Raw genomic sequence first — 122,500 nt, 5'->3', positions numbered from 1 at the left:
CGTGTGTGCGTGCGTGTGCGTGAGTGTTTGTGTGTGTGCGTGTGAGTGAGTGTGTGTTTGTGTGTGTGAGTGAGTGTGTGTGTGTGCGTGTATGTGTGTGTGTGTGTGTGCATGTATGTGTGCGTGTGTGTGAGTGAGTGTGTGTGTGTGTGTGTGTGTGTGAGTGTGTGTATAATGTTATGTGTAATAATAATAATGTCCATATCTAGATGGGGTCCACTTTATCTCCATCCCCTAGTTTAGCCGCCGTGCTGGGGGCGGTGGGATTAAGACGTCGTCCCTGAACCTCGCAGCAGTGTAAGAAGCGTCCTCAGGCACAACAGGATTTACAAACAAATTTAACTCACTAAATACAAGAAGGTGGAGGAGAAGCTGCTGTTTTCTCAACTACCAGCCACTACAGGCAAAGGGATGGAGCTTTTACTACTTTATTACTTTATTGCTCTTTACTGACCTCTACCAGCAATAAGGAGTTAGAAACAGAAGAGGAGCAGTAATGTTTAGGTAAGAAATAACACACAGTATCACAAGAAAACACACCAAACAGCAGCAAACATGGCTCCACTTCTGTTCTGTGTTTGGATCCAATTTCCCCCCTGAACAAAAAAATACTCAACTTCAACACGGGAAACAGGCAAAGTACTCATTGTGAATGTGACCACAGGTTTGGGTTCACAGAAGGAATGAAGGAGAGATGAGATAAAGGGGGAGACGAACGCTCCCCTCCTCATCTTTTTTCCCTACTTCCCTTGCTTCACCATCCCTCCATTGCTCCCCTGGACTCCTCTGCCGCTCATTCTGTACAATAATGGGTTAAACAGCTGAGGACTCGCCCCCCTGTCTGTGTGTGTATGTGTGTGTGTGTGTGTGTGTATGTGTGTGTGTTTGCATGCCGGTTGAGGCTTGGTGAGTAGTGGTCAGACTGGGACAGAGGGAGGATGTGGGAGGAGGGTGTGTGTGTAGAGAGAAAAAAAAAGCGCAGAAAGAAGGAGAGACACAAGAAGAGACTTGAGACGCACAGACGGACGGACAGAGAGACAGGAAACAGGCAGGTTTGTTTATGGAGCACATGTTTCCCACAGGCTGTGCGGTCTTCCTCCACAGGTCTCCAGACCCTATGGTGAAAGACCCTTCTGCTTTAAATTCAACACACAAAAGAGCAACAACACAAATGCAGAAATGTACACAAACATAACAGAACTGATATATACACATTTGAACAGCTGTTATTCTCTGAAAAGGCGGTATTACACTATAGGCTACATGTTAGGCTGGAGAGGGTTCATGTCTGCAAAGCCACTACAGCCCTGAGCTGAATGTAAGTGAAGTAGAAGTAGTATGAAGTACAAAATGGATTAGTTTCCATCCAGTACTTGAACGCAACACATAAGTGCTGGTAATGCAGTCGTCTCATTGCCCTCAGGAGGCGTCACTGACAGGGGACCAGCTTGTATATGTGGGATGCAGGTTGACCAGGATCAGGCGTTCCTCGTTTACCACCTGGGGTCCTCCTGCCTCCCTCCTCCTCCTCCTCATCCTGCCTCTTCATCTCCACCCTGCCCCTGTTTGATGTTTGATTAGATAAACTAAAATGAACAGGAGAGAGACACACACAGAGAGCGAGAGAGAGAGAGAGAGAGAGAGAGAGGGAGAGAGAGAGAGAGTTGGACTGTCAGTGTGTCACCCTTTGCAGTCTGTTTGTTTTACCTCAGGCGCTGAATCAAATGCATGAACAAAGGTCCATGTGCACACAATCACAGTCAGACATCAAACACTGACACATTTTTTCTGTAAAACACTCACTCACCCACCCCCACACACACACACACACACACTTTCCACCAATGGGACCCTAAGGTGTTGCACAGAGCTGAGCCGATACGTCTGCTGAAAGGCTGGGGAAGATTGAGAGAGACAGACGGGTAGAGACAGACAGGCAGAGACAGACGGGGAGAGACAGACTGGGAGAGACAGACAGGGAGAGACAGACGGGGAGAGCGAGATGGAGAGAGACAGATGGAGAGAGACAGAAGGGGAGAGACAGAAGGGGAGAGACAGACGGGGAGAGACAGACGGGGAGAGACAGATGGGGAGAGGCAGACGGGGAGAGACAGACGGGCAGAGTGAGACGGAGAGAGACAGATGGAGAGAGACAGAAGGGGAGAGACAGACGGGGAGAGACAGATGGAGAGAGACAGACGGGGAGAGCTAGATGCAGAGAGACAGGCGGGGAGACACCGAGGACGAGAGGCAGTGACAGAGAGACGCAGTGGCATCAAACTTTAGTACTGGCCCAGGAAGGGAGCAGATGTACGGTGAGCACTTTGGACACGTGGAGACGCTTGGAGGAGCGTCCTCGCCCTGGCGTCGGGGCTAAGCTGCTCTTTTTATGCCTTCGCTGATGTTTGTCCATAAAGTTTTCATTTGCTCCGAGCAGCACGAGGTGAACACACACAGCCACACACACGGTTGGACTGACTTGAAAGTCACTGCAGGCCTTAAAACACGTTAACAAACTGTAAATTGATTTAAAAAGTGGAACAGCCTGCAGATCTACCAGGTGGACCTGTGTTTTCCCTCCATAGTATGTAAACATGTCTGCAGGCAGTGATGGCGAGCCAATTTCATGCAAGAGCACGGACTTGTTTCCTGCCACCGCCGACGCCCTCGCCATCGCCATCACTGCTTCAAATCGCCATTAACTCCCCGGCTGATGTGCACAATGTTTCCTGGTGCATCTTCAGTGAAAGTGGAGACATTTCTGCGATACAGGAACACCATTCCTGATGTGCACACAGGCTTACAGACCTTAATTGTGGTAGAAGGAAAGACAGATTGACCTAGTTAAAGTCATTTCACACATTTTCTGGATCCAACTGAGGTAGACGATATCTGTGAAAGTTGTCAGTCATCCAAGTCCTGGTATCTAAGGAAAGTACATCTTAGGCAACTGGACTTTCTGGTAAAGACTTGCCAGGCTTCCCAGGTTTTGACCTCTGTGGAGTCGTAGTCAGGGTCATTGACACTTTTGTTGATACTCCTGATCAGTCAGAACTAGGGGCGCTGACTGCGACACCAGAGAGGCTCAAACCTGGGAATCCCAACCAGTCTTCCAGAACAGAAGAAGCCTCTGGGGTGAGAGGTGGAAGGTCTTCAAGCCTTTACCAGCAAGTCCATGTTTAAAGTTAGATATTTCAGACCCCATCCTTTATTTAACCCTGAACTGATCAGACCAACATGGAGCTGGAGACTGTGAGGACATGAAGCTGCTCTATGTAGGACCTGCTGTCATTGGGAAGTATGCATGCAGAGCTGCGACTCCATTAATGACAGACACACTGAGGCAAGGTGTAAGCTAACTAGGAACATGTGGAGACCAAAGGCAGTAAAGAACAAAGATTTACTATGGCTTAGATGAGTTTAGTTCCAGTGTGTTTGATGTCAAAGAGGCATCATCTCTTCAGAAAATGTAACACCTAAAAGGTTGGAGGATTAAAGGTTGAGGTCCTTAAGAGCTACCAAACTTTATTCATTGTTAACAATTTGCTCATCTAAACAACTCTCTCTCTTCTCATGTAGTGGAGCTGACAGCCACTAGGGGCAGCATTTCATTACTGTCTATCAAAACATCTTCACTTGGAGAAAAAGGCTCTCCATCAAACCTGGAGAGCCTAAAGACCAAAAACAAGCATGAATGTGTGTAGAAGTGAATTAGAGCTGAAAGTATGTGTGTGTGTGTGTGTGTGTGTGTGTTTGTGTGTGTGTGTGTGTGCCACTCCCTTCTCACCACAGGTTGAGACAACCTGAAGCCAAAACAAACAGGCTTACATTCTCATTTGAGCACTGTCAAACTGTGCCACACACATGCACATGCACATGCACACGCCCACGCGCGCACACACACACACACACACACACACGCACGCACGCACGCACGCACGCACGCACACGCACACGCATAGACGGACACACGCACACACACATTTGAATACTTCTTCACTGAACTCAGGTCAGGTTTTTTGTCTTTCTGTGCCCAAGTTTTCTGTTTGGCACAAACTAGTTTAGAGTTTGAACTCTTGAACCTGTGTGCACAGGAAGCTGCCAAATAAAGACGCCTGGATAAAGACGCATCAATAAACTTCCAGTGGAATTTTACTGAGATTACAGTTTGGTTGCAGCCGTTCCAAGAGTAAAATGTTGCAAATGACCATCATGGGTTGTTTCTGTGTGTGAAGAAATGAAGCTGCTGCTCACTGCATTGGCCCACAACATTTTGTAGATCAAACATAGCCCACACAACCTTCACTTGACTCGTCTCATTGTGTTATTGGGGTGAACTGGAGCCTCTGGTGTGTTTATAGGCTTGCTGGAGTGCATGGTGTCACTTATAAACACACAGGAGGCAGAGCAGAGCTGTGTCTGCTGTGTGTGTGTGTGTGTGTGTGTGAGAGAGAGAGAGAGAGTTAGATGGATTCATCCCAGCCATGTTGCTATGAGATCCACAGGCGGAGGTATACTGTGCCTGACCCTCGAACTCTGACCCTAGCCTACATCAGATCTCTGACCTTTACCCCCTTAACAATGACAGGATTATCCTGTTATGAGCTCCAGGTTAAAATTAACTTACTAAATCACTTTCCTGCTTCAGCGTCCTGCAGACCCAATTGTCTGTGACCACAGGTGATCTGATCCTTTGCCTTGGCGTCTGGGGGCGCAGCTTGACTCGGCTCCTCTTTAGAAAGAACAGACAGTTGAGTAATCTGCTAAGACTTCAAAAGCACCAATAACCTGGATACTTTACCCATCAAAATCATTCCATTTACTCGTGTGCATGTCTAAACACAACATTGGGACTATGAAAGTTGTGGATGCCTGATGTACAGCAAAAATGAATCACTTCTTTCTTGGTCTACGTTCCAGTAAACCCATGTAGTTTGGGGATAAATAACAAACATAATAATTCCTAAGCGATGCAGAGCAGCAAGGTCTGCCATAATAATAGAACTTAACTCATTTGTTTGTCCTATTGATGTTCTATTATTGGATCAATATGCACGTTTGTTTTCATTGATTTTGGTGTATTGGTTTGGTAGGAAAATCACATAAATATGATCGAACGTTCTAACACACTCTAACTGGATTTAGATTGGCAACAAGATGTAACAGGTTCTTCCTGGGCTATGTTCCATCCCGCCACCAAGTGCTGTCAAAAGAGATGCAGAACTTTTCCATGAAATTCAAATTCAAACACACTTCTTCTTCTTCTTCTTCTTCTTCTTGGTGTGTTTCTCTTGTCACCGGGCTGGGCTGGCAGGCAGAAAGCAGAACACAGCCAAGATCCCAGAGAAAGGATGAGGAAAGAAAGGCTGGATGATGGATGGCAACAGTGTGTGTGTGTAGGGAAGATAGATGATGGGAATTTGGGGCAGAGGGGGGGAGTTAGTGGATATGAATGGATTGAGAAGGATTCCTCCAGTGTGACGTACGGAGCAAAAAGGCCCGTGGCTCTCCTCCGCTCACGCTCATGTTGATTAAACATACGGCTCTCACCTCTGCTGCTGCCGATGGCAACCCTGTGCAGTTGATAACATCTTCCAGGTATGTGTGTGTCTGTGGGATGTCGCATAGACACACACACACGCACGCACACACACAGACAGATATCCATATTCCCGTCCCTAGGCTTAAGCACATGGAGTTCATTCGCAGAGACTCCCGGTTGGTAAAGTGCCGCTGGGAACAACGGACCTTTATTAGGGGCCGTATAATTAACCTGTTTTCACTGTTACAGCCGCCATCTTTTCAACTAAACTGAGTAGACTTTGGCTCTGGGCCACGGCCTCTAAGTGACTCCAGTCGGCCCCGGTAATACTTCACAAGAAGCAGAACTCTCCGGTCAAAACGACATCGTGATTCAGACTCTTCCTCTTTTTTTCAGCTGGTTGTCCTGATTTAGTTGTCGTCTGAAACTTGTGTGTGTTTATCCCACAACATTGGGGGGAAGATGGCCCTAAGAAGAGCTGCCAGCCTTCTGAGCTAGCCACAAACTAGCATTGGCTTCTTGTCACTATGGGAAAAGATCACATGTCTCATTCATTCATAACCATAACATCTCATTTCACAATAGCTAGTAATGCACTTTAACTCTCACTGGACTGCTGCTATGTAGCTGAAGCTAGCACTTTGGACTGCCAATGGGACAATGGGGTCTTTCTTTAAAATTTATTTCTGTGCTATAGATAAAATAGAGTTTGATTAATGAAGAACAGAGGCAGTTTATGAGAGATGATATAATGTTGTTTTGAAAGGATAAAGGAAAAGACAATTCAGCCGCCCGGACTATCGTAATCATGTGGATACAATAAAGACAAATGATGGACGGAGGGGTGAAAGAGTGAAAGAAAGACGGAGAGTGAGAGTGAGATGACAAACTGTTTATGTGTGTTGTACAAACTAAAGGGGAATGGACATGGAGGGTACAAGGGGAAGAATGGAGGGAGGGAGAGAGGGGTGCTAAAAGAGGTGGGGTAGGATGAATGAAGAGAGGGAGAGGTTGGAGGTAATGAGGAGTGAAACTGTGTGTTTGTGTTTGAGTGAAAGACTGCATGGAAATGAAAGGAAGAAATGGAGAAAAACTGAGAAAGAGAGAGAGAGAGAGAGAGAGAGAGAGAAGGCACATTAAAACCTGAGTGAGGGAGGAATGGAGAGGTTCTTTAATGATGACTGATGTGTGAAAGACAGACACGCAGTGTGAGAGAGACAGAGAGAGGGGGCAGAGAGAGAGAGGCAGAGAGACAGAGAAAGAGGGAGAAATATAGAGGCAGAGAGAGAGGGAGTCAGAGAGGGAGGGAGAGAGAGAGAGGAGAGGCAGAGAGAGAGAGAGAGGGGGGACAGAGAGAGGCAGAGGGACAGAGAGACAGAGAAAGAGGGAGAAAGATAGAGAGAGAGAGAGAGAGAGAGAGAGAGAGAGAGAGAGAGAGAGAGAGAGGGGCAGAGAGAGAGAGGCAGAGGGACAGAGAAAGAGGGAGAAAGATAGAGGCTGAGAGAGAGAGAGAGAGAGAAAGAGAGAGAGCTTCCTCAGCTGTTCCTCCTCTCTTTCTTTCTCTGACACAGGAGCAGTTTGTCTTTTCCTCAGGCGCTGTGTGAAACTCCAGCAGGTAAGAAAACGTTTGACATTGTATCTCTGCAGAGTAACGCACCTGGATGACAACTGCAACACAGACAGAAAGAGAGGAAGAGGGGAAGAGAGGCAGACCGACAGAAAACGAGCCGGCGGTGCGTTCACGTGCATGCGGGGAAAACGTGAAGAAGTTGCTCTTAAGTCGCCAACTCAGCAACACTTTGAGGAAAAGTTCCGACTGCAGCCGGACTGTGCGCGTGCGCGTCCACACACGCCGCTCACGGACACGTTACTGGCGTGCGTCCCTGCGAGTGTGTTGATATTTGTGTGTCTTCAGTTGTGCTTGCGTGCGCGCGCGCGTGTTGTGTGCGTGCGTGTGTGTGTTGTGTGTGGTTATCCGGATTGCAGCTGCATGCCAAGCTGATGCTCTGTGCTTTGCAGACGTGGCTTCTTTTAAATGAATTCATTATGACGGCAACATGAGTGTTGTGGTTAGTTTACAGCAGCGTGTGTGTGTGTGCATACTGTAACAGATTTCTTGGTCTGATTTTGGGGGGAGGGGTGGAAAATATGATGTAGCATACTCCCATTGACCAATTTGTGAGGCAGTGCTGTGGACTGGAGTCACATGACCTCTACTCCACTGGGACTCCAGTCACATGTGGGGGTTTTAAGCCTGTAGTTTGTAGTGTGTTATATTCAGTTGTAACTAAGCAGATAAAATATCATAAAAAGGTGAAATAGTGCCGCCCCCCACTGCTTTAGTTTACAAGTAAACATTTGTTGTGTTGGTACTCAAGTCCAAAATTACTATAGAGAATATTTGTGGAAAGAAGGAATTCATTAGATCATCATTTGTTTCCCCCAGAAGACACAAGCTGGTGGGGAAATCCTCCCCTCACTTTGCCTCCAGAGCAGCAACACTGACATGTTGGAAACAGCAAGTGATTGGCTAGAAGCCCCATGTGACTGATGTGTTTGCACGCCTATCGTAGCTCCTCTTTACCTGGACAATGGCCCTCTGGGTTGGAAGCGCTTGTTTCGTCACCCCACGCTGCTCACTCCTCACATGCAGGGAGGAACTTTCTCTGGGTGAGGACTGTGACTATCTCCCTCCCATCCTTTCAATTTGCCCCGTGCTACAGCACCTATTAGTGGACAGTCTTTATTTTAGGGAGCATGGAAGTCCCCTTAATCAGCTGGTTTTTATTGTGGTTTACTGAAAATGAACTGAAATATCATTTCTTGAAGCAGTTACATTTAAATGAGAGGAAATGCATTTTGCCATAGCGACGTGTGAGAAAAGAGAACCTTTAAGTCATTTCACCTCATGGTGTGCTCCATCCATCACCTCAAACACTGTGACCGCTCCTCCATCATTCTATAAACTCCTGGGAATCCTCCTCTCATCGCTCTCATCCGTCCCCTTCCTGTTTAGTTTTTTCTCCTGTCTGTCTCTCGGTCTTGTTTTTGCCAATCTCTCACTTTTCAAAGGATTTATGTCATGTTTGGATTTTGTGAACACTACAGCTGATGAGGACGGATGACAGGAAGTAGATGAAGGGGAAGCTAGAAAGAGGAAGATAAGTGGAGGAAGGATTGGAAAGAAGCGGATGGGGGACGCAACATGGATGGTTTCTCTTATGATTTAGGTTACAGAGGCTGCTGAGCCTGACTGGGAAGATAAATCACCACAGTGCTACAATTCAAGTCCAATATGTAACCTGGTGGATTATCAAAGGCGTAGAAGAAAGAAACTGAGCATTTAATGCAGCAAGATGCTACTGAAACCAATTTTGTTGCCAGTTTAGCTAAACTGGGATTCAAGCGGAGGACGGATGGACAATTGGTGTTTCCAAGAGCGCTAAGGTGGGGGTCATGATGAGGTCACACTTAAGACCTTCAGATCTTTGGAATGAAATCACAGAAATAAAAAAGGGATTGGATTCACAGTCAGGTGTGTAATATTGTTCGTGACATGTCAGATTTCTGGATGCTCAGCCTGTGAGTGCAGTGAAATGTGTGGGGGAAAGAACACAGCTCTGTTTGGTTCTTACTGTAAGACTCTCTGGATGAAAGCATTCGCTGAGCCCCATATGTTGTGTGTTAACGTTACATAACCAAGCAGGACCGTCAACCATAAATTTGTGTGTAACCATAGCTTTCACTGACTGGAGTCTGATCATTGCCAAACACAACTTTCAAACCTGTGTGTTGCATTTTTTTGAAGTGAATGAGTTTTTAGTTGTATTTCTCCATGTTTTGGTGGAGGCCTTGTGCTTCAGCAGTGAGCTGCTCTGTTTGGGGAGGAGAGAGGCTCAGTGATCTGTTTCTCTCTCCTTATTTCACCTCATCTTTCAGACGTACTTCACACACTGATGTCGTGCCAGTAATGTACAGGCCCTTGACAAGTTCTGTGTTTGTGTATGTGTGTGTTTGAAAGAGAGACAGAGAGAGAGAGAGAGAGACAGAGAGCCTAACACATGTTTGGACCAACACGTTATACAGACCCTGAAAATGTAGAGGAAATCTTTTCAATTCGTGCAGAAAGTTCTATATCACTGACGATGTTGTCACACAGAATGGAGTCCAGGTGTGTGTGCGTATGTGTGTGTGTCTTTTTTATCCATAATCTACCTCCAATCGCGGAGATCAAAGCCTGATTATTCTCTGCTGCCCATCATCTCATCCTCTCTGTTTCTTCTCACTTTCCCTCCCCTCCACTGTTTGCCCTCTACCAGATTGCGATAGCCATGATGGGGGTGTGTCTGAGGCTTCTTTTGCTCCTCCCCCTGGCCTGCTGTGTCCCTTCCCCCTCCCGACCTCCCTCCAGAGTCTGCCGACGGTGCTGCGACCACCTGGAGCCACCGGCTGGTGCCACCCAATACCAGATGCCAGAGGTCCGCACCGTCATCAACATGACCATCCTCAAAGGTACCAGAGCCCCGATCAGCTGAGGGACATGAAGTTTAACCCAGGAAGTTGGCTCATATCTGACAGAGAGGCTGATTTTTGCAGGATAGTTGTACGGTTCTGCACTGATTAAAGCAATCTGTGTGACTACATTTACTAAATCACACCACCCCTTCTGCCTTTCCAGATGCTTGTTTATCTGACAAAGTAACTGTCTAAGTAGACGCAGATCTACCAACTCCAGGTTCATATTGACAGAAAATCCCTGCAAAGGAGAAACTCATGCATGTCAAACCCGACACCTGACGGACATGATGCATGGACGGAAGTAGCAAAGTACTTAATGAGCTCGTCTCTCACTTGAATGGGCCGGTCACGCACTGTTGACTTTTCTATCAATCCCGCACGCTCCCAGCTAAGCCCTGTCACACTGGGGTTTGCGACAGCTTGTGCGAATCATGTCTTGCTTAGAGTGGATGAGTGGAGGAGCAATGGAGCATGTTTGTTTTCTGTGTGAATGAGCCACGTCTTTAGGGGGAAGGAAATGGCAGCAGTAGACAAAGGAATTACAAACACAATGACTTCTTGTATTAGAGAAGTGCTTTCACACAGCTGGAGAGGTTCCTGTGAGAACTTGTGTATCTGATATCAAAGCCTTAGCAACCAACTTGGCCTGAGCGCTTTAACAACGTGTCATCACTCTTTATCTGCTGCTCCTTTGATAAGTGGATATGCCAAGTCTGTTCCAATCCCATATCAGCAATCCCATCTCTAAACCAGGACAAAGGAAATCTTAATGCAGCCTCACACAGACATGTACACGTATGTAGCTCTGGAGAGTAAAGCTACTTTCCCACAGCAGGAAGAATGTGCCCACCACCTGGGAACGAACCCAGGATCCACCTTCTAGTGGAGGAACCTCATTGCCACTGCACCACAAACTATTGAAGAGTGTTCAAAAGCAATCTGCAACTAGAGGGCTGAAACAGCTGCAGGAGGAAGAAACTTAAGTTAAAATTACATTTCATTACGGTCATTTAGCAGACGCTTTTATCCAAAGCGACTTACAATAAGTGTGTTCAACAAAGGTAGATAAAAGAACTTCAGGTCACAAGAAATCGTAAGCGCATTTCCTTCCTAAACCAACAGCTAAGAGCATACCTAGAGCTAGAGTAGAAGTGCAATAAGTTAGGTACTATGATGAATGCGAAAAAACAAAAGGACAGATTAGAAGTGAAAGATTAGAAAACAAGATTAGAAAACAAGAGCATCGGAAGAGCTAGGACAGAGTAGGTGATGTCCTAAGAGGGAGGATCACAGGAAGTCACTGTGCAGATGCAAACTGAAGTACTAAACTAAATTTCATTGTACATCCCTCAAACCCTCATGTTCGCCGAAACGTCATCAGGACAATAGTCGATCATTCTGATTATCTTCTGGCAACTTTGAGTTTTGTATAGTGCCAAAACAGTGCATGGAAACAAGGATCATTAAGTTATGTTACCATGTTGCCACCTGCTGGCCCAAAGCAACTGAAGGATCCATCTGAGTTGCTATGATAAGTTGCCATCAAAACTTTGTTGCATTTGTTCCAGAGTTATGACATAATCCATCCATCCATCCATCCATCCATCCATCCATCCATCCATCCATCCATCCATCCATCCATCCATCCAATACATGTGCTCACATGTTCTTCAACCATTTAACTCCGTATTGGTTGAGTTTCTTAGGTGTCTTTAGTGGAAAATGGCTGAGACAGAAGAGATCCATGTATAGATGAAGCTGTCAGCCCCCGGGCAGAGGAGCTGTGTGTCGTCTTGGATTGGAGCTCTTCTGCCATTCAATGAAGTAATGAAAGGGAATGCAGTGTTGAATTGCAGCTGTGCACTGAGGGAGACCTCGGCAGGCTCGCTCACCTGGCACTCAGCCTGCTTATGTGGCAGAAATCACACACACACACACACACACCCACAACAATACACTAACACACTCCTTGGTTCTTGAGTGCCTGTATGTTGAATTGTGTTTTATGGGCATTGACTTGCTTTATGCTTATTAGTGTTACGTAATGCAGTGGAAGCATCATCCCTCACAGAGATAAAGTATCCAAACTAATCTTAAACAATGAACCACAACCCAGACTGAGCTGTATGCTGATATGTATACTGGATTTTAGGCCGGCTCCAAAGTCTCCTGTGGTTTGGGCAAAGGTTTGCTTCTTTTTCACAGCTTTTCTTTTGCTAACCTTTGCTCGGCTAGAGCTAGCTGGAAGCGACTTGCTTGACTTGTTGTGGGCAGAATGCTAATGGAGTTTAAATCACACCAGGTTATCAGCAGAAAAATATAAATGATGGCTTAAGAGGGTGAACAACTTTGTGGTTGTTGAAGTTGCAGTGTCGTCCACAGTGCTGCTGTAGTTAGCTTCACTTTTGACACCATGGCAACGGCATGGAAAAATCTAATTTATCTGACAAATCAGTGTAGAAACCTTGGCTTGGCAGCACTACGGCTGAGACTGGGACACCTTATTATAGATCCCACTGCACTTCTGGGCAGAGCTGCGTCACATCGCGGCTCAAATGCTCCAAACACTGAATCTAAGTAAGAAATCATCTTCTGAGAAAGAGAGGGAGAGCCAGACCCCACTGCCAATTAGTTTAATATGAATCTATCAAAACTCAGTGATCTGATACATTAGGAGAGAGTCTGCAGTAGGAAACTCTCCATGGTCTCCACAGAGGAGGTTTGAAACAGACGGTGCCACCATCGTCTCCTGTCATCGTCTCCTGTCATCGTCTCCTGTCATCCGCCATTGGGTTTTTTTTGCTTATTCAGCTCTGACAGAAGGGATTGTACTTTGAAGCGTTGCAGTAATCACCCGCTGAAGTGAAAGCAGATGAGGGCACGTTGAGTCAAAGGGAGTGAAAATGATTAAAAATGACAAGACTTCATCTTGGAGTAATTGCTGGAATTCCCTGGAATCACAACTGTGCTATTCATCAGTAGAGTATCTGAGGGAGGAGATCTGCTTTTTACCTAATGTTAACCTCTGGAAACCTTCTTTTGATTCAAATCTAAAGGATCAATCAATCAATCTTAAGTAGAAGTTTCAGTTTCAAGAGAATGCTTGCGGACTAGTGGGGAACATGAGGTCAATATTTGATTTGAGGTTCAGCAATCAGTTCCATGTATCTGAGGTCACTGGGTGCAGAGGAGCTGCTGAGCCCTTCGGTCTGTTCTCACAGCTGGACAGATGCTTTTGTATGGTTTCGGGGAGGATCGCTGCTGTTAACTGTGGGCCTGCAGGAGGGGAAGCAGAGAGCGACGGCTTCCTCCTCTGTGGATCAGTCAGTGTGTTAAACTCTGATCGCTCACAGGACGAGGAGGATTAAGCCTTTTCTCCTGGGACCAGACTGGGGGTTTAGGATCTGTGTTAAGGGATCTGCTCTCATTAGACCACGGGATGGCATTTTTTTCATGCCTGTCTCCAAAATGCTGTTGGTAAACTTTGAAAATGTTGATGATGTTATCTGAACAAGACAGGCTTCTCCTTCCCACTATATAAGAATAGATTACCATGATCTATTAGCTCTCTGGGAATTGATCATTATCAAATCAAATGCTTGCACTAAATGAAAGAAAAATTGTCCATGAGCATAGTTCATCAGCCAATTTGCGACTTACACACAGATCAACACAAACTCCACTATGGACAAAGTCACTTCATATGTTTAGACGGTCATTTTGTGGACCTGGTCACCCCTCCTGGCTGAAAGAAGTTGTTCTGTTTTACAAGAAGCATTTGGAATGTCAGAGTCCAGCCACAGTCAGTTTCGTAACCCCTGACAAAAACAAAAAGCTGAAAATGCAGAGTGCAGACGGCAAAATGTGATCAGCAGCCAAGACTCAGATAAACTCTATGGCTTGTTTGGACTGTGAGCTCTGCAGGAGAACTCATGTGGATCCGGGATTTTCTTTATGGGAGTAAAGATTCAGGGTTTCCATAGCCAAAATTTTGGAAAAGTCATGGAAAGTTTTAACAATAATATGAAACGTGATCAATCAAGTTAAAACCTCAGAAGTGAAAACAATGAAGACATTTTCGTGTCTTGGAAATCCAACTGGTTGCTATGACACGTTGTCCCGCAAACCAATTATGCAATTACGTAGGCTAAACCTGGTGCAGGTCGGCATCGCTCACAAATGAAGAAGTCAATAATGCTGGGTTATCTGCTGAAAAACGGCTAAAAGAGTTGAATTTACAGGATTCGCCTGGTGAAGAGTTGGAGAGTCTTAACTTGGTTAGAATGACTGTGATCGGTACAGTCAACACAAGTCTCAGTGAAACGGTTCATATAAATGGATATGGAAGTACAGATCAAGTGCTTGTGTCTGCCTGTACCACTCATCTGTATTTCTTCTCCAGGTGACAAAGGAGACCGAGGAGACAAAGGTACACCTGGCAAGCCAGGTCTGGAAGGACCACCTGGCTTCCATGGACCCCTGGGGCTTAAAGGCAGCAAGGGCCAGGCAGGCTCTCCGGGAGACCCCTGCAAGATCCCTCACTCTTCCTTCTCAGTGGGTCGGCGTAAGTCCCTGCACAGCGTGGAATATTACCAGGCGCTGCTGTTTGACACCGTGTTCGTCAACCTCCACGAACACTTCAACATGTTCAAGGGCAAGTTCTACTGCTACGTGCCGGGGGTCTACTTCTTCAACGTCAACATCCACACCTGGAACTTCAAGGAGACGTATATGCACCTGATGCACAATGACAAGGAGCAGGTGATCCTGTACGCCCAGCCCAGCGAGCGCTCCATCATGCAGAGCCAGAGCGTCATGATGAGTCTGGCCCTCAACGACGAAGTGTGGGTCCGACTCTACAAGAGGGAGAGGGAAAACGCAGTTTACAGTGACGACGTGGATGTTTACATCACCTTTAACGGATACCTGGTGGCCCCTGAAGTCCAGTGAAAATGGGCCGGGGGGAGAATTGGTTTGCTCCAAGAAAGGACAAACAAATGTGGGACATTGAAAGTTTGGTGCTAAATCAGTACTGTGCTTTAGAATACTTTTCATAAATAAGGACAACTACTAAAATCTTACATAAGGAGATCGGCAGCACTTCACACAATTAAGACAACATGTTAAATTACTTCCTTTGCACTAGATTGAACCTTTTGTACAAAAGTAAGTCATTTGTCTCTGTTGTTGTGGCGTGCTGCTATTTCCTCTTATTTTCCTTTCAGGGACACAAACTCAATCGTTATAAGAATGCTGAAAGTTATAAGCACAGGCCTGAGACTTCAGTGGTTAATCATGATGAATTCATGGATGCATTCCGAAGCTGTTTGTAAAGTGAGTTAGGATCATATTCTGCTCCTTACTGTGGTAGTTGTGTAGTTTGTTGCTCTGCCCAGAGGCCTGCTGATCCCAGAGGGTTTCTCAGAGATTTCAATTCTGCCATTCATATTGGTTCAAGAATAGAGAACTGAACATAAAGATGATAAATAATAAGATTTGATTAGTCTGTCTTTAAATGATAAAGAGCCTCTGAATAAACCAAACCCCGACCAGAGCTCCGTCCTTCTGTAACCGAGCAGAAAATTGACCTGAAAATTGGTGAAGAGACTTAAATTTAAGCATTCAGAAAACATAAAAGAAACAAAACACGAAATCTTAAAGCAAAGCAAGAGAAAACTGAAACAGATAAGCTTATGCACACTGAAACACCAAATCACACCAATACTGTAAGGTTTAAGCAGTATCACTTAAGTTTACATTGATGAATCCCTTTCTAAACGGTTTGAATGCATGGATGAATCCCCTCATGACTCTGCACCACTGTCAGTCCATCGTTTCCCCTGTGGCTGACGCCTCCACAGAGGCCTTTGCACGTTCTGTCAGGTTAGAATATGCTCGCCATTCATCCTCAGCTGCCTCTGAGTGCAGCCGACCGCGTCAACATGCAAACCTGTGACGTTCTGTTATCATACGTGACCGTGGAGGATGATTGCACGTCCTTCATTCTCACACAGACGTCGGACTGCAGAGCAGTTCATGTAAATAGCTGTATAGTCTTTGTCTTTATAGCCTCAACTTGCTATCCCTCATGCTGTCGGTGGTAGACTGTCTATGTGTGTGTTCCTGTGTGTCTGTTTGTGTGTGCGTGTGTGGGAGAGAGAGAGATTTAATCACTATCTACTATCCAAGTTTCTGTTTGTTCTGTATCACTGGACAACAAAAAGACTTGATTATAACAAAATAAATGTTTTACACTTTTTTTCACATGAAGTCAGCTGCCTGGACGTTTCATTCATTTAGTTATATTGCCCAATTTCTCCAGAGGAGTTGCCTTCTCTCCACATAATCTACTTCTGTTCAGATTGAATGTAAAGAAAATGGAATTTGGGATTGAAGCCTCGATCAAGGCCAAACTCTGAAAGACCCAAACACAGGAGAGCAAACACCCAAACTCTTGAATGAGCGGATGGGTGTGCGGTGTGCCAGCGCCATCTGTTTGGCCGAATCTCTCCTATTAGCTGTAATTCTGTCCTCGGGGAGGCTTCGCTGGAGGAAAAGCAGACTGCAGCTTTGTAAATACTTTAAGACTGGAGTGGAGATCTGAACGACTGTTGGGAAACAGAGCAGCCCATCTGAGCTGCTTCCCGCGTCGCCTGCCAACAGCAAACTGGCGCAGGCTGTTACATTACGCAGAGTAGAGGAGCTGTTAACTTAAAGGAGGAGAAGTTCATCTTGTTTTCTTTGGCCAACTTCAGGTTCGTCCAATTTAGTTTTGTTTACTTGCAATATTTTTATAGAATTATAAAGAGAAAAATGAGGCGAGGATTTAATTTTCCCCCGATGCACAACAACAACACCAACAGGCTGCATAAAGGGAACCAAACACTGGAATCGCTCAAATGAGGAACAATCACTGACACTTAACACTTTGAACCACTTCACACTTGCTTTACTCCGCATAAAAAACAACTATGTGCTGTACTTTAACTAGACACCTTCACAGTCAGATGCATCACTCGGTTTTTACGAGCTGGCTGCAGACATGGGGCCGCACTCAGCGCTATTAAAACAAACACAATGGCAGAAAATACCCTCCAGTTACAGCCCAGCATTGTGCTAAACACCGGACTGAAAGGACTGTTTACGTTCCTTTGTCCCTGTGAAGACAAACTGTCAACAGCTGGCAAACATCAAATTGTAGCCACTTGTTGGTCTTTTCCAACACAGCAATGTTTCCTGCCCTGCATGCAGACAAAGCCTTATTTATTTATTTAAATTTAAAATGCAGAAGAGGAGCAGAAGGAAACTGGCTGGTTGTTTTGAGACGATGCAGCTTTATTTAGGTTGAGAGGTTGAAGGCTGAGGCCTGAGGCTGAGGCTGAGGACCCCCCCTTCCCCTCCGTCTCTTTGTGACACAAAGCCGTTTGCTCTCAGATCAGAAACAGGAAGTGAGGGCTGTGTGCAGAGGCAGCTCTCTTCTTATGGCGACCACCTGACCTCTGACCTCGCTTGCCTGTCAGAAAGCGGCAGGAACGAGCGGTGGAAGGAGAGGAAACCAGGGCAGCAAAGCAGGTAGGAGCAGAAGGATAGAGACAACAATGGAAGTAGACGTTTAAGGGAAATATGCACGGCGGCTTGGAGGACGAAACACACTGCTACTTTAAAACACAAACATGCCAGCATGTTCATCTCCTCACCATCGCTCGCAGCAAGACGGCGTGCTTAAAGAGAGGAGAGCAAACTAACCTCTCACATAACCTCCAAAACAAGCAGCATCATTCCTCAGGGCTCCATACTCCCCTTTCTGTGTGTGTGTGTGTGTGTGTGTGTGTGTGTGACTTAATAGAGGCACCCTGAGGTCATTTGGCCTCTGAGTTTTTTGTTGGCAGTAGCCTACATTTCTTTCCTTGCCCCAGAATTCAAAGTGAACAATACGACTTTCTTGGCGCGTCGGATGCGAGCGGAGGTTGTAACGCTCTTGCAAAGCCACTGCCAACACAAACACACACCAACACAGGCCACAAGGGACACGGGGCGTGCAGAGACAGTGACAGATGGTGAAAAATGTGGATCTGTGGATGTATGGGCAATGAAATGAGGATTATTAAATAGGAAGGACAAAATAGGAGAGAAAGTGTGAACATTGTTTCCTCAACTGCATCCAAACACATTGCATCATTTTTTGTTTCGCTCTGAGAGTAACAGAAAGCATACACACACATCAAATCAACCATAGGATCATTTGTGATTTGTGTCAGTCAGGGGGTGATGACATGAAAAAATTACAATATAAAGAATGAATTAAGGTTTTGGGGCACATATGTGTAGTTTTTACTATCACTGTAGTGTTGGTGACAGGAGGCAATGTGAGGGATTAAACATCACAGGAAAACCCTCAGAACTACTGCAGATGTTGCTCCACAGTGTAAACAAAAATGGCTACAGTTTCGGACGAACTCGTAGCGTCAAAGGTTGGAGAACACAACACTTTGGTCAAACACAGCACACAGCCTACAAGGTAACCGTTGAGCATCACCCCAGTGTCTGAGGGCCATGGCTTACTGGATCACTTGCACATTTTCTATTGCGGCGTCCAGCATCACTCAGGCTTCTAGTAACAGCCTCAGTTCCTTGTAACTCCCTAATGGCCGACTGTTATCTGACCCGCTGGCTTTGTTTGCATCCTGTGCTGAATGTCACAGGTTGTACTGCAAAGTAGAGAGGTTTCAGCTCCGTGAACTCGAGGAATAATATTGATTTGATCCAGCAGAGCAGGTCGGTGCGGTGAGAGCTGCAGCTCAAAACACCATCCACTGCCATAACAACACAATTTTGGAGTACACGCACAGTCACCGCAACTTCATTTGGGGCAAAGTCCAACTTGAAGGGAAAGCACGGCAACAACCACGGATCTGTGAGGAGGTGATGAGGTCGCCAACGCCAATGACTCAACCATTAATTCCCCAGCGGGAGAGATCTTTGGCTTTCTGAACTTCCATTCTAGAAGAAACTTCATGTGGTGTCATTGGTTGGATTCCAGGTCTGAACACACTCATTACTTCGGGGTGTGAAGCAGATCAACCCCACAGAGAGCTTTTACCAGGGGGATTTTGCCTTTTTGTATTTCCCACGATTGTTCACTTCCCTTTGCTCTTGCACTGCGTCTGCACAATAGTTAGTTGGGTTTATTTTGAATAAGCCAAACTAAATCCATCCTTGAAAATGTGTGTGTTCAGTATATTGACAGCTGTAGTCAACACACTGAGCAGAGCTAATCTGATGTCTGGTGCTCCCACCGCTACCGGTGAAAATCTTCTCGACCCTAAGAAACGTTTTAACGGACCATAGACCAGCTGTGCCTCCGAAACAAACGGTGCATTTAGCTCAGGTGGAAACTAGGAGGGATCTGTACCTCCACCAGGCTCTGCCTCTTTGCACCTCCGTCCTGTCGGACTCTAACTTAGCTTCATGGCACCGACTCTTGTTGTTCTCTCCAGATCATTGCTTGTGCCTCACTTTGGATAAAAGCCTCTCCCAAAAGTGAAAATGCACAACTAAGCGGAAGGACACTGTGTTCTGTTTCTCACTTCCTGCTGGGGGACGGTGTACACCCATGTGCTACCTGATGAGATTTAAGCGTCTTCTAAGCAAACGCGTTTATATCAAGCTGTCATCTGTCCCTACACAGATTCAAGCGTCTTCTCTGTTGTGTAGCTGCTCCAGGACTTGTTTGGTAATCTTAGTACCTATGGATCCGTCTGTAGTACCGGAGTCTGTGTCTGTGCTTAAGACGTAAGACATTTAAGACATTTATCGGTTGTGCTGGGTAGAGCACTGTCAGCCATGACGCAGCAGCAGCATCAGCATTGCCTTAAAATCTTTGTGAAAAGAGTGCCAAGGTTTTCTGGCAGATGTAGAGACAATAAAAGGCCTTTCTGTCCTGACTTAGCTCCATACCAGAGTCTAATTTAGACGTTTGGTCCTCTGAGCCAGAAGAGACAGCTGACAGAGTGATCTTTGAAGAGACAGATAAGGTTTCTCCTCTGATCCTCGCCTTGATTTGCTGCAGTGCCTCTCTGTGCACTGAAGAACAAACACAGACTACTAAACACTCGCCCCAGGTCAGAGCTCTTATCTGCTGCCTGCACAGCACGCCGCGTCAAGCTGGGGAGGTGTAAGCTGATTCGCTGCTCGATACCTGAAGACGTCTCGACTGTCAGGGACGTGTGTGTGCACGCGAGGTGTGTGAGTGGAAGTGCTGCCAAATTTCTACACATGGAAGTCATTTAAGGTCATTATGTGCTCAACCTGTTACAGCTGAAATCAAAAGCCGATTGTTGTTGAAATATTGAAATTCTTTTGCGTGCTGCATTTTTACTGTGGTACCCAATGTTTGTATTTTAATTTGAAATCTGAAACTACACACGAAGTTATGTCCGCTCTGCAACCATCTGCTAAATATGACAAATCACTGTGAAGGAGGAGTGTGTGAGACAAAACTGAAACCATGCAACTTTCTTGGGAACGATCTGATGGCAGTGAGGCTCGTCTCAGTGTTAGGAGGTGAAGTCGACCCAAACTCATTCAACTGCACAATGAATAGAAGGTGAAGAAGCACTGAAAGTCAAAGCAAGCAGAGATTAAAACACGCTGCCATGTCATGAGATCACGTGACATGGAAATGGTGAAATGTGGCTACGGAACTCAAATAAATCCCATAAAATAACTTCACATTCTTAACTAAAGCTGCAGTGGGTGATTTTCACACAAAACACAAAGAGGTCCAACCAACCAGAGAAGAGGGACAGACGCAGACTACATACACACAGGGAACAGGTGAGGACAATCAGGTAACACAAGACAGGAAAAGCAAGGGCAGGAAGTCAGGTCGGATTTACACAACAGAAAATCCTACAAAATAAAACAGGAAATGCATGTGTGTAATCATTTTGACTTCAATAAATCAAAATGGGATCATCACTTTTGTATCACAAAGGCAAATGTATGAAAGACGAGAGTGACCATATTTCAGTCAATCAATCGATCAATCAAGCAATCAATCAATCAATCAATCAATCAATCACTTTTACTTGTATGGTTTTTAAAACAGGATGATTTGAAACAAAAGACAGAATTGAAGAAAAGATGATGATGTGCACAGATAAGAGGCAGGAAGAAAAAAAAATCCAGTAATAAATACAAGCAAATAAAACAAAGCTAACGAAAACATTTATAAAATCAAATCAAAATAAGAACATTTTAAAAGTTAATTCATTGATTCAAGTCATTCTTAAGACACAAATAAATAAGAAGGTAAAAAGGAAGACGATCAAACTCTCAAATACACTGGAACTGAAAACAGCAGAGTAAGGACAACAACCTCCAGTCAGAGTGAGAAACATGACATCATGATCATCGTTTGGATTTCTAGTTGGACATGATTGGGCGATTCACACGCCGCTGCTCCTCGTGGGGCCTCGGTTGCTCCTCAGCTTGCCCATGCTGTCCTGGTTGCTCCTCAGCCGGCCCATGTTGTCCTGATTGCTCCTCAGCCGGCCCATGTTGTCCTGGTTGCTCCTCAGCTGGCCCATGTTGTCCTGGTTGCTCCTCAGCTGGCCCATGTTGTCCTGATTGCTCCTCAGCCGGCCCATGTTGTCCTGGTTGCTCCTCAGCCGGCCCATGTTGTCCTGATTGCTCCTCAGCCGGCCCATGTTGTCCTGATTGCTCCTCAGCCGGCCCATGTTGTCCTGGTTGCTCCTCAGCTGCGTCTCATCCCCTTGTTCGTCTCCTCGTCCATCTGTTTGAGAAAGATTCCTGCGTCTGCTTCAGTGTTTGTGAATTGGGGGTTGAATGGATTATGAGAAGCATCATGGCGTCCATAATGAGTGTGTAGATGTTCCAGGTACACAAATCCTCCCGTCATGTTTGTTTTTATAGATTACAAACTCAAGGGAAATCCTTAACGACTCCAGAGTGCAGAATCTGTAGCGTCCTCTTACCTAACGTGTCCTGAAGCCTGAACACATTTGAAGAGTTTGATATTTGTCATTTCCCCTGAACGTCAGCTCATCTCCCCCTCTGCAGGGGGTACGAGTTGTTACACTTATCAAATTATGCAGAGATTCCATCAAACTAAACACACACACGCCTGAGAGCCGGCGGCGTCACGCATCAGCATCAATAAGTCCTGTAAAGCTGCTGCACATGGAAACTCTGCAGAGCTGGAGAGCAAAGATTACAGAAGGCCTCGGGCGAGTAGGAACGGCTATTGCTCCCAAATTGCATGGTGTGTGTGTGTGTGTGTGTGTGTGTGTGTGTGTGTGTGTGTGTGTGTGTGCGTGTAAATGTGTTTGCCTCTCAGAAAAGCACAGGGTGGGGTCAGTGTAACCAGGGTGAGTGAGTCTGTAATTTGCGACAAAAATGGAACCAGACAGCCCGTCATTTTGTGTGTAAACGTGTGTGAGTGTGCTGAATGTCCAGGAGACGACCTGCTGCTTTGTGTGTGTATACCTGTGTGTGTGTGTACTATGGTGGTGACTCAGCTCTGTGAGGACACGGGGGCGGAGGAGAGACGGAGGAGTCATGTGTGCTGACAGCCGGCACATCTGGATGAAGGCCACAGGATGGAGACACATTTGGTTGGAGAGAGAGGTTACAGATTAGGGGCGGAGCCAAAGTCTCAACGTTTGCACATTTTTGTCCCTTTGTACACAAACGTGGCCTCAGTGTTCCTCAGTGTTCCCCAGTGTTCCTCGATGTTCCTCGATGTTCCTCAGTGTTCCTCCGTGTTCCCCAGTCTTCCTCAGTGTTCTGCCTCGCAGCCCCGTGCGTCCTCATCCTCTGAATGCTGCTCGTATGGTGATTGGATCGCTTTATTACAACAATTTCAGCTAACAGATTTCCACACGCATTGCTCGCCGCGTCGGACCCATCGCCTTCCCGCCGAGCGACCACGCGGCTCATCTGTCGCCCGGAGGACGATGTCACTGTTTTCAAATGGTTTCCTCCTCCGTTCCCCATCCATCTGCTCATTTCAGGAGAAAAAGCCTTTTGATTGGAGAGGTCATTAGCTGCTGCGATAATGGAGCCAGTCAGCAGAAGGTTGGACAAACACACACACAAACACACACAATGAGATGAGATTCTTTTTATTGATCTTCAACTGGCAACAGAATCCAGGCAAGAATACAAACGCTGCTCACTGAATCGAGGCAAAAAGAGGAGGAAAGGTTCAGGAATGCAAAGTGTTTCAGTGTATGGATAATAAATAAGTGTAGCTGACAAACTGGAAGGTTTTCTATCCTGCAGGCTATTTGATGTCACTCAGGAACCCAAAGTTCATCTTCTGAGGAGCAGGAACATTGAGGCCAATTTCTGATTATTGTACAAGTCTAAACACATGGGCATATGTGTGTGTGTGTGTGTGTGTGTGTGTGTGTGTGTGTCTCATAACAGCAGCGGTCCTGAGTGGATGTGTCTGGGCTGGGTGATGTTACACCCTTGTCCACTGTGGCTGATCTGGCACTTCAACCACACACACACACACACAGACACACACACACACACACACACACCCCCGCTCAGTGCACTGCAGTGGTGTCATGGCCTCAGATGACTGTGCAGTCTATTTCCTGTCCTGCTGCAGGTTCCCAGACGGCTGAGTGACCTTCAGTGTGTGTGTGTGTGTGTGTGTGTGTGTGTGTGTGTTTTAGTCCTTTTATTTTGCTGTTTTGTCGTTATTCCTTTCTTTTACAGATTAGTCGTGCATGGTGGCAGGATTGAACAATGAGCATTGTGCGCTACAGAGACTTGTGTAGAAGCCAAATCAGATGTATGGATGAACACAGATATGGGATCCTAACACCATCCACTTGCAAGTCACAAGTCTCAAATTTGACCACCTAAGTCCCATGCCGAGGCAGGCGAGTCACAGCCGATCCTGACCCGCCTGAGCCAAGTCGTGTCTCTGAGTCCTAAACGTTCCTATGCGAGTCGTGTCTCTGAGTCCTAAACGTTCCTATGCGCTCTGTCTAAAGAGAACATAAAGTTCATTACTGTGGCTTTAGATTCCGTACAAACTGGAGGCTTTTATTGTTTCCGGAATCTGGTGATAAAAAGGCTGAAGTCTGAGTGAAGTCACAAGTCAGTGGTGTTGGAGTTCTGCTAACTTGAATGGAGTTAATGGAGTTTGTACACATCTATGGTTTCTATATTTAATATATCATGGACTTGAATTTGCCCTTAGATGGTTGCTGAAAGTGAGGAGTGGCTGAAGAGTTTCTCAGACCCTTTTTACTCAAACAAAGCACTTAGTAAAACAGGAAGTAATAAACAAGTCTAAGGAGTAAAATGTCCTTCAACCGTCCAGCGTCTGCAGTCATTCGGTGATTTTATTACATTGAATTTGGCTTCATGAGCTTTAAATAGAACCTTCTCTTCCTGTTTAGAAGGTCCTTCCACAGTCTTCATCACGTTCCACAAAGGTTTTTCTTTTGTAATGTTGGCAGAATATTTACAAGCCAAATTTTGGAATAACACGAGAGAATGAAATGATAGAGGAAAGATGAACTACAATTAAATGGTGATGAATGTGAAATCTGAATTTGACAGAGTAACTTCTAACTTCAGACACCTGACCAAAGCAATGGAGTCAAAAATACAAGTTTCCCTCTAGAATGCAGAAAAGGAGAAGTAAATAATCAAAGTACAGCTCCTTGGTGTGCAGCTCTTTGTTCATGAAGAGTGTTGGATATGAAAGCTGGAGTAACACTGATGATGACAGTGACTCAGCCTGATGCCTGAGCCTGATGAGCTGCACTGATCTGTGCTGCAGTGCTGCCCTCTAGTGAGCACGGACCAACACATTCACCTTAAAGGCACTGCAGAAAACACACACACACACACACGCACACACACACACACACACACACACACACACACGCACACACACCAGATGCAAATTCTGAAATGCACGACATCACCATCAAAATTTTAAAATTAATTTATTATAGGTCTTTGTCATAGAACTCATTACTTTTGTTCGTGGTTAACATACAGCCATTCATATAGAGAACAAATGAGTTTTTATTCATCATTTTCAGTTAACTTAGAAATGTACACTCTTCTTTGTGACCCGCAGAGGAGAAAAATATGCTTTAAACAAACATCATTCTCATTGGGAAAAGGCCTTCATCCTCCTCCTCCTCTTCCTCATGTCGCTCTCCCTCTCTCTGACTGTAACCCGGACGCAGAGGCAGAGGAGCGCCTGAACACACTGGCACTGTGATGAACACGGGCAAAGGGCTGAACACAGAGCCACACCAGCGCGCACACACACACACACACACACACACACGGTCGCTCTTCTCTCAGACACACTCCTTCAGTCGCACACACACACACACACACACACACGAACACACCAGCGCGCAAACACAGAAAGACATAAAATAACAGCACAACCCCAGAGACAAAATCAAACCCCGTTGTGATATAAAAAATAAACTATGTGACCATATACAATCATTATCAGTGCATGGGGCTGGAGGGAGGAGGGGGGAGGGGGGGCACATTGGAGAGAGTGGACTCTTCATTGGCTACATGGACAAAAACAGGATCAGGATCAGGATCAGAGAACATCTCAATCTCCTCTCCCATCAAAGTCAACAGATGACACAACCAAACACCCAAAACCAGACGCCTGACCTACTTTCATTATCTCGCTCATAATGTGAACCTTTAATTTTGAAACAAAACTCCCACACAACAACTGAGCGGAGTGCTAAACCTGGCAACCCAGAGTGAGGATGGAGAATGGAGGATGAGACGGATTGGGACCAGGCTTGCTGGCTGATTGGCTGCAGATGGCTCTCTGGCCCGAGGACTCGGGGCCGAGCGGAGCACAGAGTCTGGTGCCAGGGTCCTGATGTGGATGTGTGCTTCAGTGTGTAAGCCAATATCTAGTCTTTGTCTGTCCATTGTCAAGGACAGGATGGATAGAAGGCAGAGGAAGTGTGTATGCGTGATAAGTGAGGACAAACAGGATGCCTCCTAGTGGTCACTGTGAGGACAGTGTGTGTGTGTGTGTGTGTGTGTGTGTTTGAGGACATAGCTTCACAAAACAGCATCAGTCAGACTCTTATATTTGGCTTTTCTTTGAATTTGTCTTTTATTTAGCGACCAAAAGAGTTTGAATCAGGGCCTGGATCACATGACAGCGAAGTTTGGAAAAATGTGTTGAATAAAATATTTTCTAGAATTTAATTTAACATTAATTAGGAAGTTTTTATATCATTTTTGTATGTTACATATGTTTATTTGTATTTGTATTTTTAAATAAATATAAATCGTTCTGGAATGACATTTTTTTTGGAGCCTGGTTATTTCATTTCAATTTTTCCTTCCAGGCTCCAGAGGGTTAAATGAAGTTGATGATGTAGCAGATTTTTGTCTGTAATCTTGTGATGTTGATGTTTGTCACGTTGGGACTCGATCCAGTCTGTGCTGTTAAGATGAAGATCGCTGAAGCGTGAAACCTGCATTTCCACACGTTCTACATTTTTTGGCCGCCTGTGCTGACGGTGTTTTGTGAAACCGCCTCATTTAAAAACACCAGTGGTTGATTAATTATGGCGACACCTTGAATTAATAAACACAAAGTAAACACAAAACCCTGTTTAAGATACAAAGTAGCCTGGCTGATACAAAGTCAAACAATAAAAATATACAAATAAACAGTTTACATCCCCCACACATATATAAACATATAGGACATATATTTATATATATTCAGGCCAAAAACAAAACCACATCCCTCGATAAGGTGCAATTCAAAGTCTAACAGACAGCATCTGCATTTCAGCATGCAAGTCAAACAAAACTCAAAGCGCTTCTCATAGAAAATAGATAACATCTCTTTTTGACATTTCTGAGGGGAAAAAGAAGCAAAAAGAATCATAAATAAACCAAAGAAAGAACAAAAGACGCAGCGAACCAGCGTCACTTCATGTCCCACACATTAACCTAAAGATCAGCCCGGCCCGGTTCTTGTTGTTTGGTGGTTTTGGTTGCTTTTCTCCTCTGGATTCCAAAGCAGCTCTGAGCGGCAAAACATAGCTTTGGGGTCGCACAATGGCGAGCCTTCATCGCGATCACATAACAGCTCGGGCGCAAACAAAGTGGCTACAGTAGTCAGTCAATCAGACCACAGTGAAAAAACAAAACAGAGGCAGTACTGTGTGTGTGTGTGTGTGTGTGTGTGTGTGAGTGAGAGGGAGTGAGAGTGTGTGTGTGTGAGAGGGAGCGAGAGAAAGAGTGTGTGTAAGAGGGAGAGAGAGAAAGAGAGAGAGTGTGTGTGTCAGGGAGAGAGAGAGAGAGAGAGAGAGAGAGAGAGAGAGAGAGAGAGAGAGAGAGAGAGAGAGAGAGAGAGAGAGAGAGAGAGAGAGGAGTGTGTGTGTGTGTGTGTCACTGTGGGAAAAGTAATCTGACATAGAAACACTCACTGAAAAACAACCTTGTAAAAGAGAAATCTAGAAAAAATCAAGTGGTTCTGATGTCGTTAAGGTCACTGGGAAAAGATGATGTCATCATAATGATTGGCAACAGAAACAAGATGGCTGCTGTGATGGGACGTCTCCTTTGCGGCCCGACGGGAGGTGAAGTGAGAGTCTGATCGAGCAGCCGGCTGAGACAGTGGTTATGAGCACACACACACGCACACACACACACCACCTTAAAAAGACTTTAAATATCAAGCTGCCAAGTGGATGAAGTAAAAAAAAAGTACAAAAACAAAGTTAAATAGAAAAACAGAAGACAAAAGACACCTGATACCCGACCCCCCCCCCCCCCCCCCCCCCTACTGCCACAACTTTTCAAACAAAAGGTACAAAGAAAAAAAACAAAACACAGATCGATTGGCTTCACACAAAAGCAAAAAGTGCAAAATTAAAAACAGGAAAAGGGCAGAGAGACAAAATGTGGAAAATCTGTGATTGTTATGATCAAACTCTCTCACTCTCACACACACACACACACACACTCTCCCTCTCCCTCCCTCCCTCCCTCTCCTCATGTCTCTCTCTCTCCCTCCCTCTCTGTCTGTCTCTCTTTGCTTTACTCATACTTCAATAAATACAACAAACATGTGGATGGACTTGTAGGGACTCTGTATGACCGACGTCACGGGAGTGGAACTCAGGGTCTCCAGCCTCCCTTTACGCCTTCGTCTGATCAGAATCTGAGGAACAGCATGTGTGCCAAGGACTTTGTGAGAGTTGCAGGGTTGAGTGAGCAGAAGCTAACTGGTAAGGCTGCGCTACATTTAAGGCCCCTGGTATCGGTGACGTTGAATTAAATCTGAATGGAGTCGTCTTTGGACGGGAGACGGAAAGACGGGGCAAGGGAGTACGTCTGAGAACAACCAGAGAGTCGGGAAGAGGAAAGTTCTGACCGTTAGAAGATCGCAAATTGCACAAAGTTTGTAAAGTATTGCGTGTCTGCGTCGGTGAGTCAAAAACGTGTGTGTGTGTGTGTGTGTTTCCAAAGGTCTGGTGTGTGTCCATCTGTCTCCATCTCTGCACTGCAGCAACATTCATCTCTTTTTGATCTGTTTCTATCACATATACGTATATTGCTCCCGTTTCCAAATCATTGCCGCGCATGGCGTCTTTGTAAATGTTTCCACTGTTGCCCGTTGAGCGTTGGGCCTCTGAACGCTCCCTAAAGACGCCCAGAAACAAGAGGAAAGTTTGGGTTGTCCGTGGAAGAATTCAACTTTGTTCGAGGCTTTCTTTTAACCCGCCAACAATTTCAATGTTTCAATAATCTCAGCAGCGTTCAAATGCCGAAACCGTCGTGTTTCTGATTCCAGCTGGGATTTCTCAATTCCATCTGCGGTCGGCGAAAGTGGGCGAAAAACTGACACGGATCATCGCAGCCCCACCGACCTTTCAAGCTCGTGGAATGCCAGCGCGGGGAGAACATTAACAGCTTATTTGTTGTCAGACAGGATTTGCGAGCAGGACCGTTCTCCAGACTGGAACAAAGCTTCAGGCTTCATCCTGTCTTGGTTTGTTTCCTGACCAGAATTTCTTGATTTCATTAAAGCTTTTTTTTTATTTACTCAAATTTACTCAAACAGCAACCCTGCTTTTTTGACTAACCACCAGACATTCAAGATAAATACATGCCTGAGTTATAAACAGGAATATAGATGAGATGAGAAGAAACAAATGTTTCCCAACTCATTCAGATGTGGGAATTCCTTTCCCCTCACAGGAGCGCTCAGAAACTGAAAGGATTTGAGCAGCAAAGTGAAGTAAAAAGACTCAGTAAAGTGACCCTCTATCCCCCCCCCGCCCCTCCACACACACACACACACACTTGATTTCCGGCCTGCCTGCCGCTAATGTTTCTTGGGTTTCTTGGAAAAGATCAATCGCTGGGAGCCACAGGGCTGGCAGGGAGCCAGAGCCAAGGAGGCGTGCAAGCAGCAGCGAGCCCCCGCAGACAGGCAGCAAAGCAGAGCCGTGGAGTCACATATGTACCACACACACTTCCTGCTGCAAGCACGCCGACATGTGTGTGTGTGTGTGTGAGTGTGTGTTCATCTGATAATCCAGTTCAGATACATTTAATTATGATGTTTATCTTTTTCTGTTAGTGAATGAAGTCACTAAACGCTGGGAGGAAAACGCTTGATTAGATCATTTAGTGTTTCTCAAAAGCGTCCAAATGTGTTTCAACATTATATGAATTTATTCAAATATTATTATTACGTATTTTGATAATTTTCTCAATGGAAAAAAAGGGCCAAACTCCAAAGAGCTCCAGCTTCCAGAGGGTTCAGAAACCCTGCAGAGCACCCAGAGCGGCCAGGTCAGCATTAGTACAGGAGCGTTGTGATTGGTTGAGCGTAACCTGAGTGCTGATCAGTCCCATGTAAACTGTGGTATAAATTATCGTTGTTATGAGAGATGTTGAGTGTTCACCAATATCAGCAGCAGACAGGAAATGGAAAACGGATCTAATCTGTTTCCTAGCAACCACCCAAAAAAATGACTTTTACACACTTTCACCTCAGACCACTTCCTGTCAGAGTGGCAGAGACATCGGCGCTGGATGAAGGCCAAACACACAAAGCTGCAGGAAGCCTGAGCTTTTAAACATAAAGACTGTAAAAGCAAATCAAACGGCGCGACAAGCTCAAGGTCGCCCTGCATCGGGACTACTGGACGCAGTCGCCTCCTCATTGATTAACAGATTACAATGACGGGTCTGTGATTAATGATGACATAAGTGACAGCAGGCGACGGGCCGAGCTGCTATTAAAAAACCTGTCTGCTAACGTAAATGTCACATCTGCTGAAGTGTCCTTGAGCAACTTATTCAACCTCTCTAGATAAGAACGCATTTGAAACAGACCTGTTGCCTGTTTTCACTCACTGTGCTCACAGTTCTTGTTCAGTGGCATTTCTGCATGTTATCAAACAAACACTATACACGCCTTTCCTCTCCCCTCCCCTCGGTGCTGCTGATGACCTCAGACTGGAAGGGATCAGGAATGCGTCAAGGGAACTGTTGCCATGGTGGCGATAAAGCAACAGACAAGCGGAGTAACCCTGGTTGGTCTTTTAGGGGGCCAAGCAAACAAGGAGACACCGTTATCTGGCACGGATTAGTCTGACACAGACACACACACCACACACACACACACACACACAACACCTGTACAGACAAGGGCCAAAACTAATGAAAGCAGCCGCAGTAAACACACACACTGTAGGTACATAAGCAGACGCAGACAGATGCGCGCGCACACACACACACACACACACACACACACACACAAACAAACACACGCCTCACCAGATGTGCGAGCTCATCGCAGCAGGCTGAGACACGGGAGTCAAATGCTTTTTGGCACAGCTTAAACACACAACACCCCCGATGGGATTTGAACAGACACCCTCACACCCCAAACCTCCTGATGGGATTTGAACAGACAACCCTCACAGTCGCTCGTCTGTGGTTTTCATCCACAATGACATCATTTAGATAAACAGAATGAGCTTTTTGTGCGTGTACAGCGTGGCAGTTTCAGGCCTTGGAGTCAGAAGGGGCGTGGCTAATCATCTGCAGTATCTTAAATACGTTATCTGGACCAAAAGTCCTCATCGCACGACCTCACATGAGATCTTGTTTGTTTACGCCCAACTAATCATTTGTTTGTACAGAGTAACCATTGTTTTGGTTCGGACCGCAATCTATTCTGGGAAACAGCGAGGACACACACTCTGTGGCAGCATCGACACAGGATCTCTTAATTGGTACAGTCTAGTCTAGTCTAGTCTAGTCTAGTCTAGTCTGGTCTAGACAGTCTAGGACAGAAACTATAAAGTAAAGTGTCTGTCCCATTAAATGAGACAATGAAGTGGCTGTTCTCCATGTTTGTCCACATCATTGTGTGTTTCATCCTCTTGTGTGTGTTTATTTGTTCCCCTGGCTGAACCTGCTCAGAGTGTTTGTGATGTTGATGAGACCCAGCTGAAGTCGTCTCACTGAGGCTGCCTCTCTTGATGAGCAGAGGAGGTTTGGCTCTCAAACGCCTACACAAAACCCTAACAGCCCGCTGCTGCGACCGCCACAGAGCGCAGCGGCCAACTTCCACAGCCTGGTGATCAGCTGTGGCACCCTCTCTCTCCTTTATGACGGATTCAATGGTTAGCATGAGTTGAAGCACTTTGCTGCGGTTTCGTATCGTTCCCAATAGCAACTTTGGGTTTCCTTCGACAATTTGGGATTTGAGCTGAAACTCTTGTCAATAAACTCCACAGAGCTGTTTGAGAGCAACGAGAGAGACAAAGAGTCCAGAAAGGCTCGGTTCTGTGTGTGAGAGATGAGACATTAAAGCCACGGTAGTATTAACCCTTTGCATTCTGGCGGCGTCTTCTCCATCCCTCTCTCTTCTCCCCCGTTTGATCAAGCTTCCTCCCCAGAACTTGTTATTCATCACGGTGAGCTCTTCACCGTGAAACAGCGCCTTGCCTGAAGTCACCATAAACATTGCGTGCGTGTGTGTGTGTATATCCTCCGCAGGCACAGAAGCAGCAAATGGTCGATGCAATCAATCTGTGGTTAAGTGAAAAATCCATGCCGGTGTTTGGAGTGAAGCGTGTCTGCTGTTTGTTTAGCCTCAACAATACTTCGCACTCGTGCCTAAATGCACACGTGGGCAACGGGAAGGCGTCACCATGGTAACGCCTGCCCTGCCCTGTAGAGACGGAGCGAAATGAGGCAGAGAGGAGATAAACATTATTGACAGGAGCCATTCTTCTGAGGATTGAAAGGAAATGGATACACACCCAAAATAAGACGTGAGAGATGCAGTGTGTGTGTGTGTGTGTGTGTGAAGAGGGATAAAGGCACCTTGTTATTGATACTGGGCATTCTTTTGAGGAATTACAGGAAATCCATACGGCACAGAATACCGAGTAGGAGAAAGAGAGCGAGGGACATTTTGGCTTCGGGGAATGAACGATTGAATATTTAAGCAGACGGACTTAAGTCGAGGTTGTTCTGAGAAACAGGCCGACCTCATCCTAACACTGCGGCTCCTCTCCTGACCTGAACCCGCCCCGCTCGTCCTAGCACCACCCATCCCATCTCCTCCCTGTACTTTTGTTACCAAGGAGACGGATTAAGACACACAAGAGAGAGCGAGAGAGATACATCGTACACGAGAGAAGGTTGATCTTGTGCCGACCGGGTCTCGAATGTTAGCCTTGGACAAGCAATAATGCAGTTTCATCTGTCTGGGGTTCTATCGACGAGACATGACTTATTCAGAGCCGTCTGTCGCTCTGGGAAACACACACACACACACACACACACACACACACACACACACACACACACACACACACACACACACACACACACACACACACACACACACACACACACACACACACACACACACACACACACACACACACACACACACACAGTTTCTGCACACTCATCTCTGCAACACTTCTGTGTCAGCATGACACTATCGGAAAAGAAAGGGAGAGAGAGAGAGAGAGAGAGAGAGAGAGAGAGAGAGACTGCTTTTCATCACCGCTCTCTTCCTCCTTGATTATTCTCCTTTCCTCCATCCCACCTCTCCCCTGATGTTTCTTTATTTCTACCTGTTTCCTCTCCCTGATCTTGTCCCTCTATCACAGCCCAACACCTCATTCACATGTCACACAGACACACACACACACACACACACACACACACTGAGATGCATGCTGATGAGCCAGGCCATCTCCACCTTTTCGTTCTCTGCATTTTGCGTAAGCTCAGTGCTAAAAAGTATAAACGAGAATCCAAACTTTCAGCCGAGAGACTCAAGGAAAGCGATGACATCTTAACACAAGTTGTGACTGTGGGTGCGTCTGCGTTTGGAGACGGACATCACCAAATACACAGTATGTCAGGAAGACATCTGAGGGTCCAAGGTGGACGGGTTGGGGGCGGGGACAACAGCCGGTCTTACTTACCAAACACTGGCAGAAATATAAAGTCTTATGCTGCCCAGTTCTTTCCTCCCCACAGGTTTTTAATAGCCTGCGCAATAATCCCCAGTGAAGCGTGGCAGAGGGTGAAGCAAGAGAGAAAGAGATTGGCCCCTCCCACAAAAGGGGAGGGATGAGGAGATCTGTGATTGGTTCATCCAGTGGTTGTATCCTCCTGATGTTCTCTCCGTAACTCCATGGTGGATGTGACTCAATGTTCCCTTTTTAAACCCCAAAGCAATGATTTTGTCCGAGGAGATTTTTATATCCCTGCAACGTCAGCGCTGCCTGGTGGAGATACGCTTAGCATACCCCCACTGAGAGATGGAGTTCATCAGTAATGTCCGCCCAACCCCCAACCCCCAATCAGTGCTGAGCCCCGGCTCGGGCCTGACAAACTTTTTCGCTCCTTTTCCCAGACTGAACCCCTAGCCTTCGTTGGGTTTGGACACTTTGATGTAAGGGTTCTCCAGGAGGTAGCGGTACCTTTTGTAGTGCTCCAGCATGTACCTGGGGGCGTACATGTGCTCTTTGGAGTCCGCGGGGGGATACTCCTGCACGGAGCCGTCGAACCAACCCCCTGTCCGGATCAGATCGCGGATGTAGCTGAGGTCACGCTTGTCCTCGTAGTCGCCCCATCGCGGGAAATCCCCATTCTGCGCAGAGACCAGCTTGAAGTAGATCCCCTCGGGCGAGAAGCACCAGGAGCAGTGCCAGCCGGCGAAGTGGAAGGGGCTGCCCACCGACCACTGCACCAGGATGTGGCCCGTGTCGTTCTCGTACTTGCGGAAACCCGGCATGGTGTAATACTCGCGACGGCGCAGTCGGATGCCGTCAACGTCGTAAACGTCGCGGAACATCCCCACTGTGCAACCTGATATCACCTCAAGAGAGCCAAACTGCTTCCAGAAGAAGCCGTACAGTGACTGGATATGGAGAGAGAAATAAAGACGTCAAAATTAGACATGGGTTTGATTCTGAAACCCTAAACAGTGGAAGCAGCTGAGACGATAAGCTCGGCAGACGCTCCAGCACCTTCAGTTAGCCCAGTTGGTCTGCACAACCTGACCACATGTTTCTCTTTTTAGTTGTGAAAAAAGTTAACCACTTTTTCTGTGTTGACATTTTTGTGGCGTCTGCCATTTTTGTTCATTATGCAGACATTGTAAAAGTATTATAGTATATTTATGTTCAACTGAACTCATTCTGGCAGTCAGTATCGTATATAATACATCCTTTCTTTCCCAGGAGACTCGCAGTAATAAATGTGTAACATTCACAGTGAGGATTGTGTCGTACATGTGTACTCATTTGGCACTCAAAAACTGAACTGAAGACTGAAGACTGAAAAGGAAAACACTTTTGTGGAACTTCGCCACTGAAACTACTGCAGGCTTTTTCTGGGTAAGGAGAGTAGCTACTTTCCCTCCTATCTCTTTTATTTGTGCCGGTGCTACAGAGGCACCCAGTGAGCAGTCTGCATTATAGTCTTTATTTCAGGGAACCTGGAAATCCCCTTAAACATCCAGGGTGGATTTTCTATTCATATGTGCTGTGTCTGCTAGGCCTTAAGTGGTTGAACTTCATTGAAAATCACAACAGACAAACTGTGACTATGCCAACCAGACTATACAGTGCGAGTATAGAAGCTAAAACAATGTAGATGATCACTAACTCACACACTGCCTTATAATTCTGTGTTGGAAAGCTGGGCAGAGACACACAAATGCATTCACACACACGAGGCAGCTTATCGATCTCACACATCAGTGTTACCTTGCGCATGTGGATGGCAAACGGTTCGGTCCAGCCGTCAAACAGCTTGAGGAAAAGAAGGCCCTCTCGTGCTGGGATTTCATCTGCATCGTTGATGACAAAGACGTCATCGCCCCGGCCGCCCACCACCCTGGACATGCCGTTACGTGTCAGGAACGTACGCAGGTAGTCATCGGCGATCCAGCCATCCTGCCGACCACCGTCTGGGAAGTGGTTTAGGAACACGTACAGGATCTTGTGACGTATGTAGTCGTATGTACCATTGAGGAGGAGACGCAGGAAACTGGGGAGGAGATTACAAACATTAGAAAGAAGAAACTGAAGGTATCCACCTCCTTGGCACTTCCAAGTTATTACTTGGAAATTAATTCTCTACATTTGACCCATCCTAGCTATTTGGAGCAAAGGGGTGCCGCCCAGAGGCGAAGTCTTGGACTTTAGGAAAGTTAGCACTCATGTTGAAACAGAACACATTACAGAACATGTAACCTTTAAATCAAATCCAGAACCCTTTGTTATGCAGTGCTCCACATATTCCCAACACACTGGGGTTTCAGAGATTTACCGTTCTCTATTGTAATTGTTAAAGAACAGTATGAACTATTATTCACACACAACACCAATCCATAGAACAACTCAATTAGCCTGGTAGTGTGCATAGCCGATAGAGATTGTTCACCCAGTGTAGCCACTTCATGCAGTGTCACACACCGTGACCAAACACAGCACTCTCTCCCTGCGAGGCTGCATACACTGCACTACTCTCTCTCTCTCCTCTCTCTCTCTCTCTCTCTCCATCCTTATAATCAGCTGTGAAATTGCTGCTCAGCCGTTACACGATCTTTGCTGTAATTGTTATTCCGCGCTCGTACTGGAAGAGCGTGAAGGTTGGATGTAAACAAAGATTTGAAACAGTAAACAGCAGCCGCTCCACATGCCAGCAAAATGGCATGTCAATTTAATTGATTTACCAAAATCCAGAGACAAATTTAAAGAAGTGGAGCAGTGGAGCTCGACCATCAGTCAAATGACCTGGAATCAGTTTCTCCACTTAATTCTCATAATAATCCATACCTTTGAGTTATGTATTAAATAAAGCCTTAACAACTGATATCGTATTCAACTTTACTTTGACTTTTTCCATTTGTCTCTGGAAACCTCTTTTACCCTCCATCAGTCATATGTGTCTCACCTCAGAGGCCGGTTCTCCCCGTAAGCAGTGAAGTTGGATTCACAGATCAGGAACAGATCCACGGCCTGGGCCAGCTCGTGAAAGCGTGCGTGCAGCAGGTCGAACTCGTGGTTCACATTGATGGCGTTGATCACCCTCCGCGGCGTCTCCCTGGGAGTCAGCCGCTCCTTGGTGGGCAGGTTGGAGTGGTACACCATGGTGGGAACCCCGCAGTAGGGTCCGTGCCACCCTGGCCGACACACGCATTTGACCAGCCGCTTCCCACCTGTGGCCCTGGATCTGGGCTTGGCTTTGGGAAGGATGGAGGGCTGCTGCTGAAGCTCCAGAGGTTTCCGTCGCCCGGAGGCCCCGGCTCGAGCACCTGCGCCGGCTCCTGTTGACAAAGGGTCCCCTGATTTCCCAGAATCCTCCTTTGGGGTGGCCACCTCCGTCCCCTGCCTAAAGCAGAGGGCTCCAGCTTTGGTGCGGGCGAAGTAAGAGGTTTTGTCGTCCTGAAGCTGGTGAGTGCGGGTGTGGAGATCCCCCATAGAATCTATTGGATCTGGTAATGGATCCTTATGGGCAATCCTCCGGTGCTCAGCTATGGGAAGCTCTGCTGGGGGGTCCGGCCTGACAGGTTTGGCCAAGAGCTCATCACCCTTCTCCTGAAAAGACAGATGTGTAAGTATCCGATAATATATAGTTAACATCTCAGACATCACCATGACTGAATCTCTACATTGGTACCTTAATCTTAAATTCTTTGTATGATATGATATATTTGAACAACAAACCCCATCTAGAATGCAGCCTACTGTTAGTTCCAAAACAAACAGTAGGCTGCTCATAGGACTGAACTTTACCTGTACACCTAAACATTCTGCACCCTAGTTGTCCAATGTGCACCCCAGCTTAATACGACCAGAAGACCAGAATGAGAGCAAAAACCGGGCAAACAGTGTGCGGTTTGTTGTGTGACACTCACTGATAAAAGTACAGTCAACTGCAATCACAACATCACAAGTGATGCATCATCATCACAGCCTCAGTATGAGAGGCAACACTGCTGTTAGTGTTGATGGGAGACTGTATTGTTTCTTCAGTCATTATTAAGTTCACCCAAACGTGAGCCACGCTGAGTGATAACAGAGCACTGTTCCTTTCCTCAGAGGCGCCGTGAAAAAGAACTTGAACGTCTCAGGGTTATTTGCACAATAACAACACCAACAGCTAACAAAACACAGAGGAGAGGAGATGCAATACAAAAAATCAGCAGGAAGGCTAAATCCTCTCACCTCAGGAGAGATCGTTGTCATTTACAGTTACACATTTATCGCATCAAAACTGATCCCCACAGTTATGTCCTCGCAAGATGACGGTGGCTAAGCTTGCACCGACACACACCTGAAGGGTTACGTTCTTTATGCAGTCTTGTGGCAGTGGGGTGCGGTTAGAGTTCCTGTCTGAAGAGTAAACAGCAGCAGGCTGGAATGAGTGTCGCAGCCGCATCTAATTGTTATTTAAACACAACCCCATTTGTCCCTGTTGCAGTGAGCCTGGAGTCAGATGCAAGCCAAACATCTCAGGTGGCTGGAGGCCTGAGGTTCTATAGATCAAGCGGCCTGTGTCAATGGTGAATCGGCTCAGTGACAATAAAGTCTGCAGATGCATCAAATTCCTTGTGTGTGTGTGCGTGTGTGTGCATGTGCAGACCGTAACACTAACAACCAAGAACCTGTCACATTCACCTACAGGGTGTCTTCTTGGGAGTGCAGTAAAACCTTCTTGTGCCCCTTGGGACCCACAGCTGTCCACATTTTCCATCTGTCCCTGCTCTGCCCACAGATGATTTTGCTAAAATAGGCATATTGAGCCAATCAAGATCTGACAGGGACCCACTTGAGTAGAAAGGGGTGGAAAATATGCAGTGCAGTGCAGTGCAGTGCAGTGCAGTGCAGTGCAGTGGGTCCACAGGAGTCAGATTGAGGACCACATGTTGAACACCATGTGATGTAACTGTGCTCTAACCTCATTCGCAGTTTCTTCCCGCTTGTTCTCCTCCGGTTTCTCCCAAGGATGAGGAGGCGCCGGCTCCTCCCTTAGCCTCATATCCAGGCCTGCGCTGTCAACAAGCCCTTGACCTCCAATAAAGACGCCCCCAATCCCCAGGCCCAACACCCCATCTCCTGGCACAGCATCCCCTGCGCTTCGAGCTTTGGTGTCTGAAGGGCGGAGGGCGTGATGGGGAGGGGCCTCTTCGGGGGAGGCGGGGCTAAGAGGGGTGGCGGCCACCCCATTCTCCCGCCAGAAGAAGCCGGTGACCATGATGAAGGACTTGATGTTGGGGTAAGGGGCGGAGAGCTCGCGCAGTAGGGAGACGTAGTGGAGGGCCTTGTAATAGTGGAGGAAGGAGATGACGCACAGGCCCACCGTGCACAGCAAGAACACCCTGTGCCGTCGCATCTTTATCCTGCAGAAGAGAGGGAGGAGAGGAGGGGGAGAGACGGAGAGAAAACTTGTAAGATCAGAAAACAACTTTCCATTTAGGTAATACCTCTTTTATCTCACCCTTCATAAGCCAACATCATTTCAGGTAGACGGTCTAAAGTGAACCCTAGTGCAGTTTGTTACAGGCGAAAATGTTTACTTAAGTCTGGACCCGAGACCCAGACCAATCAAAGTACGTACGCTATGAATTATGCATGTTGTAACCAGGAAACATAAAGTCGTGTGTGCACTGGAATGAGGGAGAAAGTGTGAAGTGGCTGACCACTAAGGGAAGGGACTCTTGGGACAAACACACAGAAACATAGCTGGGTGTTTCCTGGTGATTCCAGGAAACACCAGGAAACAGCAGGAAACGCCAAACAAAGCTGCACAAGCTTCAAAAAGATTAGATGCTCACATAAAAGAAGAAGTTATATGCGTCACAGTTTGGAGTGCAGCCTTTGATGTAATATGAAACCAACCACATGGACTACAGAAGACAGAAGGGAACAAAAGGTCCAACTCAAGTGTGGACACCAGGAGTGAAGACGGGCTCGGTCAGGCGATCTTAGGAAGAACTGTGGGCACAAACTGGAATCAAAAATGGAATAATCTGTGACCATGAATGTCTCACATGCACCTAAAACCCCAAAACTCTCTATTCTCCCTTGCTACAGCACCACTGTGCGCACTGAGTGCCCTTGTCTTTTTGTTCCATTCTCTTTTATGATTGGCCGGCTGTGTTAGAGTTGAGCAGGCAGAACCCACCGGCCTAAACATGTAAATGAAATGGAAAGCATCCGAGGCAAACAAACAAGCCAATGGAGCGACGGTGCTTGTTGTGTTGACAGACACACACTCGCGGTCTCCACTTAAAGCAGTAGGATTACAATGGAGTGTGTCACCGCATTGCTGACATCACAATCCATGACTTTACTGCCCCTGTGATTCTTGTAGGTATTACACTTTCTGTTGTCACACTAAAGAGCACAGCCGTGTCGTAGTGATCGTCTCATACTGGGCTAACCGGGATCTCTGGGACATTTAATCTGTTGAATATCTCAAATAAAACTCATTTGTGGCTCCCAGCACGAAAAGGTAAGTCTGACAAATGATTCAGTTTGCAGTTCCCCCACAGAGAAAATCAGCAAATGTTCACATGTGATAAGCTGGAGTCCATTAATCAAGTGGAAGTCCCAAATCATCAGCTAATGGTCTCAGCACAGCTTCACTTATACTACATGCGCCTACATCCCTGAGGGGGAAGTGTGTGTGTGTGTGTGTGTGTTTGTGTGTGGGGAGTGGCACCACGCCAATGCCAAAGCTGTTTTCAAGTCCAATTGTTCTTAAGAATCACTCCTACACTGGCCCAAACTTCAGCAAACAAGGAGAGGACAATACACTGCCTCACACACACACACACACACACACACACACCTGCAAGAAGAAGCAGAGAACACCTGCTGACTTCCCTTACTGCATTACTGCATTTTCAAGACCAGATGAAGACACTGGGAGCCGGAGTTCTCCACTCGTCTGTCTTCCGCCACCACTTCCTCTCTTCAAGCTTCTCAATTCTGCACTACGACGCCGTCTCCAATTCCCCATAAGGTTCTCTCCTTCCCCTATTTATCCCTCCCTCCTCCGCCTTCTGCACAGCTCAAAATAAAAGACAGAGTGGCAGCGAGGATGAGATGTTGCTTGCTGTTGTGAGAACGGTGGGGGAAAACCATCTGTCTGACTGGTGTGGATCAGAGAGCTCCACAGGGCCAAAACACCTGTGGAAAGGCTAACCCAGTGGTTCCCAAAGTGGGGGAGGGCGCAGAGCTATTGCAGGGGGGGCGCGGGTCGGACCGACCAGCCGATCCTATTGTTTTATATCGTCTCTCCCCCTGTCAGACCAATCGGCCAACCCGTATGGGGGAGGCACGAAACAATACTGATCTATACAAGGGGGGGGGCCCTGCAGCAAAAGTTTGGGAACCACTGGGCTAACCATGATGTGCATGAATTATGGTCCAATATAACATAACTACCCAGGAAATGGACCCCAGGAGAATTGGACCAGGTCAATGACACGGTCAGTCCTCACAGAAGCTTCTCTTTCAAACTTGTTCCTCACATCACGTAAGAATGCCTCCATTTCCCCTACACTTCAATCAAAGTGACACACAGACCAGAGACTTGAGGCAATAGTAACCAACCAAGCAACAGAATATTAGTTAGAATATAAGTTTGACCCGGGTAAAGTGGCAGATCCCATGGGACACATGAAGCCCTCAGCTGTGGACGTTATGCTTGCCATATCCTGGTTTGAAGATCAGGATCACAAAGAAGAGGAAGAAGGAGAAGAAGAAGAAGAAGACAAAGATGAAGAAACACTCTCCACTTTCCTTCACAAACTAATCTCTGTGATCTGAATGTGAGTGTGCTTGAAATCAAATCAGATCACCAACAGGGCAAAATTTACTTCAACACAAGCTCAAACTCCCACCACCAACCACCAACACACAGCACTTACTGAAAGAGTAACCGTCGGCATGGAGCGGGCATTCTCTTTTTATTCTGGTTCACCTCGTTGTCTCTAAGCTGAGCCATGAATTCTGCAACTGTTATGCGCCTTGTATCATCGTTTGGTGCCAATAGCATTCTTGATACAGTTCCTTCTTATCCTGCTGCTGCTGCTGCTGCTGCTGCTGCTGCTGCTGCTGTTCAAATAAGGCACAGATAAAGCTTGAAAGCATGTCGCCAAACAGGGCCAGCATACCAGACTAGAGTAGAGACAAGAACAACTACAATGATGGTGAACTGAGGTGAAGTAATGGAGAGGAATCATGCTCACGATGACTTGTAGTTCTGCTTGTTTCCTTTGAAATGTGTGCGGAAAATTTCCTCTGCAAAACAGAAACAGGGACACATTATTCAGCAATATGTCCTAAATCAAGCTTCCACCAGATGCAGGCAGTCTTTGTTTGTTGTGTTGGTGCTCGAGTGTGAAAGTACTGTGAAGCTTTTTCCCAGCAGACCATCCCAACAAATAGATACAATGTCTATCTGTCATTGTTCATTCTTCCAGAAATATGCATGGAATCCATTTTGAAAGTCCTTGCTCGTGCTCACAGGGAACAGGCGGAAGAGGAGAGATTCAGGAAAGTACTTGTTTGTAATCCAGTGAAAGCAATAATGTTTTATTTGTAGATATCAGAGGAGGGTGGAGGCTCTGTTATCTTAGCCTGATGTGTCTCCAAGTTTCCCCTCGTCTATTCCCAGCTCCCCATCTCTCTCCGCCCCTCCGCCTCCGTCCGTGTGGGAATTTTTTGAAAAGCCCAGGGGAGTTGATGAACAACCACCGCTTCACCAACGCAGCTCGGGCGTTTGGAGATGCTGAGGCCGATCCAAGAGAACAACCTCAGGGAGAATACTCAGAGGGGAGGAGGAATTCTCCCAGCTAACTGCCTCTAATTGATCAGACTAGGTGTGTGTGTGGGTGTGTGTGTGTGTGTGTGTGTGTTTAATTTGGTTACACAGCTGACCTGCTAAACAAACCTGCTTCCACTATTTGTATGTGTATCTGCGCACGCACGCACGCACACACACACACACACACACACACACACACACACACACACACACACACACACACACACACACACACACACACACACACACACACACACACACACACACACACACACACACACACACACACACACACACACACACATTTGGGACTGGCATTGGAACAGGGTGGGGGTGGCATTATGAAGGGCATTGTCTGTTGTCAAGGCAACAGCAGGAGGTGTGTGTGTGTGTGTGGGGGGGGGGGGGGTGCTGGATGAAGTGAGCAAATTGGGTTAGAGATCATTATGTGTTGTCATAATGTTGTATTGTCCTGAGGTGACCCTACACACACACACACACACACACACACGCACACACACACACAGTATACACACCAAAACAGAAACAGAAACAGAGAAGTTACTTTACAACCCTTGCTTTATAGTACTTTAGCCTCGGAGTAAACTTACTCAAGTACTGTCTTTGAGTACAGACTGAAGGTATCAGTACTTATTACATAATATCACTGGTGTCATCTTCTTATTGTTCCCTCCCTTCCCTCCTTCCTTCCTTCCTTCTTCCTCTCCCTCTCACATCTTCTTTCAGGCTTCACTTGTTTCCTTGCTAAAGTGAAGCTTCTTCTTCCTGAACAGTACTAATAACATTGACACTTAAGTTCATTGTGCTGCTTATATGTTTTTCCATAAAAGCACATAAAAGTTTTACCGACTTTTTCCTGACTTACTAGTACAATACAGATGTGGCATTGGTTGTTTCTTCCACTTGTGTAAAGGGTTTGAGTAATGCTTTGAACACAGTATACAATCTACAACCTGTGAAGCAAATATTGACACACACACACACACACACACACCTCACCAGGCCTCACCTTCCTCGTTTAATCTGCACTACAAAGCATCTGGGGTTTACTCAGCACCGCCCACAGTGGAGTGACCTCATCTGAACGAGCACCCAGGGCTGCAAACAAGAGCCAACACAGCAGCTCATGAGACCAACGTCCAGTCAGACCATCACAGGTTCACTTCATCCACGGCTCCTCACTTCAGGGGCCAAATCCCAATCTAGATCCCACAAACTCCTTTAGCACATCTGCCCAAGTGCAACGACTTGAAGCCGAACCCGAGCAGCGGGCAAGCGGAGACAACAGCGTCTGTTTAGTCATAAGTGAACAAAATCAACTTTAATGGGCCTCAAATTTGGCTTTATTCAACTTTAACAACTTCTTTCCTCCGCACGGGAAATCTGATCTTCTCAGATTCATTTTGGCTTCATTTGTTGTACAGTGTGTGTATCGGATATCTGGCCTCACTCTGAACACACAGTATGGAATGTTCTTACACGTCTTCTATGCTTCTCCCAGTCACCCATTGTTCCTCAAGACAAATGATTGTCAAAATAAAGGCAGACAAATGAAGGTGTTGGGGAAAAGTCCAAAGTGAATCAGTTCCTGGAGAGATTTTTCCATTTTTTGTCTCTAGCAGCAGATCTGACCCACTGCAGTGTAAAAGAATAAACTCCTTCATCTGTTTATTCTCAATTCTCTCTTCTCAATTACAAACAACTACAGAGTCAGAACTTTCCCCACATCTGATACCTGCGCTCACATGTTCTGGTGCTGACACAAATCAGAAACTGGACCTGTCCTCTAGCTTTTGTGCGTGCTCAGCATCACACGGTTATATCCTTACGATGTCCCACTTCATCATTACCGCACAGCCATTGTTCACGTGTGAAAGGCTAAACTGGAGCAGGATAAGGTTAGCGGGGGGGAGAGATGAAATGAACTCCATTGCCGTGAGTGGTTCTACCGTCAGCGCTTACAAAGGGGATCACAGCCACGTGAAAGGGTGACGGCTGATGCGTGGGCTGAATCCTCGCCGCACAAAAGGCCGACTCTGTCCACATCACGCCGTCATCACGTTACACGCTGAAGGTCAGAAACAGAATAGCTGCTCTGTAACGGAAAGCCGGCCGCGTTATTGTGACGAGTGGAGGCAGATGAGACACGCCCCCTTCGGTTACAGTGCAGAACCTCTGTGTGGTTGCATGTTTAGAAAGAGGCCATTTACAAAAGGAAGAGAATGAAGTATCAAATACATAAGAGTTTGTACCGCACACCAGCCAATACCCACTTCAGGCCCGAGTTAGGGAACAAAAACACTTTGAGGGCTTTACAGGTTTTATTTATTCCAAATTCAATAAAAGCCAAATAAGAACTTACGTCCAGATTGTTTTATATCCAATGATGAACATCAGATCTCTCTGAAAATAGAGCGTCTGCTTTAATCCTAGCGTTTCATTAGCTGACTTGTTCTGTTCTGAGTCCTTCCACTGCCGCAGCATCAGACGGAATCTCAAACTATCTCCCTCAGTCTGAAGTGCAGCGCCGACCGCAATTTTGCCTCTCCGAGCCACTTTAACAGGCCGCTTAGCCGCTGCTCCCCTCCATTAGCCAAAGAGCCTCGCTCAGTGGAGAGACGCAGCAGAGGAGGACCAAAGCCTCGCCAGGGCCTCTGAGGGTGGATTCCGGCTCATGGATCCTGTTCCTTAACCACATTTCCTCCTCCTTGGCCCAAAATGTGCCAAAAGATACACACAGAAACACACCCACACAAGTTCTACTTCTCCTCTTTCATTAATTGTTTGTTAATAGCAAATATGCAAAGTTGCTAGATTTAGTCTTGAGTCCTGAGTCTTGACAACGAAATGTCGTTGCTTGGCTTCCGGCGTAAAAGCGCTAAAACTTTCCCTGTACAACAATAAATAAATATGTCTACATAATAAAACAAATTTATCTTTATGTCCCTACCATCACACACACACACACACTTGTCTGGTCTTGTCTAGGGCGGGCTCAAATCCTGCAGTTCCACCTTTGGCCACTGGATGAAAACAGCTGCACAGCACGGCGAGAGGGAGTTTGGTGCACCAACCACAGTTAGCTTACACAGGTTAGTTCGCTCTTTGTGCAGTAACGTTAGCGTGGGAAGTTGTTGCCCCGCCAGTGGAAGCAGCGCCGCGTTTCTTCACCTTCTTTTGTTCCTTCTCCAGCAGAACCGGGGAAAACATGTCTTCTCTTGACTCGCGGGGCATCGCTTGTGTGAGTCAGATGTCAGGAGAAAGGCCCAGCGTGCCAAGTGGTTTTTAATAATGCAGACATGATGAGGCCTGAGGAAGTGTGTGTGTGTGTGTGTGTGTGTGTGTATGTGTATGTGTATGTGTATGTGTATGTGTATGTGTGTGTGTGTGTGTGTGTGTGAGGCCAAGGCAGGTTTAAACGTGTGAATTTTAAAAAGGTAGATGGAAGAACTGCAGAGATTTGGTGCATGCAAGGGATATTGTTTGTGTGAAGTAGATGTGATTCTCTGTGTGTGGATTGAGGAGGGTGACTGAGAAAAGCCTCGATTCGTCGGACCACATCTATGATCTCTCTCTCGTCTGAGACCTGAGCGGCTCAGCATCAGTTAGAGTTTCATTCAACTCATCACAGTTCTTCAATTTCCACCACGATTACACTTGATTTGCTTATTTTGATTCTCTTTATTCATTCATTCACCCATTGTCTCTCTCTCTCTCTCTCTCTCTCTCTCTCTCTCTCTCTCTCTCTCTCTCTCTCTCTCTCTCTCTCTCTCTCTCTCTCTCTCTCTCTCTCTCTCTCTCTCTCTCTCTCTCTCTCTCTCTCTCTCTCTCTCTCTCTCTCTCTCTCTCTCTCTCTCTCTCTCTCTCTCTCTCTCTCTCTCTCTCTCTCTCTCTCTCTCTCTCTGTCCCCCTCCGTGAAGTTGGAGACGAGTGTCCCACGCTGCATCTCCCTGTCATATCTCTGCCCGTCAATCCGTCTCCATCCAACACATTCCTCTGGAGAGGCACAGCAGCTGCGAGCTCCAGACGCCAAGATTTCCGTGAATGTGACTGAATGAGGATCTGATGAATGTATGGATTGTGCTCAGCGATGGAATTTAAGATAAATGGACTCAAATGATTTGCAACAAATAAGGCATTACATCACTTCGTTCTTAAATGAGAGCGGCTCCCAAGGGTGAGCAGGTCGGGGCTGGTGAAACCGCTGTTGCTGCCTTGCTCAGAGGCATCAGTAAGATGTGCGAAGGTTGGAGTGCCGACCTCCATGTTCTCAGCCTTTTAATTAAGAGAAAAATACAAGAAAATCAAAATGGAGGGACGTCTGTTTAAATGGAAAAGTGGCCAAAAATGGGTTTTAATAATTTGCAGTGAAAATCCAATCATGAAAGAGTTCAAGCTGAGGTTTGATCGTTTTGTTCTTTTCCTAATTTTTGCCACCTTTATGATACATTGGAGCAAACTCGGCAGCTGTCTGTGTTGTTGCGATTGTAAAATCTGCACTCATTGCAACAACACTGAACATAGAATGTTTTTGTCTCCTTAAAGCAGATCACAGCGACTCCTCTCCCCTCCACCCCCAACTCACCACACTCGCAAAAGCCAACAAGACTGATCACCAAATTAAAAGTAAGCCACTTACCTACCAGCGGCCTGTGAGAAACTCTGCTCTGCTGTGAAAGCTTGAGCCCAAACTCTTCCATTTCCTCCAAACAAACATCCACGAGCAGCCACGCTCATGAACAACGATCTCTGAGCTCCTCTTCTGACACGCCCACTCACTTCAGCTCTGTTAACGGTGTGATCGTACCAACTCACGTTACATCTGCGCTAATGACAGGGATTGGAAGTTGAACTCGGCGGTAAACAATGGCGCTTTCCCCTCCCCAGGTGAGTCATTACTTTCGGGATGAAAACAACAATCCGGCCTGCCTCTTCCTCTCCTCACACAGCTTCCCTTCCTCCTCTCTGTTGCCTGCTGAACTGAGGATTGTTTGCTGCCTGTGTTTCCTGAGGTATTGAAGTCTGTGTGTAAGTGACAGTGAGAGTGTGTAGACGGGTGATAATGGTTTCACCAGAGGATCTATGCGTCCTGTTTGTGTTGCAGGTTTGAAAGCGTTTGGGCCTCCAGTGTGTCTTTGTGAAAATGTAGCAGTTTGCAGTTGATTGTGTATTGGACATCAGCACGGGTTTGTTGTGAGCGTGCGCGCTGTTATATTCCCTCAGCACTGTGTGGCGCTGTGACGACTGAGGGAAGCTGATTTAGCACGCCCTCTTCAGAATGCTGATCAGTCACATTTGTTGATTACAATATGAGAAAGGCACCGAGCTCCAGCCAGACCAGCCCCCCCCCCCACACACCACACACACACACTGAGTACAACAGCACAACTACGAAGGTGTCTGATTACATCTAACAATAACAACTAAACAATGTCAATAGCAATAACCATGTGATATTACAGGTTCAGAGCTGGCCCAAGTGTACACACACACACACACACACACACACACACACACTGAGTACAACAGCACAACTACGAAGGTGTCTGATTACATCTAACAATAACAACTAAACAATGTCAATAGCAATATTCATGTGATATTACAGGTTCAGAGCTGGCCCAAGTGTACACACACACACACACACACACACACACACACACACACACACACACACACACACACACACACACACACACACACACACACACACACACACACACACACACACACACACACACACACACACACACACACACACAGCGGTGCGAGCCAGCCTTTTGTGAACAGCCCACCTGTGTGCTCTCACTATGATCCCGTCATCGGCTGCTCTCTCTGGACCGACCATCCTCTCATGCGGCCGGTGTTACATTTCACGACCTCAGCCAGACAATCGCCAAGGTCGAGACAATCTGCCCAATCTGCCCCGTCGACATTCCAATCAAAACGGCTTACTGTGGCTTGCCAGTCAAGCCCGATCCCACAAAACATCCTCCCTCCACACAGGCCTGGGATTAGCTAAAGTAGGTCGACCCCTGAAAACACCACAGATGTTAAAGGGCAGAAGGATTCACTGACAGGCGTCTATTGTGCAGTATCCATTGTTAATATGGAAACAGGAAGATGGGGGCTGTTTGAAAGGTTCCATTTGGCTCTGCTTAAGCCTGATGGTCTTTGCATTAGTCTTCGGGCCATGCGGCAGTTTGCTGAATGCACAGAATTGAGCCCGATGGTGCGGTGAAACGGCGCCATCGCGTCTAGTGCAGCTGCTGCTTTGTGCGGAAAGAAACAGTGTTGGGTACAAAACCACCATTGCCACACATTCACCTCTCATGTGGCATAACACACACAGCATGGTGAGGGTGGTGTTGCATTGTGGGTGGAGGCAGGAGTCAGGCGTTACATCTGAATGCAGCCCGTTCAGCCTCAGCAAGCGTTTTTAATTACAGGTCGCCGGGAGCACTGGAAGAGAAAGCGTGATGAGAGAGAGAGAGAGTGATTAGAGAGTGAGCGGGAGCGAGAGGAGGGAAGGTAGAGAGGAAGCGAGAGCGGGCAAAATGTGGGGGGCGACACACACTCACAGAGCAGACGGGAGGACGGACGGGAGGAGACGTGGCACACAAAACAACACAATGCCACGCAACACAAATCACGACGTTTCCAAAAGGGAGACTGACGAGTTACCCTACTGTCTTAATGCAGGGATTGAATTACAACCTTAATGTGAGCCAGATAACTCAGTTAAGGGGTTAACATGATGCTCGCAATACTGCTGCGCGGGTTGTAATTGCATTATGGGAGTGATGGAGAAGGAGGTGTGTGTGTGTGTGTGTGTGTGTGTGTGTGTGTGTGTGTGTGTGTGTGTGTGTGTGTGTGTGTGCTGCATTGGCATTCTGCCTCTATTCTTATCTGTTACAGTAAACACAGAGAGCAACAGAGAGAAACGCTTCAGCTCCTAGATCAAAAATATTACAAGCAACCAGCAGAGGTCAAAGGGCAGCATCAAGGCAATAAATACAACAAAGGTCCACACACACACACAGAGACAGAGAGAGAGAGGCAGGTACGCATGCACAGCATTGAACAACGGAAAAGCCACAAACGGCTGCTTCGTCATAACAACACTCGGCTGCGTGCAGAGCAGCTACAGAAGAAAGATAAGAGAGAGAGAGAGAGAGAGAGAGAGAGAGAGAGAGAGAGAGAGAGAGAGAGAGAGAGAGAGAGAGAGAGAGAGAGAGAGAGAGAAGAGAGAGAGAGAGAGAGAGAGAGAGAGAGAGAAGGTTGTATTATTAAGTTGAAGTTGAGGAGGCATGAAGTGAGAGAAGAGCCCCCTACTGTTCTGTAGTTCAGAGACATAATGTAGCATGAGAGAGAGAGAGAGAGAGAGAGAGAGAGAGAGAGAGAGAGAGAGAGAGAGAGAGAGAGAGAGAGAGAGAGAGATTTGCCCTCAGCTGTGAGCTAGAGTGACTGTGCAGCTTTACCACATCATCTACAATACAGGAAACTAAACGGCACAAGGAAGAGAGAGACGGACAGGAAGGGAGTGGCAGAGAGAGAGAGAGAGAGAGAGAGAGAGAGAGAGAGAGAGAGAGAGAGAGAGAGAGAGAGAGAGAGAGAGAGAGAGAGAGAGACAATGGGTGAATGAATGAATAAAGAGAATCAAAATAAGCAAATCAAGTGTAATCGTGGTGGAAATTGAAGAACTGTGATGAGTTGAATGAAACTCTAACTGATGCTGAGCCGCTCAGGTCTCAGACGCTCAGACGCAAAAGGGGAAGCTCATCTGATAACACATCAACAACCTGCAGGTGGGTTTAACCACGCAGCTGAGTCAGCCGCAATGTACACACACACACACACACACACACACACACACACACACACACACACACACACACACACACACACACACACACACACACACACACACACACACACACACACACACACACACACACACACACACACACACACACACACACACACACACACACACACACACTTCCTCTGTTGGATCGGCTACCCCAGAGTGTTCCAGCGGCGTGACTGCTGATTGATCGGCTCTGGAGGAGGCAGGGCATGCTGGGATTCAAAATGTGTGAGTGCGAGTGTGAGTCCATGTGTGTGTTTGCGTGTAAGAAAAGGTCAGTGTCACAGTTTAAGTGTTCGCACCGCGCTCCCTCTCTCAAGTTCAGATTTGACATTTAGGGAGTTAAGTTTAGCAACGACAACATGGAAGCGACACAATGAAAAGGTTCAGTGCATAAGAAGGCACAGCACAGACTGAGGGTCCATGCTCAGACACACAAACACACAGCTAAGTCAACAACAACAACAACAACAACAACAAGGCACGTCATCCATTATTGTGTAGTTTGGTTGACATCAAAGAAGATTCAGAGCAGCTTGGTTTATTTATCCTGATGGATCGTTTGAACTTGTCCGTATCAAATCGGCTCAATGAGGATCATTTATTGTTACCGTTACTACAGTTTGGGAATCTGGATGTTTATGACACCGGCGTTGTTCAGATGAGGAAGACTTCCATTCATGGCTGTGCTTCTGACATCCAGCTCAGATTTCCCCTGTTGACCCGGAATCCTATCACATTCCTGCCTGCACACGGAGCACTGACTGGGAAGGCCAGAGAAGTAGAGGAGAGGAAGAAGAAGGAGAAGAGGATGATGAAGATAAAGATAAAGATGAAGATAGAGATGAAGAAGAGAAAAGAGGCCCAGAGCGACTGCTCAGCGAGGCGGTTGCGTGCTAGAGCGTCCGATCCTTTAGAGAAAAGGACCGCAGGCTCCATAAGAGTGTATCTGCCTCCAGAAGAGTGTATCTGCCTCCAGAAGAGTGTATCTGCCTCCAGAAGAGTGTATCTGCCTCCATAAGAGTGTATCTGGCTCCAGAAGAGTGTATCTGCCTCCAGAAGAGTGTATCTGATCAAATGGAGTTTCAGTGGAGCCCCTACATGCCAGCACAGGTCAAAGCGTTTGATGCTGATGCTGGCTTTATGGGGTCGACTCCCACCGCTGCTGTGTAACAGTGCGTCACACCGACTCTCCCTTCAGCCAGCTCTCTACACACAGAAGCTCCTCTGTGTGAAACCAGGAGGGAACAACTCAAACCAGTACTGATAACTGAGGCCTCTTTATCCAAAAGGTCCTGGGCTGTAATTGGTCCAGATATCACACCAGAAACTTCCCTCTCTTCCCTCCACCTTCACCTTCTGCTGCATCAGTACGGCCCAAACACAGCCTGAAGCCAGCGGCACGTCTCAAAACCAACATTCCCCTGGGAAGAACGTAAATAACCACAATTAATAACCAAACTGTGAATCTTGCCGCTAATAATCTGTGACAGCCTCCTGGAATACTTGACTGCTCCAGCTTCATCTTCATCAATCAGCATGTGATTTCCCCGTTTGGCTTCATTCAGTGGAAGCAGCTGCTTGAAATTAAACTCTGAGGTCACAAACACCACAGGATTGCGAGCACAGGAAGCACGCTTTCACCGTGATGTGATCCAATAATAATGTGGCGTGAGAGATGTTACACCACGAGTGTTACCTACGAGTTTACTGTGGCTGAGAAGTGTTGTTGCTGCTAAAGCGCCACCATCAGGGCGCTGTTGTGGCGATGTTTGTTTTGTTTACGTGAGAGATAAGAAGCCGGCGGAAGAGTGCACAACATTGGATCGCAATACGCTGACTCATGAGATCAAGATCAGTGTTTGTAAATGAGACACGCCCCCTCTCAAATTTACAAAAGGAATTGCGGCAAAATGGTTTGAATGTTTGAATGCCTAGCTAGATGTGACCGCCTTGAGAGCGCCGTTTGTCGCTGTTCCGGTCTTTAGAGGCGGATGCCCTGTGGGCGAGGGGAACTTTACTACACATGACAATAACACAACACTACAGGGCCCGAGAAGCAACAGTGCTGCAGTGCAACAGTAACATGGTAACAAAGAGAGACAGACAGACAGACAGACAGACAGACAGACGGACAGACGGACAGGCAAGAATAACAAGAAAGCAGAGCAAGAGAACAAGCTTATCCACACATCACTAGGCTCTACTGCATACCTGCCACAAGACAAACAACAGCAAAGAACACACACACACACACAGACACACACACAGACACACACACACACACACACACACACACACACACACACACACACACACACACACACACACACAGGAGTAAGGACTGTTTGCTCAAGACACTGGCTATGTTTACAGTTTTGAGTTAGATGGCATCAGGGCTGTGTAACCTGTAATTAGACGACAATGGCAGAAAGATACTCAAGTGAACACAAACATGTGACATGCCCACGCACAAACACGCCACAACACTCAAAAACCTTTTTCAAGCTTCCTCGTATGACCGCACAGTCATATTGACCTTCATCCATGCTGGTGAACATGCAAACACACAACGCTTATCAATCACACAGACACACGCACACCATTTGAATAGAGAACAAACCTCCACCAAGGCCAAACGTTTCTGTCTAACTCGGCAAAAATATCTGGGTCTGTGTTCATTTGAGTTGTTGATCATGATGGTTTGGGTTTGAAGGCCGCTGCTTAGTTTCTGCTACCATCTAGTGGTAATCTAGTGTTCAGACAGGACAAGCAGACAGAATGGTTGTCTGTGGCCTTAAAGAAACCAAACCTAAGATTCAGATTCACCTCAAAATCGCCTGTAAAGTTCCTTCTCTCCACAAAATCTCAGAAGTCTCAGTACCCTTTGCAGTGGTCATTGGAATCTTTGCTTTGTAGGTTTCCTCGCATTTGACCTGACCTCCTACCAGCAGAATAAAGTGACAGCATTTATTCCCGTGACCCTGAAACTCTCCTGATAAGAGAGACGTTTAACAAAAGAAATGAGACCGGAGGAGGGAAGCAGAAGGTAGATGCATTTAGATGGGAGTAATTAGTGCGAGCAGAGGACAGAGGGCGTTTAACAGAGGGTAGTGTTGACGTGATGAGTTCAGCCTACAGCAGCTCTTCCTCTGACCCGGGTGACGAGGTCGCTCCGTTCCCCCGTTGTCAATTTCCGCATGTATTTGTATTTTGTTATTGTGTGCTGTGTTCTTTCTCTTACTGCTAATTAAATTGCCCTTGTGGGACAAAGACAGTCTGGAAGGGAAAAACCAAAGCCAAATTCCGGAGCTCAGCTGACAAAGGCGAGGCAGTCGGGGTAAAATGTGTCACAATTTAAACACAGACCCAGCTGCATGCTGGGACAGATAAACTGCATCTCTCTCTCTCTCTCTCTCTCTCACTCTCTCTCTCTCTCGCTACATTATGTCTCTGAACTACAGAACAGTAGGGGGCTCTTCTCTCACTTCATGCCTCCTCAACTTCATGCAAAGGCACACACCGGCACACACTGATATGAACCCACATACACACACTTCCTGCTTTCCTCTACAGCAGGATGACTTTATGGACTCCTACAGCTCCATCTCTGCCCACACTTCATCCCTTGCCAAAACACACAGCGCTGCTCCAAAGCAAGGAAATGTAGCCTGGTTTGGATTGGGCAACCTGCAGCCTGCTGTGATAAGACAACCAGGAACTCCGACACTTGCAGACCATATTTGCTTCACTCGTCTTTGCTCAATGCCTCCAGCCCTTCTGCCCGTCACTTTCACGTCTCCGACCCTCTTGAAACCGCAAAGCGACCGCAACCTGGACCGATCCAAGGGGATATATCCTGACACATTCCAATGTCGGTCCAACCTTTGGGATTCCACCACACAATACATTGGTTCAGAGCCCAAGACGTTGGTTCCAAGTGAGAACAACAGAGTAAGACCCACTCATGATGTCATCAGGGTTACCATTTCAGGTTTTTTTGGACAATTTGGAGGAAATGCAGCCTGGTCCACAAGTGAGCACGTCCACGTTCCACAAGGGAACGGATTCAAGAACCAGAAGTGTTTAGGTTGAAAATTTGCGGCAGTTCAGCGACTCTATGTAACACTACACTAACAAAGGGAGAGGATATAAATACGGCCCCTTTAATAACAGGGAAACCATAGCGCAGCTGAATCCACTCAGGCATCCAGAGAGCTGAGAGCAAAAGAATGAAGGAGAACATATTTTCAGAAAGCTTGCTTCACATATGGGCTTTGTGAGAAACACAGCGCTGCTAGATTGGCAGTAATGGCGGGAGACCTGCTGAGAAGGCAGCGTGTCACTGTGTCACAGCCGGGCTGATAGAAAGATAAAAGAGGAGGAGGAGAGACAGAAATAGGCAGAGAGAGGCAGGGGGTGAGATGAAAAGAGGAACAAGGGAAGGAACAAGAAAGCCACTGAGAGATGTGTGTGTGTGTGTGTGTGTGTGTGTGTGTGTGTGTGTGTGTGTGTGTGTGTGTGTGTGTGTGTGTGTAGGGGGGGGGGGGGGTAGTGGCCCTAAAATAAAGTACACACACCTACATGGAAAGAATGAGAGGAAGAAATGACTAACCAACATTTTGCAATAACGGTCACCATGCCCCTGAGCAAGGCACTAAAGAGCAGAGCAGCCCCAGTGCAGCTGTTTGGTGAGGACCAGCAGCAGACGGCGGAGGAAGAGGAGGAGGAGTGGGAGAGTAATCTGCTATCTGCTTATAGAGTGTGTGTGCGTGTGCTCGTACCGCCACCTCGTCTCTGATCTCCGACTCATCAACACAGAGGCAAAGCAAAGAATTTAAAAATGTCATAAAACATGAGTTGACCCATAAATCAAGGACATGGGCTCATAAAGCAGACGTTTACACACACCATGAAATCATTCCACGCCATGTCAATAAAGTCTCAAGAGCTCTTGTGTTTACCAGCTGGGCCGACACAAAACACACACACACACACACACACACACACACACACACACACACACACACACACACCGCACACACACACACCGCACACACACACGCAATTTCCCTCAGTGTTCCCATCAGCGTTTTAAAAGTGTTTTGCATTTTGGTCAGCAGATTGTTATTGTGACTGTCGGTCACACACACCATCCATGGAGTCACCTGAGCCGAGGTGTGAACAACCTGGCCACCACAGTTTGATGTCCAGTGGCCTGCGTCTCTCCTGCGTCTCTCCTGCGTCTCCATTAGAGACCACGAGCTGCCTTCATCTCCTGCAGACCCACTTTAATTCAGGCCGGTGTGTATTTTTACATCCGTGCAGCGGCGCCTTGGTGCAGCGCGGGTGTGATGTAGGGGTGCCGCCCACGGAGACTGTGCGAGCTCAGCAGAAGAGGCGCAAGAAATGCAGATGTTGTACAGGGCGGGTGTGTTACACAAACCGACGTGTGTGACAGAGAATGAAGGATGATGTTGCTCAGACCTGTATCATTTGACTATGAAAATGTACGTGTGTGTGTGTGTGTGTGTGCGTGTGTGTGTGTGGGCGTGGTATTGTATCACATTGTGTGATGCGGTTTGAGCTTTGTATGCAGGGTTTACTGCCTGTTTAATGTGAACACTGCCTGTCTATTTCTACACGGGACAGAAGTGAAAACAAGAAGTCTCTGTCTATCTCTCACCCTCGTGTGTGGTTTCTATTTCTTCTTCCTATTTCTACCAACGGCACAGTGGTGAACTCCTTCCTGTGTGTCCGTTCAAAGTGAAGCCCTGGCAGCACGAGCGGCCAGGATTTACTTTACGTTTGCGACGCTGTGACACAGATTTGCACCTCCGCCTCACATACTTGCTCACTTTGCGGTCAATCTGCGAGATGAACACTTGATCCAGGCGGGGCGGAGCTGAGAGCTTTGAGAGCTTAGGCATCAATCCTCCCAGGTGTGCAGCCAAGCCGATTCTGCTCAAGCACACAAACAAATGAGGACAACTGGAGAATATCAAGTAGGGTTGTTCTTCGGCCAGATGTCCTACAGCGTGGAGATGTTTACCTGTCAGGTCCTTCAGACTGTGAGACGTGTAGATGATCAAAGTCACTGCCCTGCTGACATCGACACCTCACCGCTCATCTGTAACATCTCACAAACAAGGGAAGGAAAACTCCCAAATTGCAAAGGTGTGCAAGAATTCTGTCTCAGCCCATCCAACATTCTCTGTATGAGGTCCAACTCGGAATTCTGTCCGAGTCCAAGCGGAGGGGACTTCCTGTACAGATGAAGCTCCAAACACCACACACTGATGTTTTTCCTTTGACAAGACAAAACTGCTGTTGATTCAAAAACAGTGGCTTTCAGTGTGTGTGTGCGTGTGTGTGTGTGTGTGCGTGCATGTCACTCGTGTTCACGTTGGCTCGCCCGTCTGTCTCCACAATAGAGCTGCTGGAACACAATGCAGCCCATTCAACTCCATGCCCACCTCTTGTCTCCAGAATAGTGCTGTATCACACACACACACACACACACACACACACACACACACACACACACACACACACACACACACACACACACACACACACACACACACACACACACACACACACACACACACTCATAATCCTGGATAAAGCCCTCTCTGAACCGTCATTATGTTGATGTAATAGCGCAGCGGGCCGCCGTGACGCTGGGATAACACGGCATCCTGTGAATCATGAGTGAATTATGATTAGTGAGCCTTTACCAAAACTCTTCATCACATCAGAAAGCTCACACACACGGTGGCGTAATGCCCCTTAAAGCTCCGCCGTGATGGATAAGATGATGCATGAACACCAGTGCATATGCTACAAACGCTAACCATGTATAACCATAACGACACAACCGGAATGGCTGTCACACTCGGTATACTGCATGTAGAAGAGAAGCTGAAGCGTGACTGAAGCCACTGTATAACACTCACAGGCAAAAAAGCTTCATGCAAACCACAAACAAACCACAAACTCAACATCCTGATACAGATTTTATCGCATTCAAATCAAACCTTCACAAACTCTTTCCCACACCGAGCACAGGCTTGTAGTTTCGTTCCGCGCATCCTCTGTAACGTCTCCACGGAACCTTAGCGCACGTTCCTTGCCGATAACCGACCGGGGGAAAAGCCAAAGTTGATGATTAGCCTCAGAGGACGATTCGGCGAGCGTGGGCGTCAGATTCCAAAATCATGAATGATACATAGAAGACGGAACCCGGGTGAGTCAGGAGCCTTTTGTTCAGTGAGAACTTTGAGCCCGGTGTTGCCTGACGCACGCACACAAAAACTGTGTCCAGTTACATATTCTGTGTCAAAGCAAGCATGAGTCTTTGTCGGGGCGTGACTACGATACGACACGTACACCTGCTCCGCTTCAACGCTTCAACGACGAGCACATGTGCACTCCCCGATTGTTTACAGTCCACACAAAAGTTGCAAGCGCTCCTCTTGTCCCGGCTGTCAGAGGCCAGAGGGTTTCGTGTTGTGGAGTTTGTCTCCCATTTGAACCAGATGCAACCAGAGAGAGAGGAAGTCCCACACACACACACACACCCGACACCTGGTCTGACCTCTGGAAACCCACGCCACAATAAGCCAGAGCCGGTGAGCGTTACCTGCTCCGTCAATCCTCCATTGTTTCCCAGGGTTGGACAGCACTGACACCGAGCCAAGGTGTCTGCTTACACAACCTTTCCAGAATAATGACTAGCCGGAGGTGTGTGCGTGTGTTTGACTTTCCACCTCACCGTGTTTGGATTTTGGCTGGAAGGCGGGTAATGTAAGACGCCGTGCCGCACTAACGAACTTAATCCCCACAATCCCTGAGAGCCTTCTTGGTTCAGGTGGTTCAGCCGTACCCGACTCGCCTTCAGGTCGTCGGTGTGAATCCCCGTTCTCACAGACCGACGAGATCGAGATCCGCACACACACCCGTGTTTCCCCGTCTCTGCTCAGATTCTCCAGCTCTTCTCGGAGCGTTCCAAAACAACAGGAAACACAATCCCCCCCCCAGTTTGAACACGCATGGAACACCTCCCTTGGACGGCGTCCAGCAGGAGTCAGGATTAGCTTAGAAACTCCTGTGTGAAGGAGCAGCAGTTCTACTCTCCAGCTCCAATAGGAGGTCCCAGAGTTTACGAAATTGAAAACTTGCCTCTAGGGTCCCTAGTCTAGTCTAGTCCGGTCCCTAAAGGCAAGTTTCCGATTTCGACACCCTCTCACCGTTTCATCCACTTGTATCCGTGCCCATTGTTTTGGTCGCGGCTCAGAGCTCCTGGAATGAAGCTCCATCAGTAAATTGCGGCTCGGCTTTCTCTTCACTGTTTGTCGTCTTCAACCTGTCCATCTCCTGCCCCATCATACCTTCGCTAATGAATAACTAACAACTTGAACTTCTACACTGAGGGCAGCGACTCCCTCCCATCCCGGGGCCGAGAACCTGGCTGGGCTTCAAGTCATGGGACGCGTTCCTGCATTCAGCGCGTGCTGACTGCAAACAGTCAGGCGCCTGCTTTCAATTTAGAATCAAGGGAATTTATCAAAGGGATTCCTTTCCCCTTTTGTGTTTCTCAAGAACTTCAATAGAAGGAAGCAGACGGCCTCTACGCTCCCATGTTCATGAGTCTCCATTTACATTTAATCTCTGATACAAACGTCTACAGATTATTATTATTATTCATTTAAATATAAAATTCATAATAAATACAACAGCATCCATCAGGCTGAGGAATCCATGTTGCTGCCTCTCCTGACACACACACACACACACACACACACACACACACACACACACACACACACACACACACACACACACACACACACACACACACACACACACACACACACACACAATTCAGCGGAGGTCACGACAAGAAATGGAACGTGTGATATTACAGATTACACACAATATGTTAGCATGCGAGGCCGCCCAGCTGCTCTACGACAACCAGAAGTATTTCATTTAATGAGGGAACAGGACAACAGTGTAACGCCTGGACACACACACCCAACACACACACACACACACGCATCTAATGATATGCAACAATGTCTGTAACAAGAGGAGGCCACAGGGAGACACAGAAGTGCGATCTGATGAATATTCCCACAATCTTCATTAAAATAAAATACAACACACACACACACGCACACAGACACACACACACACACACACACACACACACACACACACACACACACACACACACACACACACACACACACACACACGCACACGCACACAGACACACACACACACACCTCCTCCATTCTGTTGTCCAGATCTAATCAAAGCAGAGAATGCTGGGTGGAGACCAACGCTGAGTAATAATCTCACACACCAGAGGCACAAAGTCTCAAACTTCAGTGATCAACCACCTGATAAGAAGTAAGGCGAGTCGTGTTTCAGCTGCACGGAGCGCCGGCGTGTGTGTGGAGACACGCAGCCAATACAAAGGCAGTCAAGTGGAAGTCCACTGAGATACAGGGAGGAGAGCAGTGGGACACAGACACAGACACACACACACACACACACACACACTGGACTAAATGATGATTTGTAGGACGACCACACGGAGACAAACAGGGCAAACAGCTTTACCTCTATTTGTGACCTCCCTCTCTCTCCTGTGTGTGTGTGTGTGTGTGTGTGTGTGTGTGTGTGTCACTAAGCACTGGGCCACTTTCCCAGATGAGATTCTGGGCTGTAGGTTAAATCTGATGAAAATGTCTTTCCTCCCTCCTTCCGTTCATCGATCCACTACAGACAGACAGACAGACAGACAGACAGACAGACACCAGGCCGTCTGCCCTCGCTCGTCCCACCCTCGTTGCCGTCTCGCCTCCCTCACAGTCCCGGCGGAAGCACCCTCACTGACGTCGGCATTTCTTTGCAGCCGGCGTACGAAGTGTTCCGCTCGCCGCCGTGCGTCAGCGTCATTGATTGAGCTGCTTTTGTTGTCGATGAAATTGAATCACACGTCCGCCCCCGACCTCCTTCCTCTATCTCTCTATCTCCTCTCCGCCTTGGCCTCCATTAATCTTTCCTCACTCTCCCACCTCGCTCTGGCGCAGACTCCACCGCACGTTATGAAAGAGCGGAGAGTGAAATGACGAGAATCTGCCTCCTTCCAACACGGCTCCATATGTCTGTGCTTTCTCCAGAGCCAGAGATTTCCTCACTCTTAGTTGTATTTCACAAGCTGAAAACTGTGGCATGTGGAAACTGCTTGTGTGTGTGTGTGTGTGTGTGTGTGTGTGTGTGTGTGTGTGTTCTGGGAAATACTGCAGCGCCGAGCTATTTTAAGAGCCTTTTTCAGGATCATTTAGGGAAACACTGTAGACTGACGGAAACACAATATAAGTACCATAAGTGTGTCAAACCTGCGTTAGGTTTCGGGGTGTATAGTATTAATAATACAACCTCTCTCTCTCTCTCTCTCTCTCTCTCTCTCTCTCTCTCTCTCTCTCTCTCTCTCTCTCTCTCTCTCTCTCTGTCTCTCTCTCTCTCTCTCTCTCTCTCTCTCTCTCTCTCTCTCTCTCTCTCTCTCTCTCTCTCTCTCTCTCTCTCTCTCTCTCTCTCTCTCTCTCTCTCTCTCTCTCTCTCTCTCTCTCTCTCTCTCTCTCTCTCTCTCTCTCTCTCTCTCTCTCTTTCTCTCTCTCTCTCTCTCTCTCCAAAATATCCTACAATCGTACGCACAATGTCATGTAAAATGTTTGCTTCAATAAAAACAAAGAGCACAAACCTGCATGTGTGAGTGAGTGAGTGCGCGTGTGTGTGTGGGTGCGTGCGTGCGTGTGTGCGTGTGTGTGGACCCATGACCTTCCAGCCAGATACAATGGCTCACAAATAAAGTTAAACAGGAAAAGCTAAATTGCTTACTCGGGTGTTAAGGAAACCTTCAGCGGGGTCAGGCTGCCTTCCCTTTCTATTTTGGATTATAAATCCACTCAACCCCCCCCCTTTCCCCCACCCCTGCATCAGATCTGGATTAAATAACTCTTGCAGATGAATTCTCCGGTTTGTTCTGACCCACTCGGCGTATTGAGTTCACCAGCATGGGGACAGCGGCCGCTCGTGTTACCAAGGTTGTTTGTGGCGCAGAAGAGCAAACGCTCCCTACACTGGCAACGACGTATCTGCTCCCCCCCAACCACACACACACACACACACACACACACACACACACACACACACAGACTGTACACCAGCAGGAGCCTCCAGCGCTCCTTAAGCACACATAACAGGTCGAGCACAGGTCAGGAGCCTTTTCCCTCCCTGAGAGGTCGCTCTGGCAAGGGGGCACGGGGGGAGAGAGAGAGAGAGAGAAGGAGAGAAGGAAAGAGAGAGAGACGAGCTCAAGGACAGCCGACTGCTATTTTGGCCTGGCGGTAAACTGTGCTTGGCCCGCCCTCAAGAGTTGCAGTGTGTGTGTGTGTGTGTGTATGTGGGGAGGGGAGGGGAGGGGAGGGGAGGGGGAGGGGGGTGATGACAGGGAGGGACAGACGGCCTTATATAGGAAAGAGAGAGAGAGAGAGAGAGAGAGAGAGAGAGAGAGAGAGAGAGAGAGAGAGAGAGAGAGAGAGAGAGAGAGAGAGAGAGAGAGAGAGAGAGAGAGAGAGAGAGAGAGAGAGAGAGAGAGAGAGAGCAGTGATCCTGGCTCTTGGACAGTTGGTCCTTTCCTTGTATGCAGCTCCTCACGAAAGATTGTTTGTGTGAGTATGTGTGAGGCAGAGACAGAGAGAGAGAGAAGAGAGAAAAGAGAGAGGGCGAAACCTGATAAGGGAGCAGTTGTTGTTGATGAACGAGCGGCGCAGTGCTGCCCTGCACATAGGCTACAACGAGGCCACGCCCCCCACAGGAGCTCCGGTCTGACCAGTGGGACCATGTGGATCAGGACATAGCCCGCTTGCATGTCCATCGTCCAAAGTGCAGTGGAAAGTGACGCTCACACAGCATCCAACACATCCAAATGTTCTTATTGTGAAGTTCTTCAGAGCCACCTGAGCGCCGCCTTCAGCCACGGCGTCCCAGCCAAACCCCCGGCGAACCCACGTAACTCACATTCCAGACGTCATCCAGGCGTTCTGGATTATATTTCGTCTGTTACTTCACTCTTCGCCGTATCTTTCACTGCAGGCAGACAACAGGGAAATGCAGGATGGACTGCAGATTATTATGAAGAACCAAGAGGTTAACGTCTCTCTCTCTCTCTCTCTCTCTCTCTCTCTCTCTCTCGCTCTCGCTCTCGCTCTCGCTATCTGATGAAGTCTGGTTTACGGGTGTTAGAGCTGTTGTGGTGAGATAAAAGATGCCCAAACATGTCCTAACCCTAAGTGGAGATTATTACCCAGACTTGTCATCTACAAATAGAAGCAAATGACTCCAATTCAGACAAACCCTGGTGTTTGTGGATGTACTGGTCATGGAATACAACCCAACACTGAAATCCTTCCACAGGACGTCCGTCAACAAGTTAGGCCAGCATTCAGGGAATCTAAAACGAATGCTGCCTATCTCGTATTTCCATCTTTCAGTCGCTACCCACAACTGATGACTGGAGATGAGGGTTGAGTTTACGTCGGGACACGGCTCTCGCTTCCACCGATAGCTACACGAGCCGCACAAATCCAATCTGCCCACCAAACACACTCCTAACAGAACTCCTGAACAAACACGCGCCACCGCCCATACAAGGGACCGTCCTTAAGCCGCACACACAGCATGACAAAATGAGTGTGTGGAAGGACAAGGGAGAGGTGTGTGAGTGCATAAAGTAAGCACAGCTGGAGCCTAGCCTTCCGTGTGTGTGTGTGTGTGTGTGTGTGTGTTCAGATCCCAGATCAGAGGGGAAACAGCGTAATTCCCCCGACCAGCAGCAGGCTGTGTTCAGCAGTATGTAACCTCTTGATGGAACTTCCTGGAGCCTGGGATGACCCCACACACACACACACACACGCACACAAACACACACACACTCACTCAGCGAATAAAAGGAGGAAGACACGTTGAAATTGGAAAGAAACCGCAGGCCAAACCTCCAGAATTGGTTCTCTTTCAGTGTCACACATGTTACAACACGTTACTTTTCACTTTTGTTCCTCTCTGATGACAGTGATTGTAATTACGTTAGTGCCCACTAGGGTTCTGCCTCACTGCCACTGCAATCAAAGGATCCCTTTGTCCCCTCGAGTTGGAATGGAACAGGCAGCCATCTTAATACTAAAGTCTGCCCTAGGGACAAAATATGACTTCCAGCGTCAAACTCCTTTTACCCAGAATTCTGAGCTGGTCTGCCATCACGAAGGACTTCCACCATCCCCCTAGTTTAACTCAGAGCAGGAGGGTTCCTGGAGGAGGCTTGAGTCTGATTATGGGACAGATACACCTCATGGCCGACCTGATGACCTGATTTGATGCGTCATGTTTCCTCACGGAGGCAACCGTAACCCAACAACCACAGTGTGAGCTCTGGATCCAAAGCTTCACACCCCAATGGATCCTGGTGCCTGGGTATTCCCAAGTTGCTCTGCCCCCGGACCCTGTGAAAGCGTGGGCAGCTCGTGCAGGACCGGGATAGAAACCCCTGAGGCCTCCGGTCCAAATCCAGCCTCTCTGCCATCAGCCAGACTGTCTGTGCTCCTTGCTGTAGCTTCCCTTCCACACATTCTAAATATCCGAGCTCTAAATCTGCCTGCACGTGCCAACAAACTGAGATCCCTGGTCATTTCCCATTCGACAGATTTGACTGAGGCGCTTTAGCAGCTGCTCTTGCCGAACCAAATCAAACTGAAACTCTCATGACTGCATTGACGCCTCTGCATACGCTCCATCTGCACGCAGCCCAAAGCTGTGTGTCGTCAAACGACCGCACAGGAACGGGAACGACCTTCCAAGGGACTCGCTGATCCAAATGCAATTGCGTGAGAGAGAGCGGAACCATCTCTCAGCGTAAAAAACAGGATGCTGTGAAAGAGGAAGACTGCAATGTTGCTGTACTGGTAGGGTTCTCTCACCTTTGGCAATGTTGGCAGCGACAGAGTGCCAGCAAAGCCATTTGCGATTGGGGGCCTTGATGAGCAACATCAGGAGGAGGCGGAGTATGAGAGGAAGAACTGAGGAACTGGAAGACTAAATGTATAAAACTGCTTATGACGCACCGACTGAGAGAAAGGTTACAGAGTCCTCATCTTTTTTTCACACAAATTCTCGTTCCAGGTAGCTGTGGGCAGGCTTGACAATATATATGCTGCATTCTGTGCTGGACAAAGGTCTCTGGATGACTCTCCACCCTGTCCAAAACCTGTTTCAGGGTTCTCTCTTCTATCCTACCCTCTTCTATCTCTTCCATTCCCCCTTCTCCTCCACCCATCTTTCTCCTCCTCCCTCTTCTTTCAATGATGTCTCTTTACATTTCCCTCCATTCATCTCACCCAACTTCCATATTCCAAGTGCGACAGCTGCCTTCACTTTTACCAATATGCAACCCAAAGCCCAAAGGTACCTCAGGAACATTTTCCCTTTCTAGGTCTTTGCTTTCCCCATCCCCATTTAAACACATCATGGCGCATCATTGACCCTTGACAGCCACAGTAAGAGAACTGCAACACGACTGTACATGTGTAGCAGTAGTAGTAGTAGTGCTGGTAGTTGTAGTAGCAGCAGTAGTAATCCTCTGCTCCTGTTACTGCCTCAGAGGTTCACCCAACATGGTCGAGGAAATGGAGAGGACTCTTGCCGTTATTCCATTTAGTTTAGATAGCCAATCTGCTTGTTTAAAGGCCAGAGTCTGTACTTGTGTTGGTGCTACAGTCCACACCAAAACATTTCTCCACAGTCATAGCTTTCACTTCCTTCTTCTCATTTTGCCCTTAACTGCTTATATATATCCGCTTGCACATCCCTTCACCTAATCTCACCCATATGAGGCCGCTGATCAATACACACTGAGCCACCGCGCTCGCTCTCATGGGAAATTAGAAATAGAACTCTGAACTCAACATGCAAGCGTGAGCAGACCCAGAGGTTAGACACGCACCACACAGCCATCCGCTCAGCTGTTTGACACACATTCACTTTCCAACTGTATGTTGAGTATAAAAAGGTAAAGCATAAGGGTTAAGAGCCAGTTCATGAGGAGACAGTAGGCTAAACTCCAACTCACACTCTGACATAGGCCTCAGATTAAACTCAGTTCACATTAGAATCACAAATCTTCTTCTAAACAACGACATTTAGGAGCCCCAAGAATGTGTGGCAGACTCAAGTGGACCTCTGTACCCGGCGAACGCAAGTTTTTGTACGCGTCAACATATGATGTCATGAGTCAATTGACCGCCATTTTGGATTACCAGAAACGTACAAATGTGCAAAAGCTACTAGAAGGGCGGGCCGACTACCCGGGCCGACCGGGGCTGCAGGAAGTCTAAAACAAGGCCCGCGCTGCAATGCTCCACTGTTTTATCTCACAGGTAGATTCAAAGATACTGAAGATCAATGTAACAGGAGGTTTTCAGGTCTGTGTGTCGGACAAGTCCATTAATAAAGTCCTCATTTTTCAAAACCACAGAGGCAACGGATGAATGAAAACTCCGGCTAAAGACTGGAAGGCCTGAACTCTTTCACAGCTCTGCACTGAACACTACCGCATCTGTCAACCACAACAGTGCTGCTCCATTCACGCCATATCACTGAAAATGCTCCCTAGCTTTTTGAAAGATGTTGATATGCAACAATTTGTCTAATGTAGTAGAGGATGTGCATGTGGCCGACTCAGAGCTGCAACCTTTCAAAACAAATCATGTCTGAGAGCCAACGTTCACAAAGTGGGGCCTAGAAACTCTGGATTATGTTGAATTGGATCGTGACCCCTAGAATCGGAATCAGGTCAGATCTGGAGACATGCAGAGTTACACACACACAGGGCATCCTGTTCAGACACACAACAGCCTGGAGGCAGCAGCAGGCCAGCATGTGGAGCCCGCCCATCCATCCCACTGCCCACCTCCTCCTGAGAAACAACTTAATCAACACACACACACACACGCTAACCCCCTCAACAGCATTGCAGACAGCAGGATGGGAAGGGGTCGTCACGTCACAAGCCTTACCACTCCCCAACACACACACACACACACACACACACACACACACACACACACACACACACACACAAATCACGGCATAATAAAGATAATAATGAAGGCAGCGTCCCCTCTTACCCATCTGCGCCTGTGTGTTCCGTCTTTCAGAGGGTCATGGTGCTCCGGGTCTCGTCTCGTAGTTTGGCCGCAGGATCCGTTAAGCCATCTCCGAGCATCGGTGATGCTGCGTTCAGTAACCGGCTCTCTCTCTCTGTCTCTCGCTCTCTCTCTCTCTCTCTCTCTCTCTCTCTCTCTCTCCCCGTCGGCTACGCTACAGGCATCCCCCCCGTGTTTCCTCCCCGGTCCGGATGCAACGATAACGGGCTCGTAGTACGGTCCCGAACAGGCTCCGGTGGATCCTGTTCGGATGCGGGGGTGACACAGTGACGCCTCTGCTAGTCTACCGGCTCTGCTGCTCTATGCTGCTCTATGCTGCTCACAAGCCGAGTGGCAGAGCAGAAAGAGAAGGAGCAACGGGATCCGTTAATCGGTGCGCATAGGGCTCCGCAATGATGGGGATGGAGAGATGGAGGGAAGCGGGGGCGGTGGCGGGGGGGTGATCGCCGCTGTCTTGTCGTCCAATTCGCCGTTTTCCGTCGTGTTTAAGAGCCGCTGTCGTCGCCTGCTCCCTCCGGTTCTCTCCGGGATGCGTCCCCTTCTCTCTTCCGTCCTCCGATTGCAGCGCTCCGCTGCCGGTGTGACGCTTTTCCGCTCCGGAGAAAATGAAAATAAGACCCCCCCTCCTCTCACTCTCTTCTCGCTCACTCCTTCTTCATCCTCTTCTCTGGAAGGAGGAGGGGAGGAGGTGTGTGTAGGGAGGGGAGGGGAGGGGAGGGGGGAGGGGGGGAGGGGGGGCAACGGAAGGCAAACGAAGGGAGTGGAAGGAGGAGCCCCGTGAGAGGAGAGCTCCTCCCCGCTATGCTGCTGCTTATCGGCGGCAGACGGGGCGGAGGGCAGAGAGAGAGAGAGAGAGAGAGAGAGAGAGAGAGAGAGAGAGAGAGAGAGACCGACCAAACTACACGGCCTGCTCCTTTAATCTCTGGACGAGGAAATGAAAACTATATGTTAACATTTGATTTATTGGCACCGTTTATCAGTTTGTTAAATTTACTTTCTTTTTTCAATAAAATGGTCAAATTTTGAAAATATTTATGTATTTAAAACAGTTTGAGAGCAAATCAAGGTAAGAATATTGAATCATATTTTATACAATATATTAATATAACATACAACCATAATAAGAGTAAGAATGAGTAAACAATGCAATAATAAGTGCACTGAATAGGCACATCCACCAATCAATCTAACAGTGTCTTCAGCACTACTGGCTCATCATCATGCACAGCACCAGAGCTTAATGATTGAGCAAACAAATCTCCAGAAAAAGTCAGGTGACAATTTGCTAGTTTAACACTACTTCATTCAAACATGGCCTAACATGGCTCTCAGCGGGGGCAGTGGAGGCCAGGGTCCAGAGATAAATATCAGGGGGAAGAGGTCACTGGAGGTCACTGGAGGCTCGACCAGGAACGGTAGAAACACCAGAAGTAACAGTATATATAAACTGTAACTTAAAGATCAGCACTTCTGAGTGAAGCCGCTGGCTGCTGTTCTTCTACGCTTATCTTTATCTATTATGACTTTATCTTTATTTATTATGATTTTATCTTTATTTATTATGACTTTATCTTTATTTATTATGACCTTATCTTAATTTATTATGACTTTATCTTTATTTATTATGACCTTATCTTTATCTATTATGACTTTATCTTTATCTATTATGACTTTATCTTTATTTATTATGATTTTATCTTTATTTATTATGACTTTATCTTTATTTATTATGACCTTATCTTTATCTATTATGACGATTTTATCTTTATTTATTATGACTTTATCTTTATCTATTATGACTTTATCTTTATCTATTATGACTTTATCTTTATCTATTATGACTTTATCTTTATTTATTATGACCTTATCTTTATTTATTATGATTTTATCTTTATTTATTATGATTTTATCTTTATTTATTATGACTTAATCTTTATTTATTATGACCTAATCTTTATTTATTATGACCGTCCTAAATACTGTCAGTTTTTTCACATCAGTTTTCTTTACTCTCAAATATTTAAATTCCATATCAGCATCCAAACTTCAGGATTGGTGAGCATCATGGCGTTCATGTTATGATAAGAAAAGGTCCTCTGGCAGAAAGGCACTTCTGTTCTTTCTCCTTAAGTGTGTTTAAGGTGGCCTCACACACACACACAAACACACACACACACACAGACACACAGAGCAGAGAGAACAGCAGGTGGTGATCAGGTTCAGTGCCTTGTGTGCAAGGCAGAGGGAAACACAATACCACTTTTTACTTCACTTCGTTGATTAGACAGATCAATTAGCTGGGATAAACTCAAAATGTTGTAATTCATCACATCTGGATATTCGTTTCAAAAGAGAGCATCAATGATAGAATCCTTGTCCACTCCACTTAAAGGGACATGTTGTACAGATTTATGTGTTCTATTCTATTCTCAAACCTCTGCAATGCTTCCACGTCTACTCTCTGTTTGCTGCTCTACCACCACTGGGCACACTGAGTGAAAATCTGAGTAGGCAACACCCACCAAATCATGTGTGCTGACCAAAGAAGGGTTTGACGCCTACACAGATTGCCAGTGAGTCAACAGTCAACCAACTCCTTACTACATTACACATTTGAGGGAACATAACAAAAATGTGAACCTCAATAAGACTCAAAAGGTGATTGAATTAAACTGATTGCCACACTAAGACGTAAAAGCAAACAGAGTAACGTCTCCTCTTAATCTTCTCCTCGTGCTCCTCGCCCACTATTTGTCAGGTTCAGCCCTAGGGAGCCTCACTGTTCACATCATGTTACTCCTTATTTGGCAGTGGCAGTCTCACCGTTCAGCATCATAATGGCCTCTGACCTACTTCCTAACCAGCGCTGATGCAGTCAGATCCTGGAGCTGCAACACCTCAGCTTGTCGGCTCCAAATCCAGCTGTACAGCAGGAGCAGGAGCGAGACGTCCCACAGCCGGAGATTTACAACCTCACAGCCGCCACTCCTTGAATTCCGCCGGATTTTAAATTGGATGCGCATTGAACTGAAATAGCACTAAGCGTACGCTAACACCCTGAAAAGGCAGTGCATTTTAGGGCGTGTGCAACATAGCGTCGAGAACTTGGGAACTGGAGTTACAGAGAGTGGATTGATGGACGGATGCCACACAAAGATCAAAGTAGGTTATGGAAGATTTCGCCCCCTTTCCTTTTGTTTCCCCCCTGTGTCTCCCCCCTTTGTTCCCCTTCCACAACCCATGATGCCTTTTGCAACAGCTGATGTCATATCCCAGATGAGTATTCTAATACTTGCTTGTGTACAACATGTATGCATAAGTAATGGATACTGTGCCAATATAATCCAAGACCCCCGAGTGCAATTTCCTTTTCCTGGGCGAAGAGAGGAAGAAGATATTCAGCTTTGGCTGGACGGCACAGACCCCCGTCTCCAGGGAAACCACACCTCTCCAAACGCAACGTCACAGACGGAGAAAGATGAAAATTCAGCTCCTTGTTTCCTCGGATGAATACACAGAGACTGAGATTCCAAAGAATGTGACAGATTCATTAGCATGGCCTCCTCGGATGATCAGAGGTATACAGACACCAGAGGGCAATGACTAGAAGGATGCAAACCTGTCTTACAGGAGAGTCCAGTTTGGGTCTATGGGTTTGGCTGCATCACACCCTCATGCTATTTGAGGCATCACCTCCAGGCTACAATGTACAGGCCGTTGACATCGCAGCACTTCACCTTCACGGCTACAACAGTCGGTAGGGATTCCGCTTGGGAACCGGAGGGTCGCCAGTTCGAGGCCCGTATGGACCAAGTAAGTGGACTGGTAGCTGGTGAGTTGCCCCTGAGCAAGGCACCAAACCCCCAACTGCTCCAGGGTGCCGAATAATGGCTGCCCTGCAATAATTGGAAGTCCCTTGTGATAAGAGTCTGCTAAATGACTGTGATGTAATGATCTGATTCCACACCCAAGACACGGAGCTTCTCTCCTCTTCCTCCTCATAACACTCCTTTATGTTGTGTGTGTTTACATCTTACTGCATTAGGAAAGGTCCAGAGGCAGGGAAAGTGTAATCCTCAATGATCCTCTCTCTTCTATAGGAGCAACCTCACACCTGGACTGCAGCTCCACCCTGCAGCCGGAGACGCTTGAACTCATAGAGCAGGGGGCAGAAGGATGGGGTTACCACCTTTTATCGGTTTCATATCAGGAGATGACGCTGCGATTAGGGCTCGTCTGGAAACTCTGGCCTGGGATTGAATGAACCTGCGAGCTTCAGGTGACAGATCGCATCGCCGGGCAACAGGCCGCTGCACGCTGGTAGTGATCTCTCAGTGTTGATCGGTGGTGACGGCCTGTAAAAAGGAGCAGCTCCACATTGCCATCTGATGGAATGATAGGAACACACAACAACACGTCCAAATAAGAGGGGCGGAGGGAAATCAGGACGTTCGTACGGAGGAGGAAGAGGAGTTAGGATGGAAATTTAGACTTTAACCAGTGACATTTTTTTTTGGTAATATATCTTCACTGTACTCACACACACACACACACACACACACACTGTACAACAGCTGGGTAAACTGTCAAAGCAGCCTCCTTACCCAAGGTTCATTTAGCCTCTCTCTCACTCCCTCTCTCCCTCTCTCTCTCTCCCTCTCTCTCTCCCACTAGACGTTCCTCTTGCACACTCAGCCTTTCCTGTAGAGGGAATCTCTCTCTCTCCCTAGGTTTCTTCCTCTTTCCTTATACATGAAGGTTATCTCTGGAGTTCTTCCTCGTCTCCCTGGAGAGCTCTGTGCCGGTTGGTGACTTCTCCTGATGATGTGGGCCTGAGACATTGAGACATTGTATTGATCATGTGTTGATTATGTATTGATATTGGGCCGTACCCCTCACCTGGCCTAATGCAGATATGTATTCATGTCACAGAAGCGGTGTGTGTGTGTGTGGGTGTGTGTGTGTGTGTATGCATGCGTGTAGTCCTATTTGTTGTGATTTGGATGGATTTGATCACTCGTATTGATTTCCTCTATGTTTGGTTGATGCAGCCTTTGTGCCTTTGGCCTCAGATGATTCAGTCAGGATGACATCATTGACCACCACACCAGTCCATAGGTTTGTAGATCATTCTTTACTTCTGTCCCCCAGCACACACACACACACACAGTTTATAAAAGAAACACACAGAATGTACAATAAAATGAGAATACAGAGCGCTAAAGACAGAGTTCCCATCAGAGCAGAGGAGTTTGAACACACACACACACACACACACACACACACACACACACACACACACAGAGAGAGAGGAACAAACACACCAGCTGACTTCAATCACCAATAGAGCTCCAGTTAGCGGAGGAGCCGATCAATGGAGACGTGTTCGCATGGACTGAACCTGACCATAGAAGCCCTGACGAAGACTCTGATGAAGACTCTGATGAAGACTCTTTCCCTCCCCGTGTGCTGCACTCACCCCCGCCCAAACTCCTAATCAATTGTTCTAAAAATAGAGCCCAGCCCCTTGCAGTTAAACATCTCAGTGCAGTGAGACAGGATGAAGATCTCTGATGTCCCTCAGCATTCAGGCACAGGGAGGCAGAGGAGATCAATCATTCCACTCGTGGCTCCGTAAACACACCACAGGACCCGCAGGTATACATCAGACGTATACGGGGATCCCACACACACACTTCATCAGCTGGCAAACCTCACAGGAACCCACTGTGTGTGTGTGTGTGTGTGTGTGTGTGTGTGTGTAGGTTAATGAGGACAGAAAGTCCAAACTTCCACTTTGCGTCCTTGGCGACTGAGGCGACTCAGAGAACGTTGATGGAAAAGGAAGGGTGTGAAAGAGTTATCAGAGTGATGAGTGTGTGTGTGTGTGACTTTGACGAATGGCTCCATTTGCTTGAGCGGTGGCTCAGCTCCTGCTCGCTCCGTCTCCTCCCTCGCTCTCCACCTGCACACCGCCGTGCATCGTGTCGTTACTTCGCTGCGTTGTGAGCACGGCGGGCTGGCGCCGCTCATCCGTCACTGCCATCCGCCCGCATTCCTCCCCCTTTATCCTCACTACGCAGCTTGCAACAGAAAGGGGGGGCGGGGCCTGCCACGTCGTCGGGGGGGGGGGGGCGTTCAGATTTGGAGTGACGGACGGCAGCTTTGACGTCTCACACCGCCCGGCGAGTACGAGGCGGGCGAGCGAGCCAGTCCACGGTGAGCGAGTGTTGAGATGTTGAGGTGCACAGGTGAGAGGACACAGTCTGCGGGGCAACATAGGGATGGCGTCCTTCTACTGGTCGTTCAAGGGAGAATGATCAGGACACTCTTCCTCTCTCTCGTCTCTCTGCTGTTAAAAGCGTCTTCTGCTTCCCTCAGGGTCACTGGATGATCTTTAAGGTCAACATGCATGTGTGAACCATGCACTGGATCCATCTTCATCTCAGGCATGCTTGTTATGTTTGTTTGAGTCGCTGCGAGGTGAAACCATGACGATACAAAGAGTCCAGAGTGTTGATGGTAATATTTGATTAAAGGACTTTCAGGGCTTTAAACATTAAGGCCTTAGTTAATGGTTGTCGAAGCCACAGAGGGCAGATCTGAGGGAGCTGTGTGTGTGTGTTCTGACTGAACCAAGGACCACAGGCTCCCTCCATAATTAGGCTTAACCCATCAAAGTCCTCCCTCCTCACTGGGGGCCCAGGCCTCCCTGGGCGCTCTGGGCCTCGCTGTGGTCGGTCCCCCACAGGTGGTAGAACTGAGTGAAGTCCACGTAAGGGGGCACCCTGCCCGTCTCGTCGGGCTGAGCCGCCTGGCTGCCCCTCTGCCGGAAGAGGCTCCCGTCCCCCGAGCTGGAGCTGGAGCTCTGCGTCTGGGTGTTGGTGGACTGAAGGGTGGCGGTGGGGCTCTGACTGCTGCGGAGAGAGGAGGGAGGAACAGAGGAGAGGGGGGGAGGGGAGGAGCAGAAAGGTAGGAGGGCGGGGACAGAGGGGGGAGCGTAGGTGGAGAGGGAGGGGTGGGAGGAGAGACAGAAAAGAGAGGAGGAGAGAGGGAGGGGCCAAGGAGGAGGAGGGGAGGCAATGGACAGGGAGAAGAGGGAGGAGGAGAGGGGCAGAGGGGAAGAGAGAGAGAGTTCAATTATGGGCTGCAGGACATCCATGGAGGTTTGGCAGGTAGCAGGGCGGAGCAAGCTGGAGGGCAGAAAGAGCAGAGGAGAGGAGAGGAGAGGAGGGGAGAGGAGAGAGAGAGGGGAGGGGAGAGGAGAGGAGAGGAAGAGAGAGAGAGGAAGATAGAGAGAGAGAGGACAATAGATAGAGAGAGAGAGGAAGATAGATAGAGAGAGAGAGAGAGAGAGAGAGAGAAAGAGAGACAGAGAGAGAGAAAGGGGGGGAGGAAGAGAGAGAGAGAGAGAGAGGAAGATAGAGAGAGAGAGGAAAATAGATAGAGAGAGAGAGAGAGAGAGAAAGAGAGACAGAGAGACAGAGAGAGAGAGAGATGAAGAGAGAAATGTAAAGTGTGGAATAGAGAGTCAGTGACAGACAGACAGGTGAAAGTCATACAGGAGGAGGAGAAAAGAAAGAGGAGCATCCAGAGGAAACGGAGCTGGAGAGGAGCGAGCGTGTTTAAGCCTCATCAGTGATATGATACTCAACATGTTAACCTGCTGTGGCTGAGGGGGAGAACATGTGAACACGTGAACACGTGTGTCCACTCCATGGCTCATTCTGTCTCACACTTCTGCTCTGGACCCTAACTGTCTGTCTGCTGTGATGTAAGCACTTCTTCAACACTTTAACTCAAACTGTAGACACATGTGGAGGCATCTGTCATGTATGTAATCATGTTAGCGTGTCCTCATCATGCTTCCTACGTTGCTCAGGGACAAGCGGCTCTGACAGCACACACATAGAGGTACACACACACACACACACACGCACGCACACACGGGGAGGTGAAAGTCATGCTCACACATAAACAAACATGGCGGCGGGGAGACACAGAGGAGTCAAAATCAAGCTGGCCTAAACCAAACACGCCGTCGGGGGAAGTGTGAACAATCTGCTCAGACAAAACAAAACCCATAAATAAACTTCACAGCCGGCGAGTCGCTACCAAGCTCGCCCAGAGCCGACGCAGCGGCACGGGCGGGACTCAAGGTCACGCAGAAGGGAGGGGGGGGAGATCAAGGAGGAGGAAGAGGAGGGAGAGGAGGGAGAGGAGGGACGCTCACCCAGGCGTGGGCGTGCCTTCCTCCAGCGTGGAGGCGGTGTTGGTGCCGTTGGTCAGGGTGCTCTGGGAGGGCATGACCAGCGACAGGGTGACGCTGGTCTTACTGGTGCTCTGGCTGTTAGAGTACGGCACAGACACGGGGTAGAGACGCCCGCCTGAGGACGACAACAACAACAACAACAACAACAACAACAACAACAGTGAACAAGGGTTACTGCTCATCTTTAGCACTTAAGAACTGATTTGCCTTCACTTAAACACGCGTGTTCTTTGGCTCTGTGATGTCGCCTGGTTACACATCTGAGTCCACACCTTCACCTGCTCCTCTGGTTAAGGAGAGACAGGCGTGTTCTCTGTAGCTCCAGATCCTACCGAGCCCTAAAGTTGTGTAGTTTGAGGTTTCTGGACAATTCTAAAAGCCTCCAGTTTAGTTTCACGTGTTTGGACTTCAGCTCTACCTTGCGTGGGCGTGAGCGCTCCGTCCACCAGAGGGTAGTTGAGCGTGCGGATGAGCAGGGTCATGTCCTCGTGCCGCGAGCAGTAGGGCGCCCTCTGACGGCCCGACACGTACACGTCGTGATGTAGCCGCTTGACTCGGTCCACCACCGACTGAGCCACCGCCTCCAGAGTGCTCTGCTGGGCCAACTCCGCCGCTACCATGGCGACGATTTGCTACCACAGAGAGGAGGAGAGACGAGAAGTCAAGAGCGAGAGACGGAGAGAAAGCGTTCCGAGGTGAGAGAAAGGCTGGCGGAGCTCTATCCGGCCACCTGATTGGCCTGTTCGGGGCCGTGGGCCGACTCCAGGGCGTTGATGAGACCTTCTGACATCAGCAACAGGAAGCCCGTCACATCGTCCAGAGCCTGGCTGCCGTGGATCTCCGGCTCCGCGATGACCGGCTTACTCTTGGCCGCACTGAAGGTGGAGGACAGAACAGGTGAAGACAGGATCTGAGACAGAGGCCAGACGAGACGAAGAGAGAGGGAGGGGCCCGAAGGAAACATGATGGATGTGCGGCGGAGGGATCGTCGGGAACTAAGATGAGGCAGGCCGCATTAAGTGCACTCCACGCAAATAAAATAAAGCTTTATCTCCCCTCACTGAGCCAAGGAATCACTTAGACTTCATCTCCATCAAGTTCCCTGCACTCTGGTTAATGGCAGCAGGGGGAGAAGTTCCAGAAAGACTCCATTCTGTGTTTGATTAAGGAGCCCGACTGTGAGGGCTCTTAAGAGGTGTGAGCCTGGGCCTGCAGACAGGAACAGGAAATGAGACCAAGGACCAGAGGAAGTTCTAGTTTTGGGAGTTTGAAGAGGCTGGAGATGAAATCCAGCTTCCTGCTGAAGTTTGCTATTTTGTTTCCTCTGCTGGATTTATTGGTTGGTCAAAAGAAGTGCAGCATTCTAACAGAAAACCTATAAGTTCATTGTGGATGAGGCCATTAAAGGCTCAGTCTGTCTCGTTCCTTGGCAACAAAAAGCACAGGAAGCAACTTTGAGGAAGGTTTGCTCTGTTTGAGGTTTGTTTTGTTGTTTGTGTGTTTGTTTTGACACGTCTGCATTTGATTGAAAGAGACAGAATGCCAGTGAAGTTGTGTGTTATGTAAGCAGCAGCGGCGTCACATGACAGTGTGTGGTGCAGGTGAGAGTGGACCACAGTTCTGTCTTCACCTGAGCAGTTCGATGTCTGTGTAGTTGAATTTGACTCTGTAGTCCCCGAGCCTCCGGGTGCTGCTCTGGCCCGCGACCTGCCCCGCCTGCCTCACACGAGCCGAGTCCACACCTGTGCACCGGAGAGGAGAGGAGAGGAGACAAACAGGGGAGTGTGAGGAGGACAGGCATGAGGTGGGAGGGGGAGGGGGGGGGGAGAGGCCAGGTGAGGAGAGCACAGAGGAGATGGGCGGACAGGGAGAGAACGAGAGAACGAGAAGGAGAGCATAGATCAGTCACAGACTAAAGTAATGAAGGGGAAGCTGAAGGTGGGGGTTGGTGTGTGTGTGTGTGTGTGTATGTGGATAAAATATGAGGGGAGAGGTCACCTTCAGCTAGTTTAATGGAATGACTGTCATTTTATTTAAATCACTCAGAGCAGCCTGGACTACAATAATTGTGATTCACTATTGGGGGGAGGGAGGGAGGGGGAGAGAGAGAGAGAGAGAGAGAGAGAGAGAGAGAGAGAGAGAGCCTCTGCATGGTTGTGTTAAGCTAATAACAAAGCCTGTATTTCTTGATACACACACACACACACACACACACCTCATTCCGAGGCCATTAGCTTGGCTGCTTGTGTGTCTCTGTCTTTCGTGACATTTTGTTAAAAAAATAAAATGGTTCAAAATATCAAAACATCATGAGAACAAACAGCAAATTCTCTCATTTGAGAGACTGGAAACACCAGAGTTTGACATTAGTAAGTAATAAATAAACCCATTTTCCATTTAAAGTGAACATATTGCTAACTAGATGCATTTCTAAAGGCCAGATGTTTGGAATGTGGCCCCTTTGAAGTGAATAGGCAGCGTTTAGAATCAGTGTGTGGATCCAGAGTTTGTTCCACAGTAACAGAAAGAAGCCGGGCCATGCAGTGAAGAGCTTCCCCCTCATTTACATCTTCACACACACACACACACACACACACACACACACTCAGGCTGACCACAGCACAGTCACCTTTCTAACCTAATGGGTGTGAGTCACACACACTATAAATAGATTTGGGGTCACTCACAATATTTTCTCTTCACTACACAGAACCACAAGCAGAGAGACGCAGCGCTGCTAAGCTATCATGTGCCACTCATCATGACCTCTCTGCTTTAATCGCAAAGGAAGCCTTGACTAAAGGAACAAAATAACGCCGGGAACATAAACTACTAACTCCTACTAACGACCTAAAGGAGTCAAAGGTCACAGCAGGTAGAAGTGATTCAGCAGCTCTCTGTAGGTTGGTATGTCTGCCTGTCTGTCTGTCTGTCTGCCCGCCTGTCTGTCTGTCTGTCTGCATGTCTCACTCAGTGCAGCCAGCCTCTGCAGCTCGTCATCGTTGTCGGTGTTGTGAGGTCGTCCGATCTGCAGCACCTGGTTCTGGCCGTCGCTGCTGGACTTACACAGCAGAGCCCGGTTGGTACCTGCAGACACAGAGGTTCACAAGGAATATGAATAATAACTGAATGTAGCTCCTCGGGGATGTGTGTGTGTGCGTGTGTGTGTGTGTGTGTGTGTGTGTGTGTGTGTGTGTGTTGTTGGTCCTCACAGTTAAAGATCTAAAATGGCCTGGAGTTTGCTACAGTGAAAAATTAATGACATGTAATCCTTTAAGGTTCTGAAGCACACACACGCACACACACGTACACACACGCACACACACAGTATCCTCACCGACATTGGCGATGTAGAGCTTGTTGCTGAGGATCAGCGCCACCACGGCCGTGGCTCCTCCCGACACCTCCTGCTCCAGCTCCTTCAGACGCTCCTGCACCCTCTGGCTCTGAGGAGAAAGCTGGCGGAATGACACGGTCCGACAAGAACCAGGAGGAGATGAGGGGGAGAGGAAGGAGAGAGGTGGGAGGAGGAGGAGGAGGAGAGGGAAAGATTGGAGGGGAGCGAGAAACAAAAAGGGAATATTACAGGAGGAAACAAGGAGTGGGAGGAGTGATGAAGGAGGAGAAATGAGAAGAAGAGATAAGCCAGAGCCCAGCAGATAGAGTGAGAGTGAGAGTGAGAGATAAGAGCAACAGAACACCACAGAGTCAAGACAAGACGCTTATCTGCAAAGCCCCACTGCAGGCACATCTCTGTTACACACACACAGAATCAGACCTCCATTATTCATTCAACTGTAAACTGCCCAGAGAAATCCACATGAGAGAGGTGAGAGAGGTGAGAGAGGTGAGAGAGTGAGAGGGGTGAGAGAGTGAGAGGTGAGAGGGTGAGAGGGGTGAGAGAGTGAGAGCGGTGAGAGAGGTGAGAGGGGAGAGAGAGGTGAGAGAGTGAGAGAGTGGGAGAGGTGAGACAGGTTAGAGGGGTGAGAGGGTAAGAGAGTTAGAGAGTTAGAGAGTGAGAGAGTGAGAGGGGTGAGAGAGGTGAGAATGAGAGAGTGAGAGAGGTGAGAGAGGTGAGAGGGTGAGAGAGGTGAGAGAGTGAGAGGAGTGAGAGGGGTGAGAGGGGTGAGAGAGTGAGAGAGGTGAGAGAGGTGAGAGAGTGAGAGAGGTGAGAGAGGTGAGAGAGTGAGAGAGACAGAGAGAACGAGAGCAGACGTAGCAATGGCAGTCGGCACGAGGTGAGGAAGAGGAGGGAGCGGAGGCACAGGAGTAGGCAGAGTCGGGTCCAGAGAGGAAGAGTCTCTGGACTGTCTGTGTCTGTGTGTGTGTCTGTGTGTGTGTGTGTGTGCGTGTACCTCATTGTGTGGCAGGAGAAAGTTGGACAGGCGGGCTTTCTCAGCCAGAGCATCATCTATCGTATCAAAGTAGCTCTTCTCCACCAAATCAAAGGCCTGTAAATGAGACAAACACATTTCTCAAAGACACAAACTAAACTACACACTCCGCCACTCTCATTCATTCCCTACATGCATTTTCTTGAATATTGAAACAGACACATGATCACTGAACACAAACACACCTGTGTGAGGATCCTGCGCACGTCGTTGTCGGTGTGGCTGGAGTTGAGCTGACCCAGGAGCAGCTCAGCCGTCAGACACTGAGAGACAAAACTGGCAACTCTGCTGCCATCGTAGCCGTTAAAGACGCCGTACAGGAAGCAGTCGTCCTCGCCTCTGATTGGTGGAGAAACACAGAAACGCCAAGCTTCAACATCACTCCGACGCCAAAGACGACAGAGAACAACAAAATTTGTAAAAACACAAGGAACAATGCTGCCACTTACTTACTGTGACAAGAACAAGTCTCACCTGAACCTGAAGTGTCCGTCCTCATTGGGGTGGCTCTGGGCGCCTTCGCCATTGGGGCCGTACACACAGTTGGGTGCAGCACCGATCCCACACATCTGACACAGAGGAAGATCATCTGTCCAGCTCTGATGCTGTCACAGAGAACATACACAGTGGAGTTGTGTTGGTGGCACACACATCAAAGACACTCGGGTCAGATCCATAAGCCACTCAGCTCGGAAACCGGAGGGTCGCTGGTTCAAGAAAGTAAAAGATGGAAAGAAAGAAGAATGGACCAAGAAAGTGGACTGGGAGCTGTAGAGCTGCCAGCATGGCCGAGGTGCCCTTGAATCATGGCTGACCCCTCTGTAATGCATGTGTGTGTGTGTTGTGATATGCAAGAGGCACGCAAGACACATTTCAGATGACGTGTTTGGTGTGATTTGACCCAGTAAAGTTTCTTCTTCTTCTTTAGTACAACAGAGTAGTAAACAGTCATATTTGTCACTGTTGAAATGAAAGAGATATTTTGAGAATAAAGTATTTCAGGAAAAACGCCTGAATGTGAGTTGTGGTTCATTTTCACCGAAACTCAAGGGTTGGCTTGTTTTGTTTACAATGTAGCTTGTTAGCCGATGCTAACCCGGAGCTGAACAGCAGGCTTCATGAATGACAAGACATTAGCGACCTAATACGTGAGCAAACACTTTATTATAAGCTGTCCTTTATAACATCTATAGTCAGGGCAATACCCGCAGATGATTAGATGGAAATGCTACGTATTATTTGGCTTTGATTAAAGTTTCTTCGGCTAGTTAGCTAGTAACAGAGCCAGTTTGACTATTTTAGCTAGCGTTAGCATCACTCAACAGAGGCAAAATAAAGCAGGACCAACGGAAAAGATGGCGCCGGCCCCATGTGGAGGGTCCCGCAGACCTAAATACGCCCTCAAAGAACAAGCAGTTATGATTAATGATGGAAGAATTCCTAGATAGAGTTTTGTCTTACAGTCTGCATCAAATTCCGACGCTGGGCCGCCATGTTGGACGGAGCTTGTTGCGTTCACGTGCGTATTCCAAGGTCGTCATTCCAAAGTTGCTGATCGGAATCGCACAAATACAACACATAATTAACTTTCCGTGTCTGTATGCACGGCATACATAGACGCGATAAACGTCACTACTTTAAGCTGTCAATCTCTCTCAGTCTCGACACTTTTTCAAAACCATCTGTCCCATCATTCGCGCTTGACGAGAAATGCAATAGTTCCGAGGATCTTTGAAGGCAGCATGTGCCTGTAGGGAGTGGCACTTCACTTCACTTCAACGTTCACTCTAAACACTGTAATGGTAAATTGTGTTTGCTATCTTGACTGTTTTGCACTCATCAAGTATATAATACAATAATAGATTAAGATTAGTTTGAGTTTATTAAAGATTTACATTACTTCCTACCTGTTGCTACGTTATTTTCTTGGATAACAGCGCCATCGCATGGGTCCACCACTACAATGCATATCGTTGCGTGTGTTTGATTCATTTCGATTGAATTATTTTTGCAGCTTTATGATCTTTACAAATACAAGGTAATCACTTTTTGGTTCCTTTGATGGCAGCGAAGTCAATATCGGAAACGCTGCAGCAAATCTCTATGCTGTGCGCGAGTGGAAACACTTCGTTGCCTGTAGTAACCGGTCGTACCAGTAGAGGGAGACAGTATCACATAGCTCTCACACCGCCGTCGACCATTTGCATTCATGGCTACTTATTGTTGTCCCATCAATACAATTTTAAACATCGTAGCATTTGGATATAAGATTGACATGTTTATAATAAAATTAAAAAAACGCTAGACTTTTCACATCTTTAGCAGTATTTAGTTTATTTGTATTGGTTGAAACCAAACACATCAAAAACATACATTTGTACAGAATCTTTTCCGATAAATCTTATGTTGCTTTGATAACAGATTTCACAGAGGAACGTCACACATTTCTACGTCTACACAGTTGTACAGAATAAAGTATATATGTGGATATATACTTTATAATTTGGTCACATCTTTTTGTTGCAATATTTTCATAGTAATTATTATTATCCCAAAATAAAATATCTCCTTACCATGAAAGCAACATAAAGCTTGAGACATGGATGACCTCTCCATGTTTCTTATTACAACACTCAATAGACCATAAAGCTTCTTTCTTCTGTTTGTCTTCAATTTGATTTTACTGCACTCGCATAATGCCCTTAAATAAAGCACAACCTTTTTCAAACACTTCTATATACTGAATTATAGCTTTACATATATTCATAGAGGGATAGATATACTTAACTCTTTCATAAAGTGGAGCAATGCATGTCCATAAATACCTAGGTTGTTCCATGTTGGTAGACTTGTTAAAAATACAACTATAGATGGAAATATAATAAATAATAAATAACCTGCAGCTTTTTGTAGTATAGTCGTATACTTGTGTGTCATTTTGTGATGCTTTATGTCAGTTTTCTCTTTGATAGTTTGTTCTGGGTTTTTACATTTTTGAGGACAAAAAACAGTCAAAATGATCTATACGTTTGTCCTAAATACGCCAAAGTAAACTGTGATCCTGTGTGTGTTTCTGTTGCCCTGTGTTCATTGAATCTTGCTTGGCAGTCAGCACACTAAGGCAACAGTCAGGAGAAATTAGAATAAAGACACCCTGTCCCAGATCTAAAGAGAGCTAAATAAAAAAGGAGAAATAACGTCATGTCTTCCCACACACAGTGACACACTCTCAGGGGATCATTTATGGTCAGACAGTCTATTGATTTGCCATAATGCACCATAAGGACTTTCTGAACTCCTATCGTTGTTCAAAGTGGATGCACTGTAAGTGTGTGTGTGTGTGTGTGTGTGTGTGTGTGTGTGTGTGCGCGTGTGTCAGAGCTGTTTCATCAAACACCGATTGTAGTCACTTCCTGATTGACAGCAAACCTCAGAGGATGAAGGCAATGTGGTCACACACACTGACTGCACTTCCACTGAACATTGTCCTCGTCGTTCTTCTCCACTCTCCCTGCATCACAACGCAACCCAAACAAATGCTACAATCACACCCTTTGGCTCCGCCCCCTAGAAGTCAGACGGTCACGGCTAGATTGAAATGCTGCGCCTACTACAGACCGCTTACTGAACAGGAAGTTGATCACAGAATGGGTTTCACTCAAGCAATTACTAACAAACCTTGATCCCTGCACATTTTAAAGTATGAAACATTGATTTACTTGAAGCTTTTACTTGTTAGATAGCATGTAGTTTAATATCAAACAACATATCGAACACACTAGCAGCTGTCGGACAAACTAGCTAGCAGGTAGTTAACTAGCTGCCAAGCTGCCACGATCTTTGTACGACCCCGGCAAAGCTAATGCGGCCTGGATGCCCCATGGTACGCTACGTGTACTTCTAGATTTTGTAAACACAGGGGCACAGTGGTTTGTGTAGTCAGGGAATGAGCTACTTATAGTACAGTAGTGATGCACGCTATACCTGGTGTCCTCCATTTTTCTGGTCCCACTTATGTCACTGAGTCATAACTGCACATTGAATCCGAGAATTTGACGTTTCGAGGTGGGTTGTGACTCTTCGTTTGTCCGTGTAATGTAAGACAAAAGATAAGAATGTAGTATAAACCTCCCTCTCCCCTCCACACCCTCACTACCCGTGTATTTCCCAAACCCCTGCTGTTGTTCTAGTTTTACTTAACTGTTGAAAAACCCCTCATGCCTTCCCAAATCTTGGAAGTTGGCCAATATGTCTCCAACAAACCATCAGCTAAATCTCTAAATAGTTGCACATCAAGGCCAACATTTTATAAGAATGATACAAACCCACTCCAAATTAGAAACTGGCAACTTCATCCAACGCCAACTCCATCCCAGTAACTCTACAACACCTCAGTAATCCTGCCGCTGGTAGCCTCCGCTGCCGTCAAAGGCCGCATCACTGTTGTCCTGGCCTCCACCTCCTGGGCTTTCCAGGTCTTCCCCACCAAATGAGGTGTACGGTCCGGCTCCGGCTGCATCCTGACTGGGGTCCGTGTAGTCCTGGGAGAAGAGGGCTGAGTCGGCCCCTAGCTTGTATCTCTGGAAGGCCAGGAAGGACTGGCCCGCCTTGGTTGATTAGGGGTGCGTAGAAGGTGGAGGATGGAAAGATGGATGGATAGAGAGAGTAGAGGTTTCAGTGGTGTTACAGCAGAGGATTTGGGGTGGAAGGGTGAAGAGAGAAAACAAAGAGCGAGAAAAAAAAGCTGATTAGTTGGCTGGAAAGACGGAGTCAGAGCAGGTTAGTACAGGCAGGCTCCACAAGAAGAAACTCCACCTCCACAGAACAGCAGTGGGACAGACACGTTGCAATTAAGCCCATATGCATTTTGGAAGAACTGAAGACCCGAAGTGTGTAAAGCCACAAAACTCACTGTTTTGACTTTCAGCTCCCTTAAATCTCTTTCAATGTTTTATGGAAAGACTATAAGGCCAAAGTCCACACACGCTGCCTCGTTTCAAAGCGAACATCCACTTATAATGTGTTAATTTTCTTTGGCCATACACAGCCATTCAGAGGGCAGGTCCTATGTTAACACTGGGTTACCACCAGTTAGTGGCAGAGACTAAGGAACGCTCACTACCACTGGATCTGGATCAGTAGGGCAGAGTAACTGTATCTTCAACAGTTACAGAGCTCCACCCAGAACAGATCCAGGTCAAACTTTAATGCAGCAGTGGATGAAAGCTGGGCAAAACAAAGCGCACATACAAAGCAAACATTATGTGACACTGACGCTGTGCAGAGACTCTTGCAGGAAGAGAACAAGAGAGAGAGAGAGAGAGAGAGAGAGAGAGAGAGAGAGAGAGAGAGAGACCACAACCGTGAGAGAAACCTGAACGCTGTGAGGCTAGATTTGACTCCAGTCTCATAGCAACCATTGCTCGCTGGTTTCCTAAGATGATAGGAGGGCAGATTTCCCAGAAATGAACACATCGTCGTTCTTTTCCTCTCTCATGTTCTATATACTAACTTACCAAGATAAACATTTTTATTAAAAATACACAACTTCTACTTGCACTATTTCATAATTATATAATATATCATATTTTATTAACAATCCTAAATATTCACTGGCCTGAAAGCATATTTTCATATTTAGACTTTCAGATTATAATCTTGTTTGTATTCTGAGCAGATTTCAAAGATCCACCCGAACATATGAGTAGGTTTAGATGTCTCATTCAGACTATTAATCATCCTTCATGTTGAATGCAGTTGTTTATGGTGCTGATGCTCGTGCTACTTCAATCTGAATGTTGGAATTGGAATCATTACTAGAGGACGATTGCCTCGGCTGTAGAGAAACACACAGGACTCATTTAACGATTCACAGTTGGAACGGTGATTTGACAGGTGTTTGTGCTTGATCTCCCATTCATTTAAGGCAACAAAGTGAGACCAACAAACAACCAAAAACCCAAACAGGACACCCACATGGTGGACAAACGAGCCACTGTAAGAAAACAGTTTGCACTTTAATAACCAAATTAAACTCCAGTGAAACATGCAGTCCATCTCCTCACAGTAAACACAGCTTGATGTTTGCTTATGAGTGTTTTGAAATTTTGATGGGCAACACTATTTGGCAGCACGTGGCTTATGTTTGCCTGTCTCATGACAAGGGAAGCACTGTAGCCAGCAGGGGGAGAAATAGAGCAGAGTCAGACAAAAGGTTGAGGGTTTGGGTGGGGGGGGAACAGTCGGTTGTACTCCTCTTCAAATGACACATTCTTTAACTTCTCCAGAGAGAAGAGAGCCTGGGCACCCTGTAGGAACAACATCCACACAATGCATTTGAATGGGATATGGTATGTTCACATGTTCATCCATACGTCATGATTGATAACATAATATAATAACAATAATATGGAAAAGCTCTTCGATCAAGCTATTCAATATTCACCATAAACTCTTTCTAACTCACTACATTCTGCCTGTGATGATGAAGGCGTTTCATTTGAGTTTCATAGGCATGGGAAGAAAAACAGAACAGTAGAATGCTGAATTAGATTTAAAGAACAATCGTGTGGCCAACAGGTGTGTGTGCACGTAGATTGCGTGTCCATCTTATTCAACTCAGAGAGCTCAAATTAACCCTTGTGGCTCAGTGATTGAGGTCACTAAGCACGCTACCAAACATTGAGGAGAGGTTTCCCCAAATGGCAGATATTTATTTCATGTCGTATTACACAGAGGAACACAACAACATGCAGAGCTTCTTACCCAGGTGAAGATGGAGAAGAAGGAAAATGTGATGGCTGCCCGGGCAGCGTCTCCTCCCTCCCTCAGTGGGTTGTCCTCGGTCTTAGCCACCTGCCACTGGTTGGCCAGGAAACAGAATCCCACAAACCACATGAAGGACCAGAATGCTGCGGGAAGACACAAGAATGAGAAGAATGTCATTATTTAGATGTGGATGTAATCATGAAAACAAAGGTGAAATGAAAATAGGACTTTGGGAGCCAAATGGAAGCGGCTTGGATTAGCTTGCACTCCCTCTAGGTCAGAGTAGCTGTTAAGGTGGGATCAAGAAGGTGAGGAATGGGATTTACAGTACGGTACATAAATGTACAACATAGAGTAACTTACATACTTGTGACCTAACACTGACACTTCTTATTGCAAATGTAGAGGGATCTAGACACAAACCTTGCGGAACACCACATGTAGTAAGTTGAAAAAGGAAGACAAGGGCAAAGAGCGCAATAAAAAGTATTCCCATCCATCACTTCATGTCTTATTACGTCAACTCCAGCACGAAACGTGGGAATGATGGCAGAAGTGCAGTCTATAATAAGAACCGTGCACAGGTAACAACTGTTTCTTTGCTTTGCAAAGGTACAAATGATTGTAATCATTTAATAGCAGAGAGATGCTGGGAGACAGTGTGTGAGAGACGTAGTGTGAGTGATAAAAATGGAAGAGAAGAGTCTTGTCTGTGACAGGAATGGCCTCATTAACTGACTTGATGCTCGTTCGTCCTGTCATCATGTCTGACTTCACTACAGCAGCAGTGCAGCAGAGAAAAAGAGGAAGCCACTGTCAGAAACACTAAAGCACAATGTCTCAGATGTTTGTAAGCACTAGAAGACAACTTTTGCTTATTATCCCACACACTTGCTTTCCATGACGTCATATTCTTTACACAAGAGGAGAGTTTTGGGGCTTTTGATCGGCTGGGAATAGTTTAAAAGCAAAGGGGAATACAGAAGGTTATTTGCTGCCTGAAAGATGCAGTACCTGCCCTTGAGCAAAGCACCTTGAGTCCCTGACCCCAAATGCTGCAGTCTGGTAGAAAAACAGCATTACTGTGCAGAACAGAGCTTCTTGTTCCCCTCTCTCTCCCACTCTCCCACTGATTGTTGCTGGGTTTTGGTTCACTCCAGTTCCCCATTTGATACTGAAAAATAAACTTAAATAAAATGAATAAATAATAATAAATTAAATTGATCAGCACCATGACCTCAAATTGTGCTGATTTTTTTTAAACAAAATGATCAAGTCAGGATTAATGGCTACAATGAGCACCTTATTGCACTGTGAAACTTTTCGAAGCGGGGTTTGAAGCATAATACTGCAACTCTCAGCTCCTGCTCAATGTTTAGCTGGGATCTGTACTTTGAAGAAGACCCACAGCCCTCTGCCCTAAGAGTGGATACTGCTTTAGAGTGAAAGAGCTGATCTTGTCTGTGACTTGAGGGAGGTGTTAATCTTTCACCGGCACGTACTCGCTGAAAAAACTCACGCGGCTTATCAGCGTGGTTGGGCTGTGATGTGTTTAAGTGACGCCTTCATTTATTTGGCTTCATGCTGTCCGCTGCCAACAGTGAACACACCGATCTTTCCTCGTCTCCCACCGTAGTCACAGTGAGGCCAAGCGCTACATCTGCTTCCACATATTTCGATATAGCTTTCGGGAGACTTTTTTCCGTCTCATTATCTCCGTCTCTCTCTGCCTTTCTTTTCATCCCTGTTAAGTATTTTTCCACTGTGTTTTCTGTGCTGGCTTTGGCTCTGTGGTGCTTGGTGCTTCATATCTTCAGCTCTGTGGTTTGTGTGTGTGCGTGCGTGCGCAGGCTCGGTGCAAAAAACCCCACACCACAGCAGAGGAGCTAATACTGCCTGCGCATGCTTTAATAATGAGAGTAAATGGTGCACTACATGTAGACGTGAAAGCGCAACTGCAGTGAAAAAGCAAACGGTAGTTTTGCCGTGCGTGTTCCCCGGGGTCACGCCCGCCCCCCTGGCCCCCCTATTTGAGAAGCACTGTGCTAATGTCATCTAATCCCCAAATGGTGGCCGATCACAGGAAATGTCGACTCATCTACATGTGATTCAGAGGACAGGGAGGATGTGGCTGATTCAGGAGCCACGGTGATTCTGCCCACCAGATGAAACTATCCACTGTGACCTTGAGTGAATCACCTGTTTGGCCCTATGAAGTCTCTATTGATACGGGCTTACATGCTTTCAATGTCCATCTGGGTCATATAAACACGTTACAATGTCAGATTGTAACCTCCATCCCAGTCATTTACACTTGCTTATCTGTTGCAGTAGATTGCTAGGACTGGTGTCTTCATTTGATCCAAGCTGGTTTGCCTCTGTGTGCTGGTGTGATGTAACTGCCTGGTAGTTACCGGTTTGATTAGCTTTTAGTGTTATTGCCTTACGAGCTGTTTTAACGCTTCCTAAAGGATAGTCCAACACAAAATGATCTTCCTTAGGTTCATTCATGGCATTGATTTCCTTGGATGGTGTCGATTCATGCTTACATTTCTCTTCACTTCCTTCACACTAAACTAAACACTGAACACATGGATTAGGGTGCATTTACATTGTACCATATGTGAGACAGACTTCCTACCTGACACTCCAACATCAGCCAACACAGCCTTCTTGCGGTCTTTGACACTGCTGATCTGGGGGAAGTAGACATCCAGAGCCAGGAAGGCCATACAGCACAGGAAGGCCATGGAGCCCATGAAGACGCCGTAGTTACAGGCGTTCTGGTTACGGTTAAAGATGCAGTACTCCTCCACCTCATTGGGGCGGTTGATGTACCCCTCATTGGCAATGCAGCCAAAGATCACGATGGAGAAGAGCTGGAGAGGAGAAGGAGAAAAGGGAGGAGAAGGAAGAAAAGTGGAGCTTTTGTTGAATAAATTCAACAATTCACATCCATAGGTCAAAATATATGTTGTATTCTTTTTGTATTCCTGGAATGATTGCAGATTGAGGGTTTGCCCTGACAGCAGCGTTCCTAAAGCAGATTATAATTGCAGCATCTGATCCCTGTGCCTCTCCTCCCTCCCCTTTTCCCCTCCTCTCCTCTCCCCTCAGCTTTTACCTCAGGGAGAGGGGAGACAGACGACGACAAAATGGAGTCAATAAAAGGAAAAGGTTACCAAGACAAACTAATCTCTCCTCTCCTCTCAGGAAAACCCTATTTTGAAAATTCATGGGAACACACTTTTCACTTTGATTTATAACAGAGCATTAGACACTGCATGTAGTGTGTGTGTGTGTTTTAATTGCTTTATCTGCACTGGCTATTTTGCTGCAGTGAGTGGTTCTGAGGAAGTGTGCTTCTGAATACTGCTCCGGTGAAAGAGAGAGCGAGCGAGAGAGAGAGAGAGAGAGAGAGAGAGAGAGAGAGAGAGAGAGAGAGAGAGAGAGAGAGAGAGAGAGAGAGAGAGAGAGAGAGAGAGAGAGAGAGAGAGAGAGAGAGAGAGAGATTTAGCTTCATTCTCGCTCTAGCGAGAATGAAGCTAAATAAACCAGCTGCTTTGACAGTTTACCCAGCTGTTGTACAGTGTGTGTTGTACAGTGTTTTTGTTTGTATGTGTTTCTATTTGCACGTGTGTGTGATAAATGACAGTAACACAAAAGGAAACCACAATAGGCGGCACATCCACTGCCAGCCCTGACCGCGCAGGCAGGGACGTCAGTCACCATGAGGATTACACCTCACTCTTTCTTCTTGTGTGCTTTCATAACCACCGGCTTCTCACCGCTGTCTGCTTCAGAACTTCAGGACAAATTTTCACCACTGACACCAGGAGTAGGACATGAACAAAATAAGAACAGCTGGTGCTGCTGGTTCAAACACAACCTGCAATTAGAATTGGATCTTGCACCAATTCTTGTTTGTACCCATATGGTTTAGTTCTTAATTGTAGTTCTTGTTCCTCGTGCAAAGCGAAAGTCCTCAAGACAAGACCCTATTGAGGAATTGACATCAGTCCGGTCACAAACAAACACTGTATGCTTATTTTGAAATTGTGTGATGTACGAGGAACCCAACGCCTCCATTCTCCCTTCACGTACATGCAAGAGACGAAGGAGCGATTGAAGAGATGGATGAAGGGATCGCAAATGGGAAGCATTGGGGGCAGAAGGAGTATGGGGGCGGTGTTATTTTTAGACCGGCCACATCATCGCTGCCTCCTCTTGTTTTCTCCCATCTCCCCTCATTATTGGCCCCAGCTTCTGGCCTCAGGGAGTCTTGAGAAAATGAGTGACACACATACAGGGATGCACACTACAGTTGCTCTCTTCCCTGGGTTACGTTTAAGAGCAACAGAACACGTGCCGTAACTGTAACATCCTGATCAGCTGTACGTTTAGTCTCCTTTCATCATCTGCAGTTGTCCGGTCAAACATAAACCTACCTCGTCATCAACTGTCACCGCTCAGTATTAGTACACTATACACTTGTGTTACTCTACCGTTTTCAAAGCCAGCCTACCACTGTGGTGCCGTATCGAGATATCACATAAATCACCTTTTTGGTCTTTAATTTTCAGCCGATTTCCTTTGGACAGTTACCCCCGAAAAGAAGACATTTTCAAAGAAGTATTTAGGAAGACTGCAGGCCGGACAATGTGAACATTGCAGTGCCTGACTACATGCACAAGGAAGCAGAGAGTAAGGTCCAATGGATGTGCTTGAGTAGCCTATGAACGGGATTATAAATGGACACAGCTACACAGCTCGTGTAAATACCTTGTTTCTTCAGACAGACTTCAGACCTCAGTGTGCATGTGAACGCACCAACTGTCGAGGTCCCCAAAGAGTTGTATAGGAGGGTAAGCACACACATTTCATGACCAATAGCCACTCATATCCACAATAATTCTGTCACTTTCTGTCACGACTCATCTACCTTGGCATAAACAAGACCCTTAAATACTTGAACACTTGGAGCAGCAACCCCTTCCCCACCTAGAGAGGATATTCTGAAATCAATATTGTGTTGTTCCTCTTACTGTGGTGCATATTTTTATCAGGTCCGCAGTACATCACTGGTACTAGACGTTACGTTTTAGTATCAAGTGCTGCAAACACTTGAATGTGCAGATCTGATCTCTTTGAGTCAAAATGTAACTCGACAGTTTGTTGAACAAGGCCAACAGCGCCTGCAGGCTGACAACACAAGAGGCGCAACACAAATTTCCTGATATTACCAAAAGTAAAACCACTGGGAAATGAACTCACTACTGGAGAATCTCTGTCTTCTATTTGTTTGTTTTTCACTTTTGAGGCTTTCAATGACTTGAGTCGCATGAAGTTAAATATACCAAGGTGCTTAAGGCTTTGAGAAACCAGCACAAGCATTGTGCTACAGATGGAACATGTCTGAAAAAGGGTGCTAGGTGATTCTCAGAGAGCTACTGGATCATGGAACGCCCTCTCGATGTCGCAAGTTGAACCTTCAGCTACCTCTTGTAGGAGCTGTAAGGATAATAGTTGCCAGAAAAAAGATTTTATTAGGCATTAGTCATAATAGCATAACACAGAATGGAAACATGGCTACTGTTTTACTGTTTGTCAGTGAAACTTATCTAACTTCAGACCTACACACACACACACACACACACACACACACGAAATCAAGATTTGTTTTAGAATGACCTATTTCATGGGTTTAAAAACATGAACACACACACACACACACACACACACACATACACACCGTCTTCAGGGTCACAGTTCAATTTGCTGTCACATGGCAGGGAGCAGAGATCCAGCTGGATGTGTTTGTTGCAGGAGGAAACATCTTTCACATTTCCGTGTCACACAAGACACATGTCTAACACTAATATGTCACTTCTCAATCTAACCAGCAGGGGCAGAGGTCAGGGGAAGTAAAATCAATGAACCATGGTCTGTATCAGGTTTGGACTCGACGTGCTGCCAACTGTTTTGAAACATCCTTTCACTGCTCCTCCATTCGTTTGTTGCGCACCTTAATAATCTCCACTTGCGGGAAAGGAGCCGTGAAAAGAGGAGCATGTGATAGAGCTTCATGACCGACCCCCTCACAACCTCCCCCCACTCTTTTGCTGCGTGTGCTTCTCTCACACACGGCTAGTTTAGGTATGTGTGTGTGTGTGTGTGTGTGTGTGTGTGTGTGTGTGTGTGTGTGTGTGTGTGTGTTGCCTCTGATCCTTGGATGGATCACAAGGCTTCTGGCTGTGATGAAAGCAGGCACTGTGGAGGGAAACCACGTGGGCTCCTGATCCTGTGACTATCAGAGGGTCACATACAAATTGCAGATTAAGGTTGCTAATTGCCTGGAGAAAATGTGTATGTGTGTGTGTGTGTGAGTGTCTGCTTGGGTCATGGGGGGCATGCATGCCTGAATATTTGAGAAACTCTTCTTCTCTTCACTCTGTATCTGCCTCCCCCTGCTCTCTCTGAAAATAACAAAAGTCTTAAAAGTCAAAGTGCATTTTGTTATTGTCTGAACATGCAACACACACTGTACACAGCAGGCAATTCAATCATCAGGTTGGCGCAAATCAAATCAGTCCTGCGTGCTTGCTTGTGAATGATTTAGAGCTGCTGTTGTGCGGCGTGAAAGGCCTTCTGGAGCCTTTGTGAGGAGCACCGACTAACCCTAACCCCGGGAGAAAGAGTCCCACACCGAGGACACACACTTTGGGTCCTGCTTCTACCTTCACCTGTCAAGATTCTTCACCAGATTCTTTACAATCCTCAGTGACAAAATACTGAACATTTGTTTGTTCCTCTGCTGCTTATTAAACCAGGATTCACCTCAAACTGCAACCGACGTGAGACTGAACTGGGCCGACCTCCACTGTGTCACAGCTGAGGAGAACCAGCTGTGATGTCTGTGCAGCATTTTCAAGGGGACACACGACACCCACTTCTATATTATTTTCATTTATTTTTGAATGCTTAAATAACAGATCTGCATACACTGGTCCTCACTACAGCCCTGAGTGAAAACGCTGATTTGTTCCGATTGGGCAGCTGGCACACACACACACACACACACACACACACACACACACACACACACACACACACACACACACACACACACACACACACACACACACACACACACACACACACACACACACACACACACACACACACACACACACACACACACACACACACACACACACACACATAGTGATATATATGATTGATTATCATTGTCTGCAGCGGCGGTGTGTTGGTCTGGACCATAGATACGTGGTTGCAGCTGCTGTAACCATGGTAGCAGGTGCCCGTGTAATGGAGCTGTAAGTGTGTGTCCACGTTTTTGTGATAGAGAGAGAGAGAGAAAGAGAGAGAGAGACGTCGGCAGTGAGGACGTCAGCGTTGGGAACAGAAATGAGATCTGTGCTCTGCTGTGTTTGCGTTAACTTGACTGCTCACCATAGCCGTCAGATTTACTACCTCTGTTTCTTCCACTAGCTACAGAGCTCCAACCACAGCAGTTCGTCCATTATTGATTATTGATAAACTGAACTGATGAAGCTGGAGAGATCATTGAAGTTACTTTGTGGTGGCTTTCAAGGGCAACAAGCCAACAAGTGATGAAGACAAACATGTAGACTGAAATGTGTGTTTTTGGTGTATTGTAAATATGACACATTTCTGCTGGAGCTCTTGCTCGTGTTCAGGTTCCCACATAGCCGACCTGTGAAGGTATAGAAGCTGGAATCGACTAACGGCTAATGACCCAACACGGCAACGCACTGAACTCTGTAGGTGAAACTGTAGAACTATAGATGTATAGTTTACTTATCTACACACACTGCCAGATGATTCGGTTTCTATTGTTGTAACAGGCATCGTAAAAGCTACGATACAAATGTGCAGCTTCAAATAACTTCCCAACCAAGTGTCTGAATTTAGACATGTAGGCACTAATGACTCAAGTGTGTGTGTGTGTGTGTGTAAAAGAGGATATGCATCAAATTCCAAATCTGACTCTCAGCCATTAAAGGTTCCTACCCCAGCAGCCAGTGAAGTTCTTTATTGCTGTGATGTTTCCAGCTATCTCAGGTATTGTTCTTCTGTTTTCTTCCTCATACTTAAACCTACACACACACCATTCAAACATTCAAATCTTCAGGAGATGATGGCTGTTAGTTTGTCTGATGTTCATACTCTCAGCTGACAGAATCTTCAAATGTCTTCACATTTCCTTTGGGCACTTCCTGCCTTCAGAGCTCCTAACGTCTTCATACTTTCAGGCAGAGGAACCATCCAAACACCTTTCAGGGCTTCAGGCTCCAGGCTTTTGGGATTTTCAGCATTTTCACACATTTGATGGGTTTTTAGACAATGCTAGTTTACAATGGTTTTAGCTATTCCCTTTTCAAATACATTCACATTTCTTTCAGGCTCTTAATTCTTTGAGGTTACAGAAAACATTCAAATATTTTTCAGGCATTCAGGCTTCAATCTATCAGAGTGTGCAACTAATTGATCAGCATTTGCTATCACAGCCCATATTCTTTGTAATTTAATAAACAAACAGGCTTCATGAATGTTTTTCTGCTTGATTATTTACCACACACTCATCCTCAGTGCGTGTATTAGATGTTGTCTCTCACTTTGGCCTCAGTGTGACAGAAAAGACTCAACGGCAAAACGTTGAAACACATTTTTAACTGCAGAAGAAGATAGGAATCAGTGTGAATCATGTTGTTCTTCCTCTTACTGTGCCTGCAAAGATCAGTCAGAATCTATGTAGAGGAAGGAGGAGAGAGAGAGACAGGAAGTGGTCATCCATAAACTACATGAGATGCTGAGATGCATCTCTCTCCCTCCCTCCCTCCCTCCCTCTCTCTCTGTTTCTCTCTCCCTCCCTCCCTCCCTCCCTCCCTCCCTCCCTCCCTCCCTGTCTGTCTGTCTGTCTGTCTGTCTGTCTGTCTGTCTGTCTCTCTTTCTCTCGCTCTCTCTGTCTTCTTCTATTGTTTCCTCTATCTACCGGCTATTGTGCCTCATCACAAACATGCTGGCGTCACTCCCTAAGACTGTATCACACACTATCACACACACACACACACACGCACGCACACGCAGGACACACTCATTATCACCTTCATACACAGCCCTTGCGAGTCAGAAGAAGTGAGAGAGAGAGAGTGAAAGAGAGAGAGCTGTGGACGGCGTGGAGAACTCAGAGTTCCAGAGTCAGCAACCATTCATAAACGCCTCTCTCTCTGTCTCTCTCAGGCGCGCACAATACACAACAGACACACTATTTAACACCATCACACAACACATCACAACTCAGACTGTGGCTGTTACTATGGATACATGTTGCTCTGGTGACACCTAGGAGGCGGAGCATCAGATAGGAGTCACATAGAAACACAGTCATACTTATAAGGGACCCATGTGATTCATGATGTGATACACACTGTGAGGGCCAAAGGTCGAATGTAAACACACCAAATCACTGCATGCCTCAAGTTTGCTTATTTGACAAGCAAAGCAAAGCAAAGCACCCCAGCCTATACCGCAGCTATGGCAGAGTAAACTACACTCAGCTCACTACACACGCTTAAGGGCTGAGAAATAAGTTGTTATCTAGCAAACATAAGCAAGAATAGGTACTCAAATTGCCGTCTCCTAGCAACCGTTATTGGCCCAAGACAATACAGAAAAAGGATTTCCAAGAAATCATCTTGATTGTTTTCCCTTCTCATGTTCTAGATTGACTTGTTGGCATCACAAGCCGACACTGTTGGTATACTTTGTCATCTTCCCAAACATTTCCAGGGTTCATTTTTCAAATTCAATGACTTTTCTAGTATTTTATGACATGTGGAAACCCTGCAGTAAACTCTTTGTTCTTTGCCTCATGTAGACTCGTGTACATCTACAGTTTATAACCAAACGCATGGACATCAAAGGAGACGGAGAAAAGTTCATGTGAAGCAGACGAGAGCCTAGAATGTCTGTTTAACCTTTTTCCCTTCAGCAAATGGGATTTACCCTCTGAAGTAAATTATACCAAGTAGAAATGTGTGCACGAGTTTAACTCACTGATTGGGGATTTCATTTGCTTATTCAAATCTACAACAATTCTGCTTTGTTCGTATAATTCTGTATTTCCAGGCTGAAAGGTGAAAAGTGAACTTCTGTTGTTTGTCCTTTTAAAATGAAGTATCTCAATCCTACTCAACATTGTTGCTGTTATTGAGTCATGAATGTCAGATTAACTTCTGAGGAGTCAAAGTGGTGAAAGTATTCCATCCTGTTTCCAATATGTTTGACTAACTTCATACAAATAAGAATCTGAATCTGGACCAGATCTCTCCAAACTCTAGAACATTCTTTCACACACCATTGTCATGTGATCCATTTTTCCTCGTGTCCGTCTTACAAGAACAAAGAAGGCCTTGAAAAGGCAGAAAGCACATTTGTTTGCAGTGCAAATTAAAAAGTAAAAATAAACTGGAGACTGCAGGCGATTAAATGGTTAAACTTGTTGATACCATCAGGATCATTTTCACTCCAGGTTTATTCCTTTTCAAATATCAAACACCAAACTTCTCCCTTTACCAGAAAGAGACACAGGTCCTATAAATAAGGGATCTGTGAAGTGTAGGCTGGTGTGAAGACAAACTAAAGGACAACACTTAGTCTCTGTGGGATTTTCAGGAAGGCAACGGATTCTTCATCGGATCAACCATTCAGTCAATGTTTGGAATCGAAGCCAGAATCACAACTGTAATTAAACTCACTTATATTAAGAGGGATATAAATAAAGCACAATAGTCGGCTTAAATTTAATGGTTAAAGTCTGAATTTTACTGTATTAAAGGAGCAAACCAACAATTTAAAGATACAGGTGAGCGGCAGACATTTGACCTGAAAGCTGCTACAAGCTTTTTCCTGGACTGATAAACTTAAGATGATCAATGTGGATGTATAGATTTAAGGATAAATCTGACTCATGGTGACAGGATCACATAAACAACATGCTTTCACCAAAACACAACAACCCATGGACATTTCTGTCATCAGTGCTCCTCTTATGTGGGAAAAGTGTCTGAGTGTGTGTGTGTGTGTGTGTGTGTGTGTGTGTGTGTGTTCTCAATACGGTCAGTTTGCAGATAGTGTATTATGTATTTATGTTTTTATATAAAACTACTACACAAAGTACCAGAATATTAAAGGAATATGATGATAGCACATAGTAACTGGATGCTTTATGGGCCCTGCATGCATCTCATAACGACGTGGAGCCATTCTGGGCCCTTTAAAACATAATTTCACTTCCCTACACAATCCATATGTTCGGCTCATCCGAAGGTGCTCAAAATGACTGCTGTTTGTTCTGTCACTCACCCAAGACACAACGCGGAGAATGGTCTGAGGCTGCTGGAAGAAGGTGACGGGGTCGAAGGCTCCTCCCGCTTTCCCAGCTCCGTACGCCTGCATCCCCTCCATGGTCCTCCTCCTCCTCTCTGGTCCTCCTCTCACGGGCACAGGGTGCGTGAAGCTCCGAGCGCCGCCACCGAAAATCCAAAATCCCTGCGAACAAAACAAAAACAATCCCAGACTTCTCTCCCGGTTTGGATGTGGATGCGCGTCTCCTCCTCCACAAGCCTTCCTCTTCTCCTCTGCTGCCTGATGATGTTTTTAATTTAACCTCTAAATTCCCTCCCGTCCTCTGCCGAGCGCTCTCTCTCTCTCTCTCTCTCTCTCTCTCTCTCTCTCTCTCGCCGGGCGAACACGTGAGCGCGCGTCTGCCGTCACGCCTCGCGCTCGCTCGCCGCGCGCCCTCCACCTAACTAACCCGTCGTAAAACGCCTCGGGCGCGCGCGCGTAGGTGTGGTGCTGCGCTCACGAGGAGGCGAGCTCTGGTCATAGCTACACTTGCTGCTTATAAACACTGGTTTTGCTATTTGACGTAATTTTGACGAATTCACCCCCAACAACACTTCGTAATGTAGTTATTGTGTCAGGGCGGTAATATTGATGCAGGGCATGACATTGATGAGCTTTAAGAACAATAAAAAGCGAATTAACTATTTCAATAATATTTAATAACACAGAGACGCTGAGGAAATATAAAAACGCCGCCCTCTAGCGGCCTTGAGGTTTGATTTATTCTGATGCCCTTGCAAGGTTCTCATACATCACGTTAACATGTTTAAGAATACGGTTAATAGGTTAAAACGTTCATTTACAGCTATATTGTGAGGTTTTTAATGTTATACATACATAACCAAAGCTCATATAGCGGAATTCATAACAAGAAGTCTGACAGCCCAAACTCAGGGCGACACTATCAACGTGTACCCAATTAGCCAATGACAGCGCAGCTAGTACCGACACGCTTTACGTGCTTACTGACTGGACCAATGAGGCGATCGCACAGCCGGTTGCCTAGAGACGTGTTGTGTCCATGTTGCCGAGGCACGAGGAAGCAGATTGTCGTCGATTTGTTTGTATCAAACATGGAGACTCTTTGGCGGCTTTGAACAGACTTACAGGCTGGTTAGCGCTTTGGGACGCTATCCTTTGAAATGGTGAAGTTGAGGGCGAAGTGTCTGCTTGTCGGTAGGTGATTGTTTCCCTAGTATCGACGAGTTTAGTCTTTCTGCGTGATGAGCTTTAACAGCGCTAAAGCTAACCAAAGTTAGCCTCAACGCCGGGTTTAAACGGGCAGATAGATAAATGATAGATAGATACTTTTATTGATCCCAAACTGGGAAATTGTTTAGTTTTGACTTGACTCATCATCATTAACTTGCAAATGTCGTTGATAAAGTGTTGCTCTACTAGCTCTTTGATTCGACTTCGGGCTTTACAGCCGGGTAGTCAAGTAGTAGCTTTAATAATAATAATAATAATAATAACAATAATAATAATAATAATCTTTTTTTCTGTAGCACAACATGATTGTAGCTCTTGAGGGGTTAAAAACAAACACACACACTTCAATCGAGAGTGAGAGAGGCAGAAAGATAAATTCCTCAAAATGAGATTAATAAAAGAAACAAATAAAAACATAAATACATTAAAAGTCTCACGTAAAGATAAGCGGCATACAAACAAGGTTGTAGTCCAGTTTAGGAAAAGTTTGAGTTGCTAAAAAATTGGAGAAAGAACAATCATAACAATGACTTTGAAATGAAAGCAAAAAGAAAACAAACACACTTTTAAAAGCTCCTAGTTGAAGTAAAAAAAAAAAAAAACAGATCTGTGCTTGTATTTTCTCCTTTAATGCAGCGAGCATTAGATTAAATCTTTATTTGTGATTCTTAGTATTTGACTTTTAACCTCATGTATGTATCTGTATTCATTACTTTCTATGAAACTTTTTTGATGTTGAACCCTATGAAGGTTTTTCTAAGTATTAAATAAATTCTATGTTATTATTTTGAGGCTCTTAACATTAAGTGTGATTTATCTTCACTCTGTATAGAATTGTTCTGCATGTATGTAATGGCCCACATGTATGTTGCGTACAGGAGACGCTGCAGTGGGGAAGAGCGCCCTCTCTCACGTCTTCCACACCGACGGCACTCTCTTCCAGAAGAACTACAGCATGGTGAGAGCCTGAACGCATCTTTAACAGAAACCCTTACAAACATCCTGTTGACATTCATCTGCAGCAGGATATTCACCTCACACAGAATAACACAGAGCTCTTGTTGTAAAGCATCTGTCAGTGGGATTTGGGGACTGGGATTATCCACAGGGCGAATGATTGAAGACTCACACAGGCTTTCTTTCCTTGGCTCATTACCAGAATAGACATCAGCAGGTCAGGAATAAACAGATCAATGTGCCACTGAGCGCTGAGATGCTCAGCATTCAGGTACTCGGCCCACTTAAAGACTACAGCATCTGGATTCACTGAATGGTTCCTCCTCACCTTAATGAGAGGAATCTCCTGCTTTAGATGGAGCGCGGTTACCTGTCAGCGTTACAAGAGCAAGCTGCATGTCAATGTTACAGATCAGGTCATCAGAGATTCGTACACAGACAGAGCAGAAGCACTCTGGGATAAGACTGCATCATGACTCAGCTGTAATCACTTCAACCAATTCAGAAGAGGTTCTTATTAAAAACCTCTGATTTAGTTTCATGTCTTTTTTTGAAGGTGTGCTGAAGTAAATGCTTTTAAATTAATGATCCTGTTGACTCTCTCTCTCTGACATCCACTCATCATTCAATGGGCTCCCTGATGTATGAGGTCATGTAGGCAGAGTGATTGTCTTTGCCACTGCCTAACTGCAGTCTAGATGGCCACGTCAACATCCTATGTGCAGTGCATTCACTTGTGAAGATGCATCGCTGCATCGCTGCATAACCTCGGAATCATGCATATTTAACACACACATTTGCCTAATTCACCGTTAAAACCTGCAGCTAGTCCGTGAGCAGAATACAGCACCAAAGCGTGTGTGTGTGTGTGTGTGTGTGTGTGTGTGTGTGTGTGTGTGTGTGTGTGTGTGTGTGTGTGTGTGTGTGTGTGTGTGTGTGTGTGTGTGTGTGTGTGTGTGTGTGTGTGTGTGTGTGTGTGTGTGTGTGTGTGTGGCTCTTGCTGTGTCAGTAGTATTGGGGGTTCTGAGGTGACACAAACATCGATAATTAATGCAGCAGGATTCTGGAAAGCCACCAGAACAGGTAGTTAACAAGCACACACACACACACACACACACACACACACACACACACACACACACACACACACACACACACACAAACAAACAACCGCTGGACAGACACTATGAGAATAGACACCAAATCGGGAATGTGTGCAGTATGGAAACATATACAAATGTATGAAGAGTGTGTAACATAGAAGCCAATGAGAGTGGGCTTGTGTTAAACAGGAGTTGTGTACCTGCAGACCAAAGTGCTGTCATTAGCTAGCATCTCTGAAAAAATGCCCTTGGGAATGTGCTGGTCGCAGCCTCTGCTGTTGCTATGCAACTGTTAAAAACCTGTTTGAAGCCAGACACTGTCCTGTTGCTTGATGAAATATTTTTTTTATCATCATTTAAGAGGAACTCCAGCTCCAGCGACTCTGGTATCCAAGTGGGATGATGCTGTTTCATGTTGCCACCATGGCCTCCACTCCACAGAGCGCCACACTCAGACATCTGTGTTCCATGAGCGTCCAAATGTCTCCACAATCCTTAATGTTACAATTAACAATGTCCCTGAGCGAGTTTGGATTACATTTCCGGGTTCTCCCTTTCTCATTTGCCCAAAGAGCCCATTCCCAGCAGCAGTGCTAAATGTGTTCAGGCCTGTGTTGTAGGGTGGAGTTTGGACTCAGGGGACGGCGTGTCCTCTCCGTTGTGAGCGATGTGAAAAAGGACTCGAGCACTCTGAAGTAATTTCAGGTGCCGGCGCAGCAGAAGTCATCCTTCATGTTCTTCAACTTTTGATTGTGAAGGGTAAACCAGGCTGTCGGCCATTCTGCTCACGTACTCCTTTGAAAATGTCAGACGGCCCGTTATATTCCATCCTATTTGTTACTAATAGGCCCTCGTTGACATTCCAGCAAGAGGCTTCCTATGCATCACGCCAGCTCATTAGCCCACTCATTAGTGGGCCTGCAGCGTGTGTGCGTGTGTGTAGGCGGATGCTTGTTATGAACGGTTTCTGGGTGTGATTTGGGTAAATGTCGCACTTCATCGTGAGCTCGAGATCTGAACCAAACCAGTTCAGCGCCGACATGAACGTACCTCAGCTTTCTTCTCCGAGGTTGCCGTAGCATCTCACACAATCTTTAGGAGGAGGTGAAAGACCGACGCTTCCAATCCACTCAGATGTTCTTCAGATCTCTTAAGTCATGAGGGAGGCTCGTCTGGTTTAATTAGGATTGGAGCAGATCTATCACATTTATTGCCCTCTCTCTCCTTTCCTGTCTTACCTTGGGACTTGACTTGGAGTTTGATTAGGAACCTGACTTGTCTGTCTCGATTTGGTACTTGAGACTTGACCTTTGATCCGTCTCTACTAGACAACAACTCAGTCTCTCTTCTCTCTTCTCTCTTCTCTTGTCTTCTCTTCTCTCGTCTCTTCTCTTCTCAAACCTCCTACACCTTTCCTCAAAGTCTTTTGGAATTTTTTGGAATAATCCTGGGCTAAAGGACACATTAAAGTTTATCTTAAAAATGGCCTTGATGGAACTACCAACAAGAACATTGAGTCACAAGGAAACACACTAATCAGACAGTGTGAACTGTGGAGACTGTGAGAGACTTTATCCCGATCCCAAGTCACGTTGAGTCATTACATCGTGTTCTTACTGTGTTTGTTTGGCAGACGGCAGGAGTGGAACTGCTGATGAAATCCGTCAACGTCCCAGAAACCAGCGACAGCGTGGTGAGTCCGGCCATGTTGTGTTCTACCGTCTGTCCTTCCTCGCTGCACAGAACTCCACAAGGGTCCGTCTACAGATACAGTGTTAGGGAACAGTAATGACTTGTGGGTCCTTTCTTATGTGGCGTCTGTACAAACTTTGCCCATTTACTACTGGCAGTTTTCCGTCTGTAATCATGTTCTGAGGCTGGGTTGCAGCGAGAACATGAATGCCAAAGCAGCGAGACACTAAGAGTGACCGCCTCTCCTCGTCTTTGCTCACCAGGAGCTGTACATCACAGACTCGGCAGGGCGGGAGACCTTTGTGGAATCCTGCGGGAAAATGGTGAGACCGATCCTCCAGTTATTCAATTCACATTAAACCTGTCACTCCCAGATTCACCCCTGTAATCTGATCTAATCCCTACGCTTTGCCGCTATGATCCTTTGTCTGTCACCGTCCCGTCCACAGTGGGGTGAACCCTCCTTGCTTTGCCTGGTTTTTGACCTGACCAACGAGAAATCCTTCGCCAACTGTAGCCTGTGGTTGGACAGAGTCCGAGCCCACTGCCTGGGCCTCAACATTCCAGGTAATGTAGGACATACAGAAGCAGTTCAATCACATACAGGTCACACTATCTTGTGGTAAACATAAGACCTTTCCACAAATCTATGGTTGGAGTACCTGCTGTAGGAATGTTCACACAGCCAGGTGCAGGAATGAAGCAGCGACCTGAAATCCCCACTCTGGCCTCAGGATTGCCAACATGTATAGAGAGGGCTAAAGAGAACCATCACTTTGCTAATCAATTGTGTGTGTGTGTGTGTGTGTGTGTGTGTGTGTGTGTGTGTGTGTGTGTGTGTGTGTGTGTGTGTGTGTGTGTGTGTGTGTGTGTGTGTGTGTGTGTGTGTGTGTGTGTGTGTGTGTGTGTGTGTGTGTGTGTGTGTGTGGTTCAGGTGTCCTGGTGGGCAACAAATCAGACCTCTCGGCTAGGAGGGAGGTCCAAGCATCCGTGGCCAAGGAATGGGCCCAGGGCCAGGGCTTGGAGTACTATGAGACGTCTGCTGTGAGTGGAATACAAATCAGTGCTGTGTGTTTCTATGTGTGTGTTACAGTGTGTTACAGTGTGTGTTACTGTACAGTACTGTGTGTTACTGTGTGTGTGTGTGTGTGTTACTGTACATTACTATGTGTTACTGTGTGTTTTGGTGTGTGTGTGTGTTACAGTGTGTGTGTGTGTTACTGTACAGTAGTGTGTGTGTGTGTGTGTGTTTGTTACTGTGTGTCGCTGTGTGTGTGTGTGTGTTGCTGTACAGTACTGTGTGTCACTGTGTGTTACTGTGTGTGTGTGTGTTACTGTACATTACTGTGTGTTACTGTGTGTGTGTGTGTGTGTTACTGTACATTACTGTGTGTTACTGTGTGTGTGTGTGTTGCTGTACATTACTGTGTGTTACTGTGTGTGTGTGTTACTGTACATTATTGTGTGTTACTGTGTGTGTGTGTGTGTGCTGCTGTACATTACTGTGTGTCACTGTGTGTTACTGTGTGTGTGTGTGTTACTGTACATTACTGTGTGTTACTGTGTGTGTGTGTGTGTGTGTGTGTTACTGTACATTATTGTGTGTTACTGTGTGTGTGTGTGTTGCTGTACATTACTGTGTGTTACCGTGTGTGTGTGTTACTGTACATTATTGTGTGTGTGTGTGTTACTGTACATTACTGTGTCTTACAGTGCGTTATTGTACATGAGTGTACGTTACTGTGGGCTCCTGTGCGTTACTGCATGATACTACTGTATGTGTTACTGTAGGTTGTGTGTGTGTGTTCACTGTGTCCATGTTTGTTTCTTTCAGAAAGAAATGGAGAACTGTGACGCACCGCTGCTCAGTTTAGCCCGAGCCTTCCACTCGCTCTACCAGGAACGCAGAGAGAGCATCCAAAACCTGAGCTAGCAGCACACACACACACACGCACGCACGCACGCACGCACGCACGCACGCGCACACACACACACACACACACACACACACACACACACACACACACACACACACACACACGCACACGCACACATACACAGTTTTGTATTTGTATGAAAGTGCTTTCCTATGTTTCTGCTCTCGTGTCCTAAATGTGTTGTTTTGTCTTTGTATGACATCATCCTCTCTCCAGTCTAATTTAACGTCTTTGACAAGTAAAGGATTTGTTTCTTTATTAGTCTGTCTTTTTGCTTTCAGCCGGAAATAATATTAAAGCAGTGGAACCTTTACTTGTTATAGAAACACAAAAGGCCTCCTCCTCTCCTTTCCTTTCCTTTCCTCTCCTCTCCTCTCCTCTCCTCTCCTCCTGTCTGTCACTTGGTATGAACCCTCTCCCTGGTCCTCCATCCTCTCCCCTCCTCTCCTCTCCTCTCCTCTCCTCTCGTGCTCTCCTCTCCTCTTCTCTTCTCTTCTCTCATCTCCTCTCCTCTCCTCTCCTCTCCTCTTCTCTTCTCTCATCTCCTCCTCTCCTCTCCTCTCCTCTTGTCTCCTCTCCTCCTCCTCTCCTCTCCTCTCCTCTCCTCTCCTCTCCTCTCCTCCTGTCTGTCACTTGGTATGAACCCTCTCCCTGGTCCTCCATCCTCTCCCCTCCTCTCCTCTCCTCTCCTCTCCTCTCGTGCTCTCCTCTCCTCTTCTCTTCTCTTCTCTCATCTCCTCTCCTCTCCTCTCCTCTCCTCTTCTCTTCTCTCATCTCCTCCTCTTCTCTCCTCTTGTCTCCTCTCCTCTTGTCTCCTCTCCTCCTCCTTTCCTCCTCCTCTCCTCTCCTCTCCTCTCCTCTCCTCCTCTCCCCTCCTCCCCTCCTCCTCTCCTCACTTGGTACGACCCCTCTCCCTGGTCCTCCATCCTCTGCATAGACGCCTGTTCCAGATTTTGCCCTGAGGAGCTTGAGTTCATTGTAACCCACATTTATGACCTCACCCTGTTTCTCTTTATGTTTAGTCTTGATCTCAATGTCACCTTGTTCCCGGCCTCGTCCTCCTCATCTCCCTGTCTCTCTCTCTGGTTCAGTCTTTGTCTTTCCTTCATCTCTCGTCTCTCTGTCTTCTCTTGACGCTGTCTCTGCATTTGTAGGAAGATAGGAAACAGGAAGTCCAAAAGCAGGAACGCCTTTCTAGGGTCCCTCTCTCTCTTGCCACGTTTCAGCCGTGCACGGCCAGTAAATCACCTTTTTAATTAGCCGCCTCCCATTCAACGCAGGCCGACGCCCTGTCCTCGTCCTCTCCAGCTGCCGCGGCGTTCGCGTGAGGGTGCGGCCACTCTCCCTCTCTCCCTCTCTCCCTCCATCTCTCTTTTCCTCTTTTCCTACCGTTTACGTGTGTGTGTGCGAGTGTGTTGTGTGTGCGCCAGCAGGTACTTCACACATCTGTTCACTGTATGTGTAGGTTGATGGTGTTCATTTGTTTTTAGCTTCTGACAGATGAGCCTGGTGAACTTGTAACACACTCACACACACGCTAGCAGGAGTGGGGAATCTCAACTTGTACTTAAGGCGATGGGCAGAATTTTTGGAGGCCATAGGGCACAACCAAGTGTCGTGACCTTTTCCCAGCTCCAACCTTTGCTGCTGTTTGTAATATGTGGGATCAATTGCTCCTTTATTAAAGGCACCAAAAGTAGACAACAACTTTGAGTTTCTTTTTTGTTATTCTACTTAATGATCAGTTGAAAATCGAGGATCCCTAGTAAGAAACATCATGCAGCTGTATGTTCAGAGTCTCTTTATTGATCGGGCTCTTTTAGTCGTGCTTAGAAATGTAGCGTCGGCTGTAGCAAACATACAGTTTGTACTGTACGCATCCAACGTCTCACTCTACTGTGAGACACCAGCGTTTCATTTCATTTCAGTTATATTTCTGTGCACTTCTCTTCACGCACACACACACACACACACACACACACACAGATTTGTATTCACAGCACAGCCTGAGCACAGGGCGAAGAGCTCCAGTTCCTATCAAACACCTACACTGCCTCTTTTTCTGTCTCTCCCACACATGATAATCTTTGTAATGGTGATGAGGCATTGATTCAAAGCACCTGTTCACCTGTTCACCTGCGTGGCGCCTGCTGCCTTTGTGCTTAACCGCTGTATGCTTTAAGAATTAGCTTCAGAAATGACCACACCACATTTCATTGTTGTTGTTTTTTCAATAAAGATTATTTTTTAACAATGCATGTCATGAAGGATCGAACTCTCTTTTTCAGTTGTATTGGTTTAAGTCGTAGTTTCACCAAGAAACCCAACATGGCCTGGATGATTGAGTGTGTACCTCCAAACCAGAAGGGGGCAGCATGGTGCTGTCTGAATCTGGCTCCTCCGACTGCTCTGCTCCCTTTTTCTCCCTCTTCCCTCTGTCCTCCCCTCTCTCGCCTCTCTTCAGTGATCACAGCAGTACTGCAGAGAGACATGCCAGCCACTTTGATCAACGCACTGGGGCAGTGTGAGGGAGAGGGAGAGGGAGAGGGAGTGAGAGAGAGGACACAGAGAGAATGAGAGAGTATCATGCAGCAGTTCACCAAGGCTGACGTTTAAGAGTTTGACATTTGTTCCACAGCCAATTGAATATCTGGTCAGCCAACCAAGGGGGAAGGGCGTGAGTGAGTGAGTGAGTGAGTGAGTGAACGAGAAATTAAGGGATAGGAACTTACTTATTGAGACAAAGAGAAATTAACAATTAAGCAAGGAAGGAATGAGCAAGTGAGTACAGGAGTGACTGAGTAAGAGAGAGATTGAGACTGAGCGAGTAAGTGAACAAGTGAGCATGAGCGATGGAGTGAGGAGAGAGACGACTGGAAGTTGAAAAACCAGGACAAAGTGTTTGTGCTTGTTTTCCAAAAGAATGAATACTGTGAAACTCTTTTGAACAACGGCGACACATTGCAGCACAGTTTGCACCCCGAGGAAGTTGTGTTTATGTTGCAATTCACTCCTGGCGTTCCTTCCAATGAGAACGCGTTTAACCCTCAAATCTGCACAGCTAATTCGAAGTAATGGCCCTATATCTGATGTGCTAACATCTTTTCTTTTGAAGTGGCTCCAATCTGATCCTTTGTCTACATTGTTTAATCCTGAAGCAAATTTAACAAGGGTTTATTTTCTTAGATGGTGATTAGGCTTTCTGCACCAGCGTATGCTATGCTATGCTAAGTAAAATGGATGCTGTGTTTGGGGAGAGGCTGTGCGAGGACATTTGGCGTTACCCACACGTTTAAAAGACGATAAAGACTTCTTCAGTAAAATACAACAAGCAAAGGAGCTATTGATGTTGTTTTTGTTGTGCATTGGTTGCTATTTTAGTTTCCAGTGTGCATACACAGACACCAAAGTGTAATTTTGTGGTGTATCCACTGAAGTATGTGTCCTTTTGATAAAGCTCTCAAAACAGTCACATTTTAGATTAACGGTTAGATTACAGCACTTCTTCATTTATTCATTGCGTCTGTTGTCGCATAGATTGTTCACATCATTCATGTGGACAAAGGAGGACAAAGCGTCACATTGTTATCTGCTGAAATCATGACGTTAATGGTTAGACTTCATACAAGTATTTACAGCCTTCTTGTGGTGCCTTTGCTCACCTTGCCTTTCTTGCATGGATGTGGTACCTCGGTGTCTCCTACCTGATTGTGGTGGTGGGAACCTCAGTGGAGCCTTCAGTTAGTGGTTCCCTCTGTCAATAGCTGCTCTACTGTGCATCACTAATCCTACATGAACCAGTAAGTCTTACCAGTTGCTTCCCATAAATGAACAATAGTAGTTTGTACGGAACCGATGGGCCACACACATCCTCAAATTCCACTCAGGCGTTGTCCCTCATCAGTAGTCCAAGTCACCCAATGACAAAACAAACCCTTTTGCCCATAATAATCCATTATTTGAGGGTCCTTTGGTCTGCGGGGTCAGATTACATTCTCACTACAGAGGAACTGATCGCTGTTATGGGAGGGGATATTCTCCATGTGTGAAAATAAAGGCACGAAAGTTGCCCTTAAAGGCCACAGAATGCGTCATCCCATAATAATAAAAATTCTGTGTATTTTAAACAGAGATATAATCACTTGGGCGAGGACTCGGCAATGGAGAAGATGAAAAATTTGTTTGCGAAATTGATACTAAAAGTTCAGGTTTTTAGCGTACAAATGGCAAAAAAAACTTGACATTTGGAGGTGTTTGGTATTCACTTACCAGGTCCAAAGCTCATAGAGTGGATCCTTGTTAATCCATGGAAAATGTGGAAAAGACTCTAAAAGCTGCCCTATGTGGATTTTAGTAAGATACAAGTATGCTCACCATCAGAAAGTGTTTTTCTGTGATATTTTCCTTTTTATGTATTACTTTCTTAAGTAACTTCTGGGTGTTGTGATGCCATTCTTAGAGCGTAACACAGCTCTGTTAGTGAATCCAGGAGATACGTTTAGCTTTTATTGTGGCGTGCGTAACTTCTATCTTTGCACTGTTGAAGAAAAAGCAACATGTCCATAAGAGTCCATTCAAAGACCTACAGACCCGGTCATTTGACAACAAATACCTCCAAAATGCTTCAACGTACAAAGTGAGCTGCTAGACGTGAGAAAGACCTGTAAACCATGAAAAAAGATCATCTCTAAACACGGCCCAGCTACATGGAAAGTTGTGCAGCATCGCGTCCATAGTTACACAAGATACAAGACACTTGTTCTGTTCCCTACATGGGGGTCCAATTTTTATTTGTCATCAGGACTTGATGCATCCAAGTTCAGAATCATTCAGTTTTGGCACCTTGAAAGACATTACGCTTTTTTTAAAATTCTCATTTACAACAACACAACGCCAAACCAAAGAACAAATGAGAGAAAAAAAACCAGACGAGAAAAGAAAAGAGACTAAGGCTGTGTGAGAGTTCAAAGGAATAGAAGAAAATCTGTACCTATATGTGAAGAGAGATGAGATTTGTCTTTTGTTAAAAAAGCCTTGATGAGTTCCTCAAGGTTTGTTCTTTTTGTTTCAAGCGTAATGAAGCCCTGCCCAAAAATTACCCAGTTGAAAAAAAGAAAAGGATAAAGAAACAGAAATAGACACAGTACGGTCACATTAATTTATGCTTCGTCACTCCCGCCCCCTTACATATTTCATAGTTCAGTTGTTCAAAACATAGGTTCCTCAAAAGCAGATTGGATGATTTTGATCAGCATGCATGTAAATTTCTTAATTATTTGGAGTCACTTAGCTTCTTCACCTTGCTGGATGCCGCATTCTCCCACGCACTACTTTGTGTCTTTGGCAGTAGTAGCGTCTCAATGTCCACAGTCTTCTTTGAGTATGCCGAGAGCTCAATCCATCACCCAGAGTTCTCTCGGCTCGCCGCCGCTTCGCGTCGACTCTGAGCAAAGATGGCTGCCGGGGCTTCGGCGGAAGGCCAAAGGGTTTGTTTTTGTAAAAGAATACGATAAAATGTGTAATACTAATCAAATATTAGTTTGTCAAGTAGGCGGAAGTCTTTTGTGTCCATCATGATGAATCCTCCGTTTAGATCTCCTGTGACGACTTGAGTTTTGCTTGTCTCTTTTCTTTTTTTCCCCTTGTCGTATTTGCGCGAGGGAAATCTAATCATGATTCATTAACATATATATTCATATATAATCAATACATATATTAACTTATATGTTTTTTGCGGCTTGATTTGCTCCCTGCTAAAATCCCACACCGCAACGGTTCACAGTATTAATGCGAATAAAGAATGAAATCAAGAAGATACAGCAACTAAAGAAAGGGGTGGGGCTTAAGGGAGGTTAGGTGTGTGTGTGTGTGTGTGTGTGTGTGTGTGTGTGTGTGTGTCGGGGCAGGGGAGAGGCGCTCAGTGGGATGGTAGCTTGAGGGCGGGATCATAGGCGGGGCCAGGGGTTCAAACCATGGTCCCCATTTCTGCAGACTGAGGAAGAGAGTAAAAAATACAAAGTTTGTCTTTAGTCGGGCTGTCCGGCCCCGCCCGCCGCTCCACGTCTCCACAGGCAACCAGCAGCATCCCTCTCCCCCCCCTCCCGACGTCTCTGTTCCCCATCCTCCCCCTCAAATCTTGACAAACTATTTCAAAACTTGTTAAACAATGGTAGATGGGAAAATCATGCACATTTCTTTTTATGCATTTTATTTCTGTGTTTCTTTTTTTTAACATGGAAACTCAGAGATCATCTGAGGTGCTGTGGAGTCATTTCCCCCCTCTGTCCATCTACCCCCTTTGGCCCCCTTTTCTTCCTCTTTACGTTTTCCTTCACCCTAATCAATCATTTGCTGCCTCCCCCAATTCCCTCCAATTTTTTTCAGTGTCTGAGGTCTCTATCAGTTTCATACGGGCGTGGTGCGTCGGTTGGCGGTGCCACCCGAGTCTTTGAGGTCCTTCTGGATGCAGTTGTGGACCTGCAGGAAGTTGTGGTCCCTCTCCGTGGAGTTATAGGTGGCTGTCGGGGTGCCTGTTTGGCCCTTGGGCAGTGTGTACATTGACAGCTCGGTGGAAGGGAGAGTCCCGAAGGCTTTGAGGCCCACTGGCGATGCCTCTCGGGAGTGCGAGGGGTCGGTGGAGCGGGACGAGGATCGTGAGCGGCGGCGGTAGCGGTAGCGGTAGCTGGGGATACGCGTGATAGCCGCGCCCTGGAGGTAGTCGGCAGCCCTTGCTCCCACACGCAACTCTCGATGTCGGTCGATGAACATGTGCACGGCCAGCACACCCACCATTTCAGCCATGATGAAGGACAGGGCGCCAAAGTAGAAGGACCAGCCGTAGGAGTAGCTGTTCTTCTTGGAGTCACTTTTGGAAGGGTCCCCAGCGTTGGCTGATATGTACACAATGATTCCTATGATGTTGCTCAGGCCTGGGATGGGAAGAAGAGGAGGAAGATTACATCAAAACTTAAGTACAGCCAACACATTACTCAAATAAGCCACACACCCGCTAAACCCGCTAAACCCGCTAAGGTTTAAGACATCATTCATTCACTTTACACCACCAGAAAGTGAGGGTTTGCAGAGCGTCTGGTGTTTGGGCCTCAGACAGGAAGAGTCTCGATGACTACACGAGTGAACATACACATAAAATAACATCAAACTGCAATCTGTTCATAAAAAACAGCCTCTTTCAAAAACTCAAGGGCATACTTTCAAAAAATGTGAGCGATCAGAAATCGTCTCTTCATCTTCTTGTTCTTTTTTTCACTTCATGTTTTTTGAGTGTATTTTGGGGAAAATTTTTAAAAATTGTATCAATTTCATATTTATGATACGATTAAAATATGTTTTATAAATGCTGAAATATTTTTTCTATTATTATTCATTCATCTACTCGGCCCTTGAGCTCAGGTTGTGTGGTTATCGGGGATCTGTAGCATTTGAAGAAAACGACGTGATGATAAGCAAACAAACTAAGTAGTCTTGCATGTAAGAGCCAATCAGAGGTCAGCTGGTGGGAATCACTCTCTGTTTGTTCTTCCTCTTTCCTCCTCTTTCACACCCGACAAAAACAGACAAATGTGATTTTCTGTCTCATTTATCTTCCTCCATCTTTCCACAACTCCTCCTCCCTCTATTATGTCATCGCTTATTTCATTTCTCGCACATTATAGCTATCGGCAGGAATGGAGACGTCTGTGGAGCCAGACAAACACGCAGACACACACAGATGATGATATGCAGATCGAGTACAAGGAGATGAAACAACAGATTGAGGTGTGAGGAGTGTGAAGGGCTGATTAAGACGGATCAGAGCAGAAGAGGAGTATCAGGGACACCTTATTTTTAGAGTGTAATCCCAATGGCCTCCTCCTAGCCTAGCAACAGGAAGAGAGACAGACAGAGTCCATGAGAGAGAGGGAGAGGGAGAGAGAGAGAGAGAGAGAGAGAGAGAGAGAGAGAGAGAGAGAACTGTATCTCTCACTTCTGACTCGGAGGGGAACTCGTTATCTAGCACGGCGCAGTAGGCCATGGCCTAGAACCAGAGTATGCAAGCAAACACACACACACACACACACACACACATGCACAGGGAAACACAAAATTGCTCTGACAAAATGGCAAACTGCGCTATCTTTGTCTCTGCAACATTCATCCTGGGGAGACGGTCACTGCATGCCGCACACATCAAACGCTGCGCAGGAAACATGGCCTGGCGGTCAGCGTGCGGCGTTGTTGGCGTTGGCTGCCTCCAAAACATTTTTCATTTGCAGCCGCGCCACACTGACGTTTTGTGTTTGTTGCTGGAAACATGATTGGATTCTGTCTTCAGTGTTCCTCTTTATTAGTTTCATCTCTTACAGCTCTGCTTTCTCTTCCTCTCCTCCTCCTCTTCCTCCTCCTCCTCCTCCGATTTTGTCTTTTCATTTCCTTTTCATATGCTAGCGTAGGAGTCACCAAATAGTGGCCCACAAAGATATTTGGCCAATGACCGAAAATGACCGAATGGCCCACATGTTCCCTTTTGCAGGTTAAGAATCACTGCTAATTTTCATGAACCTGACTAATGGAAACGTGTTAGCATCAGGCTAATAGGGTACACTCATATCCCCCCCCTCCCTCCCTCCCTCCCTCCCTCCTCCCTTTCCGTCATCCCACTCTTCCCTTTTGTACCTGCGGAGACGAAGAGGATGCCGGAGCTGAGGATGATGTTGTGGCGTGACTTGTAGAACTCGCTGGCGGCGATGCACAGCCCGCCCATGAAGAGTAAGATCACACTCAGGATGGGGAAGATACTGGAGGCCCGTACCGCGCCTGCGCACACACACACACACACACACACACACACACACACACACACACACACATGCAGACGTACCATTCATTATAATCCAATACAGTGAAAGTCAGAAATTGTTATCATACCACTTTATCTTTTCCAAGGCTGCAGAATGAATGATGGAATGAATTAGAACAGTGTACAATAGATGAAAGACGGACTTATAAGTCCCAGCATAAATTTGACAATTGCAACTTTAAATGACAAGAATATGATGCTCAATGACTCAAACCAAGATTGTCGATGTTGTCACCTTTTGTTGTACGAAAGTCAAATGACTCGACAGACTTTACTTAGTACTTTACTTTAATAATCTAACAATGCAGGAACATGAACATTGTCCCTCGGCTCTGTTGTGAACTATGATATGTGAATATGAACAGGTGAATGTCTCTTTTGTGGATTGCAAACAAAATACAAAGTGCCGCCACCGAGGAACTGCTGCTGTTAGGATTTGGCCTGAGTCTGATTTGCTTCTTACTCAGTCTAGGCTTGTCACCGCCTTCGCCCGACTTTACGTCACCAAGCTCTTCCAGCAATCAACCGTGATCACACACACCTGTCAGCCGTTAAAGCCCTCACCTGCGGAACATTATCAATCACACCAAACACAGACATACCTGGACTCTTCATTCTGCCTAGTTCATTTTGATGGCCACCATTTATTTTCATCAAGTTTATTCAGTCTGAGTCTCCTGTGGCTACCAGAAGTTTACTTCTTACTTCAGTTCAGAGGTCCGAGTGCGTCTGTGTGTGTGTTGTTCTGGCTTGAAGTGGACCTGTGCATCGTACGCCTTCAGCTGTTGGGTCGATGTGTCTGCTGCTTGATAGCAAACCTCCAAAAGCCCTAAGCCCAGCTGCATGAACGTATGGTGAGATGATTCAAATATGAGTGAGAGGCATGGAATGATGTAGAAAAGGCCAAACTTAGTGTAATGGTCCTTTAAAGATGAAGGTGTCCTCCTCCCCTCCACTCTTCATCCTTCTCTATCTTCATCATGGATCTTTCCGCTATTGGACAGAGTTCTTTTCCCCTTCGATCAGCCCTCTGACCATCGCTCTATCGCCCCATCTCTGGTTATGTCCATCTGTCTCTGTCCTCTGCCCTATCAGTCTGTCCATCAGCTGTCCGTCTGTTTGCCCTCTGCCTTCCATGATTGGCTGATTGGCCTCGGGGTTGTTACTGCACTGCATCGAGATTCTGAAAGCCAATGTTCGTTCGTTCGATCCTTCGTTTTTTTTTTTTCTGTTCCCGTCTTCCTTCCTTCCTTCCTTCCTTCCTTCCTTCCTTCCTTTTCATCCTTTCCTGCCTCATCAGTCCGGATGATTTCTTTCTTTCTTTCTTTCTTTCTGCTGTATGCTGATAGTTGCAGTCAAGCAGATCAAATATTAAGGTGACCTCAGAGTTGGCCAGACACCAACCTGCCCCTCTACCTCCTCCTCCTCCTCCTCTTCCTCTTCCACTCTATCCTATTTGTGTTAACCCCAACTCCCCTTCATTATCGACATGTGCTGTCAGGGCAACTTGTCTTCAAGGTGGAAAGCCCCTCGTACTAAACACACACACACACACACACACACACACACACACACACACATGTAATTTTTCCAGAGTAAGCTGTAATGCTCCAGACGCACGCACGCACGCCAGACGCACGCACGCCAGACGCACGCACGCACGCACACACACACACACACACACACACCTGAACTGGTCCTCAGACACTCCACTCACTGCACTGGGCAGTCTGTAATATATCGGGAGTTTTTTAATCTAATTTTTATTGAATTGTTTCAACTGGGGTCTAGGAGAAGCAACACAAATACAGAATAATACAAACAAGCCAGCTGTGCAGGGAGACTGGATCCGTCAAAAACAAGTGGGATGGAGGGACACCAGGGGAGAAGAGAAGAAGAGAGAAGAAGAGACAAGAGAAGAGGTGGGAAGATTGCAGGCCTCTGTGAAGCTGCTTTGCCCTGAGCAATCTCTCTCTCTTTCTCGCTCTCTCGCTCTCTGTGTCTCTCTCTGTCTTCCTGTCTCCCTCTCTCTCTGTCTTCCTGTCTCTCGCTTTATGCAGCAAGTTACAAAGGAAGAAGTTTTAGCCGCTGCACTGGCCTCAAGGCGCTGCCTGCCACTGAGTGCATCGCGGCGCCGAGAGGAGGAGGTGTGAAGGGGAGGAAACCTACACGTATATTTGAAGTTTCTTTTCCAGGGACGCTTGAGGCTGTTGTGGGGATTGAACCTGCCACTCTCAGGCTACTGGTTGATCTCTGTGACCTTTACATGCCTCAGACATTCTGACCGCAGAGCCTGTAACGCCAACACTTCTCCTGAAGCCTCTTAAGCTCCACCGTGAGTCCACAAAGCTGTTCTGTACATAAATACACATCATATTAGAAATAAATATTCAAGCACGTTTGAGAGTCTGAAGCTGGGTTTGCATGTGGTACTTAAACAGGAGTGACAACATGTTTCTGGTCTGGTACTAAAGCGACGTCATCCCATGGTGCTTAGTAAAAGACAAAGCTGGGGCTGTTTGCTGGCTGCTGCAGGTAGACGTGGGATCCATTCGTCTCCTGCTGCAGCACCGGTGTGCGGACGGTCTGGGAAAAGGCCTTTATTTCTGGAAACCCTTGAGTCCACTTAATCAGGAATTGAGTAAAACGGGGCAAAAGAATCTCTGGTTTTCCACTGATTTTTCCTCTTATCGTAGAGAAAGGGATGCAGCCTGGACTCTAGAGCAAATCTGAGTTGGATGGTCTAGTTGTTAGACAACAAAGAAATCTCTGCACCAATCAGAAAAAATCATGTAAATGATCCAAAGAGGGGTCACGGGAGGTCATGAAACAAATGTAGCCTCAGGTGAACTCCCCTCCCACGTTGATACAGGCTCCCACATCGTGATGGATCAGAGATTGTTTATATTATAGATGCATCAAACTTTAAGAAAAGTGATATGAGATCGGACCATAAACCCTTCATCAGGTCCACTGGGGCTGAGGCGGGGAACAGGGAACGACCGCACAGATAGAATAGAATAGAATAGAATAGAATAGAATAGAATAGAATAGCTTTTATTGTCATTGTATATGATAATACAACGAAATGCATTTGTGCTGTGCCTGAATCTTTGAACAGTGATCAATAACAGCAATAAACTATAAATAAACAACTATAAATAAATAATAAATAATAAATAACAATAAATAAACACACAGTTCCATTCATACATTAAAACAAAAGTAGTCCCACAGCCCAAGATGTTCCAGTAGCTTAAGATGTCTCAAAAGACACGTCTCAACATCCTATACGACATCACGACATCACATGACATCACATATGACATATGACATCACATGACATCACATATGACATCACATGACACCACGACATCCCACATGACATCACGACATCCCATAAGACATCATGACATTGCCCTTGCCCCATATGACATCACATGACATCATAGCTGAAGATGCCCAATATGTCCCAATATTGGCAATCTAGCAGGGCTGAACGACGGGCAAACGTACACATCTAGAACAGCAATGTTTCACGGCAAAGTCAATCAAAGGAAGAGAGAGACACAGGGAGACGGACAGAGCCGGAGGACGGGGGGGGGGGACACGACGCTCAGAGACTGGAAACTGCTCGCCGTGCAAACCAGCCTTTACGACACGGTGGACATTCTGCGGGAATGTACGCGTTCCTGCGTATTGTTAAGGGACCCGTACGGACGCTGGGATGTGTCTTTGGCCTGAAGGTGTCGCTGCAGCACATGTGCAGTGTTTGTCACAATGGATCAACGGTGTCTGATGTCACATTACATCATGTTGCATCCGCACGTGAGTTTACATGAAGCATGTACCATCCACACGTATGGTTCTGATGTAACAACAGACAGTAGCCAGAGTGCGCACACACACACACACACACACACACACACACACACACACACACACACACACACACACACACATCTCTTATCTTCCACCTACTCTCAAACCTTTTTTCTTTTTCATTCTCTCTTTTACACTTTCACCTGTCCTCCCTCCATTTCTCCCACTGCTTGGTTAGTTCTGCTGCAGTGTGTGTGTGTGTGTGTGTGTGTGTGTATGTCTGTGTGTGTCTGGCTGACTTATGGTTTCATTAGCTGCGGCAGAGGAGAGCCTTATAATTGTGGCTGAATTATAGAGGCGGGGGTGGACACTACCATGGGAGCTCCCTGGGTGCACACACACACACACACACACACACACACACACACACTGCTCAACAAGCTACAAAGTGAACACACTCATCGATCAGCCTTCCACCCACTCGTTCACTCTCTCCTGCTCCAGAGTGGGGTGTTTCCCATACACACTGTACACTACCCACACAGGAGATATCTGATCTTTCACACACACACACACACACACACACACACACACACACACACACACACACACACACACACACACACACACACTCACACTGCCCACATGGGAGAGCCCAGCAGCAAAAATCAGGTATGGAACATGTGCCTGTATGAACAGAGTGAAACAGCTACAGGGGAATAATGTGTGCGTACGTGTGTGTGTGTCTGTGTGTGTGTGTGTGTGTGTATGCGTGCGTGCGTGCGTGCGTGCCTGCGTGCGTGTGTGTGAGTGAGTGAGTGAGTGAGTAAGTGTGTGTGTGTGAGTGTTCTGTACTTGGATGTGTATGAGGTTATACAAAGTTCCAAAGTTCTCAAAATTGTAATGAAGTACCTTACTTGAGTAATTGTATTTATAAACTTTCCTGTGTGCGCACACACGCACACACGCACACACGCACACATACCCGACAGCCCCTGCAGCATATTCCTCATGGTTCTTTGTGATACCATGATATCCATGTCACCCTTTGGACCCCAAAATAGCTGCAGTGACATCAGCGAGTCGGATGACATCATAAGAAAGCGCCGTCCATCCAGAGTATTAACATGACGGACCAGAATCCAGCCGCCTAATTATAGCAGCAAATGGGGCCTGTGTGTGTGTGTGTGTGTGTGTGTGTGTGTGTGTGTGTGTGTGTGTGTGTGTTTTGTTAGAGCCAGTTTGGGGCTGGAGTTGAGCTGTTAGCCATATCTAATCCCATTCAACAGCTCCTAAACACTTTCATACTGGCTCACATATACTTCCACAGTCTTGAATTTTTACATTGGAATCGGGTTTTAAAATGGTACGTAACCGTAAACAGAAAAGGCTACAAGACTCAAATTGAGCACAACCCTCAGACAGCAGCCAGCCTCAGACCCGCAGACCTCAGACCCAGCCTCAGTCACTCATATCCCCCAAAAACACACTCTCCCTATCTGATGTCATTTTTTTGCAGGAACGCACTTCAGACATGAAAGCTAGCAGATTAGTATTGGCGAGTCCGGCACACTGCACAGAGACGGGGACGTGACGCCACAAGTACTTGCTCACGTTTCAAGGACGGCTGGAACTCGTGTACGATAACAGCAGGCGGCGCGAGACGTACGGCGGACAGTAGGCTATACATCAAACCCAGCTAATGTAGGGCATCGGAGAGTCTCAGTAGGTGAAGGTGAATGTTGCCTTTGGTCTCCAACATCGCTCATGACTGGAGTCCCTCACCAACTCCTGACAAAGCTCATGAAGAAAGAAAATATTTTGCATTTACATATCAAGCGGGCGACCACCGACTTCAAAGTTCACCGTTTCACTCGGAGGCTCTGGCTGTTAAACAACAACAGTGACGAACGAGCGTCTCGTTCTGTCGTTCTCTTAGTTCTCTATTCTGACCACTAGGCGCTGTTGCGTAGACGGCCGGCTCCTCTTATGAGCTGCGGAAACGTGAGAGTGGGCGAAGATGGTTTTCACACCTGAACTGAGTTTTTAAAAGTGTGCAGACTGGTGTGGCCGCAGCCTGAAACTTCCTCCCTGCCTTATCCCTCGGCTCCCACACACTCAGTGGGGGGTTCTCTCGTCCAGATCGGGACTGAACTACTTTGTAGAGCCTTTATAATGCCCAAAATGTATGAGCGAACAATGCCATGTGAGTGATGAGTGAGGGATGAGTGGGCTGAGAAATATCCTTCCATTTGTCGTGGTTGATTTGCGATTAGACGCTGATGCAAAACACAACCGTGCCATCAAACACAGAGCAAATATAAAGATTACAAAAATATCATCATTTTTATCGTAAATCTAATATTTCTCGACAGAACAGTGTTCCTATTGCAGCTTTTGATGGAAACCTTGTTAGTGACGAGAGTGAAAATACATCTATGGAGTTTATTTTTCATCCCTCCTTCTTTGACGCTGTGGAAATTTGGTAAGGATCGGGACGACTTCTTGAGAAGCGCCTTGAGTAAATCCACTTCCTGATTTGAGATGACTCATTCTCTGAAGAGACCGAGAGAAATGTCACAATTCACACACACCCTTTGCTACCTTTCCGTGCGCTGAAACTCTAATAGCTCACGATGAAAGCTGTGATCTACCTTGGCTTCTTTGAACTCGTCTATCTTCTATGCCTTTCTGTCCATTCACCCCTCTCTACCTCCGTTTTCCTCCAGAGTCTTTCCCGTCTCTCTCTCTCAGTCTCTCCCTCTCTGCCGCCCACCCTCCTCCCGTCTCTCTGTGTGAGTCCGTACGTGCGATTATGTAAGGGCGAGCGGTCGGCCTTCCTCCTGCAGCAGGAGTTCGATCAGCCGCAGCAGAGGAGCCACAGAGCAAAGACGGAGCCGCCACCCCCATCCTTCAACGCTACTACACATGAATCAGAACCTTTAGGCTGATGTGCTTACATTCATTTACCAACACCAGAATGGAAATTTGAAAAGGCCCATATATGACAAATTTAAAATCCCTTCATCTCCACAGCGTTGTCTTCACACCCGTCGCTGCGTAAAGTCCCAGCAGTGATTACCATCACAATGCCTTTACACTTAGACATACACTTAGACATGCCTTTACACGTAGACATGACCTCATTAGATTCCCCTCCCAGAGTTGCCATACATTTTATTCAAGTACGCCAGTTTTGTCCTCCTTCTGCCTGTTGTTCTGTGTACTCTGTACTCTGTTCTCTGTACTCTGTACTCTGTACTCTGTACTCTGTACTCTGTACTCTGTACTCGCAGCGGAGCACTGCGGCAGCAGATTTGTGCCCTCTGTGACTCGCCGTGCACGGCCCTGCAATAGCTGGCATTTTGAGGTGAATGTCTGTGATTGCACTGATCTTATCCAAGTCCCACAAGTCAACAAAGAGTGAGCGCTACTGTTTCACCTCACAGCTCTGACAACCAGCAGCTCATGTCAGCGACTGTTCCATGATTCAAATGTAGGTTGGCTGTAGCCTGGAAATTAGAGGAGTGAGATTTGGGGCTGGTAAGTGGTGACTGAATGAAAAAGTGCCTGCCTCCATTGGGGGAAATGAGGCCATGACAGTGTTGTTTTCCTGGCCTCATTTTACGTTTACAGGCCTGGCAGAAATGATGGCTTTATCCAAACCTAACCGTAACCCCACAGATACTACACACAGACGCTAACATTCTCTGTGCTACTTCACGTGATGGGGCCACATCATGCAAAGCGTGAGGGTGTAAGAAGACGCACAGAAGTTACTTTTGGACAGCAATCCCAAAACATACAACATGTTTCAGGGTCACATGAAGTTGAAAAGCAACAGTGAACATGTTTGTATCTAAGTAAGCTGCAGAGGAGCTTTTAGAGACTTTCCAATGATCCACAGACTGTGTTCCGTCAATGCTTATGGGTTCATTCTGCAGACCTGTTGAGTGAGCACCAAATATCTCCAATGCACTAAAACTTACTAAACAAAACAAAGTCAGTGAGGACCTGAAAATCATGCCATTTTCTAAATTCTCTGCTGTATTGCTTCAAGGAAACTCCACACATTTCTGCCTGTGTTATCGTGTTGTTGACATACATTAACCCAGAACTTAACAACCGCCAAAAAGCCAGCAACCAAATGTAACCGCTTGACCTCAAAACTCCTACATGCCTTCAAGCCACTTTCTGACAAACTTTTCGACGTTCTGCTTTGGACCCGTGAACATTTCCACTGTTGCCAGCTCCGGTTCCCTCTCTGGTGCGTCCCCATTGCCCCCTCTACCCCTCTGCCTCCGTCCACCAGCTGTCAGGCAGGCAGGCCTCCGCGGAGATGGACAGACAGATGGATAGAAAGCGAGAGGGAGAAGGTGCGGGATGGATGGAAAGAAGGAGGAGAGGGAGAGGTGTGACCCACATAGCCAAGCCTGGAGTATTAATAGAAGAAAGTGTCCTAATTGGCAAGCCGCTGGGAGAGCGACAGTGCTGCACTCGTACCCTCCTCCTTGTCCTTCACCTCCTCAACTTCCCCTCTCTCCTTGTCGTTCACCTTCTATTGCGCCCTCCTCCTTCTTCCCTGCTGCTTTTCCAATCCTTCACCTCCATTTCTACCTCTTTTGAGTCTCTCCTCCAGCTCGACCTCCTCCTCTCCACTTTATTTTCCTCCTCAGATCCAGTCTGCCTTGCTCCTTCTCTCTCCTGCTGTTGTCTCAACTCATTCGCCTGTTTGCTCAGCTTGCTTCCCCATGGGTCTGTTCTTCTCTTTCATTTCTTACCCAGCTAAGCAGTTCACACTCCCCCAGGAGGTCAGGTGACAGTAGTCTGACATATATCTTGAGCCCTTCAGCTCTCCAAGTCAAGACTTTTCCTGCCAATGAAACAGTATTCCTGTAAACGTACAATCTGAGCTGTGTTAGAGAACAGCAGCAACGTAGCACAAGAAGACCAACGTACAACGTGGACTTATTGCTCTCAGTGTCAAACTTTAAGGTAATTGTAATTCAAATTGGGCTTATTGCACAATGCCACCAAGTTGCCATAGTAATCTGAGACAAGGACTGAGTCAGCAGATTTGAACAGAAAATAATATCAGAAGAAATCAGACACAGAGAAGTGGGGTCAGTCAAATCCTCTGCTTAGACTGAGGGGAAGTGTTCTGTTCTGTTACCTTAGTTACCACCAAGCTTTTCACTTCCTTTAGTTTTTCTCGGACTGCTTTCAAACTTGAACTAAACCCGGGAAAGTTTGGTGCGGTGCAAGACCCCGTCTGTAAGGCAAGGCCCCGAAAAAACCCAAGAACATGTGACACATAAGGAAAAAGAAAAGCACTTCTAACAGAGATTCCCTCTCCTGGAACGGCCAGGTG

General features: G+C 46.6%; 6 protein-coding genes across 11 annotated transcripts; 2 read left to right on the top strand and 4 right to left on the bottom strand.

Annotated features, from left to right (window-relative positions):
* Nucleotides 1–6,665: 6,665 nt before the first annotated feature.
* c1qtnf6b (C1q and TNF related 6b) lies at nucleotides 6,666–16,322 on the top strand. Its single transcript, XM_076171733.1, has 3 exons — nucleotides 6,666–7,157; nucleotides 9,862–10,054; nucleotides 14,463–16,322. Exons 2-3 carry the CDS (start codon nucleotides 9,874–9,876, stop codon nucleotides 15,008–15,010), a joined length of 729 nt encoding a protein of 242 aa, XP_076027848.1. The 5' UTR covers nucleotides 6,666–7,157; nucleotides 9,862–9,873; the 3' UTR covers nucleotides 15,011–16,322.
* An 8,723-nt stretch (nucleotides 16,323–25,045) lies between these two features.
* mgat3b (beta-1,4-mannosyl-glycoprotein 4-beta-N-acetylglucosaminyltransferase b) lies at nucleotides 25,046–67,335 on the bottom strand. 3 transcript variants are annotated; one of them, XM_076171738.1, is made up of 5 exons: nucleotides 66,623–67,335; nucleotides 38,600–39,041; nucleotides 36,593–37,236; nucleotides 35,401–35,683; nucleotides 25,046–34,550 (listed from the first exon to the last, which is right to left on the bottom strand). In XM_076171738.1, exons 2-5 carry the CDS (start codon nucleotides 39,032–39,034, stop codon nucleotides 34,053–34,055), a joined length of 1,860 nt encoding a protein of 619 aa, XP_076027853.1. In that variant the 5' UTR covers nucleotides 39,035–39,041; nucleotides 66,623–67,335; the 3' UTR covers nucleotides 25,046–34,052. The 3 variants fall into 3 exon arrangements, with proteins under 3 accessions (XP_076027853.1, XP_076027852.1, XP_076027851.1); XM_076171737.1 differs by lacking the exon at nucleotides 66,623–67,335 and adding an exon at nucleotides 47,143–47,918; XM_076171736.1 differs by lacking the exon at nucleotides 66,623–67,335 and adding an exon at nucleotides 41,580–41,707.
* A 3,984-nt stretch (nucleotides 67,336–71,319) lies between these two features.
* Nucleotides 71,320–80,877, bottom strand: tab1 (TGF-beta activated kinase 1/MAP3K7 binding protein 1). 3 transcript variants are annotated; one of them, XM_076171744.1, is made up of 11 exons: nucleotides 80,789–80,877; nucleotides 79,802–79,932; nucleotides 79,513–79,666; nucleotides 79,289–79,384; nucleotides 78,271–78,391; nucleotides 77,904–78,020; nucleotides 76,564–76,675; nucleotides 75,664–75,808; nucleotides 75,352–75,565; nucleotides 74,895–75,048; nucleotides 71,320–73,575 (listed from the first exon to the last, which is right to left on the bottom strand). In XM_076171744.1, exons 1-11 carry the CDS (start codon nucleotides 80,819–80,821, stop codon nucleotides 73,353–73,355), a joined length of 1,500 nt encoding a protein of 499 aa, XP_076027859.1. In that variant the 5' UTR covers nucleotides 80,822–80,877; the 3' UTR covers nucleotides 71,320–73,352. The 3 variants fall into 3 exon arrangements, with proteins under 3 accessions (XP_076027859.1, XP_076027860.1, XP_076027857.1); XM_076171745.1 differs by having other exon boundaries at nucleotides 71,320–73,578; nucleotides 78,271–78,379; XM_076171742.1 differs by having other exon boundaries at nucleotides 71,322–73,578.
* A 2,935-nt stretch (nucleotides 80,878–83,812) lies between these two features.
* Nucleotides 83,813–97,874, bottom strand: syngr1b (synaptogyrin 1b). Of its 2 annotated transcripts, XM_076171759.1 has the most exons (5): nucleotides 97,505–97,874; nucleotides 88,737–88,974; nucleotides 86,093–86,238; nucleotides 85,773–85,803; nucleotides 83,813–85,635 (listed from the first exon to the last, which is right to left on the bottom strand). In XM_076171759.1, exons 1-5 carry the CDS (start codon nucleotides 97,604–97,606, stop codon nucleotides 85,586–85,588), a joined length of 567 nt encoding a protein of 188 aa, XP_076027874.1. In that variant the 5' UTR covers nucleotides 97,607–97,874; the 3' UTR covers nucleotides 83,813–85,585. The 2 variants fall into 2 exon arrangements, with proteins under 2 accessions (XP_076027874.1, XP_076027873.1); XM_076171758.1 differs by lacking the exon at nucleotides 85,773–85,803.
* Nucleotides 97,875–98,561: 687 nt separating this feature from the next.
* Nucleotides 98,562–106,694, top strand: ift27 (intraflagellar transport 27 homolog (Chlamydomonas)). Its single transcript, XM_076171732.1, has 7 exons — nucleotides 98,562–98,722; nucleotides 99,637–99,716; nucleotides 102,452–102,511; nucleotides 102,774–102,833; nucleotides 102,960–103,077; nucleotides 103,445–103,554; nucleotides 104,345–106,694. The coding sequence occupies exons 1-7, from the start codon at nucleotides 98,689–98,691 to the stop codon at nucleotides 104,441–104,443; spliced, it is 561 nt and encodes a 186-aa protein (XP_076027847.1). The 5' UTR covers nucleotides 98,562–98,688; the 3' UTR covers nucleotides 104,444–106,694.
* Nucleotides 106,695–110,852: 4,158 nt separating this feature from the next.
* cacng2b (calcium channel, voltage-dependent, gamma subunit 2b) lies at nucleotides 110,853–113,922 on the bottom strand. The gene is made up of 3 exons (XM_076171739.1): nucleotides 113,910–113,922; nucleotides 113,124–113,264; nucleotides 110,853–111,376 (listed from the first exon to the last, which is right to left on the bottom strand). The coding sequence occupies exons 1-3, from the start codon at nucleotides 113,920–113,922 to the stop codon at nucleotides 110,853–110,855; spliced, it is 678 nt and encodes a 225-aa protein (XP_076027854.1).
* Nucleotides 113,923–122,500: the final 8,578 nt, after the last annotated feature.

The sequence above is a fragment of the Genypterus blacodes genome, unplaced genomic scaffold, assembly GCF_046128005.1.
Source record: "Genypterus blacodes isolate CSIRO-AG114 ecotype Tasmania unplaced genomic scaffold, CSIRO-AGI_Gbla_v1 ptg000269l_1, whole genome shotgun sequence".
Classification (NCBI taxonomy): domain Eukaryota; kingdom Metazoa; phylum Chordata; class Actinopteri; order Ophidiiformes; family Ophidiidae; genus Genypterus; species Genypterus blacodes.
This window is presented reverse-complemented; position numbering and strand designations above follow the sequence as displayed.

What these genes read in the sequence shown, in the direction of transcription:
- c1qtnf6b (XM_076171733.1), top strand. Translation starts at nt 9,874, where the DNA reads ATGATGGGGGTGTGTCTGAGGCTTCTTTTGCTCCTCCCCCTGGCCTGC. An exon ending in CAACATGACCATCCTCAAAG is followed by an intron (nt 10,055 to 14,462) that starts GTACCAGAGCCC and finishes TTTCTTCTCCAG; the next exon opens with GTGACAAAGGAGACCGAGGA.
- mgat3b (XM_076171736.1), bottom strand. Translation starts at nt 41,707, where the DNA reads ATGCTATTGGCACCAAACGATGATACAAGGCGCATAACAGTTGCAGAA. An exon ending in GGGAAGAAACTGCGAATGAG is followed by an intron (nt 37,237 to 38,599) that starts GTTAGAGCACAG and finishes CTGTCTTTTCAG; the next exon opens with GAGAAGGGTGATGAGCTCTT. An exon ending in GGGGAGAACCGGCCTCTGAG is followed by an intron (nt 35,684 to 36,592) that starts GTGAGACACATA and finishes TCTCCTCCCCAG; the next exon opens with TTTCCTGCGTCTCCTCCTCA.
- tab1 (XM_076171742.1), bottom strand. Translation starts at nt 80,821, where the DNA reads ATGGCGGCCCAGCGTCGGAATTTGATGCAGACT. An exon ending in GTCGGAATTTGATGCAGACT is followed by an intron (nt 79,933 to 80,788) that starts GTAAGACAAAAC and finishes TCTCTGTGACAG; the next exon opens with CATCAGAGCTGGACAGATGA. An exon ending in AGCGCTCACGCCCACGCAAG is followed by an intron (nt 75,049 to 75,351) that starts GTAGAGCTGAAG and finishes TGTCGTCCTCAG; the next exon opens with GCGGGCGTCTCTACCCCGTG.
- syngr1b (XM_076171758.1), bottom strand. Translation starts at nt 97,606, where the DNA reads ATGGAGGGGATGCAGGCGTACGGAGCTGGGAAAGCGGGAGGAGCCTTC. An exon ending in TTCTCCGCGTTGTGTCTTGG is followed by an intron (nt 88,975 to 97,504) that starts GTGAGTGACAGA and finishes TCTCCTCTCCAG; the next exon opens with CTCTTCTCCATCGTGATCTT. An exon ending in GGCTGATGTTGGAGTGTCAG is followed by an intron (nt 86,239 to 88,736) that starts GTAGGAAGTCTG and finishes GTCTTCCCGCAG; the next exon opens with CATTCTGGTCCTTCATGTGG.
- ift27 (XM_076171732.1), top strand. Translation starts at nt 98,689, where the DNA reads ATGGTGAAGTTGAGGGCGAAGTGTCTGCTTGTCG. An exon ending in CAGAAACCAGCGACAGCGTG is followed by an intron (nt 102,512 to 102,773) that starts GTGAGTCCGGCC and finishes TTTGCTCACCAG; the next exon opens with GAGCTGTACATCACAGACTC. An exon ending in TGGAATCCTGCGGGAAAATG is followed by an intron (nt 102,834 to 102,959) that starts GTGAGACCGATC and finishes TCCCGTCCACAG; the next exon opens with TGGGGTGAACCCTCCTTGCT.
- cacng2b (XM_076171739.1), bottom strand. An exon ending in CATCCTCTTCGTCTCCGCAG is followed by an intron (nt 111,377 to 113,123) that starts GTACAAAAGGGA and finishes TTCCCATCCCAG; the next exon opens with GCCTGAGCAACATCATAGGA.